The 143,671-nt window shown below is 34.4% G+C and overlaps 11 protein-coding genes across 30 annotated transcripts; 7 read left to right on the plus strand and 4 right to left on the minus strand.

Moving 5' to 3' along the window:
- The first annotated feature begins 17,817 nt into the window (after positions 1-17,817).
- On the plus strand, positions 17,818-29,665 carry LOC129896749 (uncharacterized). 2 transcript variants are annotated; one of them, XM_055972716.1, is made up of 13 exons: positions 17,818-18,322; positions 20,632-20,835; positions 21,099-21,244; positions 22,815-23,089; positions 23,411-23,499; positions 24,584-24,731; positions 24,832-25,271; positions 25,478-25,992; positions 26,067-26,127; positions 26,231-26,503; positions 26,635-26,890; positions 27,263-27,594; positions 29,579-29,665. In XM_055972716.1, exons 1-12 carry the CDS (start codon positions 17,939-17,941, stop codon positions 27,592-27,594), a joined length of 3,123 nt encoding a protein of 1,040 aa, XP_055828691.1. In that variant the 5' UTR covers positions 17,818-17,938; the 3' UTR covers positions 29,579-29,665. The 2 variants fall into 2 exon arrangements, with proteins under 2 accessions (XP_055828691.1, XP_055828696.1); XM_055972721.1 differs by lacking the exon at positions 29,579-29,665 and adding an exon at positions 29,054-29,137.
- A 10,587-nt stretch (positions 29,666-40,252) lies between these two features.
- Positions 40,253-43,262, plus strand: LOC129885910 (nudix hydrolase 18, mitochondrial-like). The gene is made up of 5 exons (XM_055960390.1): positions 40,253-40,509; positions 41,981-42,095; positions 42,338-42,421; positions 42,553-42,681; positions 42,766-43,262. The coding sequence occupies exons 1-5, from the start codon at positions 40,424-40,426 to the stop codon at positions 42,985-42,987; spliced, it is 636 nt and encodes a 211-aa protein (XP_055816365.1). The 5' UTR covers positions 40,253-40,423; the 3' UTR covers positions 42,988-43,262.
- Positions 43,263-44,981: 1,719 nt separating this feature from the next.
- LOC129896793 (TMV resistance protein N-like) lies at positions 44,982-58,511 on the plus strand. Of its 10 annotated transcripts, XR_008768046.1 has the most exons (11): positions 44,982-45,179; positions 45,776-46,300; positions 46,449-47,538; positions 47,741-48,022; positions 48,238-49,754; positions 49,898-50,109; positions 55,948-56,096; positions 56,209-56,492; positions 56,650-56,724; positions 56,888-56,953; positions 57,144-58,042. XR_008768046.1 is itself a non-coding variant. In XM_055972790.1 (5 exons), the coding sequence occupies exons 2-5, from the start codon at positions 45,792-45,794 to the stop codon at positions 49,741-49,743; spliced, it is 3,387 nt and encodes a 1,128-aa protein (XP_055828765.1). In that variant the 5' UTR covers positions 44,982-45,179; positions 45,776-45,791; the 3' UTR covers positions 49,744-49,894. The 10 variants fall into 10 exon arrangements, 1 of the variants encoding a protein (XP_055828765.1); XR_008768044.1 differs by lacking the exon at positions 57,144-58,042 and adding an exon at positions 58,104-58,511 and having other exon boundaries at positions 55,948-56,492; XR_008768039.1 differs by having other exon boundaries at positions 55,948-56,492.
- A 191-nt stretch (positions 58,512-58,702) lies between these two features.
- Positions 58,703-64,104, plus strand: LOC129896764 (TMV resistance protein N-like). Of its 5 annotated transcripts, none has more exons than XR_008768037.1 (6): positions 58,757-58,902; positions 58,987-59,514; positions 59,829-60,918; positions 61,314-61,586; positions 61,895-63,983; positions 64,085-64,104. XR_008768037.1 is itself a non-coding variant. In XM_055972742.1 (5 exons), exons 2-5 carry the CDS (start codon positions 59,003-59,005, stop codon positions 63,518-63,520), a joined length of 3,501 nt encoding a protein of 1,166 aa, XP_055828717.1. In that variant the 5' UTR covers positions 58,703-58,748; positions 58,987-59,002; the 3' UTR covers positions 63,521-63,983. The 5 variants fall into 5 exon arrangements, 3 of the variants coding, with proteins under 3 accessions (XP_055828717.1, XP_055828728.1, XP_055828708.1); XR_008768038.1 differs by lacking the exon at positions 64,085-64,104 and having other exon boundaries at positions 61,895-63,605; positions 63,854-63,983; XM_055972742.1 differs by lacking the exons at positions 58,757-58,902; positions 64,085-64,104 and adding an exon at positions 58,703-58,748.
- A 3,548-nt stretch (positions 64,105-67,652) lies between these two features.
- LOC129896848 (TMV resistance protein N-like) lies at positions 67,653-69,613 on the plus strand. Its single transcript, XM_055972828.1, has 2 exons — positions 67,653-68,262; positions 68,557-69,613. The coding sequence occupies exons 1-2, from the start codon at positions 67,754-67,756 to the stop codon at positions 69,263-69,265; spliced, it is 1,218 nt and encodes a 405-aa protein (XP_055828803.1). The 5' UTR covers positions 67,653-67,753; the 3' UTR covers positions 69,266-69,613.
- Positions 69,614-71,606: 1,993 nt separating this feature from the next.
- Positions 71,607-73,165, minus strand: LOC129884974 (8-hydroxygeraniol dehydrogenase-like). The gene is made up of 3 exons (XM_055959234.1): positions 72,620-73,165; positions 72,128-72,281; positions 71,607-71,970 (listed from the first exon to the last, which is right to left on the minus strand). Exons 1-3 carry the CDS (start codon positions 73,163-73,165, stop codon positions 71,768-71,770), a joined length of 903 nt encoding a protein of 300 aa, XP_055815209.1. The 3' UTR covers positions 71,607-71,767.
- Positions 73,166-78,006: 4,841 nt separating this feature from the next.
- On the plus strand, positions 78,007-84,355 carry LOC129896825 (TMV resistance protein N-like). 3 transcript variants are annotated; one of them, XM_055972821.1, is made up of 7 exons: positions 78,007-78,632; positions 78,767-79,856; positions 80,059-80,352; positions 80,574-82,105; positions 82,178-82,276; positions 83,049-83,094; positions 83,319-84,355. In XM_055972821.1, the coding sequence occupies exons 1-5, from the start codon at positions 78,124-78,126 to the stop codon at positions 82,233-82,235; spliced, it is 3,483 nt and encodes a 1,160-aa protein (XP_055828796.1). In that variant the 5' UTR covers positions 78,007-78,123; the 3' UTR covers positions 82,236-82,276; positions 83,049-83,094; positions 83,319-84,355. The 3 variants fall into 3 exon arrangements, with proteins under 3 accessions (XP_055828796.1, XP_055828782.1, XP_055828789.1); XM_055972807.1 differs by lacking the exon at positions 78,007-78,632 and having other exon boundaries at positions 78,677-79,856; positions 80,571-82,105; XM_055972814.1 differs by lacking the exons at positions 78,007-78,632; positions 83,049-83,094 and having other exon boundaries at positions 78,677-79,856; positions 80,571-82,105.
- LOC129896857 (8-hydroxygeraniol dehydrogenase-like) lies at positions 84,191-87,254 on the minus strand. The gene is made up of 5 exons (XM_055972838.1): positions 87,087-87,254; positions 86,508-86,621; positions 85,177-85,687; positions 84,721-84,874; positions 84,191-84,572 (listed from the first exon to the last, which is right to left on the minus strand). The coding sequence occupies exons 1-5, from the start codon at positions 87,182-87,184 to the stop codon at positions 84,370-84,372; spliced, it is 1,080 nt and encodes a 359-aa protein (XP_055828813.1). The 5' UTR covers positions 87,185-87,254; the 3' UTR covers positions 84,191-84,369.
- A 2,477-nt stretch (positions 87,255-89,731) lies between these two features.
- On the minus strand, positions 89,732-90,407 carry LOC129884984 (probable mannitol dehydrogenase). The gene is made up of 3 exons (XM_055959243.1): positions 90,189-90,407; positions 89,908-90,061; positions 89,732-89,808 (listed from the first exon to the last, which is right to left on the minus strand). The coding sequence occupies exons 1-3, from the start codon at positions 90,405-90,407 to the stop codon at positions 89,732-89,734; spliced, it is 450 nt and encodes a 149-aa protein (XP_055815218.1).
- Positions 90,408-96,997: 6,590 nt separating this feature from the next.
- Positions 96,998-101,181, plus strand: LOC129896865 (TMV resistance protein N-like). 2 transcript variants are annotated; one of them, XM_055972849.1, is made up of 5 exons: positions 96,998-97,558; positions 97,724-98,801; positions 99,004-99,297; positions 99,513-100,952; positions 101,027-101,181. In XM_055972849.1, exons 1-4 carry the CDS (start codon positions 97,050-97,052, stop codon positions 100,938-100,940), a joined length of 3,309 nt encoding a protein of 1,102 aa, XP_055828824.1. In that variant the 5' UTR covers positions 96,998-97,049; the 3' UTR covers positions 100,941-100,952; positions 101,027-101,181. The 2 variants fall into 2 exon arrangements, with proteins under 2 accessions (XP_055828824.1, XP_055828832.1); XM_055972857.1 differs by having other exon boundaries at positions 99,516-100,952.
- A 2,219-nt stretch (positions 101,182-103,400) lies between these two features.
- On the minus strand, positions 103,401-105,832 carry LOC129896882 (8-hydroxygeraniol dehydrogenase-like). Of its 3 annotated transcripts, none has more exons than XM_055972868.1 (5): positions 105,656-105,827; positions 105,451-105,564; positions 104,193-104,703; positions 103,921-104,074; positions 103,401-103,829 (listed from the first exon to the last, which is right to left on the minus strand). In XM_055972868.1, exons 1-5 carry the CDS (start codon positions 105,751-105,753, stop codon positions 103,627-103,629), a joined length of 1,080 nt encoding a protein of 359 aa, XP_055828843.1. In that variant the 5' UTR covers positions 105,754-105,827; the 3' UTR covers positions 103,401-103,626. The 3 variants fall into 3 exon arrangements, 2 of the variants coding, with proteins under 2 accessions (XP_055828843.1, XP_055828853.1); XR_008768066.1 differs by having other exon boundaries at positions 103,740-103,829; positions 103,921-104,067; positions 105,656-105,831; XM_055972878.1 differs by lacking the exon at positions 103,921-104,074 and having other exon boundaries at positions 103,718-103,829; positions 105,656-105,832.
- Between the last annotated feature and the right edge of the window lie 37,839 nt (positions 105,833-143,671).

A 143,671-nucleotide genomic window follows, 5' to 3' on the forward strand; every position in this document is an offset into this window, starting at 1 on the left:
GATGAAACTTCACCAAAACTTTACTTTAAAATTACTTGCCAAGAATATTTGAAAACTGACCAATCACTAGCTAAAATTGTTTGGTGAGATGGTGGAGGTTAAAGGAGTCTTTTTTTTCGAAAAATGATCTAAAATACCCTTTAACTACGCGAATTTGTATAAAAATACTCTTCGTCTACCTATCGGGCCTAAAATGCCTTCGACATCAATCATTGGGGTCTTTTTTACCCTATTTCTAACAGTCAAAATATTAAAAACGAAAAAGGATCAAAAATACCCCTAAACTATATGGAAAAGTTTTAAATACCATTCATCCACCTTTTGGTCTAAAAATAACCTTCTATTCATATTTTAATCTAAAAATATATTTTCATTCACCGTTTTGGCTCACTATAAATCTTGAAACTAACAACCCTCTCTTTATTTTTTATTTTTAAAAAAATATTTATAATGTGTCATTTTTTTATTTGATGAAATAAAAATTTTACCTCCACTTAAAAACTATATAATTTATCGAAGCAAAAAATAATATACTTCTTCAAGACCCCAAATTTTCTTTTAAAAAATTAATAGCTTTTTGTTGCCGTAGCTTTTTCTTCTTGTTTTTTTTAAAGTTTGTTTTTGGGATCATGAAGAAGGACATTATTTTGATTTTGATAAATTATGGGGAAAAATATTTTTAAAATAATTTTTTTATTTGCTGTAGTTTTTTCTTTTAATTTAGTTTTTTTTAATAGTTATCAAGCATGTATATTGTTTTGGTTTGGATAAATTATGAGAAAAAATTGAAAAACTTTATAAAAAAATCTTTTAGTTATACGTATTATTACAAGGTAGTTTTACAATAACTATCTAAAAACTAAAAAAAAACATTTATTTTAACCATCTTGTAATAACTAATTTAGTTTAAAATAATTTTTAACTAGCTTGGAATGACTAAAAAATAATTTAGTTATACATATAACGAAAATCTTTTAGTTATTTTATTTATACGTATTGTAAAAAATCAGTATTATTAAACAGAAAAGAAAAATCAAGCCAAGAACTAAATAGTCTTTTTTTTGGTTAACCGGATAAAAAAATTCTAGTCTTGTTTATCAATGTAGCTTTTAAAAAAAAAATGAAATCGGGGGTGGGGGGGTCTTGAAGAGGTATATTGTTTTTGGCTTAGATAAATTATAATTTTTTTTTAGTGGAGGTGGAATTTTTGTTTCATCCAATCAGAAAATGACACATTATAAATATTTTTAAAAAATAAAAAAATAACGAGAGAGTTATTAGTTTCAAGGGTTATAGTGAGCCAAAAAAGTGAATGGAAATGTATTTTAGATTAAAAGATGAATAGAATGGTATTTTTAGACAAAAATATGGATGAGGGGTATTTTTAAACCTTTTCCAATAGTTTAGAAGTATTTTTGGCCCTTTTTCATTTTTAATATTTTGACTATTAAAGATAAGGGTAAAAAAAAACCAAAGGTTGACGTCAGGGGCATTTTAGGCCCTATAGGTAGACGAATAGTATTTTTGTACCAATTCGCATAATTGAGAGGTATTTTTAGGCCCTTTTTTATTTTTTGGGGGCATGATAAAAAATGTGAGAGTTTAAAGTACAATCACACAAGAGGAAAGAAACTTAAATTGAAGAAAAATAGAGGAAGAGGAAAACACAGGAGAAGTATATTTTTTAGCACATTTTTAACCAAGAGACTCGACAATCAATTTATTAGACATTTAGTTTGAATGTTAGATATTAAGAATTTAAGAAAAAAACTTTGAAGTTTGAAGTGCGATTGCAAAAAAAATTGTAAGTTAAGATAGAAGAAATTAAAATTGGGAAAAATAGAGAAAGAGTAATAGGATTTGAAACTCATATTTAATAGGGATCTCGATACTTATGTACTGTATATTTTGTTCTTTGATTTTATTATTTCATGTTACCTATTTGTGTCAATTATTATATTATGTGTTGTTACTTCAGTATTGTATTATTTTTCTAAACTTGATTTGTTATGTTTTACTTGATGTAAAGGTCTATATATCAAAAATAATTTTTCTATTTTTATAAAATAGGAGTAAGACTGCATATATATTATCCTTATCAAATTTTATTGTTGTTGCCTATGATCTCTTACTCAGTTATTCTTTCACTTCAGTTAGATCCAACATATATACTACTCCTTTCGTCCCTATTTACTTGTTAAATATTTTATAATTTAATTTATTTTTTTTACTTGTCAATTCTGACAAATCAAGAAAGGTTAATTTTTTTCTTTCTATTATGCCATCAATTTATCAACATTGAATTAATGTCTTTAAAAATTATAGTGAATAAATATGTTTAAAACTCTATTAATTAATAAAAGTAAAATGGTAAACTCATTATATTAATTATTGTTCTCTTAATAGATGTGTCCGATCAAAATTTGATAATTAAAAAAAACAAGGGAATCTTCAATTTGGAGAGCAATTATTGATATATAAAGAAAAAAAGAAATTCATCAAGTTGCACTTTTGAATTATGATCACGGGTCACACTATGTTACAAAAGTAGTCTACTAATAATAATATACAATATTATTCCTTTATGTAAAACTTTTACTTTTAGAGATATTGTCATGTGCTTCTTGTGGTGTACATTTCCAAACAAAAAGTTTTCTTAAAAAAAAAAGAAAAAGAAAGACATTATTTTTAGGTTTAATAATGCATCTCTTTTTAATTTTTCACACATAATTCTTCCACTTTTCATGGTTTATAGTGATATATGGAGTGCTATTTTTAAAAAACTCGTTATTGGACAAATTACAAGTCAAAAAACTCATTATTGTCCTCAAAGTGAGGATAGTTAGATGGTCAAACATAATTAAGGCTATACTTATGTTACTTTAAAGTCACATTTTCTAACTTTGTGTTTATTGTTGAGGTTATAATTTAATGTTTATGAATTTTAAATTTATTATTAAATTTATAGCTTATTTAGTTATTAAATTTAATATTAAATAACAAAAAAAAGATAAACCAATATAGTTCTGCAAGAGGTATAAGGAGATTGATGTGTACGCAAATTTTATTTTATATTCGTGGATAGAAAAATTACTTTTGAAAAATGTTCATTTTAAAATTTAAAAATAAATATAAATATATTAAATAAATTATTTTAACACAAATATTATCTAGTGCACGTTTAATATTGCATTTCTTTTCTATTTTTTCACACCTAATAATTCTTCCACTTTTCATGGTTTATAGTGAACTAAGTACATATTGGACATATATATTACGTTATTGTCCCCAAAGTGAGGAATAGTTATATGGTTAAAAATGATAAAAAGCTATGCTTTTGCAACTTTAATTTATTGCCCACAATTTTGAAACTTTGCACGTTTGAAAAGTATTTATACTACTTTTTCCCACTTTTTTTTTCCAATAAAAGAAAGACAATGCCAATGTAAGAAATATCTTTTTAGAAGTTAAGTGAATCAAGTCAAGTCGTACAAAATGGGACAAAGTAAAATAAAAGCAAAACTCTTGAAATTTAATATTTAGGCATTTTTAATAGGATCAAGACTATAGTGATAATGTTAGAATTTTATATAGCTTTTAATAAATTCAAGACGATGAAAATTTACATTTAAAATTTGAATTTGTATATTGCTTGTTCATTTTATTAGTTAAATCATCATATCTTCCCTTAATGAAAGTAAAACAATCCTCCCACATAATATTTACGTCAAATAATCAAAATTATAAGACATTTTTATGAAGGAGTTGGGTGTATCTTTCATTATACGAGTTCAAAAAAATTCATTAGTTTTAGTTTATGATGAGATTTTATAAGTGAACTATAGAGAGGATGAAGATAAAAAAAAATAGTTCAAATAAACATAAATTATAGATTTAGGACTTATTACTCCATTTTATTAAAATCGAAAATAATATAACTTGATCAGTATAAAAGCAAAGACTAATTCAACACACATAAACATTAAATTGTCAATTCATCTTTTATCTTTTTCATTTGCACATTTATTATTCTCTCCGTCCTATTTTATGTGACATCATTTGATTTGATACGAAAAAAAATCTTGAAATTTATGACTGTAAATCATTTCATTAAAGATAAAAGGGAAATTTATAATTAAATTCTTTCTAATTATAGTAAAATGAAGCAATAGAAAATGAGACGTAAGAAATACTTTCTCGGTTCCTTTTGTAATTATCATGTATACTAAAAAATAATTGCCAATTTAAACAATCATGAGAGAATTAATATTTTTTTCCAACTTTGCCATCAAAATTAATTATTTTAGAATTAAAAAATACATAAATAGATAAAAATTAAAGAATTAATAAGAAAAATATATTAATCAAACAACACTCGTAATTAGATTTTCTCTTAAAATTGTGCCAAATCTTATCATTACAATTAAAAAACGAAGAATCATGAAAGTATATATTAATTGAGTTAATATAAATAACAGATGTAAATAAATATTTTTTTAATTCAAACTACACTATTAAGTTTATGGCTGTTAGGTAAAAATTAAAATTGGGTTGGTGGATAAAAGACGTAAAGAAAAAGCATATGAGTAAAATTAAAGGGGAATCTTGTTGACGTACTACCTTTTCAGCCGGTGTACTTATTTGCCTTGTACGGTAAAAGGACGACTGCCCAAGAGTTGGGAAAAGCATAGTTTTAACCGACACGTGTCGTTTAATTCGAGAGTCCAGTTATAAGACGGAACCGGGAGAGATAAGGAGGCTCGTCAAATTGTGTGGGTCCCATTTTGCCTCGAAAGTATAAATTTGATTAATAATAAATTTTTATATGTGTCGTGTTTGGATCAAAGTCTTACATTTTAACTTTTTTGAATATTTCATTATTTTTTCTTCATTTTTGACATTCGTAGATTCGTAATGAAGTTCGATTGAAATTAAATTTGCGCCTTATAGGACTCCATAGCATTAAGTAGATTCTATACATTTGCACATTAGAAGAATCTACCGCCTTGGAGCCATTAAGCATATTCATACACATAACATAAATCTTTATTAATTGTGATATTTGATAATACGTTTTATAATGTTAAAAAATATTGATTAAGCAAACTTAGAACATTTACTATTAAGGATAAAACGAAAATAAATACAAAAGTTAATTGTTTCTTATACTTAATTTTAAAATGTCAAATAATTTAAGAGGTTTTTTTTCTAGAAATTACGAAAGATAATTTGAAATGAAGGGATTAACATTTTACATTCTCATCTATCTATAATTAGGAGAGAATTTTTTAAGTCGGAGCTTTGAACAAAAAAAATAATTATTCCCTAGATTCAAATCCGTTTCATGATATTAATGTACGTAGTTTAACAAGAGTTTTTTAGAGAGAGTGGTGGATACAATATTTTACTTTTACATATGTGAAGGTAGAGATATTGTTTGTGATAACTCTTGTCTCAAATAAAGCATATTAAAACAAATTTAAAGGAGAATTAAATATAATAATGAATAAGTCATGTTGAAAATAATAATAATAAAAAATATAATAATAATAATAAAAAAACACTTAATAATTAAATCACAAAATATGATATATAATTACAGAGTAATAGCAATAATATTGATAAGAAAAATTAGTTAAATGATAGTCCACTATCTACTAACTTTTTACTTTAATCATCAACTTTTATATCTAATCTGCCATCTAGATTCCAAGCATATGTTTTCGACCAATTATAGATATGTCATATCCCGTTAAATCACCTTTCAGTAATTCTTCGATTTTACCTCTATTTTTTCTCAAATTCATCATATTTGATTTTGAGACCTTTACGGTAACTATGCATCTCTTTTTCATTCAAGCTATCTTAATCTCACGATTACTTATCACGACTCCTTTAAATGATTCAATCTAGTTGCTTACGTGGCGGAATATCTGCCGCAAATTCATGTCCCTACTTTTAATTTATCAAATTCAACGGTTTAGATTTCTCCTGCCCGCCGGAAAAGTTGACTTTTGTATCATTTTAATGACGCCAAAAGATCTTTCCGAAAGTGGTTTAATTAATTTGTTTTGTTTTAATTTCAGCTCGATGTTGAAGTCCGTAGAACCCGATTAAATTAGAATCGCACACTGTATGATCTATTTGGTGGTGGCTCTCCAAAAGATTTTTTTCATATTCAGAATTTGAATTCGATACCTCTGATTAAGAGTGAAACAGTCTCATTACTACACCACAACCCATAATAACAACAACATTAACAACTCAGTGAAATTCCACAACGTGGGTCTGGGGAGGGTAAAGTGTACGCAGACCTTACTCCTACCAAAGTAGGACGACTGTTTCCGAGAGACCCTAGGCTCAAAAGAAGCATAAAAAGAGGTTAGATAAGGCTAAAAAGTTCAAAGCGTTATGGGAAAGCAAACAACGAATAACGCAAATAACGAAAGCGACACAGATAAAATAGAGTAATCAAAATACAAAAAGTAATAGAAAAATAATAACAGAAGTCAGAGCACAAGAAATTATAGTGCGCTAATGTGACTACTAATACGGAAGAATAACGAGACTATGTACCAGTTTCTATCCTAATATGGGTCCTCCACACTCTGCTATCTAAGGTCATATCCTCGGTAAGCTGTAACTGCGACATGTCCTGTCTAATCACCTCTCCCAATATTTATTCGGCCTATCCCTACCTCTTCTGAAATCATCCATGACCCATGTTAATATTAATCAATTTGTCAAACTAAGTTGATTTAGATTTTAAATATATAATTTAGATATTATAAATTATATGAGAAATATTATAAATATATATTTAAAATATTAATTAAATATATGTAGTTTAATTCTCCAAATAAAACATGACAAATGATTCGATGCAGAAGGAATATGTAATTATTATCATATTTAAATATCCAAGCTGTTAGATAGGTATTTCCACATTAATCATAATAATTTTATTTCAATCTTTTTGTAGCCAACCACTTTCTTCATATTGCCCTGTTAGCATAAGTTTAGCAAAAGAAATTAATTTCATGAAGAGTCGATTAATATAATTAATTTTCAAACACAAAATTATTAGACATCTCTCCATTGACTTTTTGAGTCAAATTTAAAAATATTTATAAGTAGTACTATTAGAGCTCGGAAAGTTCTTGCCTCTGGTCAGTATATTAAACATTGCTTTGCTATGCGTTATTTATGGTGCTAAGGTTAAAAATATCTTATTTGTAAATATAATAGTACAAAAATAATTTCGTATTTTTAATTCAATTCAAGTCAAAGAATTGCTAATGTATTAGTATAAACTCTGAACGGATTTTACTTAGTTATGGATTCGTAACTAATTCTTTTTTATGATATTATATTCTTATTATTTGATTATTTTGACCCAAGTGGCCATATAAAACACAACTTCTTTAGAATAAAAATGGAAAATTAATAGTCAATTGCCAGACAAGACCACCTCACCTACCTATGGGGGAAAAAGAAGCAAAATTAGAAAGAGAAAACAAGAATGGAAGTCAAATCCTTTTATTTTTTATATTATCATTCGATATACAAAATTTATTAGTTTACTTACTTTAAATTCACATTGTGTAGACTTCATTTAAGAGAAAAAGAGTTTTTTATCAGATTCTTTTGTTCTTGATTTTAGATATTAGAGCTCTGATTAAGGATAAAATAATTTCATTCAAATTCACCACGTCCTTAATTCATTCCAAAAAGCTATTGCGAGAAATTAGAAATATAAAGCCAAACGTATTAACTTTTTTATATTTCTGAATTACATATTGTTCAATAATTTTTTAAAAATATTTGGCCTGTTTTTTAGTACTTTTCCTTTAGACTTTTTGGCATTCCTTAACTTTCTGTTCATGTAGAAAATGTGAAAAGAACCCCAAAACTTAATGCATCTCCATGTACTAGACTCTTGAACTTTTCTTATGATACTGACAACTAAGTCAATGGAAGATAATGGTACTTTTAAGGATGTGTTTGTTGGAGGAAAATGTTTTTTCTAGCAAATATATTTTTAAAAATATGAAAAATAACTTTCTTAATTAAAGTAGAAAATATAAGTTTCATAACAGATATTTTATGTTCATTGTCTCCTCTCTACCCATCCAATGCTTTCAACCACACTTCTTGGCCATCCCACCCCTGCTACCCCCTCCTCTTAATCAGAGACAGAGCCAAAATTTGAAGCTCATGAGTTCGAAATTTTAGTTTTTTTAAGTTAATGGGTTTTAAACTAAAAGAATTATAGTCTCTCCGTCCCATATTAGTTGTTATTATACTAAAATAGTTGTACCATATTAGTTGATCGTCTTACCAAATTAAGAAAGCATTAATTGATTTTTTCTTCATATTATCCTTGCAATTAATTCTTTTTGAAAATGTTCACACTTGTTTGTCAAGTTCCAAAGAAGCTCTTAAGGGGTGAATTGGTAAAACTACCCTCTTATTTATAATTTCTTAATACGTGTGTAAAAAAAAGTAATCAACTAATATGGGACGAAGGGAGTGCATATTTAATGAATTTCTTAAGATAAAATTCAAGATTTAAACAAAAGTTGCTAGGTTCGGTCTATCACGCAAACTCTATGCTAATTTCGTCCTGATCTCATTCCACTCACATAGTGTTTTGCTAGATCGTATGTGAGCAACTAATATGGAACAGAGGGAGTACATCTTTAATGAATTTTTAAAGATAGAATTCAAGATTTGAACAAAAATTGCTAGGTTCGGTCGAACCCGCAAACTCTATACTAATTGAGTCCTTACTTTATTCCACTCCATAATATTTTGCTAGATCACATGTAAATACCTTTAAGATAAAAGAAAATTACCTTATTTATCAAACACGAAAAAATAAGTAAAACACTCCACTTATTTTTCAACAAATCAAGTACCAAACACACCCTAACTGAGAAGGAAATAGTCTTCCTTTGTGTCATTTTCATATTTAGAAATATGACTGACTTTTTTCTAATACTTACGTAAACCAATTGAAACGGCACATTATGTACTAAAGTCAATAGCGTGAGTTTGATCACTATTAATAATTAGCTGTTATTTGAAATGTAATTGATAAAAAATCACTTTCTAAAAATGGAAATAAAATTTAGATAAATAATTTTAGTTAAGACACAAAAAAAACTCAAACATTATGTGCTAAAATTCAAAATATTATAACAAATTAAAGAAATTTCATACACTTATTAGAGTTTGAACTCCAATCATCTTTGTATCAAGTTTTGAACCGTCGCAATTCAAAGTTGAAACTCCAATATTTGTTCATGGATTTAAATTATGACAATTTAAAGCTCCGCGAACTCATATACTTTTTCCTTGAATTCTATTTAAAAAGTCATATTCAGACGTAATTTCAACTTCTAAATTATATTTCGTTCAACTTCAATTATAAATATCTTTTGTAACTTTTAAATTTCAATCATATATCATCCAACTAGTTTCATTGATAAGCTAAAAGGAACATAAAGGGGGACAAAGACCTAACCTCCAGGATCCAATCAAGAACAATACAATTTTGATCTACTGATCAAAGCATGTGAAGGAATTAAAGAAGCAAGCATGAGGAGGACCCTTCTTATACAAGTTGCTTCTAAAAGGACATGATAGTGTTCGATATTTATATAAGATCCGATTAAATTTGTATTCATGTTAAACTATATTAGGATTTGCTGGAAAAAAAGTTTAAATCTGAAACCTTGAGTTAATAATAAATAAATATTTATCACTTCATCAAAATATTTATTGATAATAAAATCACATCTATTTTAGATTCAAACGCTTATTTAAATGAAAATACCTCCGTTCCTTCTTTTCTTGATTTTTTTGGGGGTTTTCTATTCAGTGTCCGATACCCACATTGAATTCCAACTAATTCAAGTTCGCGCCGCCTAAGACCCCATTCTGGTCGGGGGAGGGGGGAAACGCTCCCTGCCAATGATTTTTTCATATCCAGAGCTTGAATTCAAAAACTCCGATTAAGAGAGAAACAACCTCATCCGATGCACCATATCCTTAAGTGATCTTTTCTTGATTTTCTAGATATGATTTTTATTTCTATTTTTAAAAAGAAAAATAAAGTCCTCTAAAAACCAATAGACAACTTGCACAAAAAAAGTATTATAATGGAGTCATATTCTATGTGACTTGTTTGGACAAAACAAGAGGCTGACGTCCTACATGTACGGGATGTAATGTAAAGTCTATGTATTGTGATTGAGAAAGACAATACAACTTATTTTGGCTTTTTATATAGTGAGATTTAATTTGAAATATAATAAGAAAGAATTTTAATTGATGAAATACTCTTTAGTTTCTCATTCGGTATCCAATACACGCATAGGAACTCTAATTAAGTTGAGTTTGTTTCTTGAAATATTCATTTAAGGAAGGAAGCACATGTGTTTTATCAAGTTTTTTTAATCATATCTAGAATTCGAAATCAAGACCTCAGATTAATTGATGAAACTTTAGACTCAACAACTCGTTAAGAATTTGTTCGTGGATCATACACATTATTGGAATATTTTTAGCTATACTTATGTCTTCACCAAGAAATCCCAAAAACTAACTCTTCTACTATTTGGTGCACAAAGTATGTTATGTTCATTCGGAATAGAATTACACTTCAAGGAGTGTAATGCAAGCAATCTACGCTACCCTAATACGAGCATATTAGTGATTTTTTTCACGGCTCGAACTTGTGACGTATAGATCACAAACAAATATTTTTACCGTACTTCAAAGCTCTCCGTCTAAGTCCAGAGATTAATAATGAGATATATATAATTAAGGACATCAAATAGCTATATGGTTTAGTAGTTGTTAATAAAAATTAGTGCTAGAATTTTTAAAATGAACTCATAAAGTTTAATTTTGACAATTCACTTTGTCTAAACCTAGCATCGCATTCTTTCACTTTCAACTTGTGAGAATTGTTTTTTGATTCTACTATTTTATAATCATTAGATTTCAAGAGTGAATGTAGAGGGTCGAGTTTGAATTCGGATGAACCTAATAATTTTGACTTGGACCTTATATAGTATTATTATTATTTTTTACTAAATAAGTATAAATAATTGATTTCAAATTCATTAAATTCTCTAACTTAAATCCATAACATTTAAATTCTCAATTCACTTTTGACAAAGTTTTCTTCATTTCTATAATCATACTCAAGATCTCAAGACCTTTGATGAATAATGAAAGTAGCTTATCCATCCCATTACGACCCTTGTGGGATTAAAATAATATACCCCACCATTGTTGTGAATAAGATTATAAAAACACTTATAAGACTCAATTGACAGACTTGAATGAAAGGGGCATAAATAAATCCTAATTAGATGAAGATAGTAAGATGGAGATTAATAATTAATGAGTCTTCAATAGGACTTCTTCTTGCAATACTATCTCAATTTTACGGTGGAGGAAAGTGGTGAGATAGATACAAATTAGGATTCTTCCATTTTTAATGAGATATTTTGAATTTGAGATATGAAAATGAATCCTACGCAATGTAAATTTAAATAAATCAAGTCATGAATTTTTGATATGATTTTGAAAAAATTATTTTTATTTGTCCGAATAAGTTTGAGTTTATTCTGTAACACAAAGAGACGATGTAAACATGTTCGTGTTATAATTTCAACGTCATAGTAAATAAAAGAGTGTTACTAAAGTTAATATCATCACCTATAATAAGTAGTAAACGCCAAATGCGACTTGTAAGTTATTGGATGAAAATGTGATTTATAATGCAAATGCAATTTATAAGTCATATACGTTGAATGTTATTGATATTTTGCATTTGGTAAATGAAATTTATAAGAATAAAATTTATCAGACGCAACTTATAAATCGTGTTTCACAAATGTAATTATAACTTACGTTTGATTCCGTCATGAGAATAAAATGATGCCCCAACTTGATTCAACACCGATGAAGACTCCAAACACAATTTAAGTAAGTGTTTGACACCAAATAGTTTTTGGGAAAAACTTGAAAAATTCTCGGGAACTAGTGTTTGTCCATATAATCTGCTATTACTTGGCAAATATATTTGGCAAAAATCCTAAGTTCCCAAATTCTAGAAAAAATTAGAACTTGGGAAGTTTTTAAAATTTAAAAATTATCCCAAACTTTTAATTTTTTAAAAACACCCATCATTTATTAATTCTATTTATCGTCTTCTCGGTCATCTGATCTATAAATGAAAATTTTTCGGGAAGAGATTGTTCATACAATGTGGGAAGATTTTATAAAAGAATTGTCACGACCCAAATTCGGGTGTGATGGCACTCATCTCAACCCACCGAGACAAGTCAGCCTAAAACTCAACGAAAAATAAATGCGGAAGTAATTGAGATAAAATAAGGTTTAAATTAGTCAAAAACAAATAAATAATCTCCAAAATCCCCCAAGACTGGTTGTCACGTATACAAGCCACTAATAAATTACCGAAGTACGAAAGAAAATACAGTCACAATGTCTTTGTCACTAGAGTAGGACTAAAACATAATAAAAGAGTAAGAGGTGTCCGCTAGATGGATGCAACAGCTACCTCAACACTCGAAATGATAGCCTCAGATGTGGTGGAAACACTAGGAGATCAAACAAGTCCGGCCTCACAACCTACACAAGTGTGGAAGCAAGGGGTGAATACCAAACAACACGGTACTCAGCAAGTGGATAACTAAAACTAAGCAAAGCTTAATAGATACAAGTACTCCTGTCCTCCCAACCGAACCTCCTTAACTACAACCTGCATAAAATCAGCCTAACTCTACACTTGTGCGATAACAACAGTAATACAGTCCACAAATTCTCATCAATGAATCATACCAAGTCAAGTTCAACATACACAGAGCAATATAGGGGTAAACACAAATTCACAAATGTCAGAAAGGTGCAATGCAATGCAATGAAATGATGCATGTCTGTCCTATCGGTACACATCCGCTGAATCACAGTCCGGAACCCATGGGGGACATTTCTGTCCATGTAACCTGCCACGGAACGTGTGGCCCGTCCCCTCAACATATATATCTTGCCACGGAGCGTGTGGCCCGACCCCTTTATTTCATAATACTTGCCACGGAGCGTGTGGCCCGACCCCTTTGTTTCATATACCTGCCACGGAGCGTGTGGCCCGACCCCTTTTGTTTCATATCATTTTCAGTCTCAACACAATATGTCAGAACCAATGCAATCAATTCATGTTCATATAATTCACGATAATAACATGACAACAACAATAATTTTTCCTATCTCACATCAACATAGTCATTTCACATGCCCAAAATCACAATATATCAATTCCACCAATACATGTCATTAGATCACCATTTTATACCCCTCATCTCCATTTTTTAAGGTCAATCATACAGTCAATAATCCAGTCCAATTCTCATTACTTCCTAGTATATATGATACGGAAATACAAGCATCTATAAGCTTAAACTGAGGTTTAGAAATTCACTTGCCTTAATTAATCAAGCAATTACACGGGTACTTGAGCCTTCCCTTTTCGTTGGGTCTCCAAATCAATGTAATCTAGTCAAATAAATAACCACAATAAGATTTTGAAACTAACAACACCCATATTATTATATGTCTAGCCTAGACCCAAAACCTACCCAAATCTATAATCAAGTTCTTAATATTGACGTCAAATAACATATCAACTCTCATATTTCCAAATTTTTAAGCCTAGGGTTAGGTTATAATTTCCCCAATATTATAAATTTAATGTAATTCATAATATATAATATACCTAATATTTAATTATCTATTTTAATATATCAAAATTCAGGAACTAACTCATTATATGTCATTGAAGTCAAATCTGAAATTTTCTTTCCGATTATGTTCACTCATGATAAAATAAACTCACATGTCAAATTTCAGCTAAAACGGATCGTTATTCGACCCCCAAATCAAGATTTTATGTGAAGAACCCTAGGGTCATATTTTCTTATTTCAGCATTGTTTCTCCACCAATATACCCTAAAAATATGTTCATAATCGCATAAAAATTTAATGGAAAGGATGAGAATAATTACCTTGATACTTTGAAATAAAAATCCCTATTTTTCTCTTCTCCTTTATTTTTCTCTTCCCCTTTCTTTTCTTTCTTCCTCCGTATTTGTTTTTTCCAGTTTTTTTTCTTTTCATCGGCGTCGCTGTTCTCTTGTTTCGTTTCATCTGATGGCATTAGGCCATCAGATTTTATATATATATATAATTCTTATTTTTTTTTCCAAACTAATTATGTATTAAATTTTACAAATTCTACTCACCTATTTTAATAAATATAAGAAAAGTGGTATAAGGTATTAAATAAATTAACACTTTAGCCCATTAATTAAATTAATTCTCTAAAATTATTTCTCAACTAATTAACCAAATTTACTGAATAATCCAAATAACCCATTAAAATTTTACGGGAAGGATCTCGTATGAAAGGAGGAGGACTCGTTCTCAAAATGACCTAACGGGTCATTACAAGAATAGTCTGTTAATATCTCCCCCCGAAAAAGAATAGTTTGAGTAACAAGATTGAGAAAAATGAACAATTTGTTTTTAATTCGATTGATGGATAACTTTTGTCCATATTGTTATTTTGTTGTTGTTGATTGTTATCAATTATGTTATAAGTTTTTTTTAACAGAACATGTTCATTATAAAATGATAACACAAACTTATGGATATTATAAATAATTTTTAGAACTTACAGACATAAAATAATATTTTTTGAAACTTCAACAAAACTTGAAAATTTTTATGACCAAACGCATGATGAAACTTCACAAAAACTCTACTCGAGAATAACTTATCAAGAATATTTGAGAATTTGAGGCCAAACGAAGTCATTTTTCTTTCAATATCTTCTCAAATAAATTACTCTTTTCAAAGTGACAAGATATTTGTGTAAGATAAAAAAAATCGCTGCCAAATCAAAGTACGTCTCAGGGCATAAAGTTAAAACATATGTTTAATCAAAACAAGATTAATTAATTAATGAAAAATACACAAACAATCAATTAAGGTAGCTTTGTTTTGTCCATAATTAACATAACATATCGGATCTTACTATTATAATACAAATTTTTTGTAATTATTTACTTGTCATTTCATGTGGTAAATTTGGTTATGCACATGAAAGTCAATGAAACTGTTCGATCAGAATCAAATATTCACATAATCACATGGCCACATCACAATGAAAACATAAAAAAATAAATTAAAAAAATTAAAAATATGCTAGTATAAAAATGATATATAATTAACTTTTCATTGGAGATATAGTTAACACTAACTGGCCTATGGAAGAAAATATGGGAAGTATCGACAGTGAAATTCAGATTAGTTTAACTTCACCAAAAATACTTTGTCATATCGAGTGAAAAATCAAAAAAAAAACGATATCATGCCATATTTTTAAGTTACTAATTCCACTTTATACGCACGATTTCTTATAGTTATCATTTAGGTATATGATAGTGATTTGACAAAATAAAAATATATATGAGTTAATTTTTATTTTTTTTGGGATTAATCTTTTGTCTACAGTTTTGGATAATGTGATTTGGTGGTGATAATAACAAGAAATAAATTCATTGGTTATCTCAATTTGAGCAATATTATTGGGAACGTAAATCTTAGGACGTATCACCAAATTCTTAATTCCTAAGTATCTAATATATTCTTTGTTTACACAGGTATGCAGTATTAGAAAAAAAATTAAACGATTATAAATATCATGAAAAAATATTAGATTAAGGTTATACATTATTATAAACATTAGAACTTATATGATAAATATAATATTTTATCTATGAAGTTAGAGAAATTCGGATTTAATATATCATGACTTTAAGAAGATGAACAAAATCTAAACGCAGCTAAAAAGGGATATTTGCATAAATCAATGTGAAAAAACTTTGACCAATAAGGAATTTGACAGACTCTATATCTTCTTTTTTTATAAAAAAAATCAATTAATATTTGAAAATTATTTATTTAAAATCTGGTATTTTTTTTAAAAATAAAATCTAAACCTTATAAATTTAGAATTTTAAATTCATCTTCGAAGTCATTATCTGTATTTGATTGTTAAACAACTTAACTATGTAAATAAAAAACCAATATTTAACAACAACAATAACAACAAATTCAGGTAATTTCATAAGTGAATTTTTGAGAGAATAAAGTGTAGATAATTTTATAAGTGAGATTTGGGGACAATAAAATATGCGCATGTTTTATTCTTATATTGAAAAGGTAAATTTTTATTCATAAATGTATTATTTCTCAAAAAATACTCTAGGAGAAATTATTATAAAAGAGAATCATGAATGTTCACATTGACTTGCCTAGTTCCATTCCACTAAAACAATAATGCTTATCTAATAGATATTATCATATGTATAAAATGTATATACATGATCCCAAACTTTTTGGACAAAGTGGAATGTACTAAATGAAACATAAGTTAAAATAAATAACATAAGCAAGGAAATTATGTCACTTGTGATTGGGACAAAAATTAGTGGATGATGATTGTGTTAAAGTGAGAATTCATGTGATGTGATTTCATATGTATTATACTATACTAAGACAAGTCATTGGATAATTGAACAAGAATATTTCCATGTGATAGTTAAGTTAGCCCATGGTTTTGTATTTATCATTTTATTAGAAAAAAAAAATTGTTCAAGAGAAGTGTAGTGGAGTTTATTTTCTAGATGTTTCCCCCAAAATATGCAATTTTGGGTGGAATTTTTTATTTATCAAATGTGTATTTTTGTGAGAATTCTAAAGCTATGTATACAATGTATTTTGTATGACCAGGGGTTACTCATGCGGTAAACATCTTTATCTTCGTTTACAAATTTAAGATTATAAGTTCAAGTCATCAAGAAAGCAAAGAGGAGAGAGCTTTTGTAAAGGGTTAAAATAAATATAGACACATTTTTTTCCTTTCAAAATTCGACTAAGGGTATTCAACTGATCACATCCAACGAAAAGATTATGGTGGTCATAATTGAAATTTCTACATTTAATTTGGGTATTACTCTACATTTCTTGGTTCGGCCCATCAGAAAGCCCAATGCAAAAGAAACATAAATTGGTCCGAATGCACTTATCCCATTTCAACTATATTAGGCCCATCTGGTTTATCCTATTTGAAAATTATGTCTGAGTTTATAGTCGTATATCAAAATAATATTGAAGTAAATATATATTTTATACTAATCTACATGTACATGGAATACATATCGTATTTTACACGTAATTTTTTATTAATAACTAGTAATTATAATTATATTTGGCAAACATCAAATATGTAACTTTTTCAATTTTATATGAGTGGACACCTCGTTATAATAGTTCTTTTATAAATATTTCAAATAAAAAATTAAACTAAAATAGATCAGTAATATTGTAACAATATGAATCTGACATAAAATAATGTTATCTTTTATAAATATAAATTTATCCAAATTCATATCGAAAAATCTACCTTAAGTATAAAACACTCTATGAAAAATGATTTAATTACACAATTCAAACTTGATATATTTATTTAAAAATATACGGTACATTTACCATCCAAACATAATCTTTGATGGTAAATTTATTAGTACTAATGATGATCAAGTATCAAATAACCCTTTTAAAGCGTGATTAAATTTAGATTCGTACATGCAAGTGTAAGGATTAGATATAAAAGAATAATGGACCATGATGAAAAAGTTCCCGCTCAAAAAATTCAAAATCATTTCACTGAAAGCCATATTCATCAGTTCCACAAAAATTCTACAGAAAAATATACTGCCGAGCAGATCCATAGAGAAAAAATCGAAGAATTTTCTGCAAAAATTGTTCGAAAATGCCTGTTCCAGTAGTAGACGAAGAAGAATTGCAGCAAAAATTGACTGAAAAAGTTGCTAGGGTTTTAGACGATGCTCGATCGTCCCACGCAACGCATCTACGGAAGCTCAAGGAACTTTTAGCTCTCCGGTCTGCTACGAAGTCGCCGGAGAAGTTTTTCAGTGCATTCTCGAGAGCGTTAACGCCTATATTTGACTTTCAGCGTCGTACTGCCTCCGCTGAACGAATCATTAGATTCGTCACTGTTTTCGCTGCTGCTCGTGATGCTAAAAGTACTTCGGATTGTGATGAATTTTTGGAGAGATTTCTTAAGTTTTTGCTTGTGGCAGCTGTAGCAGCCAATAAGACTGCTAGGATTAGGGCTTGCCAGATAATTTCTGAGGTATGAATTGTAAAAAGTTCCAAGATAAGTGAAAAAATTGTACTTTATGCATTTTTGTGTGCCTATTTCGCCTACATATTTGAACTAATCATTGGATAGGAAAATCCTCGAGCTCCAGGTTTCAATTTCTTCACAGTTGTCAATTTGCCACGTAGATAGAGAGAGAGAGAGAGTAAGAGGATTCTATTTTGTTTTGAATTTTGATAAGTAAATAGTGTTGTGATGCAAGGTAGTTCCTTCAGCACATTAACATGAACTAAGAAGATATCTCCTTAGAGCACATTGCTTCTTTTGGCTACTGTTTTTACACACCTCCTATAGTGTACAACAACAACAACATACCCATTGAATCCCATAAGTGGGGTCTGGGGAGGGTAGGATGTAAAGGGATCTTACCCCTACATTTATGAGGTAGAGAAATTGTTTCTGACAGACCCTCGGCTCAAAATAAAAGAAGAACTCGAAGCACGATTATAAGAAAATAAGACAGCAAAAGGAAAACAGGGTACAAAGCTAATATGTCCTATAGTGTATCTAACAAAAGTGATGAATGTATTAAAAGATGCAGCTTTGTCCACACATCGAATCTGAAAATATGAACTTTTACCTGCTGTAAAGATCAAAAACTTCCTTTTAGCACTTATGTCACATACTGCATTTGCACTTGAAGCCAACTTTCATATTTCACTATATTGTTATCATCAATTTGAGTTTTGGGGTTTGCTTATATATGTAGTTGCTTGGGAGACACATTCATGTTACAAAGAGAGGAGTAACGTACTCTAAAGCTTATTTATTCTTGTGTAGAGGAAGTACCTCAGAGTAAATTGACTCTGTTGTCATTAGTTTATGATCTTTTTGTTGGCTATGAATGCGAAGGAAAATAGAAAGAAACCTAGAAATGAGAAATCAAGGATTGACTTCAGAAGTAATTAGTAGAGCTTACCAAGTAGTTGTAAAGATATGGCACGTGAGCCTAACTCAACCCTAAAATCTAGCTCACGAGGGGAGGATTGCCTAAGTCTATACTAGCAGATCACCAGTCCATTCCCCAATCAATGTGGGACTCTAACCCACTCTAACACCCTCTTTAGGCCCAGGGCCTACTGGAGTGTGGATCAGGAGCCCAAACCGGGATGAACCTAGCTTTGATACCATGTGAATATATGCTACCTGAGCTTAACTCCACCTCAAAAGCTTGCCTTTGATGTGAGGATTGCCCAGGTCCGTAGAAGCAAAACCAGTCTATTCCCCAACCAATATGAGACTCTAACCCACTCTAACACTCCATGACGCCCAGGCTCAACTGGAGCGTGGACCAGGAGCCCAAACGGGTATGGACTTGACTCTTATATCATGTAAATATATGACACTTGGACCTAATGTAGGCAATATGCATGGAGAAGGAAAACATTGCATCTGAAAAAGTGTAAGGTTAAAACTGAATGAGCTGGTATCGTACATAGGGATTACAAGTCGTCTAGTTTGAAAGAGTTACAGTCTACTGAGATACTAATTGCAATTTCTCCAGTTTGAACCCACAAGTCGTGCTTTTAGTTTCCGTCGCAGATATCTTTAAATAATCTTTTGGTGAAGTTGAATTCCTTCGCACTCCCAATTACAAATATTTCTATGATAATGCATCAATTTTTCTTCACACTTCAAATATAGCCTTTTCAAAAAGAAAAATAATAATCTCCTGGCTCTTGTCTATAACATTTGCAATTTTTGGGCATAAAGTTTAACCATGAAATCTTGTCAAGAGAGTAAGGGTGTTAGCATAAGTGTAAATCACAAAGCACATATCACATATGCACTATATGTTTAACTTCGATTAACACAATGAACTTTGAAGTGAAATTGGACCAGATTGTGGTGTTTAAACTTTAAATGCAGGTAAATCTGAGAGTTAGGCCCTGTTTCTAGGTGAATGGTATAATCACTAAAGATGCAATACAAATTGAAATAGGGTGGCAAAATTGGAGTGTTACCAGAGTGTTACACAGTAAGAAGATACATACCAAAGTGAACTATTGGATATAGTTTATTGAATTCAAATTTTCTATTACTAAATGAGCTATGTGATCTCACATTATGTTTTCTCTTGTTTCGAGTTTAATCCAAAGAGTAAGATAATTTTCCTTCTCTGTTTCAAAATTCGGTTACTTTTGATCTTAGGAGTTTCTCTTTCTTATGAAAATATACAAGCTTGTACTTTTGCTTTTGTCCCGCTTTTAACTCAATCAGTTGTAGAATAATTGATATCTTCTCGTAAGTAGCAATCTCATTGAGGATTTCTTTTCTTCTAGATCATAATACGATTGCCAGATGACACAGAAGTCAGCTCTGAACTTTGGGATGAAGTTTTAGAGTGCATGAAGTTGCGTGTTGGTGATAAGGTTGCCGCTGTCCGTACTTTTTCAGTGAGGGCACTTTCACGGTTCGTGAATGACACAGAAAATGTTGACATTTTAGAACTATTTCTGGAGATACTTCCTCTTGAACAAAACATGGTGAGTCTTTTTACCTCTATGTGTAAGCAATGTATTATCTTTAGATGAAAATGATGTGTCATACTTCATCACGTATCACTCAAAACAATCATTATGCAACTCATTTTGTCTGTAACTATATATATTACCTAATACGAGTGAAGAATCTATAGTATCTAACCATCCATGCATATTTTACTTTGTCAAATGAAATTTCCTGAAAGGTCTTAATGTAACTATATCCAAATGAATTGATGAGTTCCTCTATACATCATTTTCTGCAGGATGTCCGTAGAACAATTGTCTTATGCCTTCCACCATCTCATGCATCTTCTGCAGCAATAATTGAGTGTACCCTGGATGTGAGTGAATCTGTACGCAAAGCAGCTTATTGCGTTATTGCTAGTAAATTTCCTCTGCAGAGCCTCAGGTAACTTTAAGCCATTGCCTAAATGCATCATCTTTGACTTCTCCTTGCTTCATCTTGGGATGATATCCATTCTTTTCTTGGGGATCACTGAGAAGTGTGTGTTGTCCATTACTTTGTGCAGCTTTCATCTATCATCAAAATTACTGCAGCGAATATACTTCATGTCTGTGGTTATGTGTACACTTAGAAATATTATTGGTGTCAGTCTAACTGATTTCTCTCCCTGATATTCTCTTGTGGATGATTACAATTAACTCCTCCGCATTTTGTCCTAAAATAAATAAGAAGCCTCAAATATAGTCAAGTAATTCATGCCCTTGTTTGCTTCTCGGTCAATATCAAAAGAGTTCTATAACATATCTCTTTTTCTTTAGAGTAGTCTGTTAACATTACCAGATTCTTATCCTACTTTTACATCAGTATAAACTGCTGCTGGGATGTGAAAATGCAGAGCCAATGGATCAATTTCCTTGCAGTATTATTCCAAGAATAAGAGCTATTTATAGGTGTACAAGTAAATCTATCTAAGGAAACAAAATCAGAAAAGATCCCTAAATATCTCCATGATTATGCTATGAATATTATGAGTAGATATGACTGTACATTTTGTAACATGGGACATTAGAATATGAGAGGGTTTTCGACAAGCATACAAGTACAGCTCCAAACACAGAATTTGTGATGGCCACTTGATTTAACCTGGAAAAGTGTTCCGTTGAGAGTCTTTTGTTATCCTGATATCTGTTAAATTCATTTCACATGTAAGTGCATTAACTCTGAAAGTATTGGAGCTTAGATTTGCATAACCTAATTCACAATCAAAAGGGACACACGCCTCTTTGATTTTTTTCTTCTGTGAGCATAAGCCAGACATTTTATCAGTCAGTGAAGCCTTGTAATCAGAATTCATAGTTAGTTGGAAATGGTACCATATGCATGTTGAATCAAATTCGTACCCCTCATATGTGGTATATTTTAGAAAATCTAACTTCATACACATGCTTGAGAGTTGTGTTCTCTGATTTATAACCATTTGACTGCTTAAGGTTTTGAAATCTTGGTGCTTGGAATCTCTCTCTCTCCTTATATACATACATATACACACACGCCCACACAGACACACACTTCTATACTTATATATATACATATGTCTTCTGTCTTTTGCTTCTTTCTGCTTGACAGTGTATTTTTGAAATCACATGCATAGTGCTGTGTAGATATTTACAATTGCTTTAGCCTTTAGGTTGGAAGAGTTAGGACCTTTCACTATTTTTATTTTTGTGTTCAGACCTTTAACTAGTCAACAAAGTATAACATGTAGCAGAATTTGAATGTTCATACTGAAGTATGCTACCAAGTTATAAATATATATGTGCTTATGCATTTATGTAAATAAGTGCTCTCAGCTCCATTTAGATTCATATGATGGATTTATTGTGTAAGGTTGATCATACAATTGGCTAGATGTATGCAATTGTGTTAAAAAGATGCTTTAATTATTTCTACTCATTTAAGTATGTTCCAATTCATAGGTATCCTATGACATGTTAGTGGTTTCTACATATTGCAGCATCAAGCTCAGAACACTTATTTTGGAGAGGGGACTTGCTGATCGTGCTTCATCTGTTGTAAAGGAGTGCTCTAATATGCTGAAAGATGAGTGGCTCACCAAGTGTTGCAATGGGGACCCGCTATTACTACTTAAATATCTTGATGTGGAAACATATGAATCAGTCGGAGAGTCTGCAATGGGCAGTCTACTAAAAGCAGGATTGATTAAGTTACAAGATGGTCAAAGTATGAGGCAATTTCTTAGATCAAATAATGACACTGTCGCAGTCGAAGGTTGATCTTATAAATTTAAACTATTTGATGTCTACTTCTTTTGCTTTCTCAGAATGGCTTAGTATGCTTATTGGTTCATAATTCAAGATATTGGTTTCAGTTTTTAGTAAGAACTATGTTTAAATGTAATTCTTGATCTAAGTTTTCTGAAAATGAAGAATAGAATGACAAATTGCTTACTTAGTTTACTTCAGGTTATGTATATTGCTAGAGATATTCATTTTTTGTTTTATTCTTCATAAAATTGATCGTTTCATCTAGCCTGGAGCAATTTATGCTCGCTGTTCTAATATCTAATTGCATATCATCTCTTCATACCAGGTCAATGCAATCTTAGCATCCAACTCATGGAAGCAGAAGTTGCTTTCTTCTGGAGAGCTGTCTGTAAGCACTTGCAAATGGAGGCACAAGTGGGTATTTATTATTTGTTTATCAGGTCTCATGTTATGTCTTCAACTGTCTCGATGTAACATCTTGTGGCTCAAAACTCCTTAAAACATAGAGGTTATTTGTTCTGTAGAGACAACATTTACCTTCTCTATAGTGTTTCAAGAGCCTCACTGGAAGACTAAAACCATAAATAAATGAACACCCATCTTGTTTAACTATAATTATCTGAGCAGTAAATGGACATCATTCAATAAAAAATGTGGCTAATCACAAATTGATGGCATCAGTTGAATAGATTAGATGTAAATTCTTATGTATTTTGTGCTTGCCAAAGTGGTTTGCTTGGATTGCATGATATGGATAGGGAATGGAGTTATATATATTTCTTGGTTGGGGTAGAGCATAATGTGATATATGCACACTTAATTCCAAAATTCATAGATCCAGCTTATAGAGTCTCGGTCTGCTCTGCTAAATTTTGGAATTTAATCATTTCAAATCTATGTTGATTAACTGCATGACAACAGGCTAGTGATATAACTGGTGTGTAATATTTGTGTAGCATATGCAGTATGCTAAATTAGGTACTACATACTGTCCTGATTAGTTCATTTCTTATGAATAACGCAGTTATTCGTATTTGACTTCGATTTTTGTGATAGAAGAACGTGCAATTGGTACTTTGAACAAGTACAAATTGATCATTCTTCATCTGCTAAGTTCTTTTGCTACCAAGTCTATTGAGGTTATTTATGTCCTCAACTTGAATTATGTGAATTTTAATGATGAAGGTCCAAAGTAAAGATTGCAGGTCCCTTCACAATTTTCCTATAGAAGTATGTAGCAACATATTTGAGCATAGGCTTGAGTATTCTGTTGAACTGAAGTGGAAAACCTAGTTGGCGTTTACTGCTAATGCACTTGGTCGTATAATGGGTAATTTAGGGTCACACATAGCAGGTTTAATTTTTGGTTTGTTGCTATATATCTATCATACACATGCAAAAGATATGTTGCTGTAGATGAACTTTTTATTTGGATGATGTGTAGTGCCAATATTTTCTCATTACTATCTTGTAAATATTCAATATGATTACCAAACAGGCAAAGGGCTCTGAAGCTGCTACAACAACGGGCACAGAATCTGCTGTATATGCAGCAGAAGCATCAGATAAAAATGATCTTCTTGACAGAGTACTTCCTGCTTCTATTGGTGATTATGTTGAATTGATTAAAGGTCACACAGTAGCAGGTGAGGAACTTGTTTGCAGTTCTTAAATTTTTAGATCTCTGTCCTCTGCTTTCTTTTCCTTCCATTTTGTTCTATCAATGATAGTACTTGATTATTGCAGGAATCAATTACCGATTTGTCTCTCGCCAGCTGCTATTGCTTGGTGCGATGCTTGATTTTTCTGACATTACCAACAGAAGAGTTGCAAATGGATTTCTGCAAGAGTTGCTTCACATACCTCCTGATCATGAATTAGATGAGCATGACAATGAGGTTGTCATAGGAGATGGTATCAATCTTGGTGGTGATAAAGATTGGGCTGCTGCTGTGGCAGAGTTGACAAGAAAAGTCCATTCAGCTCCAGGAGAATTTGAAGAAGTAGTTTTACGGGTAGTGGAGGAACTTGCAAGACCTTGCAGAGAGAGAACTGCGGACTTCATGCAGTGGTTGCACTGTCTTGCTGTGATTAGCCTTCTCTTAGAACATGCTCAGTCTTTTCGCTGGATGCATGGGAAAGCAATAGAACCAACTGAAGTTTTGCATTCTCTATTGCTTCCTGGGGTCTGTATCTTGGAAAAGTTACCTTTTCTAATCTTTCTTTTCGCCTTAGCTATTTTGTCTTCTATCTCCTCATTTTCTTCCATCTTTCACTTGCATTCTGGTAATGAGATGGATGAATTGTCATAACCTTGCAGTTTCGTGTTGCTTGTTCCTCCGTTATCTACTGAACAGAACTCTGAGATATTTTATATTGTTGTGAAATGCAGGCAAAACATGTCCACTTAGATGTTCAGAGGGCTGCTATTAGATGCCTTGGTCTGTTTGGATTGTTAGAAAGGAGACCCAGTGAAGATTTAGTGAAGCAACTAAGATCTTCTTTTGTTAAGGGTCCCTCTTCAATTACTGTTATGGCTTCTAAGGCATTGATTGACCTTGGATTGTGGCATGGTCCTAATATAGTTGATAAAGCAATGAACCTGGATCTCTCATCACAACTCCAAAATCATAAAATAAATTTATCTGATATCAAATTCAGCATTGGAAGTGAGGATATGGAGATAGAATTACTTGACCTGTTATATGCTGGATTGGAGAAGCACAATTCAGGTGATTCTGATGATGGTGATGAACATGAGACAGTTCAAACAGTTCTTGGTGAGGGATTTGCTAAGATGCTTCTGCTAAGTAAGAAGTATCCAAACATACCTACATTGTCAAATCCCCTGCTATTAGCTAAGCTCATAAGCTTGTATTTCTGTAGTGAGAATAAGGAACTTGAGAGGTAAATGTCTTTGCTGTTCACTTAATTTTGTATTCATCTTCTGAAAATATATCTGATAATAGCTTACCTCACAGGTTAAAGCAGTGCCTTTCTGTATTCTTTGAGCATTATCCATCCCTCTCGTTAAATCACAAGGTTTGTAGAGTTTTAAATTTGTGCATGCAAAATATACGAGAGTTGGATAGATCTGTTTTTGTATTTTTTTGGTATTAAATAGAACTTCTGGTTTGCAATGCAGAAATGTTTATCCAAGGCTTTCATGCCAGTTATGCGCTCTTTGTGGCCAGGCATCAATGGCAATGCCACAGGATCTTCATTCATGGTCTCTAACATGCGAAAGCGTGCTGCCCAAGCATCACGGTTTATGGTTCAAATGATGCAGGCTCCCTTGTATTATGAGGAAACTGCACCAGCCAACGAAAATGATAATGAAAACCACAACGATTCAGCTGAACCTTCTTCTGTGCATGAGAGTGGGGAAGAAGGGCTTGCAATCCGTATTGCTGTCGAGGTATTTATTCACAGCTTCCTCTTCAGCGCCCTCATCCTACTTAGTTTAAAAAACATATCTGTATACAATACTTTTACCAGTGTTTCTGTTCTGTTCAATACAATGAATATTTCTTTGGGTTTTCTGTCAAGGTTGCCAGCTTCCATGAAAAGAAGACAGCTTCAGAGAAAGCATACGTTTCTGCATTGTGCAAGACACTATTCTTGCTTCACTTTAGACCGACAGAACAAGAGGCTGTTAAGTTAATGAGGCAGCTGTTGAATCGTGTTTCCTTACTAGCTGAAAAAGAGCTTCTGAAGGAGTTGAAACAGATGGCTGAAAGATTAAAGGGTTTAGACAAATCTCCCGACCAGAAGCTATCATCTGATGAAGTTAAACTTATATTAGGTAACTATTTTCGGTTTAGTGGCTTTAATACATCAGTTGCTATGTCATTTTTCTTCATCAGCTCTTGGCGATGCTTCCATCGAGTCATCCTCATTTTGCAATTTTTTTCTACCCAATTAGGTCATTTGAAAAAAATAAAATAGAACTACCATAATAAGTGGAATTGGTTGTCCTGCAAAATGAGGCCAATATCCTTCTACATTCACTGGTAGAGTAAAACTTCCATTACACTCTGAGATGATATAAGCTAAATCCTTCGTTGATAATTTGCTAAATGGATTTATTCCCTTAGATTCTTTTTATAGTCAGTTGAATCTCTTAAATATACATTTGCTTATGTTAATTTCGTTAACGTGTTTTATCACATCTCAGGAAAGTTGGATCTTGATATTGTACTCGATGAAGATGAGTCGATGGAAGTACTGCCAACTCCAGCGCCAAAATCAACTAGAACAACTCGTACAAGGAGACGAGCTAAGGAAGTAGACGAATCTTCATCAGATGAGGAATTTGCGCAATCTGTTGTTCCAACACATCCTGTTGTAACGAGTACTCGGTCACAGAGGGCTAGCAAGACTGCAGCATTGTCAAAGATGACCATCAAAAGCACTATAAAAATCGATGAATATGATGACGAGGAAGATGAAGAAGAGGCGGCAGATTCTCAGTCTGAAGTTACATCTGATGATGATTCCGATGTATAGGTATGTTAAAACACATTCCCTCCAGTACCCTTCACTTACATATTTGGTTGACTACTCTTTGTATTATGAGATATATTGGCTGTTCTGCTTGTGTGCATCTCGTACAATAAGTAGAAAACTGATATATTTGTAACTAAACAATATCTCTTATCTGGTTTGAAAGTTAGTACATTAGATAAGTTTGTAGTTTGTACTATGTTCAGAGAGTACGAGAATCAAATAGTTTAATTTTAAATGTGAAATGAAAAATCAAGTTCTTGATTTATTTTTTATTGTGGAAATTCTTTGAGAAAAACCAATCACCAATCGCAATTGAGGAATATACATGTTTGAAAAGTATTATGACACAACTTGTGGTTCGATGTTATAATACAACAATATATCCATTGTAATTCCACAAGTGGGATCTGAGAAGGGTCATGCATATGTAAATTTTACCTCGTGAAGGTATTATGCAAAAGAAATTCTTGTCATCTAATGTTAGATTGATTTGTATTCGGAACATGATTCATAGTTAATTCTTTCTATATTTATGAGGCAAAATTTGAATTGATTTTAAAGTTCTAAATGCTAGAACTTCTACTTAAAATCAAATGAGAAATATTTTAATAGAATGTAGAAGGTTTCCAAATCTTCGATATGCAAATGATGTTAAAACTTGGGAAAAAGCTCAAATATTTCATTGAAGTTTATAGCTTAGCCATGTTATCAGTTAATAGTTAATTAGTTAGGCTTATTTATGTCATCGCTGTGACCAAAAGTGCACCTTCGTGCCACTATTCACTAATGGCTGTTGATTTTAAAAAAGTTAGAAATTACATGAGTCCTAAAATTAAACTATCCACGTTACTACTTTTCAAGAGTAAGTTACAGAAATAGTAGTAAATGGTACATTAATGGTTTACTACATTATTTGATCTTTAAAAAGGTTGTATTTCTTTGCTTTATGTGTCTACTTTCTTTTGGTTGGACTTAAAAACCAGCAGGTGAACTGCTTTTTATCTCTTTTCTCTATAATTATGAGTCATCTTCTTTTATTTTATGTTTGAATTTGCTTTTTAACAGTTGTGGCCCCCACCAACTTCCATTTATCTGAGTTCGGAACCTATTTGAGCCACAAAGAGATAAATTGATACAAGTAAGCTATATTTCAAAATGTAATTAAAATAGGCTTAGTGCAGATTTTTGTTCTGTTTTATATAAAAAAAAATTAATAGCAGGCGTTAACTATTAAAGTCTAAATTTTCGTGTAAAACAAAACTTTTTCTTACATTTTATAAAGTGTAACTATTTCTTATGCTTTGTAAAATGTAACTTTTTCTTACACTTTAAATTGTGTCTCTTTATGCGGTTTTTGTACTTTAAATTTATTTTTCATGATTCAATGCTTTCAGTTTCTAATTTACTATGGTATTATTAATATTGGTGCATACTGTATTTTCATTATTTTGTTTTGTAGTTTCACACCGCATCATCTCCACTCTCGTCTCCAGATGTTACTTTCATTATGCCAGTGAATGATATGCCTCAAACACACCGGAAGAAAAAGAGTGTCAAGAGACACAATTTAAAGTGTAAAAAAAAAATTAAATATGACAAACAATTTCACTAAAGTACTTTCATTCAATATAATTGTATGACAAACACTCTAAAAACGGTATAAAGAAAAATAATTTAAAGTGTAAGAAAAAGTTACACTTTACACATGTAAGAGATAGTTAAACTTTATAAAGTGTAAGAAATAATTACTTTTTATAAAGAGTAAGAAAAAATTTCATTCTACACTAAAATTTAGACGTTAAAAATTAACGTCTACGATTAATTTTTTATACAACGGAAGAAAAATCTACACTAAACCTATTTTAATTACATTCTAAAAATATGACTTATTTATGTCAATTATATCTCTTTTGGCTCAAATAGGTTGTGAACTCCATTTATCTTTACCATAACTTTTCCTATTTCATTGTTTATTTGTTTGCAGGTCATTCTTTCGCATACAGGTTTTTCAAGTTTTTATCTTATGCCAATATATTACTTCATTAATTAATATTTACTCTATAAAACATAATAGCCAAAAGTTTATACTTATTTTATTTTAATTTATTTGATTTATTTCAATTTGCAATGAAGTTTAAGAAAAAAATTAAATCTTGTAATCTTAAATATGCTGCGTGAAAAGTTAAAACTAAAAAAATGTTAAAAAGAGATAGAATCATTCTTTTTAAATAGACTAAAAAAATAGATCAAACAAATTAAAACGAAAGAAGTAATATTTTAGAAATAAATATATATGCGATATTATTTGAAAAAGTGAAAATTAATTTATACTTTCAATTTCATATATATCTTAAAAATTCTTTGTCTTGTTTTAATGCATTAATTTGTGCATATATTCAAACGTTGTTTTCGAATTTAACATGTCTGTTTATCCCCGAGTTTAGTACTTTTTCTATTTTAATTAATTTATATTTTTTTAATCTGTTATAGATTTAAAAATTACATTAAAAAATTCTATAAAATCATATGATTAATAATTTAAAATATTTTAAAATAAATAAATATTAACTTTAAAATGACGTAAATAGCACTATAAATCATAACAATTAACAACTTGAAATATTTGAAAACATTTAAAATTTTGATTGATTCTTAAAATTCTATTTGTGTCACATAAATTGGGACATCAAAAGTAATATATATTATTTGAAAATTATGTAAAAATTACTAGAATTCACAATAATTAGCAACTTAGAATATTTAAATATCATTTTTTTGGGATAATTCTTCTAATTTCAAATGTGTCACATAAATTAAGACTGAAAAAGTAACATGTATTGGGCCCGTGCTGGCACGGATGGCCATATCTAGTCCATCTAGAAGACTCCTATTATAAATTTTTTCTCTATTACTGTAATCTCTCAAATTTCTACTGTTATAAAAGAGAGGTAAAATCACTACTTTTTTCACTAAATTATTCAATGACAAATTTTGATGCATCTTTCCGGAGTATTTGTGGTATGTATGCATCTACAATTGCTATATGCTTTTCAAAATTAATATTTCTTCTTTTTATTTCTAGATTTTGTGTTAAATTTAAAGGAGATTTAATGGAAACTTACTTAGCTATAGATGACAGTAATAGAATTATGAAGGATTGTGGTGGAGTGGTAAGTATTCATTTATTCTTAACCAAAGGTCTCGGATACGAGTTCCTCTAGATATGGATTCGCCTTTGTTAGGGAGTGTTTTACTTTTTAATGTGGGACTTCTCGGCTTGAATCGAAATATAGTCGAAATTGAATGTGAATACCGAACGGAAAAAAAAGAAGATGACTAGAAGATCAGAATTCAAATTCTTATTAAAGACCAAAAAATTTGGTATGTGATTTGTTTTTATACTTTTTAAAATTTTAATTGCTAGAGTTATTCTAAAACAAAAGGCTGAGTAAACGTTACTCTTTTGTCATTAAACATCAATTAAGTCCTCATTCTATGAGAATTAAGAGAAAATATTTCATCAGAATCAAGCCGATCAAGCTCTAATTATTCAATATTACAAATCTATTTATTTGTCATTAGTTTGTCTCTCATTATCGATATTTTTATTTAATTTCTGTCACTTTAATTTTTGTGTCCTTTAAATCTCGCGTAGAAATTCAACCGTAATATATATATATATATATAATGGAAAAGGACCTAAAATGCCCTTGAACTATTGAAAATGGTACAAAAATGTCCTCCATTCATCTATTTGGCCTAAAATGCCCTTGACATCCACTTTTATGTCCAAAAATGACATTTTCTTTAACGGAAAAGGGCACGAGGGGCATTTTTGTACAATTTCTAATAGTTCGAGGGTATTTTAGGCCTTTTTGGTAATTAAAATTATATTACATAAATTTTTATTTATAATTGATTTTAAATAATTAAATTGTAACTAATAGATGGTCGCCACGTATTTAAACAACAACAACAACAACAACAACAACAACATACCCAGTGAAGTCCCACAAGTGGGGTCTGGAGAGAGTAGAGTGTACGTAGACCTTACCACTACCTCACGGAGATAAAAATGTTGTTTCCGCTATTTATTTATAAAATTATTCAAATTATTTAATTAAAATTCTGTTAAATAAATTTTAATTTATAATTAATTTTAAATAATTAAATTTTAATCAATAGATAACCGTCACATATTTAAACAACAATAACATACCAGTGAAGTCCCACAAGTGGGGTCTGAAGAGGGTAGAGTGTACACAGAATTTACCATTATCTCATGGAGATAGAGAGGTTGTTTCCGCCATGTATTTAAAAAATTATTCAAATTATTTAATTAAAATTCTGTTAAATAATTTTTGATTTATAATTAATTTTAAATAACCAAATTATAACCAATAGATAACCGCCACTTATTTAAAAAAATTATTCAAATAATTTAATTAAAATTATGATAATCATCCACCTTTAGTTCCAAAAAAAGACCATTTCTTTAACATAATTTTAATTAAATAATTTGAAGAATTTTTTAACCACGTGGCTGCCATCTATTGGTTACAATTTAATTATTTAAAATTAATTATAAATTAAAATTTTTAAACATAATTTTAATTAAATAATTTATACAATTTTTTTAAACACACGGGGCGTCCATCTATTGGTTAAAATTTAATTATAAATCAAAATTTATTTAATAAAATTTTAATAGAATAATTTGAATAATTATTTTAAACACGTGGTGGCCATTTATTGGTTATAATTTAATTATTTAAAATTAATTATAAACAAAATTTATTTGACAGAATTTTAATTACGAAAAAGAGCCTAAAATGCCTTCGAACTATTGAGAATGGTTCAAAAATATACCTCATGCCCTTTTCCGTTAAATAAAAGATCATTTTTGGACCTAAAGGTGGATGCCAATGACATTTTAGGCCAATAGATGAATAAGAGACATTTTTATATCATTTTCAATAATTCAAAGACATTTTAGGCCATTTTCCATATATATTGTTGGTGGACTAAAGAAGAGATAATTAAACATCTAAATAAGGTTTACAATTTGCCTCTTTTTTTAATTAATTAAAAAAAACAGACTAAAGATGAGGTAGTCAAACACCTAATTAATGCTAACTAACTTTACTTGATCCTGATTATTAAATAAAAAAATCCGTCCATTTTGAAGCAAAAAAGAAAAAATCTTAGAAAATTAAGATGCAATTGAGTATATTCTTTCCATTTTGTCTTTAGTAATAACTACTTTTGAAATTAATAAATATATACTCTCTTTAGTAAAATAGAACGGAATTAAAAACATAAGTTAAAGGGTAACTTTTTTTATTTTAATCTTAATAAAATACTTTATAATCATAAAAAATTGATATAACTTATTCTAGATCAAAGTTTCCAAAATCTTCATTTTTCTTGTTAAACCGTAAACATCATCTCCAACATAATAGGTACTTTATAATCACAAAAAATTGATATAACTTATTCTAGATCAAAGTTTCCAAAATCTTCATTTTTCTTGTTAAACCGTAAACATCATCTCCAACATTATAGCTACTTTATAATCACAAAAAATTGATATAACTTATTTTAGATCAAAGTTTCCAAAATTTTCATTTTTCTTGTTAAACCATAAAAAGTATCTCCAACATAATAACTACACATAAATTAAAACGGAAAAAATATTATATGCAGAACCTCCTTTCCATGAACCGAAAAACACGGCTTTAACTAAAGCATCCATCTCAATGTGAGCCCTACGAGAAACCAAACATAGCGACTTCTTCCGTTCATTTTTATTTGTTATATTTATATTTAGTATACTTAATAAAAATAATAATTTATATAATTATTTTATCACATTATCTCTATTATTTGATATTAGATTTTAAAAAATAAGTAATTAATGCTAAGAATAAAATATAATTTTTTTTGATATATTAAAAATAAAAATTTATTTTTAAAATAATAAATAAATAAAAGTAAACGTAGGGAATATAATTTTTACAATTATTGTTCCAAGAAAAAGAGAAAAACCATTACAAGTGGTACATGTGCAATTAATTGAGTAGATTGTTGGGAAGATCAAAATTCAATGTAAAAAAGACCAAATTAAATATCATAAAATAAAGTCTTAAAATTATTTTTTTCATTAATTCAAACCTTGGTGACCGACATAGTACATTGATACTTTAAATCTAATAAAAAATTTAATAATAAGACAAGATATCTATTTTGACACCGACCATGCATGATTCATGATCGACTTATGAAAAAATAACTCTCATAAATTTATTCGTATTCGATATTTATATTAATAAATTATATTAGAAATAGCCTTTGACAGAAATGCAAGGTAATGCTGCGTATAATAGATCCTTATGGTCGGGCCCTTTTCCGAACCCTGCGCATAGCGAGAGTTTAAGTGTACCAGACTGCCCTTTTATCGGGTTAAGTCACACAATCAAGTTGTACTAATTAATTATAAATTATATTCTATACGAAACTAGATAATTTACTTTGTATTCTTATTTAGTGTTCTTTTGAAGTCAAGTTTTCAATAAGTGAACATGAATCAATTTATTTTGATTAATTGATTTGACCCAATGAACATGAATCAATTACTTAGCTTTCCAATGTTGGTCAAATGTATCAAAGCTGAATAATGTCATTTATGCATTCACTTCGCGAAATGATAAGTACTCCCTTCATTCTTATTTACTTGTCAAATTTTGATTTGACACACCTATTAAGAAAATAATTATTGATATAGTGAGTTTACTATTTTACCCCTATTAATTGATAGAATTTTAGACATATTTACTCACTGCATTTTTCAAAGAGATTAACTCAATGTTAGTAAATTAAGGATATAATAGAAAGAAAAAACATTGTCCTTTCTTGATTTGTCAAAATTGACAAGTAAAAAAGGAAATCAAATTAGGAAATATTCGACAAGTAAATAAAGGCGAAGGGAGTATTAAAAAACATCTATTATTAGTAAAAACGACATGTAAATAAGAATGGAGGAAATAACATTTATATATTTTTTTGGGACATTGTCGTACTAAAATATTATGTGTTATAGAAATATTTACCACTACTATTACTTTGAGATATATTCATTTTTCATTTTGAAGAAATTATACTTGTAATTTTACCCTTTCATGTGGATTTTGAATTTAAGAGTTCATACATTTAATGTAACAACCAAATTTTTAAAATTCTCTAAAAACTCAACGACTCAATGGTGGTTTTGAGTTTGAAAAAGATAAATTTTGTGAACTTGCCACTTTAAAATAGTTATACCTAATTTGCTGTTCTATTAAATTAGAATTTTTCTGAAATTGTGGGCGGAAATTAAATGCGTTCATTTGGATAATTTCAATTTCTGAAAAAGGGACAAATTCAATGATATGAAAGAAACAAATAGTCCCTTCGTCTTAATTTTTAAAATTAGTTATTTCAAATTATTTTTCATTTTAAAAAATGAAAAATTTAATTCCCCTCGCCCTCCTCATTTTGCCTTTAATGATAATAGTTCTTGAAGATTACTAACACTTCAGTAATATTGGGTAATAAACACACAAATAACATAAAATATTCAGTGAAAAGTGATTATATATTATGACGATAACAATGAGTCCGTTTGGATGGATTTAAAAAAAATAACTTTTATGTATGAAGTACTTTTAGAACTTTGAAGTGCTGAAAGTTATTTTTATAAATAAGCAGTTGAGTGTTTGGATAAAAGTACTTAAATAAGGAAAATGATGTGAATTTTAGAGTTAAGAGAATAAAAAAGGTAGTTTGAGAATTTAGTTAAAATATAAGGGATATAAAAGTAATTTTCATGGTAAAAAAAATGACTTTAAGCACTTAGGAAAAAAAAGGTTAGGAATCTTAACTTTTCGTTTTTGACTAACTTTAAGAACTTTATGGATTAAAGTTAACATTAGGCAAACATGTCCAAAAGCTAAAAATGGGCTTTAAGTTGGTTTTGACCAACTTAAAACCCATCCAAACGGCTCAATAACTAGTCCAGAAAGTCTAGAAGGGTATATAGTGATTTTATATTACAACAACAACAATATAATATCAAAAAATGAAATTTGAGAAAGATAGAATGTAAGCAGATTTTATCCGTACCTCAAGAGTAGATAAAGTTCGTGTTTGATAGATCCTCGGCGCAAGAAAACGAATCCAAAATAGTCCAAAAAAAAATAAACAAAAATGAAAGCATTACAAAACATATTAAACAATAACTACAACAAAATATGCAATAGTTAAATGTATAAAAAACATCAAAGAGATCATATATTATGATAAAAATAAGGATAAGATAATAAAATTTTTTAATTAATATTTTTAAAGAAACGTATAAAAAAATACGATAAATAATTTAAGACGGATAAAATAATATCAAAGACCAATTCACTTTTATTGTGCTTTGATTTTGCAATTAAATGTGTTTCTCAAAGGGAGGTGGATTTTTGTCCAGACAAGAAGACTTGGTATTTGGTAAGTCAACGACGGTCCATTTTTAATTGTACAAAAAATTATTTTGTCTTTTATCGATAAATTTATTGTTGATGATAAGATTATATATTTGGCTTATATATGGAGTTATTAATCTGAATTCATATTGAGTCAGATATATAAAAATAAAATTCTTTTTATAGATTTCTTTTTATTAATTTCGTGATTTTTCTCGATAGTAAAATAAAACACTTGATAGACAATATATACACGCACATATAAAAAAAAATAATCAAACTATCATCTTATTGATAAACACTAGACATTTATATATGTTTATCATTTTGTCATTTAAATCAAAGTTTTGGAATTTTCCTAAGAGACACTTGAACTAGAAGTGGGCCAATCCTTCCATGACTTCAAATATATTTAATAAGAACTAATAATTCAACTATTTTCTAAACTATAGGGTTTTAAATAATTCTATATTTCTTGACGCTTATTTTGAAATTAGATTAATTTAGATTTGTGTAGATTTCTTTGGTAATCATAAATTTATCAATATGTCAAGTAAATAAATCAGATCTGAATGCTATTGTTATTTTGCGGCGATATAGATTCGATCCGCTTCTATCCACTCCGAAGTATCATAGAAAATATTTATTTTAATAATAAATTGCTTTTAATTACTAAAAGATGTTTCATTTTCAGGATTTCAATATGAAAATATTAATTAACTACGAAAGAATACTTATTATTCTATCATAATCATTGATTATGACCTTAAAATAATTAATCTAGTTTTGTTCTATAGTGCTTTGTAGTGTAGTTTTTCTTTATTACAACATTCTAATTTTCAAAAATAATATGAGTAGATAAGAATTGGTTTAAAGTGTTAATTTTTAAAGAATGAATCAAGGACACAACTTGGTTTGTAGTATTCTAATTTTTCTTTATCATTTATGAAGACTTGGTCACACTTCATCTAGAAATATTTTTCTTGTAATAATTAGTCTCTTTTAATTTAGTTTTGTCAGTATTATTCAACATAATTGTGCATGCATATATGTTTTCATGACTTTACACACTTATTATCATTTTTTTTATTTACGTCATCAAATCAATTGTCCTTTTAACTTGAAAATTATTTATTTATTTATTAGGCTAATGTACTTGAAGTTAATTCCACATTAAATTAATCTCTTAATCGAAAGTATTAACCAAATGCTTTTGGATGTATAGTAAAATAGGAAGATAATCCTCTTTACCCCCTTTATATTGATAATAAAGTCATGTTAGACTATAACGTGTTGAAACTTAAATTCAAAGTTTTATTATTATGATGCATTAGGATTTGAATCCAAAATATCTTGCGTACTCTCATAAAGTTGTATTATGCTATATTACATGTTGGACTCGAATCCATATATCTTATCTTCATGGATTGTTGGACTCTAATCCATCGAATTGAACATCGTAAAGTCATGTATATGTTAGGTCATAATGTGTTGGAATTCAATCCTAGCATCTTATCAGCATGGTGCACCATGACTCAAAACGCCAAAATTTGTTCAACTCTTTTTTAATTTATATGACAATGAATTTCAATATCTTAGGTCAATTAATTAATTATTTTAAATCAAGTTCTTATATTTAAAAATTTATAACACTTCTCCTTACGATGTAATGCCTGTTTTTTTATTCAATCATTATTATTTCTAGATTTAAAAAAAACATATCGTTGAAATTCCTAAAACAAAGAATCTAGATAATCACAGTCTCATGCATGAATTTAAGTGATTAAAAGGAACATGGTTCACATTATTGAAAATTCAAACCAAATCTAATTATTATTAAGAATATTCAACTTCACATTTATTTTATATTTTATTTTGCTTAATGGGTTTGTAATAATAATAATTTAATAAGTAATAACGTGGTTAGTTACGTTAATTAGATTCGGCTTCGTGTCTTTCTTAGGTCTTCTCTGAAATATTAAAACCAAATCTAATTATTATTAAGAATATTCTATTAATCATTTAAAACCTTTATAATTAATTTTAAAGAAGAGTTAGGTTAATGATTGTTGTCCATCTTAAATTAAATTAAGTGTTAGACTAAAACCTAGCTTTTATACTCCCTTTTTCTTCAAAATTTTCATTTGAATATTTCTTTTGTATATATAAACAATTAGTCAAACAACAACATATCTGATTTAATCTCACAAATTTGATATGATGAGAATAAAATATACGGAGTAAAAAGGCCATTTTCGCCACTTTCGATAAAAACGACTAATCCTATTTAAAAATTTAATTTATTAAAATTAATTGACTTTATAGTTTTCTAGAGAGTGAGATTAGTATGATACATCTAGAAAAGTTTCTTGATGTTCTTAGATAAGGATTAAAAAAAAATGATCTCATGCAATTGACATGTAGTTTAATACGTATATGTATGTAATTTTTAATGTTCACTATGTTCCAATTTTCTTAGCATGCATGTTAATTTTTCTTCTTATTTTTCCCCCTCTTATTTTCCCACAAGTCTAGAGGATCAACCCCTACTAATTTGACATAGAAGCTTCTATAGTTAATTTTATTGTAATTTTATTTTAACCATCTAGTGTTTAAGACGCAGATTCAATTAATTTGAATTCACGTTAAATAAAATTCATTAAATAAGTAAACAGTTGCCTACCAAAAAAAATATGTTCTATTTTTAGGAGGATTCGATATTTCTTATTAAAGAAATGTTGATGCTATATAAATAAAGCTTGGTATATCGTGATTTTTTTTTATTACAATTTGTTTATGAGAAATCTAGTGGACTTTCTGTGTGGTCTTAGTATATCTATATTAACCAAGAAAGCTATGGGAATTGTGAAGGAGGGAAAATAAATAATTTACCAAAAAGATAATCTTATTTATCATCTTGAGTTACATATATGATCTAAAGTAAAAAATTTATATTGCCTTAATGACAATATCGTAGAAGTTTTCTTATGTCAAAAAGATTCAATTTAAAATTAATTTAAAATCACAGATAAAAATCGAGGAATTACTGAATTTTTTTACTCAAAATATTTAAACACGTAAAATTTATCTATTTCATGATAGAATTTTGTTCATTGTAAGGTGAAATACAAAGAAATTTGTTATGTCAAAAGTATGAACGAGCTAAAAGAGCAAGTGATTTAAAGTTTTTGAGGTTCTTATCCTAATACAATCAGATATTTGGTGAATTTCTTAATTTAATAGATAAGATCCGAATAAAAGCTACTTGATTTACATGATTTCGTATGGAGCTTTTAAACTCGCCCTAACGACTAGGGATAAAATTGTGCAATCTTATATCCAAGAGTCTGACCAAGAGGTCAATAAACACCACGAGATTTTCAAGTTCAGATCCTAGTAGAGACAAAATAACAATGTGTTTCTTTTCTACCTGTTCTAATTTTGGCGAATAGAGTTATATATTTCACACCTTATTACAAGTATTCTATGAAATTAATCGAAATGCACTCAAAATAACCTGAACTTTCGGACACCGCTATTATCAATAATTTTACAACATTTTCTGTCTTATCATTTTGTAAGAAAAAAAATTCAAATTAGTACTTAGAAATTTCATGTATTAGTATTGTATTGCCATTTCTAATAAAAAAACTCAAATTAGTACTTGAAAATTTTATTTATTTCTAAAAAAATCATATATTTAAAATTGAGAATGAGTTATTTAATTTTGAGCTTTTCAAGTGTTCTTCCGTTAAAAGTAAGGGCAAATTTGTACCAAAGTATAATAAAAGGGGTATATTTAAATCAAAAGTATAACAAGAGAGACATATTTAGCTCGAAAATATAATAAGAGGTATATTTAAATTATTTCCAATAGCATCGGAGTATATATGACCCTTTTCCGTAAAATAAATAGCAAAAGTCACGCCTCATGCCATGAGCGTGGGCCTTAGCTAATGCAATCATACCATAACTTAAACCGGTAAACAAAATAAAACCGGATTCATTATCTGAACCGATTCACACGTGCCATTCTAGTCTCCACACGTGTAACCTCCAAAATGCACCACTTAAAATCTAGCATTTGGAAGAAAAATTCTATTCATATATCGTTAACCGTTTTTTTTCCCCCTTAATAACACACAACCAATCATTTCAACAGAAAAAAAAAATCTCAACTTTTTTTTCCTCTTTGTTTTTCTCTGTTCTTGATAGTTTTTTTCAAGTCTAGTTTTATTTGATTTCAAAAAGTGTCCATTTTTTGGTTCTTTATTTTCTTTTTTGGTTAAAAAGAACCAAAAAAGACAATTTTTTTAGTATTCATGGACTTGAATGATATGGTGGTTCTTGTATCGCGCTCCGGACGGCATTTACAGCGTTACAACAAGGGTCGTCGCCAAGTTGTAGGGTACGTCTTCTCGTATAACTTTTAGAGACGGATTCAGAATTTAATTTGAACTAGTTGTTATTTTGAAATTTATAAGTCAAGAATTTGATGTTTGTTGAATTTTTTGTGTTGTTCAAGGTATATATTTTATATATCTAAGTTTTGTGTCGAAAATGTTGGTTAGTTTGTGAATCCGTGAGTCGGAATTTGGAACTTATGAGTTTGGGATTCTAGTTTTTTGAAGTTATGGAGGTCTAGATTAATGATTTTTTTTGTTTTACGTATTTAATGGATTTCTTAAGAAAATAACATGGTTTGAATCAAAATTATTGGGTTCGTGCTGAATATGGAAGTATTACCCTACCCTCTTAATTTTCTCTTGCATTTCATGTTAATAGGCAGTCTATGTAATGTTTATGTTTTGTTTACATGATTTAATTTCTGGGTTGGAACAATCTTGTTTAAACAATAATGTTAAACATGATTTTTTTTAAAATTTCTTTTTGTAAAAAAAAATGTTTTTGTTGTGGAGAGTTGACTTCTAGGAAAAACCAAAAGAGATCGTCAATTGGTCATCTCCCTCTATGATTGCAAATTGCAATTGACTTATTCAACTTTTACTCCCTTGGCTTTTTGAGTTGATTTTTTCTACACATTTGTTTGTAGAAATGTGTTGATTTTACAGAATTTTGGCATCAAAGATTTGATTTTTTTTAATGCAATTTGTACTTTGGCTTTTACAAAGTTTTCATTTTAAAGATTTTTTGTTTTGGTGATACATCATTTCTTTTAATCATCTTGTATTGTAAATTGTTTATATATGAGAAAAATGTGAGTTTGTAATATCTGTTATATAAAAGGTAGAGTTTAGGCATAATTTTAGTTACAAAATATAGTTTTGGTGCTTTAGTGCAATATATCATTAGTTCAAGTGCCATCTTAGTAAATTCATTTATTATCTTTTTCTCTCTTGTTGCGGCGGAGCTAGTGTAGAAGTTATGGGTTTGACAGAATCGAGTAACTTTGACTCAAACTATATTAATAAAATCATGTAATATGTGCAAGTAATTTATTCAGAACCCAATAAGCAAAACATAGTTATAATTCAGAATTCATAAACTAAAAATCCTGATTCCGCCTTTGCTCGTTATCCTTTGTCCCTTTTTTTTTGATTTCTTGAAAATCAGAAAGTCATGTGGTGTTTGGCTATATTCAACTCATCACATGTCTTGTTTTTTTTCCCCTGAGAAAAAGCACATTCTGTTACTGATTTTCCTACTTTAAATGTTTAATTAAAGAATAGTTATAGCATAATTTGATACCATTTTCTAGATTCTAATAGTGAAGGACTATTACTGAACATGGATGTACAATTTTTTAAAAATTGTATCACATGGATTTGACTTTGTTCTATGTTTTTCATGTGGAAAGATGTATATTTTTTGATCAATTATTTACTATATCGGTTTCTCTGATCATGTATTTTCCGCAGATGTATACCTTACAGATATAAAGACTTCAATGAGTTATCGTTGGTAGATGAAGATGCATTTGAAGTTCTTCTAATAAGTCCACAAAGAAAAGGCAAAGGATTGTTGTTCCCAAAGGTAGCTACTGATCCATAGCTTTGAAACTTACTAACTCCCTCTGTCCAAAGTCTCAATTTATGTAACGATATTTGACTGAGCACGATGTTTAACAGAAGAAAGAAAGACTTTTCGAACTTATGATCTAAAGTATATTATAGACATTTTTGTGACTATAGATCATATCGTTAAGAGTAAAATGGAAAATGTCATTCTTTAAGTCTCGATTTTGAATACAAATTTCTTTTTTCTTGTTATGGCAGGGAGGTTGGGAAGAAGATGAAACGATTGAGGATGCAGCACAACGTGAGACAGTGGAGGAAGCTGGAGTACGTGGTGAAGTTGAGGTTCGTTATCTCTTTTTGTTCATTCTTTTATGCTTCTTTTGAAGTGAAAAAGGCGAAAAATAAGAAACAAAGTCTTCATGTTAACTTGTTTATTTCATAAGATAAATGGTTTTTTTTGATTGATTTTGCAGTGTAAACTTGGAACATGGTACTTTGAGAACAAAGCCGGTGATACTGCCTATGAAGGGCACATGTTTCCTCTGTTCGTAACAGAAGAACTAGACTATTGGCCTGAGAAAGAGATTCGCGAAAGAACTTGGGTATGCAAGTCTACATATATCTAGGTGACATAAATAAAATCACATCCTCGTCTTAGCTGACAAGTAAATTTTTCAATTTTGCAGATGAATGTGCGCGAAGCAAGAAAACTATGCCAAAACGGATGGATGAAAGAAGCATTGGAAGTATTAGTAAGTCGCCTCATATCACAAATAAGCAAGCAGACCAAAGGGGAACTATTTCCAGGAATCGAACGTACCTCAAGTGGTAGAGTAACTATTCTTCCATGGGGATGTAGAGTTCAAATACTTTCTCCACCGCTACCAAATTCTACTGAAGAAGCATAATCTCCATTGATATCGATCCACTAATGAACCAACGTGGTCAAAGTAGTTTGTGAATAGGAATTAATCGTTGATAATGGTCAATCTAGCACGCGGATTATGTAGTTCATGAGAGCAACTCCAATTTTAAGGGAACAAAGAAAAAGAAGTACTAGAGGGTAGTCATAGGAGTATGTTGTTTGTTTGTTATTTTAGAATTGGAGTTGTACATTGGCTTTAGGCTTAGAAATGAAGTCTAATGTAATCCTTATATTAGCAAAAAAAATAAATTTAATTAATTTACTAAAATTTAGTAGTTATTATTAGTTGGATTAGCCAGTAGTAAGTTTAATTGATTGAACATATAAAGTTAAATGAAGTAATGATTGTTTCCAGTGATGTTGGAAAATTATTAATGCATTGAATTATTGGACGCTCTCTCAGTTTTTCTGAGCAATTTTGCTGGCAAAGCTAGAAGGAAACAGGTACTCGCATCGATTGTTTATATCTAATCATATAAATTTATTATTGTTAAGTTATTTAATATCATGTGTAAATACTGTTTCAACTTTCTGTTATTTTACAAGGTGACAATATTTGTTTTTGAGCAAGATATAATATGTCAACTCATGTGCATTGTTCATTTGATATGTCACAATATTTTTGAGTTATTTTTAATGATTTTTGAAATCTTAAAGGTTAAATTGATAATAGAACCGATAAATCGATAACCAATAAATTCAATATCTTAATGATTATATAATGATTTAGCATGTCTATAAATCGATAACTGATAAGTCAAACCGATAAACTTTAAAATTGAGTCGAACCAACCGATACTGCGGTGGATAGTGATAGGTTAGATAGAAAAAAAACATAATTGATAGTTGATCTAATCAGTTTCAAGGTGCGTTTTAATACATAGATGATTATAGTTCATATAAGAAAAAAGAATAACTCATAGTTGAAATATGAAAATCGCGAAAAAATGATAGATAAGGTGTGTTTTGACCGTTCATGAATTTAACATTTTACATAATGAAAAAGCTCAAATATATATCATCGAACTATCAGAAATGACCCATTCATGCTATTCCTTAAATATTTAACTCACCTATACCACTAGGACCGTTCAAAATCCGAACCGAAATTGATAAATCGAGCCCAAAAATAAGTTATTAATTTATCGATAATGAGTTATTTGTTTAACGGTTTCGGCAGTGGTTTTAATTTTTTTTTATTATTGGGTTATTGGTTCTTAGCGGTTTAAGATTTTTTCTTAACGGGTTAATGAATAATCCGATAGTACCTTAATAATTTATATTTATTACCATTCGATATATAAAGTCTTTCGCTTAGGGTTTAATTTTCATACTTTTATTTCTTGTCGTCTCAAACTCTTGGTTATTCTACAATATCTTACATTTGCATTTGAGCAAAACATAATTTATCAACTCATGTGCATGGTTCATTTGGTTTGTCACATTGTTTCTAAGTGATTTTCAATGATTTTTTTTGTATCAAATCTTAACGGTTAAATCGATAACTGAATCGATAATAATCAATAACCGATAAATTGATACTCCCTCTATTCCACATTAGTTGAATTTCTAAGGTAATGCATACATATTAAGAAAAACATCCAAAGACAAAATTAGAACCATACTTTCCACTATTGCCTTTTGTAAAATCATAAATATAACTTTTCAGCTAGTGTGATTTATCTCTTAGAAAATATAAAACTTCAATAAATGAAAGGGCAAATATAAAAAAGGTTTCAAACATCCATCTTGAGTTTTGAACAATCTAATTATTTTGAACAATGAAAAATCCCTTAAAAATTCAACCAATATGAAATAGAGGGAGTATCTAATAAACCAATATCTTAATAGTTCTAATTTGACATGTCTATAAATCGAGAATCAATTAGTTAAATCGATAAACTTTAAAATCGAAGCGAACCACAGACTATATACCACTATCGGGACCCCAAAGTGGTCCACATCACTTAACTTACCTATCCCACCAAATTAAAACCATCCCGATTAAATTAACCCGCCCCAAAATTAAACCCGGCCCACTTCCCTTTTAACCCAAAACCAGTCAGCCCATTTTGTCTTCTTCACTGCTCCGGTGAGGAGCTTCTAGCTCCGGTGAACCGGAGCAACTAGCTACGCAACACTCGTTTTTGGTGTCGTGGATGCTGTTCTTTTTAGGTTGGTGCTTTCTTATTTCCACTTGATTTTGTGCATAATGTAAGAATGAGTCTCAGATGGAGTGTAAAACCTAGAATCTATTTTACTCTTTGTATATAAATCTGTTTGATAATTGCTATTGTTCAGTAAATGCCCAAAATTGAACTTGTGTTTCATAGAGTTTGAGTAAATTCATGAATTTGGGGACGAAAAATTTATAGAGTTTTGAGTAAATTCCACAATGTATTGGTAAGAAATGTTTATGAAAAATACATGAAACTGAGGAATAGTACTTTTCACCCTGTTCCAATTATATGACATACTTTCCTTTTTTTTTTTTATGAAACTTTTCCCAATTTTTGTTAACACCTTGTATTCTTTCCTTTTTAATTAATTACAGTTGTTGATTCTTCTTTTCCAAAAAAAAAATTGATTCTTTTGTTTTCACTAGGACCCATAATGTTTTTTTTGAAGTCAAGTTGTCTGCTTTTGTTGACAAAGAAAGCCATTAACATAATTTACAATTTCAAAAAACAAACTTTTTCATCCATAATTTACAATTTCTTTCTATTATCACAACTACAATCTATAAACACAGTTTGTGTTTTCTTTTTCAGACGTACAATTGAATCCATGGCATCATCTTCTTCTTTTGCGAGTGATTCACAGTACTGTCCTCGATGGAAGTACGATGTCTTTCTAAGTTTTAGAGGTGAAGATACCCGTAAAACATTTACGGGTCACTTGTACGAAGGTTTGAAAAACAGGGGAATATTCACCTTTCAAGATGATAAAAGGCTAGAGCAAGGCGATTCCATCTCAGAAGAACTCTTGAAAGCTATCGAAGAGTCTCAAGTTGCACTTGTCGTTTTCTCGAGAAATTATGCTACATCAAGATGGTGCTTGAATGAACTAGTTAAGATCATGGAATGCAAGGAGAAAGAAAATGGACAAACAGTCATACCGATCTTCTATGATGTGGATCCATCACATGTTCGATACCAAAGAGAGAGTTTTTCCGAAGCATTTGTCAAGCATGAATCGAGGTATAAGGATGATGTCGAGGGGATGCGGATGGTGCAAGCATGGAGAACTGCCCTAACTGCTTCCGCAGAAATAATAGGATATGATATTCGTGACGAGTGAGTTGAAACTACATAATTGCTTTTAATGAAAAAAAATAACAATATGTTTCTATTACCCTGAAATATAATGTTTCCTATTTAATATGCTTCTGAACTTTAAAAATACGAAATACTTACTAATACTTGACTTCCTCGCATAATGTAGGATTGAATCAGAGAAAATTCAACAGATCGTCGATCACATCTCTTCTAAATTTTGCAAGAGTGCTCATTCTGTATCTTTTTTGCAAGATGTTGTGGGAATAAGTGCTCATTTAGAGAAACTAAAATCCAAACTTCAAATAGAAATCAATGATGTTCGGATTTTAGGGATCTGGGGAATAGGCGGAGTCGGTAAAACTACAATAGCAAAAGCCATCTTTGACAGTCTATCTTATCAATTTAAAGCTGCTTGTTTTCTTGCAGATATTAAAGAAAATGCAAGAAAGAATCAACTGCATTCTTTACAAAATACCCTTCTCTCTGAACTTTTAAGGAAAAAAGATGATTACGTCAATAATAAGTATGAGGGAAAGCGCATGCTTCGGAGCAGACTTTGTTCTATGAAGGTGCTGATTGTGCTTGATGACATAGATCATGGTGATCATTTGGAGTACTTAGCAGGTGATCTTTGTTGGTTTGGTAACGGCAGCAGAGTTATTGTAACAACTAGAAATAGACATTTGATTGAGAAGGATGATGCAATATATGAAGTGCCTATGCTACCTGATCCTGAAGCTATTCAATTGTTCAATCAACATGCTTTCAAAAAAGAAATTCCAGATGAGCATTTTAAGAAGTTCTCATTGGAGGTAGTAAATCACGCTAAAGGTCTTCCTTTAGCCCTCAAGGTTTGGGGTTCTTTATTTCATAAGAAAGGCCTAACTCAGTGGAGAGGAATTGTAGACCAAATAAAGAAAAACTCTAATTCAGAAATTGTTGAAAAGCTCAAAATAAGTTATGATGGGTTGGAGGCCGAAGAGCAAAAGATATTTCTAGATATCGCATGTTTCTTCCGCGGAGATGAAAGAAAAGAAGTCATGCAAATCCTTGAAAGCTGTGATTTTGGAGCTGAATACGGATTGGGTGTCTTAATTGACAAATCTCTTGTGTTCTTAGATGAATATGATAGGATTGAAATGCACGACTTAATACAAGAAATGGGTAAATACATAGTGGAAATGCAAAAAGATTCCGGAAAGCTTAGCAGAATATGGGACGTTAAAAATTTCAAAGATGTGATGGTGGACAATACGGTATGTAGGCTAACCAAGCAATAATAGAATTAATTGTACAAATCGGTTCTCTTAAGCTGTAATATTTCTTGAGAAATGTCTGACTAATATTTGTATCTTATATTTTGTTTCAAAAATTTGCATGGTGGGAATAGAGTAAGAAAATATATAGTGATATTGATAAGCGGATTGTAAAGTTATGACTTGTTTAATCTTTTTATAGGGGACCATGACAGTGGAAGCAATCTGGGTTACTCTTTCTGAAAAACTATACTTTAACATGAAAAATATGCAAAGGCTTCGGATATTATGCATACATGATAGGATCAATTTTTTTGAGATACTCAATGGTCATGATGGTTCCATTGTCATTCCCAACAACTTGTGTTGTTTTTTCTGGCATGGTTATCCTTGCAAGTTATTGCCAGAAAATTTTAATCTCAGAAGGCTTGTTCATCTTGATCTGCGATGGAGTTCGTTGCATCAATTATGGAATGAAACAAAGGTACCATTCTATTTGAGATAATAAATATTGGGTTAAGGTCCTTTTTTTGTAGATACTTTACCTTCTATTTATAATAGTAACCGTTTATCTAGTTTCTGAGCTTGTAATTTCCATATAAAGTAAAATAAACAATTTTTCATTTCATGCTTTCAGTCATAATCTAAAAAATGTCGTTTACTACTCATTTTTCAACATTCTTTCCGTGTTTTGAATAGCAGCAATTGCCGTCTCTACGGAGGGTAGATCTAAGTTGCTCCCACTGCCTGAAGAGGACACCCGATTTCACGGGGATGCCAAATTTGGAGTATTTGTATCTAAAGTATTGTAGTAGACTTGAAGAGGTTCACCATTCCCTGGGATGTTCCAGAAAACTTATTGAGTTAAATTTGAGTTCTTGTCGTAGACTCAAGAGGTTTCCATATGTTAATGCAGAATCTCTTGAATCTCTGGTTCTAAGTGGTTGCTCTAGGTTAGAGAAATTTCCAGAAATTGTCGGAATAATGAAGCCGGAGTTAGAGATTATGATGTCATTTTCTGGGGTAAGGGAATTGCCATTATCTATCAATCATGCGCTAGCTCATTTTACAAAGCTAGATTTGAGTTTTATGAGAAACCTTGTAGCTCTTCCAAGCAGCATTTGTAAGTTGAAAGGTTTGGTGAAGCTAGATGTGTCATTTTGCTCAAAACTTAAAAGCTTGCCGGAAGAGATAGGCGATTTAGAAAAGTTGGAGGAGCTTAATGCCATACATACTCCAATCTCACGACCTCCGTCTTCCATCGTCCGCTTGAACAAGCTTAAATTGTTGACTTTTGAAAAAGAAAAAGCAGAAGATAGAGCGGACTTTGTGTTCCCTCAGGTGAATGAAGGGTTACACTCATTGGAACTCCTGAATCTCACTTACTGCAATTTAATAGATGGAGGACTTCCAGAAGACATTGGATCCTTGTCCTCTTTGAAATGGTTGAATCTCGGTCTAAATAATTTTGAGCATTTGCCTCGAAGCATAGCCCAGCTTGGTGCTCTTCGATCCTTGAACTTATCAGATTGCAAGAGGCTTACACAGCTGCCAGAATTTCCACGGGAATTAGGCACAATATATGCAGATTGGAGCAATGATTCTATCTGTAAGTCGTTGTTTCAGAATATCTCATCATTGCAGCATGACATATCTGCTTCAGATTCCTTGTCACTAAGAGTGTTTAGGAGTAGGTGTTGTTATATCCCAAGTTGGTTCCACCATCAGCGAATAGGTACCAGTGTATCAGTCAAATTGCCTGAGAATTGGTATGTGTCGGATAACTTCTTGGGATTTGCTGTATGTTTCATTGGCAAATTAATTGACATGATCACAGCTCATTTGATTCCCTTATGTGATGATGGGATGTCGTCGATGACCCAGGAATTTTTCTTATCCAACCATTCAGAATATATTTATGAGGATGATACTATTAATTTTTTCTTGGTACCTCTTGCTGGCTTATGGGATGCATCTAATGCAAATGGAAAAGATCAAAATGACTATGGTAGGTTAGAAATACATGGTATTTATTCCCCTGGAGAAATTAAAAATTTTGGAGTTCGATTGTTGTATAAAGATGAAGCTGAGTTTCACATTGGGAAAAGGAGGAGCAGATATGAACATCATGACGAGGCCAATTACTCCTCTTCTAAGAAACAAAAGTCACTCTTGCAGCTCTTTCCCACAACCCCGGGATTTTAGATTAAATATAGGTATATATACCTCATGAATTATTTCTTCTCATTCTTAAATATAGGGAACATGTTTTCTGAGAAAGAATTTGGGTATGCAAAAATTCATTCTTTTTAAGTTCCGTTTCGAAATATAATCACGTTTTCCATTTTCTGACAAATAGATGACCCAAAATACACATTGCGGATGAATGGCAAGATAACTTTGCCAAAATAGGTGGATGAAAGAAGCCTAGGAATCCAATGTAGCTCCAATGCTCGAGCTGTTCTACTGAGCAAGCGGCAAGCGTAGTCTCCGTTGATATCTACTGTAAAATGTTACATGGTGGATATCAACGACGACTAAGTACTGAAAATGGTCAATCCAGCACGCGGAGTAAGTATCACATTCTTTTTCTGTTTTAGTAAGTGCAAGAAGGAGATGTAATTAATCATCTCTGAAAATAATGTAATGTAAGCAAAGAATCACTGCTAGAAAATGTCACAAAACAATTCTTAACTTGAAAAAAATAAAGGAAATTCCTGGGAATTTTAAGCTGTAGTAATAGTGCCTCAACATTTAAAAGTAGTAGCTTAGACTAACAAATTAAACACAAATAATTGAACCCCCTATTAAAATTCTCATTTCTTGTTCAATGTATTGCCAATGTCGAGCACGAAACGATACTTCACGTCCGATTTCAGAAGACGTTTCAACGCGGTGTTAACATTGTCCATTGGCAAGACTTCAATATCTGGTGTTATTTTATGCTTTGCCGCGAAATCCAACATTTCTTGAGTCTCTTTCATCCCTCCTATGCAACTTCCAGCCACTAGCTTCCTTCCTGTTTTCCACATTATATATACGAACATAAGTAAAAACTGTCCGATGCACTAAGCTTCCATTATGTGCGGGAAGGGCCACATTAAAAACTATCATTTGTTGGAACAAAAGGAATGCACACACTTCCATCTTCAACCTTCTATTTAATGAAGTGTCTGTCCACTTCAACATGCTTTGTTCCATCATGTTGAACTGGATTATGAGCAATGCTTATGGCAGCCTTATTGTCACAATACAACTTCATTGGAAAACTCACAGGTCTTCTTAGTTCTTCCAACAATCTCTTGAGCCACAATATTTCACAAATTCCATGTGCCATGGATCGATACTCAGCCTCAGCATTACTTCGAGCCACCACATTTTGCTTCTTACTTCTCCATGTCACTAAATTTCCCCAAATAAATGTACAATATCCAGATGTAGACCTTCTATCAATAGATGAACCAGCCCAGTCCGCATCCGTTTAAGCCTTAACACTTCTTTGCTCATTCTTTTTGAAGAACAACCCTTTCCCTGGAGAACTCTTTAGATACCTTAGGATTCGATACACAGCTTCTTGGTGTTCTTCTCGTGGAGAATGCATGAACTGACTGACTAGGCTCACAGCAAAGGAAATATCAGGTCTAGTATTTGACAAGTAAATCAACTTGCCTACCAATCTCTGATATTGGCCCTTATCAATCAATTTTTCTTCCTTTACAAACTTTAGATTTGGATCAATTGGCGTTTCAGTTGGTCTACAACCACTCATTCCTGTTTCTTTTAACAGATCAAGAACATACTTCCTTTGTGACACTATAATTCCTTTCTTCGATCATGCAACCTCCATGCCGAGAAAGTACTTCAGCGGACCTAAGTCCTTTATCTCAAATTCTGAGGCAAGACATTCCTTTAGATTTTTTATTTCAACTACATCATCTCCTGTAAGGATAATATCGTCGACATACACTATAAGAACTGTTGTTTTTCCTTCAAGTGAATGTCGAGTAAATATTGTGTGATCTGCTTGTCCTTGCACATATCCTTGCTTCTACACAAATTGAGTAAACCTTTCGAACCAAGCCCTGGGAGATTGTTTTAGACTGCCAAGAGATCTTCTAATCTGCATATCTTTGACTTGTACTTTCCTTCAAAACCTGGTGGGGGATCCATATAGACTTCTTCCTCTAGGTGCCCATTCAAGAAAGCATTCTTCACATCCAACTGTTGTAAAGACCAGTCAAGATTTACTGCGAGTGTCAACAAAACTCTAATTGAGTTTAGCTTTGCTACTGGAGCAAACGTCTCGAGATAGTCAATGCCATATGTCTGCGTGAATCCCTTAGCTACTAGGCGAGCCTTATACCTTTCCAAGGATCCGTCTGACTTGAATTTGGTGGTGAACACCCATTTACAGCCCACTGATTTCTTTCCCTCTGGTAAATCCACTAACTCCCATGTCTTATTTTTTTCAAGAGCTCTCAATTCCTCCAAAATAGCCTCCTTCCACTAGGGAACTCGTAGAGCATCCTGCACATTTGTTGGAATCTCCACACTAGAAAGTTGTGAAGTAAAGGCTGAATAACTAGGAGACAACTTTTTACAGGACACAAACATAGAAATAGGATATTTAGGAGCATTTCTTGAGTTTCGCAATAGGTAGGTCCAGATCTGAGGAGTTAGAAACAGAATCAACTGGAAGATTACCTTGAATTCCAGTAAGGTCTTGCGGAACTGACTTTTGGTAGTGTTGAGAATCTTGGGTCTTTTTTCCTTGAATGTGGTTCCTTCTCGAATACACCTGCATTTCTTTTGTTTGTTCTCTATTCCCATTTTTATTTTTGTCATTTGAAGACTCTACAGGTTCATCGTCTGAGTTTTTATCATTTAAGTCACTTAGGTCCCTATCATCTCTTGGATCACACTTATTTATATCTTCTCCTAGATCCCTCACATCAGTATTTATTGTAATATCAGGCTCCTCATTTTTCAGATGTCTAGTTTCCTCAATATCACAAAATAACGAATCTTCACCTACATGATACTCCCCCTGAAGATGAGTAGCAAAGTAGAGTTGGGACTCAGAGAAAGTTAGATCCATTGTGACAATTATCTTCCTAGAATGTGGATCATAACACTTGTATCCATTTTGACTTGGGGCATATCCTACAAAAACACACTTCTTAGCCCGCGGTTCAAGTTTACTACGATTATGAACATGAACAAATGTTGTACAACCAAAAACTTTCAGAGGCAGATCTGTAGTGAACCTAGAACTAGGAAAACTCTCTCTGAAAACTTTAAAAGGTGTTTTAAATTCAAGAGGATGAGATGGCATCCTATTAATAAGGTAAGTGGCAGTCAAGAGAGCCTCTCCCCAAAGGTGTTGTGGAACTTTACTAGTAAACATTAAAACATTAAATCTTGATTTTCTCATTGAACTGTGTTTCCACCATGACATAGACAGTCTCAAACACATTTTTAACCTCAGATTTGTCCTTCAATAAAAAAACCCAACTCAATCTAGTATGATCGTCAATAAAAGTTACAAACCTCGTTTTCCAAACATTGTTGAAATTCTAGACGGTCCCCAATAATCACTATGAATCATCATAAAAGGTTTTGAAGCCTGATATTTTTGAGAGGGAAAAGAAGATCGGTGATGCTTAGCCATTTCACAGAATTCACATTGGAACAAGGAAGGATTTTTATTTCTGAATAATTGAGGTAACAAATGTCTTAAATAATAAAAACTTGGATGTCCAAGCCTATAGTGCCAAAGCATGACTTTATCCAAAACAGAAGTAGAGTTCAGACAAATAGGATTCAGTTGTAGTGAGTTGTTCCCGTTGTCAAGAAAATAAAAACCTCCAGATTCTCTAGCACTGCCAATCATCTTTCCTGAGACCTTTTCCTGAAATTCACACAAATCGGAATCAAAAGTAGCATGACAATTAAGAGAACAGGTTAATTTACTGACATAAACCAGATTACAAGAGAGCTTTGGAACATGAAGAGTATCATGAAGTGCGAGAGATGGTGATAGTTTAATAGTTCCTTTTCCAGCAATTGCAGAGAAGGAACCATCAGCTATCTTGATTTTACTGTTCCCTGCACTGAGTGTAAGTAGAGAAAGAATGGGAACTTCCAGTCATGTGGTCACTAGCTCCTGAATCTATGATCCAAGAATCTATTTGGTTGGAATTGGCACTAAGAAAAGCTGACGATACATTACCTGCTTCAGCAAAAGAACAAGAAGGATTAGAAGAATTTGGTGCATTTGGACGAAATTGTGGAGATTGAAGGAGTTTGTGCAGATTTTCCAGTTGTTCCTTGTAAATGGAGACGTTTCTGGAGAAGGTTGCTGCCCCTGATCAAAATAAGTTGTTCGGAGGGCCTGACCATTTTGATATTGAAAGCCACGATTATCAAGTCCCTTCTTCTTCCAGTTTAGTGGTTTCCCATGAATCTTCCAACATGTTTCACGGTTGTGCCAATGTTTTTTGCAATGATCGCACCATGGCCTTTTGTTTTTGTGATCTTCATTCTTCACTGTTACAAGAGCTGAAGAGTCTATAGTAGGTGTTAGTTCAACATTTAAATCAGGTTTTAACATGCCTTTCCTCCCAGTTTCCTCTCTCCTAACTTCAGAAAAGGTTTCACGAAGTGAGGGCAGAGGGTTTTTTCCTAGGATTCGTGACCTGATCTCGTCAAACTCCCGGTTTAATCCTGCTAAAAAAAGGTAAACTCTCTCATTTTCTTCCCTTTTTTTTGCTTTCACACTATCCACAGAACACTCCCATTCATCATTGTAACACTGGTCTAACTCCTGCCACAAAGACACCATTTCATTATAATAAGCAGTGACTTCCTTGTCACCCTGCTTGGCTTGCCATAGTTTTATTTTTAACTCAAAAATTTGAGAGGCATTTTCTACATCAGAATGTCTCACTAGCGGCTTCCCACACATCCTTAGCAATGGGCAAAAAGAGATAAGATTTACCTATGGCTGGTTCCATGGAATTTATTATAAAGCAATCACAAGTGAATTTTCTGATCTCCAGGAGTTCATCTTTGGATCTCCAATTCCCGGCCTTTTCATCTCTGGTCAGATGTTCCAGATTTCCAAGGCCATCGATTGCAAGCTTTACGGATTGTGCCCATTACAGATAGTTCTTCCCATTTAATCGATGAGAAGTTAACTGGATGGTCATGTGAGAAGCATTGCCTCCTTGTGTCATCAGATTTTACGTAGGTGCTTTCAGAGAAGAAATTTTGTCTTCTGTTGATGTTCCAGAAAGATGTTAAGGGAAAAAGTCCCGCTCTGATACCATGAAAGTTTAGATACTGCAAAAGTATACTTTTATTCATAGTGTTTGTACAATATTCATAGGAGAACAAGTAAGATCAGCTAAACTAATCAATCCCTAATTCTTGGGAGATCCTTGAATCAAGGGATTTCCTCTAAACTATTTTCCTAGAATAATATATCCTATCCCATATTTATAGGAGCAGATTATAATCAAATCTGCCAGCTTATTTGTGGAGCAAATTACAATCAAATCTGCCATCTAATTAATGGAGCAGATTATGACTAAATCTTCCAACTCATTCGACATGTTCATATATAAAACGAATAAACGAAAGGATAGCTCCGTTCTCGTGTTTAAATTGTTGAACTGGCATAGTTATTTAAGTCAAAAAGCTCTTTCTGTAACAAGCTTAAGCTTTTAGATGAGATTGTCACACACTTCAACACAGGGTCGTGCATTCAAAAGCCTCAACGCCACCATTGTCAAAAAAAGAAGGAATTTCACGTGCTTGACTCATGACAAAGAATCAGGCAAGGGCGCGTTGAAGACACAATTAATTAAATAAAAAACTCTTGAACAGTTTAAATTTTTAGATAAGATGGTCACACAGTTCAATGATAACGATATAATTTAAATCACAAATGTCCAAGTTATTATATTCATGACCTTCATCTGCTCAGGATCACGGCTGATCAAGAAAGAGTCTGCGCCCAAACGCTCAATTGCTTCTTGCTTCTTATTAGCAGTACTAATGACAGTCACTTTGGTTCCGTATGCCATTGCGAACTTAACAGCCATATGTCCGACCCCTCCAAGACCAACACCACCAATGTGCATTCCAGGACTATAAGTAGTGATTCCAGCACATAACAGGGGAGCAGCATCCATCGACAAGTTTTCAGGCCAACATACTACAATTAAAATGGCCATATATTTTTTTTAAGGCTTTTGTCCTCCTCTTTTCTTTCTTCATGATGCTCTTCGATCCTTGGACTTATTAGATTGCACTAGGCTTACACAGCTACCAGAAGTTCCACAGCAATTAGATAAAATATATGCAGATTGGAGCAATGATTTGATCTGTAATTCATTGTTTCAGAATATCTCATCATTGCAGCATGAAATCTCTACTTCAAATTCCTTCTCACCAAGAGTGTTTACAATTGAGCATGGTGAGAGCAAGATCCCTATTTGGTTCCACTATCGGGGAACAGGTACAAGTGTATCAGTCAATTTGCCTGAAAATTGGTATGTATGTGATAACGTCTTGGGATTTGCTTTATGTTACTCTGGCAACTTAATTGATACCACAGCTCACTTGATTCCCCTATGTGATGACGGGGTGTCGTGGATGACCCAGAAACTCTCCTTAGCCAACCATTCAGAAGAATTTCCAGAATCTGCTATGCATTTTTTCTTGGTACCTTTTATTGGCTTGTGGGATACATCTAAGGCAAATGGTAAAACACCAAATGACTATGGGCTTAGTAGGTTGTCTTTTTCTGGAATATGGAAGGAGCTTGGATTTCGTTGGTTGTATAAAGATGAGCCAGGGTTTGAAGCAAGTTTGTCCTCTTGTAATGATGAACACCATGACTCCGTGACCAGAATCTGTCGAATACTCTGATAACATTAGAAACAAAGGTCACATTATATTCTAATCTTGTGTTCTCCTTTTAATTTAAATGACTCTTTCCTTCTATTAGCTACAAAGTCTTCTTTCAAAACCAATAGTTTTTTCCTCTCAATTCATTCGTAGTTTTACCTTTTTGTTTTCTTTCTTCTTTTTCCTTATTGACAGGAGCTCGTTAATGGGTGATGTACATATCAACAATGAGTTTTTTTCTCTGCTTGTGCTGAGCCATGATTAACCATGGTGAGTTAAAAGATTTCAGATGCTATAAAGTTACTCTGCCATTTTGGAAAAGATTTCAGATGAGATTGGTCTATTCAGAAAAATGAATATTCTTGATACAATTTCTTTTGTCACAAGCTCATACGTCCGCTATTCTTATCTGACAATAATGATGTATGTGAAGGTCTTGAGATATGTTGGAGTCGTGAATGTGTCACCAGAAAAAGGGTCGTCGAGCTGCAAAGATATAGTAAGTAACATTACACATTTGCACAACTCTCAGGATTGGATAACATAATTGCATTCACAACTGAAAGATATGCAAACTCTATTAGTGCGTGGTCTGGTGCTGAAGTATTCTATGACATCTTGCGACTTGCATCATATCTTGTTGTTGGATTATTAGCTATATATGTTCCCTTAATCATCTCTTTCTGCAGATGTATACCTTACAGATATAAAGAATAACACTGAGCTGTCATTGGCAAAGGGTCATGACGTTTTCCAATGACAGGATAATGGGTCACGACGTTTCAATTTCAGGCATAATATTGAGTGCTAGATTTAAGGCACTATATCATGATTGGAAGTTGGGATCGTTTTGGATTAGGAGTTGCATCATATCTTGGTGCCCCATCTGTATTCATTTTACTCTGCAAGCCATTATTCTACTTTTTTTAGTACCAAGTTTTAGATTTTGACTTTGTTGTATGATACTATGATTCATGTGGAAAGATTTATCTCATTTTTAACTTTAGCTATTCCCCTGATCATGTCATTCTGCAGATGTATACCCAACCGATATAAAGATTTCACCGCGTTATCATTTGTAGGTGTTATAAGTTCACAGAGAAAGCAAAGTGTTATTCCCAAAGATAGCAACTGAACTTACTAATTCATTTTGATGCTCTCACTCTCTCTGAGTGTTATATTTGGGGAAATGTCTGCTTTAAATACAAAAACTTTATGTGGGATGGGTCAGTCTTAACACTTCTGCATCATACATTTTCATGTCGAAAAGTATTGATCATGCTCTAACTTTAGCTATACACTTTTTGCCGGGGGCATTTTCATATTTTTACCAAGTAAAACACGGAGGTTCAATCTGTATTCATTTACTGCAAGCCAGTATTCTGCTTTTCTGAGTACCGAGTTTCAGATTTTGACTTTTTTGTATGATTTTGATTTTAATGCTCTCTCAGATTGTTTTATTAGTAGAAATTTCTGTTTAAATGTAGAACTAGAGTCTTGGCCGTTCTCGTCAAATCTACATATATACTAAGTCTTATTAGCAAAGGTGACACGACACTTCTCTTACACCAGAATACCGCGTTTCATTATGAAATAAAATTGCATCTTCACATTTTCTTATGAGTAGCTTGTCCAAAATCCAACTGCAGATAAATGTGTGTGAGGCAAGAAAGCTGTGCCAAAACCGGTGAACGATAGAAGCATCTTGAACTATTAGTAAGTCGTCTGACACACAAACAAGCGGAGCAAAGGGGAACTATTTCCAGGAATCGAATGTACTTCCAGTGGTAGAGCAAGCTCAAATACTTTCTCCCCACTACCAAGTTCTACTAAAGAAGCATAATCTCCATTCATATCGAATTGATAGAAGTAGTTTGTGCATATGAAGCACTGTAAATTATCGATCTAGCAGTCGGATTAAGTATAATTAATACTAGTAGATATAATCTTAAATTATGTCACTTCCTTTAATTTTATGCATTACTCTCATTAGGAGATATTCACTTTTTTGTAATGCTATTTCGAAGGGCAATTTGGGCGTAAATGGTTTGAGTTTCAACTGTTAGTACATTTTACCTTTTCTTCATTGTAATTTTATAATATTAGCCAGATTATTCTATTGAGGGTAAAAGGTAAATATTCATAAACTATAGGGGCAATATCGGACCTTTTCAAGTTTTTTTTGCAGATAATATTATAATCTTGTTTAATTTTGAAAAAAATTATAAATTAATGATATAATTCTCATCTTGTTCAAGGTGATGATGCTCGATTGAGAAAGCAGATTTCAACTAGTTGAGTGATCATAATCACAGAAATTTCCAGAATAGCAGTCAACTGTTGTCTGAGCAATATTCACAGAAATTTCCTACCTATTACTTCTATTAATATAAGTTGACTAGATCCAACAACAATTATTTATTCATAGAACCTTTCATGTTTCAAGTGGTACTTGTTTAGTTCTTCTTTTCTGTATATAACTTTGTCAAAAGTATCATCACTTGATCTCATCACTGTTTATTTTTCTTTCAGACAATTAATCGAATTGATGGCATCATCTTCTTCTTATGCGAGTAATTCACAGTACTGTCCTCGATGGAAGTATGATGTCTTTCTAAGTTTTAGAGGTGAAGATACCCGGAGAAATTTTACGAGTCACTTGTACGAAGGTTTGAACAACAGAGGAATATTCACCTATCTAGATGATAAAAGGCTAGAGAATGGAGATTCCATCTCAGAAGAACTCGTGAAAGCTATAGAAGAGTCTCAAGTTGCAGTAATCGTTTTCTCAAAGAATTATGCTACGTCAAGGTGGTGCTTGAATGAATTAGTGAAGATCATGGAATGCAAGGAGGAAGAAAATGGACCAATAGTCATACCGGTCTTCTATGGTGTGGATCCATCACATGTTCGATACCAAAGGGAGAGCTTTGCAGAAGCATTTGCCAAACATGAATCGAGGTATAAGGATGCTGCTGCTGAGGAGATGCAGAAGGTGCAAGGATGGAGGAATGCTCTAACTGCTGCGGCAGATCTAAAAGGATATGATATCCGTGACGGGTGAGTTAAAAGCACATAATTGCCTTTAATGAAAAAGGAAACAGAATAATTTCCATTCAAATTTGGATGCTCCTGTGAAACCAAGACATATTCTACTATAGAATAAGGATCTATACCTCCAAAATGAGTTAATTTAGTTGGAGAGAATACATAATAATCCTTCTAAACTATTCAAGTTTTACAACTTTCATACTTCAACTATAGAGTGTTGCTATTACCCTGAACTACAATGTTTCCTATTTGATTAACGATATGAAATACTTACTAATACTTGACTTCCACATTTTCCACAATCAATCTTCTTATATATGTAGGATCGAATCAGAGAATATTCGGCAAATCGTCGATCACATCTCTTCCAAATTACGCAAGAGTTCTTATTCTTTATCTTCTTTGCAAGATGTTGTGGGAATAATTGTTCATTTAGAGAAACTAAAATCCCTACTTCAGATAGAAATCAATGATGTTCGGATTGTAGGGATTTGGGGAATAGGCGGTGTTGGTAAAACAACTATAGCAAAAGCCATCTTTGATACTCTATCTTATCAATTTAAAGCTTCTTGTTTTCTTGCGGATGTTAAAGAAAATGCAAACTATAATCAAATGCATTCTTTACAAAATACCCTTCTCTCTGAACTGTTAAGAAAAAAAGATGATTATGTCAATAATAAGTATGATGGAAAGTGCATGATTCCGAGCAGACTTTGTTCTAAGAAGGTGCTAATTGTGCTTGATGACATAGATCATGGTGATCATTTGGAGTATTTAGCAGGTGATGTTAGTTGGTTTGGTAATGGCAGCAGAATTATTGTAACTACTAGAAATAGACATTTGATAGAGAAGGATAATGCAATATATGAAGTGTCTACACTACCTGATCATGAAGCTATGCAATTGTTCAATCGACATGCTTTCAGAAAAGAAATTCCAGATGAACGTTTTATGAAGTTCTCATTGGAGGTAGTAAATCATGCTAAAGGCCTTCCTTTAGCCCTCAAGGTGTGGGGTTCTTTGTTGCATAATAAAGGCCTAACTCAGTGGACAAGCACCGTAGACCAAATAAAAAAAAACTCTAGTTTAGAAATTGTTAAAAAGCTCAAAGTAAGTTATGATGGACTTGAGCTTGAAGAGAAAAAGATATTTTTAGATATAGCATGTCTCTTACGAGGAAAAGGAAAAGAACTAGTCATGCAAATCCTTGAGAGCTGTGATTTTGGAGCAAAACACGGATTGGATGTCTTAATTGACAAATCTCTTGTGTTCATCTCCAAAAATGATAAGATTGAAATGCATGACTTGATTCAAGATATGGGTAGATATGTGGTAAAAATGCAAAAAGATTCGGGAGAACAGAGCAGACTCTGGGACTTTGAAGATTTCGAAGAAGTGATGGTCAACAATACAGTAAGTAGGCTAAACAATGCAATAATACTCAATTTTTAGTCTTCATCTTTTACTTTTTATTTAAAAGATGAAAATTGTTGGTACTGTCTCAATTACAACTTCGTTCTATCACAACATGAAAAACTTTTCGATTTGACTCTAAGAACTTGTCAAAAATTGTATTACTAGAAAGTTGGATTACAAAATTAATTGCATAAAGTATTTCTCTTTAGCGATATTTTTCTTAAGAAAGACCTAACTAATATTGTACCTTCATTTTTTTTAATTGTTCTAGCTTTTAAGTGCAGTAATAAATAATGCAAAACATAATGAAATTTTGGCATTGCAAGGAGTTAGAAAGTAGTCATATTGGCATGCAGATTTTATACTTTGTAGACTAATGAACCTTTTACCAGGGGACCAAGGCAATGGAAGCAATCTGGACATATGGTGTTCAAAAACTATGCTTTAGCAAAAAAGCCATGAAAAACATGAAAAGGCTTAGATTATTATCCATCATCGGTTTTCAGTCATGTGATGACTCCATTGAGTATCTTCCCAACAACTTGCGTTGGTTTGTATGTCATAGTTATCCTTGGGAGTCATTATTAGAAAATTTTGAACCTAAAAAGCTTGTTTATCTTGATCTCCAGTGCAGTTCTCTGCGTCAATTATGGACTGGAACAAAGGTACAATTATTGAATTCAATTTTAATCATTTTTATTTTTGTCTGATACATAAATAGACTCTCAAAGTTGACAACCACTGCTAGATTGACATGGAAACACATGTAACATACAATTGCTTCCCATTTGGTAATTTATTATCCAGCTCTAACTGTTAAAAACATATATAGGAATGTGATTTTTCCTTTTATGTGTTTAAAGTCAGATTTACGTGAGATGTAATATGATAGACTACAAAATGCACGAATTCAGAGAGAAATTGACACAGAGATGCAGCATCCTAATTCTCATTCTTTGTGTGTTCTAAATAGCAGCATTTGCCGTCTCTGCGAAATCTAGATCTCAGCTACTCTAGATGCCTGATGCGAACACCAGATTTCACGGGGATGCCAAATTTGGAGTATTTGAATCTGTTTAAATGTAAGAATCTTGAAGAGGTTCACCATTCCGTGGGAAGTTGCAGAAAACTCATTCAGTTATATTTGACTCGTTGTAAACGCCTTACGAGGTTTCCATGTGTTAATGTGGAATCTATTGAATATCTGCACCTAGATGATTGCTATAGTTTAGAGAAATTTCCAGAAATCCTCGGAAGAATGAAGCCAGAGTTAGAGATCAGAATGAGCTGGTCTGGTCTAAGGGAAATACCATCATCTATTATTCAACAATATGCATGTCGTCTTACAGAGCTAAATTTGAGTTCTATGCAAAACCTTGTAGCTCTTCCAAGCAGCATTTGTAAGTTGAAAGGTTTGGTGAAGCTAATTGTGTCCTTCTGCTCAAAGCTTGAAAGCTTACCAGAAGAGATTGGCGATTTAGAAAACTTGGAGGAGCTTCAGGCCAGAGATACTCTAATTTCACGGCCTCCATCTTCTATCGTCTGCTTGAACAAGCTTAAATTATTGACTTTTTCCAGACAAAATTTAAAATATGGAGTGTCCTTTGTGTTCCCTGAGGTGAATGAAGGGTTACGCTCATTGGAAGATCTGGATCTCAGTTACTGCAATTTAATAGAAGGAGGACTTCCGGAAGACATTGGATGCTTATCCTCGTTGAAAAAATTGTATCTCAATAGAAATAACTTTGAGAATTTGCCTCAAAGCATAGCCCAACTTAGTGCTCTTCGATCCTTGTACTTATCAGATTGCTACAGGCTGAAAGAGTTTCCAGGTTTCACGGGGATGCCAAACTTGGATACTTTGAAACTCAATTGCTGCAATTTAATAGATGGAGGACTTCCGGAAGACATTGGATGCTTATCCTCTTTGAAAGAGTTGAATCTCAGTGGAAATAGTTTTGAGTATTTGCCTCGAAGCATAGCCCAGCTTGGTGCTCTTCGATCCTTGGACTTATCAGATTGCAAGAGGCTTACACAGCTGCCAGAATTTCCACAGCAATTAGATACAATAGATGCAGATTGGAGTAATGATTGGATCTGTAATTCGTTGTTTCAGAATATCTCATCGTTGCAGCATGACATCTCTGCTTCAGATTCCTTGTCACTAAGAGTGTTCACCACTAGAGGGAATATCCCAAGATGGTTCCACCATCAGGAAAATGGTTTTAGTATATCACTCAAATTGCCTGAAAATTGGTATGCAAGTGATAACTTCTTGGGATTTGCTTTATGTTACTCTGGCAAATTAATTAATGCCGAAGCTCAGTTGATTTGTTATGATGGGAGGCCGGTGACGCGTATCATCCAAAAAATTGCCTTATCCAACCATTCAGAATGTCCTGCAGAATCAGCTATTCATTTTTTCTTGGTACCTCATGCTGGCTTATGGGATACATCTAAGGCAAATGGAAGAACAGCGAATGACTATGGACGCATTAGGTTATATTCCCCTGGAGAAAGGAAGGAGTTTGGACTTCGTTTGTTGTATAAAGGTGAACCTAAGATTGAGGCCAATTGCTCCTCTTCTCAGAAACAATGACGAACCAACACCAATATAGGCATATATACTATTCAGAAACTTTGCATCTCTTTCCCACTAGCCCAGGATATTAGCTTAAATATAGGTATATATAGCCAGTCTATTCGGAAATTTCACTCACCTTTCTCAATGTGAACGAAGGACTAGGCTTTCTCCTAGATAATTAATTATCATCTTTGTTCTGAATTATCATGGTTCTTGGGCAGATGAATGCTTCAATTGCTATTTCCTTTGTTCAAATTGGTTAAACTGGAGTTTTTCATAAGGATATATTTCTAAAATTCTGTCTTTGCTGTGTGATATTTGATCATGCATCCCCTATGGTCGGCAAAGAAAGAGTGAAGTCTGGGGACAACGGTAAACGTGAGGAATGGCACCTCCTCCCTACTAAAGAAGTTCGCAAGCAATGTCATAGTTCTCAACTTAATTTGTAGATGCTTCTATATCAAAATTAATTCCTCAAGTAAGGGAAACATTCTCTGAGTTCTTTGTCTTGCTTATGTGCTGCATTAGTTACAGAACTAGTTTTTCCTCCATGAAGTAAAATTTTGGTGGCTTTTTCAGGCCTGTGCAGCTGCTGAGAGTTAACTAAGCAGGATCAAGAGACTGAAGATGTTGACAAAGTGAGCACTCAAGATTTAATGTATGGAACTAAACTTGAATAGCCATCTCATCCAAAAGAACCTACTCTCGTATACTATCCATCAGAAACTGATGTTCATCATTTTACTTGCAAAACAACATTTTAAGAGATAAGCAAGTTGGAAAGAAAAGAAATAAATGTATTTTGTTAAAATTAAAGTGACAGCTTGTGGAGTATACTGTGTCATCTTGCAACTTGCATCATATCTTGGTGCTCCGTCATAATTTAATGCAAGCCAGTATTCTGCCTTCTTGAGTACTAAGTTCAGATTTTGACTTTGTTGTATGATTGTTATGTGAAAAGATATCTGAGATATTGGATTTCACTTAGTTCACATAGTAAAGGCAAAGGTTTGCCACACATCTTGCGAGTTGCATCATATCTTGGTGCTCCATCTGTATTCATTTACTCTGCAAGCCATTATTCAGCTTGTTTAGTATCAAGTTTCAGAGTTTGAGTTTGTCATATGATCTTTTTTATCGTGCTGTCTGTTGTTTCTTGTTGAAATCGATCTTGATAAAGTAATACTAACATCTACTCGATTACTTTAAAAGTGTTTTTAACAAGTTCTAGTTTTGTTTGGATTTGGATTATTTTTGCTGTTCAAAATGGGAACATGATATTTGAGAGCAAAATTGCATACGAACTGCACATATTTCCTCTGTTTGTACATAACTAGATTCTTGTGGTGAGAAAGAGATTCTCAAAAGAACTTTTGGAATCTGTGAGTGACAGCTCAGAATACCTAGTTTCATAAAAAAATGAATTCACAGCTTTGCCTTTGCTGACGAGTACTTTTCAAAAACCATTTGTAAATGAATGTGCACGAAGCAAGAAAGTTGTGCCAAAACGGGTGAATGAAAGAAGTCTTGGAACTATCAGTAAGTCGCCTCACATCAGAAAGCACAAGCGGTCCAAACGGGAACTATTTCAAGGAATATTCGAATGTAGCTCTTGGTAAGCAACTGTTCTTCCAATGGGATGTAGAGCTCAAATACTTTCTCTACCACTACCAAGTTCTACTGAAGAAGTGTAGTTACCTACTGCAAATCTACATGGTAGAAGTAGTTTGTGAATATACTGCGGATGATCAAATCTAGCACGCGGATTAAGTAGTTGAGAGCAACTACATCTTTTATATCCATCCAGTGTTTGGTACCCGTCATAGGGTTTCCAGTTTAGATGCCAGCTTGTTGGAACCGATTGACTTAAGCCAGTTAAAAATATCTTTGTCAATCCCTTGTTATCCATCAGATGCTGTGCTTTAGGAAGTTGTGAAAAGGGAAAATGAACAATGCTCCCTTATGTTTGATGGTAGGTTTTATATAGTTCCTTAAGTATGTACTTATCAGCTTTGATCCTTTAAGTTTGTCAAATGTTAATCCATAAAATATTTATCAAACACCTTTTGTTAGATTTAAACGGAAACAATGGAATTTTTTTTTAACTATTGTAATGACCCGGTTCGTCATTTTTGGAAATTTACGTGAAATTACCGCTTTACCCTTCGTATAGTTGCTCATAGTCATATTTGATCGGTTTATGAGGTTGATTTTGAAAATTCTTTGAAAAGTTGTGATTTTTTGAAGCTTGAATTTTTAAAAGGTTTAAGTTGTGAAATAGTGGTTATCAGTGTCTTGGAGTTTCGAGTCTCGGAATGGATTCAGTTGATTTCATTGGCTCTGAAATGTTGAAATTGGTCTAAGAGAGTTGTCGGTTTCAGATTCGAGGTTGTGTTGTGGAATTGAGGTCCTAAGTTGGAAATTCTTGAGATTTTGGTCTTTGAGTTGACTTTGGTCAACATTCGGAGTTTGGACACTCGGAACGGATTTCCAGCGATTTTATTGGATTCGGGAGATGATTTTAGGCCTAGGCGAGGTCTTGGTTGATTTTTCAGAGGTCCGAGCTTGATTTGGTATTTTTGAGCCTTAAGTTAGTTTAATTGCGACTAAATAGATTTCAGGGTCAAGGAGACCTCAAATCCGAATTTCAACAGTTTTATTGAGTCCGAAATGTCGAATTTAGTGGGATAGCATGTTTGATTTGTGTGTACGGGGTTCCGAACGAATTCCGAGGTCCATTCGGTGATTTTGTGACTAGTGTGCTTGTTGATATGTGATGTCTGGTGCATGACTCTTCGTGTTCGCGGAGCAGTGGAACTCGATCGCGCACGGAAGGTTTAAGAGTTAGCCTTCGCGTTCGCGGGTGCTTGACCATGTTCGCGAAGGGCCTGACCTGATGGCCTTCGTATTCGGGGAGCTCACGACCGCGTTCACATTGAAGCTTTGACCTTTGACCTCCATGTTCGCGGGCCTCAGGCCACAATCGCTGAGGGCAATTTTATCTGAATAGTGTTTTAATTCCCAAAAGTGGGAAAATGTCCATTTTTCACCATTTTTTAGTATTGGGAGCTCGGTTGAGATGATTTCTTAAGGGTTTTTCGAGACAAATCAATTGGGTAAGTGATTTTAACAAAGATTCTTCAATACCTATTGATTATATTGTGATTTCAACTTCTAAATTCTTGATTTTGATTTCAATAACTTGGGTTTTGCTCAAGAACTTAGTTTTTACTAAAATGGTGATTATGAGTTGAATACAACTCGGTTTTTGAAATGGTTTTCACTAATGGATTCCAAATACTTTTAGATTTATCTTATCTTACTAGTTGACTTGTTGAGTACAATGTTGTTTGGTACTCACTCTTTGCTTCTACACTTCTGTAGGTTTTGAGCCCGGACATTGAATAGTTTCCCTTCGTGATCACTCAATGCTTTTCGGAAGATATAGAGTGGTAGTTGTTTGTCGTCCGGCGGACTCTCTTATTCATGTATTTATGTTTTGTTCTATTTGAGAAACAAAGACATTTTGAGACTTTATCTATTTTGACATCTCAAATTATTAGTGGCTTGTACACGTGACAACTAGATTTTGGGAGTTATTTAAGTTATTTAAGTTTTCCACATTTGTGTATCTCTTCTATTAATTATTTCCACTTTTTTCCATATTTGTTGTTTTCTAAATTGAATTGTCCTGGTGGAATAGGATAAGTGCCTTCACACTTAGTTTTGGATCGTGATAACTATAAACATTAATGTGAAATGTCATTTATGAAACTTGTTTTCTTGAACAACAATTTTAAAAATACTTTTGACCAATTAAAAATGAGAAAATCGAACATTCTTTTTGGAACATATATATTTTCTTCATTACCTAACACATTTTGATGGATGAAGAAATTTTCAACATGTTACAGTACATATTACTTGTTTTGACTGGTTGTTAGTGACAAAGAAATTTACTTGGATATATTACTGTGGGGTTCTGATGCAGGGTGCGTAGGTGTTTTTTTTTTAAAAAAAAAAGCTTTTGTCCTTCTCTATTCTTTCTTTATAGTTGTTGATTCTTCTTTTCCATTCAAGTGGGCTATGTGATTCACTTTTATCTCCTTTTTTTTTCTTCCAATAATTCTAATGACAAGTGGAGTAGAGCATTAATAATTCACAGAAACAATTCTCTTTCATTTTCTTTCTATTTCTTCATCTTATAATTACCACAAAGTTTGTGATTACTTTTTCAGATCAACATCCATGGCATCTTCTTCTTCTATTGTGAGTGATTCACAATACTGTCCTCGATGGAAGTACGATGTCTTTCTAAGTTTTAGAGGTAAAGATACCCGTAAGAAATTTATGGGTCACTTGTATGAAGGTTTGAAAAACATGGGAATATTTGCCTTTCAAGATGATAAACGGCTAGAGCAAGGCGATTCCATCTCAGAAGAACTCTTGAAAGCTATCGAAGAGTCTCAAGTTGCACTCGTCGTTTTCTCAAGGAATTATGCAACATCAAGATGGTGCTTGAATGAACTAGTGAAGATCATGGAATGCAAGGAGGAAGAAAATGGACAAACAGTCATACCGATCTTCTATGATGTGGATCCATCACATGTTCGATACCAAAGAGAGAGTTTTGCAGAAGCATTTGCCAAACATGAATCGAGGTATGAGGATGATGTTGAGGGGATGCAGAAGGTGCAAGCATGGAGAACTGCCTTAACTGCTGCCGCAAATCTAAAAGGATATGATATCCATGATGGGTGAGTTGAAAACACATCAATTGAAAAGAATACTACCTATATATACTATATTACTATTGAACAAACCTCAAAAATGAGTCAAGACAGAATCTTATATATATTTTTTCATATTTCCCTAATAATGAATGATGGTTGATTATATATTTATATCAGTAAGAAGGGATAATATTCTGATTAATTCTTCAAGAGTTTGATTTATCATAATTATGGAGTACTCTATAATGTGAAATACTACCTTTTATTCTTGATTCTCTTATCTGTATATATCAGCAATATTCTTCTTCTTTTTTATAGGATTGAATCAGAGTGTATTCAACATATTGTTGACCAAGTTTCGTCCAAATTATGCAAGGCTTCAGTATCTTATTTGCGAAATGTTGTGGGAATAGATACTCATTTAGAGAAAGTAAAATCCTTACTAGAGATGGAAATCAGTGATGTTCGGATTGTGGGGATCTGGGGAATGGGAGGAGTTGGTAAAACGACAATAGCAAGGGCTATTTTCGATACAAACATGAATCAATTTGATGGTGCTTGTTTTCTTGCGGATATTAAAGAAAACAAATCTGGAATGCATTCTTTGCAAAATATCCTTCTCTCAGAGCTGTTGAGGAAAAACGATAATTATGTGAATAATAAGGAAGATGGAAAGCACATGATAGCTCGTAGACTTCGATTTAAGAAAGTTTTAGTTGTTCTTGATGACATAGATCACAATGATCATTTGGATAACTTAGCAGGGGATCTTGATTGGTTTGGCAAGGGCAGTAGGATTATTGCAACAACTAGAGATAAGCATTTGATAGGAAAGAATGATGTAGTATATGAAGTGACTACACTACTTGACCATGATGCTATTAAATTGTTCCATCAATATGCTTTCAAAGAAGAAGCTCCAGGTGAATGTTTTGAGAAGCTCTCATTGGAGGTTGTAAGTCATGCTCAAGGCCTTCCTTTAGCCCTAAAAGTGTGGGGTTCTTTCTTACATAATAGAGGGACATAACTGTGTGGAGAAGTGCTATAGAACAAATGAAAATGAACTCTAAATAAGAAATCGTTGAAAATCTCAAAATTAGCTATGATGGACTGGAGATCACACAACAAGACATATTTCTAGATATAGCATGCTTCCTACGAGGGAATAAAAAAGATTACATCATGTCAATTCTTGAGAGCTGTTATTTTGGAGTAAATATTGAATTGAGTGTCCTAATTGACAAATCTCTTGTGTTCATCTCTGACAACAATATAGTTCAAATTAGGGGTGTACATGGACCAGGTTGATTCAGATTTTTTACAAATCGAACCAAACCATTTATGTCGGGTTATTAAATCTATAAACCAAACCAAACCAATAAAAGTAGGGTTTTTCGATATCAATTTTTCTCGGGTTTTTTCGGGTTTCTCGGGTTTTTTGGATTTTTTCGGATTTCTCGGGTTTTTCATAGTATTTAATAAAAAGCACAAAACAGTGCTTCTTAAAAAGAGTTCTAATACAATATATCAACATATAAGATGGAGACAGAATACTGTTTGAAGTTTTAACTTTATAATATAACTTTATAAGATGCTTTTTTTGTATATTATTTAGATGAGTTTCTCAAGTCCAAATTTAAATGTAAGAAAGAAAACAAAAATTATGAAAAATTTTAAGAAAATATTTATATATTACATTTTAATAAATCCAGACCCCACATTGTGGGATTTTCACTGGGTCGTTATTACATTTTAATAAATATTTTTATGTATAACATAATTTAAAAGTAGTATATCTATAATCGGATCGGTTTGGGTTCGGTTTGACTTTTTTTAGTTAAAACCAAACCAACCCTATAATGGTCGGGTTTATTTTCCAAACACCAAACCAAGTCAAACCAAATCACTAGTCGAGTTTTTTTTCCGGTTTGGTTCGGTTTGTCGGTTTGGTGCAGTTTATCGATTTGCCCTATACAGCCCTAGTTCAAATGCATGACTTAATACAAGATATGGGTAAATATATAGTAAAAATACATAAGGATGATCCTGGTGAATATAGCAGATTATGGGATGCTACAGATTTCGAAGAAGTGATGGTTAATAATACAGTAAGTAGGCTAAACAATGCAATAATATTCAATTTATGATTTTCATATACTAAAGTTTATTTAATTCAACTTCCATTCTTTGGATTAATTTGAAATTTGTACGATATTATGTTAGGGAACCAAGGCAATAAAAGTAACGTGGTTAGAAGAAGGAACCAAAAATTTATGCTTTAGCAAAAAAGCCATGAAAAATATGAAAACGCTTAAAATATTATGAATCAATGATTATGGTACACATGATGATTCCATTGAGTGCCTGCCCAATAGCTTGCATTGGTTTGATTGTTATAGATATCCTTGGAAATCATTGCCAACAGCTTTTAGTCAAATATATTAACTATTCTTGTGACCATTGACTCACATTTAATTTTATTGACATAAGGTGTGTTTTTTAATTAATATGACATGTGGCAACACATAGATAGAAGCAATAAAAAAATATTAGAAAAATTATCCCCTTAGAAGCTAATTTTTCGTTTATTTATTTTTTACAATCATGCGTCTAAAAGAATGCATCCACGCTCTTTGCCACATCAATGTATAGGGGCCAATGATACTCCCTCCGTCCCATTTCATCTGTAGCTTTAGCTTCCCATTAAGGGAAATAATAACAATAAGATATAATTTACTAAGTTATCCCAATTTATTAGATGTCTTTTGAGAATTGAGTATTACTAGTTTTCGAATACGTGTTGTACGTGTATCCCACACTAAATAATATAAATACCTTAAAAGTTCAAGAATTTGAACTGTTTTTTAGATGTCATATAAACATGTGAAGAAAACAACTACATTTAATTTTTTAGAATTACTTTTACATACATTAAGTTTTATTTTATAAGGTACAAACATGTTATTGTGTTGTTTCTCTCATATATATAATATAGATGTCATTCTTATTGTAGGTTCTCAAATTTGACTTCTCGCTTGGCTGTGTACATAAAACAAAAATAGTTACTTAATCTTTCATGATTAACGGAAGAAGTTTTTTTTTTTTTTTCCCACTGGAAAATAAAAATAAACATATGTTCAATATGCGAAATCATATACATAATCACATGTTTGCCTTATGGTCAATCTCCAAAAGCGTAGTCTCCGTTGATATCTACTGTAAAATGTTACATGGTAAATATCAACGAAGACTAAGTACTGAAAATGGTCAATCGAGCAGCGGAGTAAGTATCACATTCTTTTTCTATTTTAGTAAGTGCAAGAAAGACATGTAATTAATCATCTCTGAAAATAATGTAATTTAAGCAAAGAATCACTGCTAGAAAATGTCACAACACAATTCTTAACTTGAAAAAAAATAAGGAAATTCCTGTGAATTTTAAGCTATAGTGCCTCAACGTTTAAAAGTAGTAGCTTAGACGAACAAAGTAAACACAAATAATTGATCCCCCCCCCCCAAATTAAAATTCTCATTTCTTGTTCAATGTATTGCCAATATCGAGCACGAAACGATACTTCACGTCCGATTTCAGAAGATGTTCCAACGCGGTGTTAACATAGTCCATTGGCACGACTTCAATATCTGGTGTTATGTTATGCTTAGCCGCGAAATCCAACATTTCTTGAGTCTCTTTCATCCCTCCTATGCCACTTCCAGCCACTAGCTTCCTTCCTGTTTTCCACATCATATATACGAAGTTACGAACTTTAGTAAAAGCTGTCCGATGTACTAAGCTTCCACTATGTGCAGGAAGTGTCACATTATATATACTTTAAGCCCGAACTTTTTGTATTTGAAATAGTGCATAAAGAAGACTATATATGCTTACCCATAAGTAGAGGAAACACGGGCAACTCCACCGGTTTTTCTGGTGCACCAACCATAACAATCTTACCATGAGATTTCAATAACATAAGCAATGGAAGAATAGGGTGCACTGCAGAAACAGTGTCGATGATCCCATCCAATGTGTTCATTGCAGCCTGCTCGTATATAAAACGAATAAAAGAAAGATTAGCCTCTGTTCTCGTGTTTAAATTGTTGAACTCGCATAATTATTTAAGTCAAAAGATCTTTTTATAACAAACTTAAGCTTTTAGATGAAATTGTCACACACTTCAACATAGCTTTGTGCGTTCAAAAGCCTCAATGCCACCATTGTCAGAAAAAGAGAAGAATTTCACGTGCTTTACTCATGAAAAAGAATAAGGCAAGGGCGTCTTGAAGACACAATTAATTAAATAAAAGTACTCTCTCAAACAGTTTAAACTTTTAGATAAGATGGTCACACAGTTCAATGATCACGAGTTATTATATTCACCTTCATCTGCTCAGGATCGCGGCTGATCAAGAAAGAGTCTGCGCCCAAACGCTCAATTGCTTCTTGCTTCTTATTAGCAGATGTACTAATGACAGTCACTTTGGTTCTGAATGCCTTTGCGAACTTAACAACCATATGTCCGAGTCCTCCAAGACCAACAACACCAATGTGCATTCCAGGCTTATTGAGTCCAAAATATTTCAAAGGACTATAAGTAGTGATTCCAGCACATAACAGGGGAGCAACATCCATCGACAACTCTTCAAGCCAGCGTACAACAAAATGTTCATCGGATACCATCATGTCGGAGTAACCTCCGAACGTGAGGGTTCCATCTGAGCTATAGCCGTTGTATGTAGGAATCTGACCAGGGCAGTAATTCTCGAGATCAACGCTACAATTCTCACATTTTCGACATGATCCTACCATACATCCAACACCTACTTTGTCTCCAACCTTAAATTTATCTACCTTGCTATCAACCTCGGTTACAATATGTAACACCCCCAAAAATTCACTATAATTCGGACCATTCTTCGTGTACATGTAGAATCGTACTCGACGATTTTAAAGTGTATGCATAAGTTAGGACCAATTCCTAAGTACTTGGAGAGTTTTGTATGTGATTTAGGGTCATAAGGAATTCCTAAAACCAAGCCAAGTCCAAAGAACTCGTCTTGGCTAAGTTTCTGAATGAGTTTGTACAAGAGTCGACTTCCAATGTCCTTATCTTTTTGAATATAAAGAATTGGGTGGCCCATGACCTAATAAATTAAAGGTACTTGAATCTTCTTTCCAACATCACCAAGATTGCTTTTTTTGGAGTTCGGAGTCAAAAGTTATGATTATCTTATGACGGACTAGTGCTGCAGAAATTTCAGGCCTCTGGACTATAATTGGGGAAAACCTGGGCTTGGCGCCGCAGTGGCGCAACGCGCCACTATAGCGCCAGGAACAAGCCTCAGTAGTTTGGTCCTTGGCGCGACGCACCACTATTAGATGTGTAGGGTTTTTAAGCCCATTTTCTAGAACCTAGAAAATTTAGGCTTGGAGCTGCAAGGGCGCGACGCGCCACTATAGCGCCAGGAACAAGCCTCAGTAGTTTGGTCCTTGGTGCAACGCATACCTATTAGATGTGCAGGGTTTTAAGACTACATTTTTTTCCAGATTTCTGAGGAAGGGCAAATTGGGCATTTCCCTAATTATATATACTCCAGCCTAGGAACGTTTTTGGACTATTTACTTTCATTCCTTTGCTCTCCAAAAAAGCCCTAGACTCCACCCTCTTCTCTTTCAATCCTTCTCCAACAAAGAGTGCCTTCAAGAATTTCTAGGATTCAAGCTTTCCATTGAAAACCCAACATCAAGGTTCCTTCAAAGTCTTCACCAAGGTATGTAAGGCTACTCAAAGCATGGATTGAGTCCACCCATGTGCCCTACATCTTCTTTGAGATTAAATGTTCATAAGAATGGAGTTTCTTGATAGGCTTATGTCCAAATGAGTCTTTTTCATCTATTAATTTAACTTTGGTTATGTTGGTGTTGTTGAGTCAAGAAAGTGATGTGCTACATGTTGGTATGGGTTGATTGATATGAGTTGTTAAATAAGTTTTGTTAATTTTCTTAAATATGTTATTTACCTTAAATTATTGATTTGTACCTTGAAGTCTTGCTGAGTCCTGGAAAGATTTGCTAAATGAATAGAGAAATGATTGGATAGGATTGTAGGATGTTATAAATGCATATTTAAACTACTCTTGAAAGATATGATTGGGATTGATCGGATAGTATGATTGGAAGAGGTTTGATTGTAATAGAATTGATGATTTGACAAGGTTCCAAATGAGACTTGTCGATATGATTAGATTGAGTTGATTGGATGGAATTTTATGAGCATTGAGTCTTGGGAGGAGTATCGAGCACCGAATTGGATAAGAGTAAGTAATAACTCGAATCCAATAACTACGTCACCAAACGTAGGAGGGGATTGAACCGTTAAAGTCGGATGCTTCCCAAATTATTGTCCTGACATGATAGGACTTGGTTGGATTAGATTCATGATTGGTTGATTCATTCATACCCTGACAAGGTATGTGTCACGCCCCGGGAGGGTACCCTAGACGTGGCCGGCACTCGAAAGCCATTTCTGGCCTTCAAGCGAACCACCTGGTCCAGTCACACTTTCATTCATTCACATTCTATCAGCGGAAGACTCAATCATAAGAATACTATTCATAATTTAGGGCCAAAGGCCAAACAAATACCCAATCAATAACTAACTAGAATAAAACTAGTCAAAACGGACAATTCAACACTTCCACACTTCTATGAAGCCTCTATCAATAATCTAGGATGTGTCAATGACAAGTCCATGGCTACCAACAATCAAAATAAAGGATACGACACAAAGCTATAAAGATAATCTCAGTATCCTTCGGAAACTGGGATGACTCACCAACTAGCTGAAAGTGAGAAGATCTTCAACGGTGCGTCGGTTGATGATCTCTAGTACCTATCTCCGCATCATGAAACAATGCAGGCCAAATGACGCTAGTACATGAAATGTACAAGTATGTAAAATGGACGAATGAAACAAACATCAAGGAAGAATCAAATCAACTCGAAATCTCAACTCAAGAGGAAGAACAACTCAATCAAGTGTCCTAAGTCTAAACAGGGATATGATTTAGACGGGACCAATCACATACAATTCAACCCAATCCGACTTAGAGTACTATCAAGACCTATATGGGAGTTTCTCTTATCTGACAACCATCACTTATGAGCCAGTGATAGTACGTAGAAACATGGTCTTGATTTTGTATACGGCAATCTTTTAATGATTTATAATTCCAATTAGGGTTGTCTAAGAATATTAATTTTTAATAGTTTGTAAGATTTTGCTTTTACATGAAAGACTAACAGTTTATTTGCGATAGTGAATGAATGCGTAGTCTTTATAGTCAAAGTTCATAACAAAGAAAACTTGAAAACTAATTTGAAGTGAACTTTAAAAAGTTTTTATTATTATTTTAAAAAAAAAACACTTGACTTAAAGGGTGCCGATCACATATTCCATTTTCTACCAACTGGAAATGGCCAACTTGGCCGAATTTTGGAGTAGATTTAGAGGCCGGACCAACTTAAAGTCCCTTTTTAGCTTTTGAACGTGTTTACTTAATTCTAACTTTCAGTCAAAAATAAAAAGTTAGGATTCCTAACCTTTTTTTTCTAAGTGCTTAAAGTCATTTTCTTTGACCATGAAAATTACTTTTATATCCTTTATATTTTAACTAAATTCCCAAACTACCTTTTTTATTCTTTTAACCCTAAAATTCACATCATTTTCCTCATTTAAGCACTTTTATCCAAACACTCAACTGCTTATTTATAAAAATAACTTTCAACACTTCAAAGTTCAAAAAACACTTACTTTTTTTTAAGCCCATCCAAACGGGCTTTAGACTTTTTGGCCCATTTCAGAACTTTATTTCCATGGGGCTGGGTGTAGTACCTGGTAATTAGAGTGCTCACCGTTCGATTGTTGGTCAAATTATCAAAATTAAATTTATTTAATTATTTTTTAAATATTTAAAATTTTAAAAAAAATATCTTTTTCCATCTTGACAATTCTTTAAATCCAATTTTCCATGTATGTGATATATATATATATATACATGATTCAAAATTCTTCATTACTTTCTTAAATTTTATGTCAAGTCTGGACATAAGGAACATGATATTATTAGCTCGATTTTCCAAAGTCTAAAATATTTTTGTATCTTTTTTCTTTTTTTTCAAATTTTATGATAGTGGTGTTATCTTATCAATTATTTTACTGATTTGTTACTTGAGTAACTCTTTTCGTCACGATTTTAGTGAATCACTTGCTGGTTATTGTCTCTAATAAAACTTTAACCTAAAATATCATACCGACTTTATTGATATTCAATAGAACTCACCTTTGGATTAAAATATTATTTTTCATTCAAAATAGATTGAATTAATAAAAATAACCGATCAAAAGCAATAAAATATAGAAAATTTCTTGGAAACTCTAATGCAATATGCACACAATGGACCACTAAAAGTACAAGCAGATAAAGGTGCAAAGAAAAAAAGAAGGGTAATTTCTTTGTCACCGACAACACGACTTGACTTAATCTATTCATTGTACCTTTGATAGAGCCGACAAAAGTTCCGCTTTTTGGTCCCTCTGACTAATAAAGGTTTATTGATCTATTGAGAAGCAATAGAAAATTTAAGAGAAAAGAACTCATATATTCAATTTTGGTGGATTCAAATCAGTAAAAAATATATGGTTAAAACCCCATTGGATTTCAGGAGCTGAAATTTCTTAGAATGTATGGTCAAAAATTACAATTATTAAAAGGGAGATCGAATAGACGAGATAGAAGAAGAAGCAAAATAGAATATCAACCCCGGTGAGAAGTCTTGAGTGCAAAAAGCATATTTGTTACTAACTACGTTTTATGTAAATTACCTATATCATTTAAGACTACAAATGTAGAAAAATTAAGGGGCCTTTTTTCTTTGGCAAAAAAGAGAAAGAGAGAGGGATATATACCAACAATTATTATAGTAGAGCGATAATTATATCTTCATCTTTAATTAAATATTTTAAATTTGAACTTTGAATATTAAATAGCCTTTATTAGGAATTGTTTTACCCTCGGTGTAAACTTTTTTGACATAATTTAAATTAAGTAGAACTCCTATGCACATAAAGAATATCAAGTAGAATTAACTCGCAATAATTCGATTCGAGATATTTTCCAACGTATAGTCTTTCTTTGCAGCTTTATCCACTGATATTTTGAGCAGTCCATTGTGTTCATATTACTGTGGACCCCATATCAATAATTCAATTCAATTCAACTAGGGTACGAGGAAGAACCACAACTAAAATCACAATTATAATTTGATATGATAATAAATAATGAAAATAAATTAAACACAAAAATTTTACGTGGAAATTCCTCAAACAGATAGAGAGAAAAAATCTTGGGGTAGAAGGATCTTACACTGCTCTCAAATATAAGGAGAAAACAATAATTAACACTTCTCTTTTAACAATTAACAATTAACAACTCACTAAAGAGGACATTCAAAACTATAATATTTATCTTAGTATATAATTTTCTTTGTGTTCTTATTTTTTTAAATTATATTTTATTTTTTATTTTTTTGAAATAATATAAATAGGGATAAGAGGATTTCTATTCATAAAAAAAATAAAAACGCGTAAAAGTAATTTATGTGTTTTTGTGTTTTTATTTTACGCGTAAAAAAAGCTGCACAATAATTTTTCAAAACTTGCTGCTGCCTTCTTTTTTTTTCTTCTTTTGTTGCACCATCTTCCTGGAAACTTTTTCCTATTTGTTGTCCTGTATATAATAACTTGGACCCAAACATCATCAATTCTATCTATTCACACAATTCTTAATCTTTTTTTCTCAAATTTCAACAAATAAACCAAATCCATGGCATCATCTTCTTCTTTTACGAGTGATTCACAGTACTGTCCTCGATGGAAGTACGATGTCTTTCTAAGTTTTAGAGGTGAAGACACTCGGAGAACATTTATGGGTCACTTGTATGAAGGTTTGAAAAACAGAGGAATATTCACCTTTCAAGATGATAAAATGCTAGAGCAAGGCGATTCCATCTCAGAAGAACTCTTGAAAGCTATCGAAGAGTCTCAAGTTGCACTAGTCGTTTTCTCAAGGAATTATGCTACATCAAGGTGGTGCTTGAATGAACTAGTGAAGATCATGGAATGCAAGGAGGAAGAAAATAGACAAACAGTCATACCGATCTTCTATGATGTGGATTCATCACATGTTCGATACCAAAGTGAGAGCTTCGCAGTAGCATTTGCCAAACATGAATCGAGGTATAAGGATGATGTTGAAGGGATGCGGAAGGTGCAAGGATGGAGAAAGGCCCTAACTGCTGCTGCAGATCTAAAAGGATATGATATTCGTGACGGGTGCCAGTTGAAAACACATAATTGCTTTTAATGAAAAAGAAAATAACAATATGTTAACGTTTCCTATTTAATATGCTTCTGAACTTTAAAAATATGAAATACTTACTAATACTTGACTTCCTCCCATTATGTAGGATTGAATCAGAGAAAATTCAACAGATCGTCGATCACATCTCTTCTAAATTTTGCAAGAGTGCTCATTCTGTATCTTTTTTGCAAGATGTTGTGGGAATAAGTGCTCATTTAGAGAAACTAAAATCCAAACTTCAAATAGAGATCAATGATGTTCGGATTTTAGGGATCTGGGGAATAGGCGGGGTCGGTAAAACGACAATAGCAAAAGCCATCTTTGATAGACTATCTTATCAATTTAAAGCTGCTTGTTTTCTTGCTGATATTAAAGAAAATGCTAAAAAGAATCAACTGCATTCTTTACAAAATACCCTTCTCTCTGAACTTTTAAGAAAAAAAGATGATTACGTCAATAATAAGTATAATGGAAAGTGCGTGATTCCGAGCAGACTTTGTTCTATGAAGGTGCTGATTGTGCTTGATGACATAGATCATGGTGATCATTTGGAGTACTTAGCAGGTGATCTTTGTTGGTTTGGTAACGGAAGTAGAGTTATTGTAACAACTAGAAATAGACATTTGATTGAGAAGGATGATGCAATATACGAAGTGCCTATACTACCTGATCATGAAGCTATTCAATTGTTCAATCAGCATGCTTTCAAAAAAGAAATTCCAGATGAGCGTTTTAAGAAGTTCTCGTTGGAGGTAGTAAATCACGCCAAAGGTCTTCCTTTAGCCCTCAAGGTTTGGGGTTCTTTGTTTCATAAGAAAGGCCTAACTCAGTGGAGAAGAACTGTAGATCAAATAAAGAAAAACTCTAATTCAGAAATTGTTGAAAAACTCAAAATAAGTTATGATGGGTTGGAGGCCGAAGAGCAAAACATATTTCTAGATATCGCGTGCTTCTTCCGCGGAGATGAAAGAAAAAAAGTCATGCAAATCCTTGAGAGCTGTGATTTTGGAGCTGAATACGGATTGGATGTCTTAATTGACAAATCTCTTGTGTTCATCTCTAAAAATGATAGAATTGAAATGCATGACTTAATACAAGATATGGGTAAATACATAGTGAAAATGCAAAAAGATTCCGGAAAGCCTAGCAGAATATGGGACGTTGAAGATTTCAAAGATGTGATGATGGACAATACGGTATGTATGCTAAACTAGCAATAATAGAATTAATTGTACAAATCGGTTCTCTTAAGCTGTAATATTTCTTAAGAAATGTCTGACTAATATTTGTATCTTATATTTTGTTTCAAAAATTTGCATGCTGGGAATAGAGTAAGAAAATATATAGTGATACTGATAAGCGGATTGTAAAGTTATGGCTTGTTGAATCTTTTTATAGGGGACCATGGCAATGGAAGTAATCTGGTTTACTCCTGTTGAAAGACTATTCTTTAACAAATATGACGTAATGAAAAATATGCAAAGGCTTCGGATATTATGCATATGTTATATGATCAATTTTTCTATGATACCCAATAGTCATGATGGTTCCATTGTCATTCCCAACAACTTGTGTTGGTTTGTCTGGCGTGGTTATCCTTGCAAGTTATTGCCAGAAAGTTTTAATCTCAGAAGGCTTGTTCATCTTGATCTCCCATGGAGTTCGTTGCATCAATTATGGAATGAAACAAAGGTACCATTCTATTTGAGATAATAAAAATTGGGTTAAGGTCCTTTTTTTGTAGTTACTTTACCTTCTATTTAAAATAGTAACATGTTTATCTAGTTTCTGAGCATGTAATTTCCATATAAAGTAAAATAAACAATTTTTTAATTTCACACTTTTCAGTCATAATCTAAAAAATGTCGTTTACTACTCATTTTTCAACATTCTTTCTGTGTTTTGAATAGCAGCAGCTGCCGTCACTACGGAGGCTATATCTATGTGGCTCAAGAAGGCTGAAGAGGACACCCGATTTCACGGGGATGCCAAATTTGGAGCATTTGAATCTAGCGTATTGTATTAGTCTTGAAGAGGTTCACCATTCCCTGGGATGTTCCAGAAAACTCATTGAGTTAAATTTGCATCTTTGTGATAGACTCGAGAGGTTTCCATATGTTAATGCAGAATCTCTTCAATATCTAAATCTAGTGGGTTGCTCTAGGTTAGAGAAATTTCCAGAATTCGTCGGAATAATGAAGCCGGATTTAAAGATTAACATGTCATCGTCTGGGATAAGGGAACTGCCATTACCTATCACTCGTAAGCGACCAAGGATGTCATCGTCTCGGAAAATGAAACCGCCATTACCTATCATTCGTGCGCGACCTTACATGTTATCGTCTGGGATAACGGAACTGCCATTACCTATCATTCCTGCGCGAGCTCATTCTGCAAAGCTAGATTTGAGTTATATGAAAAACCTTGTAGCTCTTCAAATCAGCATTTGTAAGTTAAAAGGTTTGGTGAAGCTACATGTATCGCGCTGCTCAAAATTTAAAAGCTTGCCGGAAGAGATAGGCGATTTAGAAAAGTTGGAGCTTGATGCCAGCTATACTCTAATCTCACGACCTCCATCTTCCATCGTCCGCTTGAACAAGCTTAAATTGTTGACTTTTGAAAAAGAAAAAGCAGAAGATAGAGCGTTCTTTGTGTTCCCTCAGGTGAATGAAGGGTTACATTCGTTGGAAGATCTGGATCTCAGTTACTGCAATTTAATATATGGAGGACTTCCAGAAGACATTGGATCCTTATCCTCTTTGAAGTGGTTGAATCGCGGGGGAAATAATTGTGAGCATTTGCCTCGAAGCATAGCCCAGCTTGGTGCTCTTCGATCCTTGGACTTATTTGATTGCAAGAGGCTTACACAGCTGTTAGAATTTCCACAACAATTAGACACAATACATGCAGAATGGAGGAATTCGATCTGTAATTCGTTGCTTCAGAATATCTCATCATTGCAGCGTGACATCTCCTTTTCAGATTCCCTTTTACTAAGAGTGTTTACGAGTGACAGGGTGGATATCCCTGATTGGTTCCACGATTGGGAAATAGGTACAAGTACTGTATTAGTCGAATTGCCTGAGAATTGGTATTTGTCGGATAACTTCTTGGGATTTGCTGTATGTTACACTGGCCAATTAAGTGATATGATCACAGCTCATTTGATTCCCTTATGTGATGATGAGATGTCGTCAATGACCCAACAGTTTTCCTTATCCAACCATTCTAAATATACTTGTCGTACTGTTTTTTCCTTGGTACCTCTTGCTGGCTTATGGGATGCATCTAATGCAAATGGAAAAACACCAAATGACTATAGGCGCAGTAGGTTATTTTCCACTGGAGAAATGAAGAAGTTTGGAGTTCGTTTGATGTATAAAGATAAACATCATGAAGAGGCCAGTTGCTCCTCTTCTATGCCCAGGATTGAGATTAAATATAGGTATATACCTCATGAATTTGTGTTCTCTTTATATAGAAGATTATTTCTTCTCATTCTTTCCCCTATTGGCAGGATGGGTGGGAAGATGCTTACTTTGGGGACACAAATTGCAGATGAATGGCAGGATTAATTTGCGAAAACAGGTGGATGAAAGAAGCCTCGGAATCCAATGTAAGCTCCAGCTCTCGAGCTCAAATAATTTCTCCCCAACCATCAAGTTCTAGTGAAGAAGCATAGTCTCCATTGATATCTACCATAAAATATTACATGGTAGATATCAACGGAGACTAAGTACTGAAAATGGTCAAAAGTTGAAAGATTATTTTGCCCTCCAACCAAATATTATAATTTTGTACAAAAATAAAAATGTACATTCTAACAATTCATGCTAATCAGTTAGATATAAACCGTGTTGTAATTCACCAACCAATTCAATGAATATTCAATTAATAATGAAGGTGAGGCCACTCATTTTCACCTTAAATTTACTCCGCTTAACATTTCATGTGAATAATTTGAGCTAATAATATCCCCAAGGCTCTTATTCTTGTAAGGGAAATTTTTCATAACAATCTATAAATATTAAACTAGATAAAGAAGAGTAATGTGGCATGTCCTTGGCCAAATATTTTATTTCTTCTTTTTTGGCCCTTTATATCATTTTTTGAAGTGACATATGTCTTTGCCCAAGAATCATATTTATCATTCTTGTTCTTCTTTGCTTATGTTTATCCTTTTATAAATTATTTTATTTTAAAAAGTCATCTCCTTAACTCACACCCCTTCATGTTCATAATTCTTATTCTTAATTGATATTAGTAATTAAGTAATATTCATAATTCTTAGTTCTTTCATTTTCATAACCTCCTCGCTATTAAATGTACAAATTTATGTCACCTAATTAAAATCAAGCCAACATGATATTCTCATTACTATTAAACAGGAGGAGAAGATCAAAAACACAAAATGAAGAAAACGTTGATTTGAAGGTAACGTTTTAGCCTTTAGATGGATTGTAGTTGTTGTAATAATTTGTTATGCTAAGGTAACTAGCTATTTGAGAATATTATTCAAATGATCATAGATAAAGAACATTTGATTTAGCGTTTTGATGACTCAAATGAAAGAGTTAAAAAATGATTCAGTTTTTCTCCTTCAATATCAATTCCTTTCACTATGTTTTTAAACGAATTTAATTACATTTTCTATTTAGATTCCCGTTCGTGATCCCAGCCCTGGGATCACTTCACTCCAACGCTTCGTCAGTCTTCTTGCATCTTTCCAGCTTTTCAAATGGACTAAGCGCCAAGCCTACTTGTGAAGAGAAGAGTCGTCGGCCTATTGTAGTGGTCCAGGAGTAGGAGCTCGAATGGAACAATACCAAACATGGAATGAAGTAGAATCCCATCAAAGACATGATGAACACCTATTTGTTCCTATTAACAAAACATCCCCTTTTTCTTCGCTCTTCCGGAACTATCTTTGGGCAATATATAGTTCTATTTTCCTCTATAATCTATAATTATAGTATTAATTATCTAATAAAATTATTTGCTTTGTTAACTAATTTTTTTCATTTTTTTGGTTAGTGAGGCTAATTTTTGTGTCTCTAGGCCAGGGTATTTTCAAATGTGAAATCAAGAGAAGGAATCCACATGTGTTCATACTGCTCAATGAAATATTTGTGTAGCCTTCCGTAGTCTTGTGGATCAGCCTTTGGCGGCTATATATATATATATATATATATATATATTGTATATGGAGATCTTTTCTTTCTTTTGTTTGTTCCATTATGATGTCAAATTGTAAAAGAAGACACGTAAACATTGCGGATGAATGGCAAGATAACTGCCAAAACAGGTGGATGAAAGAAGTCTAGGAATCTAATGTAGCTCCAATGCTCGAGCTGTTCTACTGAACAAGCGTAGTCTCCGTTGATATCTACGGTAAAATGTTACATGGTGGATATCAACGGAGACTAAGTACTGAAAATGGTCAATCTAGCATGCGGAGTAAGTATCACATTCTTTTTCTATTTTAGTAAGTGCAAGAAAGACATGTAATTAATCATCTCTGAAAATAATGTAATGTAAGCAAAGAATCACTGCTAGAAAATGTCACAACACAATTCTTAACTTGAAAAAAAATAAGGAAATTCCTGTGAATTTTAAGCTATAGTGCCTCAACGTTTAAAAGTAGTACCTTAGACGAACAAAGTAAACACAAATAATTGATTCCCCCCCCCCCCCCCCAAATTAAAATTCTCATTTCTTGTTCAATGTATTGCCAATATCGAGCACGAAACGATACTTCACGTCCGATTTCAGAAGACGTTCCAACGCGGTGTTAACATAGTTCATTGGCACGACTTCAATATCTGGTGTTATGTTATGCTTAGCCGCAAAATCCAACATTTCTTGAGTCTCTTTCATCCCTCCTATGCCACTTCCAGCCACTAGCTTCCTTCCTGTTTTCCACATTATATATACGAACTTTAGTAAAAACTGTCTGATACACTAAGCTTTCACTATGTGCAGGAAGGGCCACATTATATATACTTTAAATCTGAACTTTTTTATTTGAAATCGTGCATAAAGAAAACTATATATGCTTACCCATAAGTAGAGGAAACACGGGCAACTCCACCGGTTTTTCTGGTGCACCAACCATAACAAGCTTACCATGAGATTTCAATAACATAAGCAATGGAAGAATAGGGTGCACTGCGGAAACAGTGTCGATGATCCCATCCAATGTGTTCATTGCAGCCTGTTCGTATATAAAACGAATAAAAGAAAGGTTAGCCTCTGTTCTCGTGTTGTTGAACTCGCATAATTATTTAAGTCAAAAGATCTTTCTATAACAAACTTAAGCTTCTAGATGAAATTGTCACACACTTCAACATAGCTTTGTGCGTTCAAAAGCCTCAACGCCACCATTGTCAGAAAAAGAGAAGAATTTCACGTGCTTGACTCATGAAAAAAAATAAGGCAAGGGTGTGTTGAAGACACAATTAATTAAATAAAAGTACTCTCTCACACAGTTCAATGATAACGGGTTATTATATTCACCTTCATTTGCTCAGGATCGCGGCTGATCAAGAAAGAGTCTGCGCCCAAACGTTCAATTGCTTCTTGCTTCTTATTAGCAGATGTACTAATGACAGTCACTTTGGTTCCGAATGCCTTTGCGAACTTAACAGCCATATGTCCGAGTCCTCCAAGACCAACAACACCAATGTTCATTCCAGGCTTATCGAGTCCAAAATATTTCAAAGGACTATAAGTAGTGATTCCAGCACATAACAGGGGAGCAGCGTCCATCGACAAGTTTTCAGGCCAATGTACTACAAAGTGCTCATCAGATACCATCATATCGGAGTAACCTCCAAACGTGAGGGTTCCATCTGAGCTATAGCCGTTGTATGTAGGAATCTGACCAGGGCAGTAATTCTCGAGATCAACGCTACAATTCTCACATTTTCGACATGATCCTACCATACATCCAACACCTACTTTGTCTCCAACCTTAAATTTCTCTACCTTGCTACCAACCTCGGTTACAACACCAACAACCTCATGCCTGCAATAATATTTGAAATTAGTTACACTCATGAGTAGATAGAGTCTACACAAATTCTTGCTTAATTTTAATATGTCCCAACAACTTAGGATTTACTGAGGTATAAAGAGCTCCAAACAGCAAGATAATTCTTTTATTTTGGATGACAAGGGAACCCGCATAGCCCTACTCTTTGAGTACACACAAGGTAAATGCTGCTCCTATGTAATAGGTCGCAAACCACACTACGCAAGCCTCGTGCAACGAGCTCGACTCAGAAGGCCAACCCTCTATTGTCGTAGAATGAAGGCAAGGGGTTTAGAACTTGAGACCTCCATAATGGAGGTCTCAAGCCAAACTATCTGAGCCACCCTGAAGGGTTAAAACAACAAGCTAATTGGGAATTATTTACACAAAGCGCTTGTCTTGAAATGGCCAACAATAGACTAAGAACAAAATCAGGATTCCTTTCATATCCAAAATATAATGTTATAAATTGAAAAGATACAAAGAACAGGAAAACTAGTAAAATGAAATCATAGGCCGATCTAGGGGAACATAAGGGGCTCATTGCCAAAAAATTACTAATGTACATATATAGTTGATGTTGAATCTCATTGCCTTCTTTTGCCTTTTGAATCTCATTAATTAAAATTCTGACTCTACTAGAGCAAAATGTTGTATCTAGCTGTCAGTTTAAGCTACTATTCTGATACCATTTCACAAAATGCCAATTTTGACAAAACAAATAAGGATCTAACAATTTTTTTAAAAAAAGAAAAGATCTGAAAAAAAATTTCACCAAAAAAAAGAAGAAAGTAGATAAGAGCTAATTAATTACCCAGGCACCATGGGGTACTTGCTATTACCCCATTCATTCTTGAGTTGATGAAGATCAGAATGACAAATTCCACAGTACAAAACTTTAAATTGCACATCTTTTTCACCTGTCACCCTGCATCCATTAACACAAAATCATCAAATTTACAATAAAACAACAACAAAAAAAAAACTCAGCAGGTGGGGTCCGATAGTGTTACTGAACCAAAAATGATTCTTAGTGATATATAATTAACGATAATAATTTAATTGTAGCTAAATATGCCTTATTAGAGGCAATTATTAGTAACAAATATATTTTAACCCTCTTTATAAATACTGCTAAAATATATAACAACATTGAATCTAATGATAATTAACTAATGTTGATAAAGATTTTAACACTCTTTGTTAGTATACACATTTATTGCCTCTAAAAACTATTTTTGTTATAGCGTGTATAGGCACATCTTACCCCTATCTTTTCTTTTGTAATGATAGACAGTTTGTTTTCGATAGAGATAAAAACACATCATTAAAATTACAAAAATTGAACAAAAAAGAAAGGTAACTTTTTTAACCAAAAGATAATAATTTGTACCTTCTTGAAAAATTGAAAGGAGCAAGAACTCCAGAAGTGTCTCTAGCTGCCCATCCAAATGCCTTAATTGAGTGTTCATTTTCATATGATTTTGCCATTTTTTCAGTCGATTTTTTTTCGTTTGAAAATAAAAATAATTTTGTAGTATAGTATAATGGAGAAGAATATAGAGGAAGATGGATGATATAAAAGTGATTATGTTATGATCCCTATTTATAGGATTTCGAGTGAAAAATAGGTGACGTAATTGATGAGGTGGAACAATTAATTACTTACTTAAACAAATTGGATTTTGACTTCTCTTGATAGGCGTAGAATGTTCTTCACTCCTAATTTGTAGCACTTTTTGGAATAAGGCATCACTTTGTTCTTTTATTTTGGGAGATTAAAATTTGAATCTTTTGAGTTTTTAAAATATTATCGAATTTATATATTTGATAAAATTTTACAAGTAAATTTTAAATATGAATTTAAATTAATTGAACACAAAGCAAATAAAGGACATCGGGCGGAAATAAGTACAAGTACATTGTACTTCCAAGAAAACACATTTTTTGTTAAGACATTAATATTTTATTTGAAACATATAACGTTTTCTTAATTAGTTTGATTTTTTTCAACTTCTATTTGTTTATTATTATATATTAGACAAACTACTAGTAAGCAGTAATATTTTAATTGTTTTTGCAATTATATGTTGTTAAATAAATTATGAAAAATCATAGGAACAGTAAAAGTAAAAATATCCTTTAATATCCTAAAATTAATTACTCAGCAAGCTGTTAAGAACTTTTTAAAAAAATTCAAAAATAAATATATTTGTTTGCTGAATTTATTTTCCTTTTTAGTTGTTGCATAACTTTTTTCTAATTTCTTACGAGAATATAACAAAATTCGAAAATGTCAAACGATAATGACTATCCAAATACTTGATTATTTTTTCCCTTAAATTGCCCAAAAAGAAAAAAAACTTGAAAAGCTTTCCAAACGTGATAAAAGTTAAAGTTAGTATTGTGGCTAAAGAAGATCCACATACATTGTGTGATAGTATAATTACTTTTTTTTAAAAAAAAAAAAGACTCTGAAATTTGGACTTATTAAATAGTTGCAATTTCTCGAGTTATTTTCCTTTTCGTTTTCCTTTTCCCACTACTTTTTATTCTCTTTTTTGGTCCTTTCATTTGTATTTTTTCTCTCCAAATTTTCTTTTTGAGAGAAAAAAGACCATATGTGCGTGCAATTGAGACAAATTGTGATAGTGCCCTAACGGTAAAAACTTATCCGTGTTTAATATTTAAATTTTATGTAAATATTTTTGTAAGTAAATACTTACTCATGTTTGTTATTTAAACTGTATTTACACAAATATTTATTTTTTTATAAAGTTTTTATCTGTATTTAGTATTTACATCAAATTGAATTAATTAGCCGTAACGGTTAAAAATTGAAGTGGGAAATTTGTCAGGCACATAATTTAGGGTAAAAGTATCCATTTTGGGTGTTTATACACAAATTTACGACATAATTATTTAAGTAATACGTATTTTTATCTTATTTTTAATTAATTAAAATTAAAATGATTAATTAATTGGATGTAAATATCCGGTGCAAATAAGTATTTACCATAATTTAGCCAAACTTAACAATTTGATATTCCTTATTCCTATTTAAATAATTTCATCTGCATTACGGATATTGTTTATTGCATTTTGCTCTACTCCATAAAGGATAGTTAATTGTACTCATACATTAAGAAAGTCGAAATGTGCTACGACAAAATTATACTTGTTTAGCAGCAAAAATTTAACCATACTATTTACACGATCCAATGAATATATCATGGCTATCAACATAAGTATCTTTGACATATTGTATTAGATAGAATATTGGGGTGTTTTGAGCGGGTTTTGATACTCCTAACGAAGATATTTCTAATCAGAAATCACATGGCAAAACAAGTCAAATGGCAAGGTAAGGTCACACATATTTGGCTCAATTGAAGTGTTTTGAGCAGGTTGTGACATCCCCTAGCCTAATGAGCTCATTTCTAATCAATAATCACATGGAAATAAAGGTCAAATGACAAGATTAGGTCATACTCTCTTTTGGCTCTTCGCAGAATATACTCACATTAAAACATCGAAATGGGGCAACACATATGAAGCCTCTGCCACATGCCTACCATACACTTTTATCCTTGAATTATAGTTAAGTACTACATAATTCACCTTAATTTATGACTTAGCCATGGTAAATCACCATAATTTGGTGTAAACGTCGTATGCAGATAAATTTCGATTGTTCTACTTTTCATTATCACATGATTCTTGAGTGTCAATACTAGAAAACACAAAATTGTATTTATTCTTTAACACCTTTTCTTTTGATACACAAAACATAAGAAATAAATTAAACAACAATACGTGGAAGCTTAATACAAAATCATAAGCCTATGACACACTCATTTTCTTGACCAAAAAACAACAACATTGATATGCCAGAAACAAGATGTCACCCCATTTCAATTCTTGTTCAATGTGTTGCCAATGTCAAGCACAAAACGATACTTCACGTTCGATTTCAAAAGGCGCTCCAATGCTGTATTCACGTAGTCCATTGGCACGACTTCAACATCTGGTGTTATGTTATGCTTCGCCGCGAAATCTACCATCTCGTGTCTCCTTCATCCCTCCTATCCTGCTCCCCGCCAGTAGCTTCCTTCCTGTTACACGCATTATATTAATAATACTTATGTATCAATAAATATTTCCGGTTCAAGAAAAATGCATAGACAAAATTGTCGATTCAACAATAAAAGTACCTAAAAGCAGGGGAAATACAGGCAATTCTAGTGGTTTTTCAGGTGCGCCAAACATCACAAGCTTCCCATGAGTTTTCAACAAATTAATCAATGGAAGAAGATGATGAATCGCAGAGACAGTATCGATGATGCCATCAAATGACCCTGCTGCAGCCTGTTCATATTATACGTACAAACGAAAAAATTAGTATTATTCGTATGTCACACCTCTGTTATAAATTTGAAATTGAAGCATAGTTGATTGATTAACGGACCTACATTTGGTCAGGGTTCAGACTGACCAGAAAAGAGTCCGCGCCTAAATGCTTAATTGCTTCATCTTTCTTACTAAGAGATGTACTAATGACAGTAACTTTGGTTCCGAACGCCTTAGCAAATTTGACAGACATATGTCTACCAAGACCAACAACAGCAATGTGCATTCCAGTCTTGTCAAGTCCATAATATTTCAATGGGATATAAGTTGTGATCCTTGCACATAATAGGGGAGCAGCTTCCATTGGTAAATTTTGGGCCAATGGATCACGTAGTGCTCGTCCGTTACCATTATATCAGAGTAACCACCATACGTGGTTGTTCCATCGGTGTAAACACCGTTGTATGTTAATATCATATTGGGACAGTAATTTTCGAGATCATTGTTACAATTTTCACATGTTCGACATGGTCCTATTAAACATCCAACTCCAACTTTGTCACCAATTTTGAATTTCTCCACCTTGCTCCCAATTTCAGTTACTACTGTTATGTTTCTTTTTGAAAAGAAGCAAAATTTGTTCCACATCGCTAAAAAAGAATGGTCAATTCCTTTTTCAGTTATAAAAGGAGCTTAGCTTCTTGGTTTATAATATTATCAAAAATTCAATTTCTTCTATATTAAAGTAGAGATTTAGAGAAATTTAATTGGAGATCTCTTGGATGTAGTATTTCAGAAATTGGGGTGTGTGGGGAAAAATATTGTGTATTGTATGGTGTAATAATTTTTATATAAGGAATATTTTTCTGAGAGACTTGTGGTTTTTCTCCAATTGGGGAGTTTTCCACGTTAAATTTTTGTGTTGTTATTCTCTTTAAATTTCTTTGTTATTTTCTGCTTGAAGGCGGTCCGGAAGGGACGAAAATTAGTCGGTGTGCTTTTTTTCCCCCAAAAGTGGTATCAGAGCCTTAGGTATGGAATAATTCTTTAGAAATTTTAGGTATGGAATAATTCTTTAGAAATTTTAGTATGCTCTGTGGTTGCAGGTTTTTTCTAATCTTCCATCAGAAAAAATTTCTGAACTAGAATTATTGAGCCTTTGGTGTGAAATAATTCTTTTTGAAATTTTAGTATGCTCTGTGGTTGCAGCTTTGTCTAACCTTCCACATCAGATTTTTTTTTTGAATTAGAATTATTATTTTCAAGCAGAAATTTCGTTCTGGTGGAGTAGCAAGTGGAGTTTAATTTCGGTGGAGTTTGCTATTCTGGTGGACTTGCTTTGGGTTACTTGTATTTTTGGTAATAGTGGAATAAGTACAATCTAAAAAGGTTCTGCCTAAGAAAAGACTTGGTACTTAAGTGTATCCGTTGTGATCCACCTCTCTTTCCTGAAACTAATTTAGTGGGTACTTTTTCATTACTATTTCCATCTAGTAGTACTGATAAACAACATGGGGACAAAATTTGACATTGAGAAATTTGATGAAAGATGGGTACTTTTCATTACTATTGTCCATAAGCAAGTCAAGGATGTGTTAATTCAATCTTCTTTTTTAAATGCTTGAGGGACTTCTTTCAATGTCAATGCTTCGGGGCGGATTCTATCATAAGTCGTTCCCGCCAAGAGACCATTATCGCGGCAATAATGAGCCAAGGTAGTATTTGCGGTGAATTCCCCCGTTAAGTAGTCATGCATTACGATTGGAGTGCCCAATTCTCTAGAAAATACAGGTCTTTTCATCATTTCTTCGCATGTACGAGACATCTAAGTCATACAAGTAAAGAGATCTATTCATTGATAAGAAAAAGAAAAAACGTGAACGGGGATTGGATTGATGAGAAAATAGAATTCTGGATTACACAAGGCGTTGAAATGGAGACCAACTAGCGGAAAAGATGACAAGGGTTCAGAAAAATCTGAAAGCAGTGAAGACTTAAAAAAATCCAAAATTAGTGATGAAGAGTGGGAAGAGCTACACATGAAAGCGGCAAGTCAGATCCACTTGTGTTTAGCTAAAAATGTTTTTGCTAATATGATTGGATTGTCTAAAACAAAGGAGTTGTTGTAGAAACTGAAAGAATTGTACCAAACCAAAAGTATTTCAAATAGATTATATTTGAAGGAGCAATTTCATTAATTGCAAATGGATGAAGGTACAACTATTTCTGATCATCTGAGTGTCTTGAATGAGATTGTTTCTGAATTAGAATCAATTGGAGTGAAAATTGATGATGAAGACAAGACACTTCGACTCATCTGGTCTCTTCCATCTTCCTATAAGCACATGCAACCTATTTTAATGTATGAGAAGGAAACTATGATTTTTCTCAAAAGTGACGAGCAAATTAATTTTCGAGGAAAAAAGATTGAAGAATGGAGATGAAAAATCTCAAGAAAATTCAGCTCTTGTTGTTAAAGGAAAATGGAAGCAAAATAAAAGCTCCAAGAAAAAGGTCATTTGCTAGGATTGTGGTCAATTGGGACATGTTAAGTGTAATTGTCCAAATAATGGGGCTAGTTCAACTGGAAGCTCCAAAGAAAATGTTGTCAATGTTGTCTTCGAGGGGGATGATATTCTTTTGTAAAAAAGATGAAAATCCTTATGACATGAATGTTACCTTTAAAATTGCCATGTTTAATTGGTAGCTGGTCCACAGGTTTGCACATAGGCATTGGTTGATAGGTGATGCAAGATGTGTGGTGGAAAGGATGTCGATGGCTAATGAACTCTCAAGAAATCAACAAGAGGGTTGCACCATAAGTTATTAGCAAGTTTTTCGACATGAGCCGAAATTGAAATTCTTGAAATTGGAAAGTGATTTCAAGTGAAAATTCTTGAATTGGTTTTTCAATCTGAGTAGATGTACTCTTTATGGTGGGGGTATGATAATTCTTGAATTTAGAATTATGATTGTCAGTAACAGACAATGTGAAAGTTGCAGCTGCGCATGGTTGGTCGAGGTTAGAGTCGGGTGGAGAATTGACTCTGGTATGTGTAGCTGGACAACTGTAAATGGCCAACGGATTGCATTTTTTCTTCTTTTCAAAAGGTGGAGATTTGTTATGTTTATTTTTGAAAAGAAGAAAAATTTGTCCCACATCGCTGAAAAAGGAGCTTAGCTCCTTGGTTTATAACACCACCAAAAATTCAATCTCTTCTATATTAAAGTAGAGATTTAGAGAATTTTCTCGTGAAGATCTCTTGGGTGTAGTATTTTAGGAATTGGGGTGTGTGGTAAAAAATATTGTGCATTGTATGATGTAATAATTTCCATATAGTGAATATTTTTCTGAGAGAACCGTGGTTTTTCTCCAATAGGAGAGTTTTCCACGTTAAATTTTTGTGTTGTTATTCTCTTTAAATTTTTTTGTTATTTTTTACTTGAAGGCGGTCCGAAAGAGACGGAAATTAGTCAGTGTGCTTTTTTCCCCCAACAACTACACCAACAACTTCATGCCTATAAGAGAAATTGACATTACAAAATATTAAAAAAAAGCATAACATGTTATGAATTTAGAAGTACATATAATATGGAACTAATTTCTCTAACGTGCAACAATATATTCAGTATAATCGTACAAGTCGAGTCAAAGAAGGATAAAATGTAAGCAGAACTTAATTACCCCTACCTTTTGTGTGGTAGAGAGGAATTTATCTTAGCTACGTTATTGAATCCTAAGCTAATTAATCCAATTTAGCTATGTATTTTAGTTGTTTAGCGACATATTTCATCATCACGAAGTCTTCTAGTAATCTTCATGATGATCAAATTTACAATTATTTCATTGTCCAAACAATTAGAAAGAAGGAAATATTACCCAAATTAATACATATATTGCAATTATATTATATATTTCAAATCTTGGCTCTGCTTCTGGATTTAACAAAAGATTGAAAAGGTACTTATATTGCAATAAGACTAGTTTATTGAAACTTGGTGAATAATAAGTCCGTTCATCTATCATTTTCCACTTAAATTATATATAACGGCTTTTGTCTACGACGGAATTGCAAAAAAAAACATAGTAAATTAAAAGAGATGAAGCAAAATGAAACTTACCCAGGTACTATTGGATATATACTATTGCTCCATTCATTCTTGATCTTATTAGAATGACAAATTCCACAATACAGAACTTTGAACTGCACATCTTTTTCCCAGTCACCCTTCAACCATTCCAAATTAAACAAACTTCCATTAGTGTTCCTCTTTGGAGTATAATAGAAAAGTTATATATATACCGTTCATCCAACTAGTTTATCAATATATCCGAAATATACACAATATATACACTATCAATGTAGATGTCGTGCAGATTTAATTATTATAAAATATGCACTACCTATACAGTTTGTACATTTTTGTAAACTAGTTGGCTGAAGTTAGTATGGTAGGTAATTATCCCCCAAAAATATGTAATTTTGGCGAAAAAATTAGTTAATAATATAGCTTAAACTACACTGATCGCGCAACAAATCTTTGGAAGTAGTGTCAGTTTATATAACTTAAATCCAAAAACAACATGATAAAAATAGAATTAATTTGTACCTTCTTGAGAAGTTGAAAGGAGAAAGTACCCCAGAAGCAAATATTATCGTCATGGCTTCTCTGTACAATTTGCCTTTTTATGGATCAATAATATAAGACTATTATATTACATATATTATTATACTATATGATGTTTCTGGACATTGCTTGGACTAAGATCTGGCTGCAATTAATTTAATTAAACATAGTGTGGCCATGCATAATTGATATTCATTAGCACTCACCTTTGGATTAAAATTTTATTTCTCAGTCAAAAATATAGATTGAATCAATAAAAATAAGCTAAATAGAACGGCAATGAAACGTTACTCAACAAATTGTGAGCCTTGTTTATTTGAAACTGTATAGTAATACCAAAGTAATTTCTTTGTGACCGACAAAGCATGAAGGCTAGACTTCATTGCATTGAATATAAATAACCAGTCAAAACCAATAAAATGTAGGAAAGTTCTTGGAAACTCTAATGTAATATGCACACAATGGACCACTAAAAGTACAAGCAGATAAAGGTGCAAAGAAAAAAGAAGGGTAATTTCTTTGTCACCGATAACACGACTTGACTTCATCCATTTATTGCGATGGAAGATAACAATCCGTCAAAAAATACACAAATATTTCTATCATAAATATTAATTTACTTTATAGTTTGAAATAATTATATATTTTTTCACTAATTAATAATTTCATACTAAATTTCAAGTCAGGTACACTATTTCTTAAAATATTAAGTTAGATACATGTAATTTTGATACGAAATACATTCTGAAATATAGATACATAAGAAGAAAGGCGAGTTCGAGAGTCAATTACAATAGACACTAAAAAAGTTTTTGAAAAAATTGCAATAATTACATCTTCCATTCAAGCAATGTTTTTTAAGTCAAGTCGTCTGCTTTTGGTGAAATTAAAGACAAATTTCAATCAATTTTTGGCAGAGAAGAGAAAGGGAAGTTGGTGTTTGTACTTGTGGAGCAATAAATTAAGTGGCCGAGTTAGGAGTTTGACAAAGAGTGTGCAAATATTATTCTCTGTTATGTTAAAGATGTGAAAATTAGATATACACTAATAATAACTAATATTTAATCTCTGTACACTATATAATCTTTTTAGTGATGAGTGTGCACCAAACTACCCTTCACCTAAGGTGGCTCCGCCCATGCCAATAATTCCATTCAACCTTTCCTAAAATTGTGGTTCTTCTCATTTGGGATATTCTGTTTCTTTGCAGCTTCATCCGTTTTACTTTTAACTCTCCATTGTGTACATATTTTACTGTGGAATTTGGAGCCATAGAGAGAAGAATTTCCTACTGCATACTATGAGTAATATTCAAAAGCAATAATACAACACTTCACCAATAATTTAATACAATCTTGAAAATCTTGAAAACTCCAATGTAAGATGCACACAATATGGACTACTAAAAGTACAAGAAGATAAAGGTGCAAAGAAAAGAGAAGGGTAATTTCTTTGTCACCAACAATACGATTTGACTTCATCCATTCATTATGATAGGAGATAACAACACATTAAAAATAGGTGAAAAACTATCTAATTCACACTTATTAATAATTTTGTACCTACATATATTTATAGAACTCCCGTCATTTGTACAGGTAATATGACACCTCTCTTGGAATCAATGTAGCTCAAGTGATCGAGCCCAAATATTTTCTCCTCCATTGATATCCATGCATGGTATATAAGCAACTTATGAATTGGAGTTAATTACTGAAAATGGTCAATCAAGCAGATGAATTAAGTAGTTCAGAGCAGTGAGTTAACATAGAATATCAACAGTTGAGCAATCTTGATTTCGAAAAAACATATTTGTTATTGACCACTTTTTATGTAAATTACCTATATCATTTAAGACTACAAATGTAGAAAAATTATAGGGCCTTTTTTCTTTGGCAAAAAAGAGAAAGAGAGAGGGATACGAACAATGATTGTGGTAGAGCGATAATTATTTCTTCACTCTTAGTTAAATATTTTGGGTTTGAGCCTTGAATATTGAGTAGTCTTTATTAGAAATTGTTTTACCCGGTGTAATATTTTCCATCATGAATCTGAATTAAGTCATGCCTCTATTCGTGTACAGGATATCGAGTAGAATTAACTCCCGATAATTCGATTCGAGATATTTTCCAACGTATAGTCTTTCTTTGCAGCTTCATCCACTTATATTTTGAGCTGTCCATTGTGTTCATATTACTGTGGACCCATAGCAATAATTCAATTCAATTCAATTGGAGGAGTAGACCCCATCTTCCTAGAAAATTTTTCCTATTTGTTGTATCGTATATAATAACTTGGACCCAAATATCATCAATTCTATCTATTCACACAATTCTTAATCTTTTTTTTCTCAAATTTCTACAAATAAACCAAATCCATGGCATCATCTTCTTCTTTTGCCAGTGATTCACAGTACTGTCCTCGATGGAAGTACGATGTCTTTCTAAGTTTTAGAGGTGAAGATACACGTAAGAAATTTATGGGTCACTTGTACGAAGGTTTGAAAAACAGAGGAATATTCACTTTTCAAGATGATAAAAGGCTAGAGCAAGGCGATTCCATCTCAAAAGAACTCTTGAAAGCTATCGAAGAGTCTCAAGTTGCACTAGTCGTTTTCTCAAGGAATTATGCTACATCAAGGTGGTGCTTGAATGAACTAGTGAAGATCATGGAATGCAAGGAGGAAGAAAATAGACAAATAGTCATACCGATCTTCTATGATGTGGATCCATCACATGTTCGATACCAAAGTGAGAGCTTTGCAGAAGCATTTACCAAACACGAATCGAGGTATAAGGATGATGTTGAGGGGATGCGGATGGTGCAAGCATGGAGAACTGCCCTAACTGCTGCCGCAAATCTAAAAGGATGTGATATCCGTGACGGGTGAGTTGAAACCACATCAATTGAAAAGAAGGGATAATATTCTGATTAATTCTTCAAGAGTTTGATTTATCATAATTATGGAGTACTCTATAATGTGAAATACTACCTTTTATTCTTGATTCTCTTATCTGTATATATCAGCAATATTCTTCTTCTTTTTTATAGGATTGAATCAGAGTGTATTCAACATATTGTTGACCAAGTTTCGTCCAAATTATGCAAGGCTTCAGTATCTTATTTGAGAAATGTTGTGGGAATAGATACTCATTTAGAGAAAGTAAAATCCTTACTAGAGATGGAAATCAGTGATGTTCGGATTGTGGGGATCTGGGGAATGGGAGGAGTTGGTAAAACGACAATAGCAAGGGCTATTTTCGATACAAACATGAATCAATTTGATGGTGCTTGTTTTCTTGCGGATATTAAAGAAAACAAATTTGGAATGCATTCTTTGCAAAATATCCTTCTCTCAGAACTGTTGAGGAAAAACGATAATTATGTGAATAATAAGGAAGATGGAAAGCACATGATAGCTCGTAGACTTCGATTTAAGAAGGTTTTAGTTGTTCTTGATGACATAGATCACAATGATCATTTGGATAACCTAGCAGGAGATCTTGATTGGTTTGGCAAGGGCAGTAGGATTATTGCAACAACTAGAGATAAGCATTTGATAGGAAAGAATGATGTAGTATATGAAGTGACTACACTACTTGATGATGATGCTATTAAATTGTTCCATCAATATGCTTTCAAAGAAGAAGTTCCAGGTGAATGTTTTGAGAAGCTCTCATTGGAGGTTGTAAGTCATGCTCAAGGCCTTCCTTTAGCCCTAAAAGTGTGGGGTTCTTTCTTACATAATAGGGACATAACTGCATGGGGAAGTGCTATAGAGCAAATGAAAATGAACTCTAAATCAGAAATCGTTGAAAAGCTCAAAATTAGCTATGATGGACTGGAGACTACACAACAAGACATATTTCTAGATATAGCATGCTTCTTACGAGGGAATGCAAAAGATTACATAATGTCAATTCTTGAGAGCTGTTATTCTGGAGCAAATATTGAATTGAGTGTCTTAATTGACAAATCTCTTGTGTTCATCTCAAAATATGATAGGATTGAAATGCATGACTTAATACAAGATATGGGTAAATACATAGTGAAAATGCAAAAAGATTCCGGAAAGCCTAGCAGAATATGGGACGTTGAAGATTTCAAAGATGTGATGGTGAACAATACGGTATGTAGGCTAAACAAGCAATAATAGAATTAATTGTACAAATCGGTTCTCTTAAGCTGTAATATTTCTTAAGAAATGTCTGACTAATAGTTGTATCTTATATTTTGTTTCAAAAATTTGCATGGTGGGAATAGAGTAAGAAAATATATAGTGATATTGATAAGCGGATTGTAAAGTTATGACTTGTTTAATCTTTTTATAGGGGACCATGGCAGTGGAAGCAATCTGGGTTACTCTTTCTGAAAAACTATACTTTAACAAAGCCGACTTAATGAAAAATATGCAAAGGCTTCGGATATTATGCATAACTGATTGGAACAAATCTTTTATGGTACCCAATTGTCATGATGGCTCCATTGTCATTCCCAACAACTTGTGTTGGTTTTTCTGGCTTGGTTATCCTTGCAAGTTATTGCCAGAAAATTTTAATCTCAGAAGGCTTGTTCATCTTGATCTCCGATGGAGTTCCTTGCATCTATTATGGAATGAAACAAAGGTACCATTCTATTTGAGATAATAAATATTGGGTTAAGGTCTTTTTTTGTAGATACTTTACCTTCTATTTATAATAGTAACATGTTTATCTAGTTTCTGAGCATGTAATTTCCATATAAAGTAAAATAAACAATTTCTAATTTCACACTTTCAGTCATAATCTAAAAAATGTCGTTTACTACTCATTTTTCATCATTCTTTCTGTGTTTTGAATAGCAGCAATTTCCGTCTCTACGGAGGGTAGATCTAAGTTACTCCAGAGGGCTGAAGAGGACACCCGATTTTACGGGGATGCCAAATTTGGAGCATTTGAATCTAGCAAATTGTACCAGTCTTGAAGAGGTTCACCATTCCCTGGGATGTTCCAGAAAACTCATTGAGTTAAAATTGTGTCATTGTGGTAGACTCGAGAGGTTTCCATATGTTAATGCAGAATCTCTTGAATCTCTGGATCTAGTGGGTTGCTCTAGGTTAGAGAAATTTCCAGAAATCGTCGGAATAATGAAGCCGAAGTTAGAGATTAAGATGCAATTGTCTGGGATAAGGGAACTGCCATTATCTATCAATCATGCGTTAGCTCATTTTACAGAGCTAGATTTGAGTAGATTAAACAGCCTTGTAGCTCTTCCAAGCAGCATTTGTAAGTTGAAAGGTTTGGTGAAGCTACATTTATCGGACTGCTCAAAACTTGAAAGCTTGCCGGAAGAGATAGGTGATTTAGAAAAGTTGGAGGAGCTTGATGCCAGATATACTCTAATCTCACGACCTCCGTCTTCCATCGTCCGCTTGAACAAGCTTAAATTGTTGACTTTTGAAAAAGGAAAAGCAGAAGATAGAGCGTACTTTGTGTTCCCTCAGGTGAATGAAGGGTTACACTCATTGGAACGCCTGAATCTCACTTACTGCAATTTAATAGATGGAGGACTTCCGGAAGACATTGGATCCTTATCCTCTTTGAAAGAGTTGACACTCAAGGGAAATAATTTTGAGCATTTGCCTCGAAACATAGCCCAGCTTGGTGCTCTTCGAGTCTTGGTGTTATCAGATTGCAAGAGGCTTACACAGCTGCCAGAATTTCCACAACAATTAGACACAATAAATGCAGATTGGAGCAATGATTTGATCTGTAATTCGTTGTTTCAGAATATCTCATCATTGCAGCATGGCATCTCTCTTTCAGATTCCTTGTCACTAAGAGTGTTTACGAGTTGGGAGAGGGATATCCCAAGTTGGTTCCACCATCAGCGAATAGGTACAAGTGTAACAGTCTATTTGCCTGAGAATTGGTATGTATCTGATAAGTTCTTTGGATTTGCTGTATGTTGCTTTGGCAAATTAATTGACATCACAGCTCACTTGATTCCCTTATCCAAGCATTATGATTATACTGATATTAATGGGATGTCGTCGATCACCCAGATATTTTCCTTATCCAACCATTCCAAATATACTGGTATTAATTTTTTGTTGGTACCCCTTGCTGGCCTATGGAATGCATCTAATGCAAATGGAAAAACACCAAATGACTATGGGCGCATTAAGTTATTTTCCACTGGAGAAAGGAAGAAGTTTGGAGTTCGTTTGATGTATAAAGATGAACATCATGAAGAGGCCAGTTGCTCCTCTTCTAAGCCCAGGATTTGAGATTAAATATAGGCATATACCTCATGAATTTGTGTTCTCTCTTTATATAGAAGATTATTTCTTCTCATTCTTTCCCCTATTGGCAGGATGGGTGGGAAGATGCTTACTTTGGGGACACAAATTGCAGATGAATGGCAGGATTAATTTGCCAATATGAAGGGATATGGTGAACAATACTTGGAAATAATAATAATAAATTGGCTGTGTTCAGTATGAAGGGAAAATATTTTCTAAATTCTACACTTGATTGGTCAAATATTTTTGAAAAATACTTTTTTGCAATTTCGTTAAAAATTTGGAGAATAAATTCTTGATGAAAATAGAAAAAATAAATTTCATACGTAACATTTCACATAAATTATTTTCTTCCCATTCCATCCCTCTACCGGCCTACGTACCCTACTCCACCCACCCACCTCAACCCCCACATCTCACCATACTTCAATTTGAATTTTGAATCGAATAGAAAATTGAAATTATGTTTTCGGAGAGCACAATTTGTGTTTCCCCAAATAGTCAATAGACATAAAACGACAATAAAACAATAAAAGAGAAGACAAATATTACAAAATATATCCACACGTGTTTAAGCCATACAAACCTCTTTTCTTATACACTTCACAATCATATTCTATTCAAAAATCCATAAACAAAATCTCTCTCAACCCTCGATAAACAAAAGCTTACATAGCAGTTTCAATGTTATGCCTTGAACGGTTGGTTCGTGACCCCTGGATGCCGATGACGTTCTTGGGTTGATCTCATAATTCCTACAGGGTGGAGATGATGGGGTCAGTACATGAATTTTTGTTTCTTTTCTTTTGTCGCATTCGTTCAAAGGTATTGACTATGTACACCCCAATTTTGAGCTTCATGTTACTCTTTTCAAATGACATGTCACTCGATCCTATATATTGTTTGCTTAGAATGTTCATAAATTTCCAAAAAGGAAAAGAAATCTAATATCTCGATCAAATTGAATTTCGATCAAAATATTAAAAAGAAAGTTGAAGCTAGGGGGATTTTGTCGAAAAATCAGACAACGTACAATCAATTTAAAGAATTAAATACAAATCTTATCTTCAAGTTTACCTTATTCTGATTGTTCGGAGGGCTATCGCGGAGTGACTATCAAGGGCGGAGCCACATGGTCAAGGGATTCATCCGAACCCTCTTCGATCAAAAAATATACTATTTATATATGATTAAAATAATTTTTTATGTATAAATAGTAAATGTTGAACCTCCTTCGACTAGTTCGTGTATCTATTTTTTTAGATTTTAAACCCTCTTATTGAAAATTTTAACTCCCTCACTAATCACTACGTAAAAAGGAGAATAATAATTGCAGCATCGACCCTACCACATGAGGATATTGAGCCCGTTTGGATGGGCTTAAAAAATAATTTTTATATATGAAGTGCTTTTAGAACTTTGAAGTGCTGAAAATTATTTTTATAAATAAGCAGTTGAGTGTTTGGATAAAAGTGCTTAAATGAGGAAAATGATGTGAATTTTAGAGTTAAAAGAATAAAAATGGTAGTTTGGGAATTTAGTTAAAATATAAGGGATATAAAAGTAATTTTCATGGTCAAAGAAAATGACTTTAAACACTTCGCAAAAAAAAAATTAGGAATCCTAACTTTTTATTTTTGACTGACTTTAAGAACTTTATGGCTTAGCATTAGACAAAAAGTTGGTTCCCATCCAAACGGGCTCAATACCTCATAAGGGATAAAAGTTGTCGGTGGATTATTTTCTTTTTTCAAGAAAAATAACTTTTGAGTATTTGTCATTTATTTATTTAGATTAATGAAGAAAGAAATAATATGGGTCCTGCATTAGGTCAATCCAGGAAGTAATAAAATAAAATAACGAGCAAAAAAACAAAAGAAGAAAAGACGCATGCTATTTAAAATATCTAGTATCATTTAAGCAAAATATATATCTTAAATAGGTTTTTCATTTTCTTTTCAACATGAATATATTTTATGAGTTGGTACTATTATTCCATATTTGATAGGAATATAGTGCTTAAAAGTACTTCAAATACAACATACATCTTAGATAAAAGGATTAAAAATACACATTTTAATTAATTGAATGTTAATTGTGCTTTAGTAGATATCAGAAAGACCAAAATCATAATATACCTATAATTTAGGGACAAAATGTTATCATCCTTACTTTATACAAAAATTTAAGTTATATTATATGCACCAACAAGGATTATGGTAGAGTAATAAGTGATCCTTCATCCTTAACCAAAAGTCTCGAATTTGAGTCTTTCAAATTCGTCTTTGTTAGAGAACTTTTACCCCCCAAATGTAGGACTTTTCGGCTTGAATTCAAATTTAATCGGGGCCTCAAAGTAGCTACCAAACACTGAATGGAAAATAAAAATAAAGAAGTCCAAAATTTGTCGAACCTCAATGCGAGTACCAAACACTAGATGAAAAATAATTATAAAAAGAGTATATTCATTGATAGTGTATAATGATTTTTTACATCATCATCACTGCAATTTAACATATTATTAAAAATAAATTACGCATACTTATTATCGTTTCATATAATATGGAACATAAGAGTAGTAGAAAGGAATGTTTAGTAATTCCCTCATGAACTCACACCATCTTTTCTTGCTTAAAATACAAACACACAACAAGAACAAGATGTCCCTATATTAACTCTTGTTCATTGTATTGCCAATGTCAAGCACAAAACGATATTTCACGTCCGATTTCACGAGACGCTCCAACGCTGTATTCACGTACTCCATTGACACGACTTCAACATCCGGTGTTATGTTATGTTTTTCCGCAAAGTTTACCATTTCTTGCATCTCTTTCACCCCTCCTGTTGAACTCCCCGCCACTAGCTTCCGTCCTGTTTTCCACATTATATACTTGTATTATCATTTTAATGAAATGAACATGTTAGAAATTAAATGAAGAATAAAGTATTACGCAAAATGTACCTAAAAGCAAGGGAAATACGGGCAACTCTAATGGTTTTTCTGGTGCACCAACCATTACAAGCTTCCCATTAGTTTTCAACAAATTAAGCAAAGGAAAAATAGGATGAACTGCCGAGACAGTGTCAATGATACCATCAAGCGACCCCCCTGCAGCCTGCTCGTTTTACATGTGCAAACGAAAATTCGTACTCTATTATTCCTATGTCACATGAATACCATTATAAATTTGAAATTGAAACATAGTTGATTGATTGATTGATTGATTGACTAACCTGCATTTGGTCAGGGTCACGACTAACCAAAAATGAGTCTGCCCCTAAACGCTCAAGTGCTTCGTCTTTCTTACTAAGAGATGTACTTATAACAGTCACTTTGGTTCCAAACGCCTTGGCGAATTTTACAGCCATATGTCCAAGTCCACCAAGACCAACAATACCAATGTGCATTCCAGGCTTGTCAAGTCCAAAATATCTCAAAGGGCTGTAAGTTGTGACCCCTGCACATAACAGGGGAGCAGCTTCCATAGGCAAATTATCTGGCCAACGAACGACAAAATGCTCATCAACAACCATGAGATCGGAGTAACCTCCGTGGCTGATGGTTCCGTCAGAGTAAGTACCATTGGCTGTCATTACCTGACCGGGACAGTAATTCTCAAGATCGTTGGCACAATTTTCACATTCGCGACATGATCCTACTACATATCCCACGCCTATTTTGTCTCCGATTTTGAACTTGTCTACCTTGTTACCAACCTCAGTTACCACTCCAACAATTTCATGCCTGAAAAATCCATTGAGATTCACATAAGTTTGATCTCATAAATTCAAAACTATATTGACCTCCAAGGCATAGCTTGTTGATCAATTTCACTTTACATTTGGCTACACATTTCTTAGTTGACTTAAAACTATACACAAATAAATTACTATCCCTATACGAGTTAATCATTTTCAGATGCTCACTCAACTAATATTATCTCAGAAAGTAATTTTCTTTATTGAAAAAAAACTAGAATCAAAAAAAAATATGACTCTCTGATATAATAATTATCAGTAATTGAGTGACTATATAAGAAATTGACCCGCCTTCCAACCCCTCCATCCAAGTTTTTTTGGGGTGTTAAAAGGCAACATCCACTTACATAATCTTCTTGAGGTTCAAAATTGTTTACCACATAGTGCAAATCTATGTTGTTCGGAGCCTTCAAGCACCCATATCGAATTTTGTAGGATTCGATCTACGACCGAATGTATGTTTGAATATTCTAAGCAACATAGGTCCCAGCAGATAATAGAAGGCAGAATGCTATTAATGAATAGCTCTTGTAGATTTACTAAGTGGCGGAGTCAGAAATTCTTACAAGAGAATATTAATAAAAAAACCCAAGAAAATTCTCTTATGTAAAATTGAGTCAACAGTTTTTGTATAAATATGTACAATTTTTTGTTACCTGTATGCATGGTAAAAAATTTCCGATGATCGCAACTAAGGAACATCAAAAAATGAAAATAAAAAGAGTAAACTTGCCCAGGTATAATGGGATATTTGGTGATGCCCCATTCATTCTTGATCTGATGAAGATCAGTATGGCAAATTCCACAATACATAACTTTGAACTGCACATCTTTTTTACTAGTTACCCTGCACCCATTTCAAAATCCAAAATTAAATCTCAATAATAATAACATAGTCAGTATAATTTCACAAATCCAAGTAATGAATAAATTTGTACCTTCTTGAAAAATTGAGAGGAGAAAGTACCCCGGAAGTGTCTCTAGCTGCCCATCCAAATGCCTTAATTGGATGTTCATTCTCATGTGATTTTTCCATTTTTTTTAAATGATTCTTGAGTAATATGTACTATACTATGTAGCAATAGTATATAAGAAAGAGAAAACAATATTATTGGAGTGGAAAAAGTAGTGGTTGTAATTACCTCATATAAAATAGATCTTTTATTGTGAGTGCAAGGAGCCAAGGGACCAAACAGAAAAAATAGTATTTTGTAAGGCTTATTTTTGTTGACTTATATTATATACTAGATGGACAAGGCCCGTGCTAACACAGGTAATGAAAGATTGTACTATCATCTGTCCTACTTTACAAAGGTATATACATTGTCAATATAAACCATGTATTACTTCCAACCCTCAATCAAGGAGTACCTTCAAAATTAATATAATTGACTAAAGATACAAATTTACTGATACACAACAAACAGGAAAAAAAATATTGATGTGAACATACTTCCTGTTATTGATGAGCGGATATCTTTACATTAGTTGCTTGGTCTTTAACATCCTCGTCATGATCCAAAAATCGAGGTCATGATGACACACATTTCAAACCTCAATCTAGTGTGTAAGTCTAACAGTAAAACTCATACGAGACTCCCAAAGAGGAAGTCAGGCCACAAAGTAAACGAAAAGAAGGACAATGAAGAAATCATCCCAAAACCTGGTGTCATAAGTGTAAAGAGTATCTAATATAATAATTGAATCCGATTTACATCATAAGTCTTTGTGTAACAGTAAAGACTAAAAAATAAAGGATATAACTAGTGGCAATTCGATTCCCAAGATCTCACCACTAATCTGATAATGTGATATCTGTTAGAGAGGTCAACTACCACACGGGATACCCTGACTAGGATCTGCATAAAAAAGAGACACAGAATTAGGTGTGAGTACAATCCACATGTACTCAGTAGGTTTGACCGATTGAGTATAAGAAATTAATCAAACTTATGAAATAAACTAAGAAATGCCTCCACCTGCATACAGAAAAGTCTCACTCCGACACCGATGCCGCCAATTTACATAGAATGACGCAAGTAAAGTAAACATATAAGGACAATTCAATCTCACATATTATCAATTAAGCCAACTAGTTCAAAGAGTAATGCAATGCAATGAGATGATGCAATTATGAGGTGGTACGGTGGAATCAAGGATGTCGCACAACTTGCAATATACACCTATTGAGCTAAGGTTTCCATACAAGGACCCATGGGGGACTCGCAGTCTATATACCAAATCACAATCTTAATATCTCATCAACTTTTCACATAGCTCGTGGTCAAGGATATAAAAAAAAGTGTCTCATTTTCTTTCTCAAAAAGAATTTCCACATTTCTCAATTTTCCAAGATCAATGATATAATAAATGAAGATGAATGCACCATAACACATATGGCGTGGAGGCAATATTCAACTCAACATGTAATATAAGGTTCAAAGTTCTCAAAACCCTAGCTAAACATGATATACACCCTCAAATATATAGTAATAGGAAGGAAATACATTGAAATAAGTGTTCACCGCTTTTCAAAATCATTTCATTACTCAAGTGTGATCAAAACCCTCAACCCTTCACGTGGACATTACTAGTAAAATAGTATTATCAGCCTCTCTCACAGTCAAATCATGAATCACATGCTCTCAAAGCAAATAGGATAGCAAATAGGGTGTTCACACGGGCTAAACTACACAAATAAGCCCCCACACGGCAACATAATATAATCAAGCCCCTGGAAGAGCATCACAATATAATCAACAATCCTAAATATAATTACAATCTTATCCCAAAGTCGATAACATAAGAATGACCAATTACCCCATTTCAGTCTCAACGAAGGATAGTCAAACTTACCTCGAAGGCTGAAATTTCGCACGAACACTCTAACCGAAGCTCAACTCATGAACAACGACTCCAAAAGGATTACCTACTATTAAGAATTAAATGAGTTCATCAAAACGATTCTAACGATACCCATATTGCAAGGTTTTAGAATCGATGTCAAAATTGTCCAAAAATCACTTTAAAATAATAAGGGCAAAATTGAATTTTATTTAAAAATTAGGTTATACATATCAAGAGGAGTTCGTGGTTGAAAATTCCATTAAAATCAAGTTCGAAATTATGAATTTACTTATTTTTGAAATTTTAGGGGGGGGGGAGCCCCAAAACCCACATTGAAATCTTGATTTTTGAATGTTTTCGAAAGATTAAAATTGAAGAAATTGATGAGGAATAGTAAAGTGGACTCCCCCAAACAAGCTTTTCCAAGAAATTACTTCAAAAATCACCTTCCCAAAGCTCCACATGTTTGAACATGGTGGAACGACGAAAAATGGACTAATATCCAAAGTTACTGTTCATGCACTCGAAAAAGCTCATCGCGATCGCGAAAAAGAAGAAAGAAAGACCATGGCGAACGCTGGCATGATTGTTGCAATCACGAAGCATTGGAGGTCACCTCATCGTGAACACGAAAGCAGGGTCCCGAACGCGATGGACTCAGAAAGAGGTTCTTCGCGAATGAGAGCTCCTTAGCCGCGAATGCAAAGAGAGAGAGGGCTGCACCAGAAACAACAACTTTTCAAGAATCTAAGTCTCCGAACGGACCCTTGAAATTCATTTGAAGTCTGATTAATATAAATTGGATATGCTACCACACCAAAATTGATATTCCAAACTCAATTGAATTGTCGAAATTTCAAAAAAAAAGATCATTATGATGAAAATACCCTCTCAGACCCCTTTTAGGCCTAAAACTCAACTCTTAGCCTAAATTCGCAAAATGAAAACTAAGATCTTGGGGCTCTAAGTCAACACTCAACTAGACCAAACTCGACGTTCCGAACGCAATGAAATTGAAGGAATTCTCATCAACACTCGAATCTCAATATGTTGACCAAAGTCAACTATCTCAATAAAAACCCTTACACAAGACCTCAAATCGCTATAATCACATAAGATCACATCAAAATCCGTGCCAACCATCCCTATATCACAAAAAAGTATGAAAATGTTATGGGAAAGAGCAAAGTAATCATTTCTTATACCAAAGTAGTTTCTCAAGAGTAGAGGGTATTACATCATCCACCACTAAAATACATGTTCTTCTTCGAACAAAAAATAAAGTAAAGTACCTATAGGGGCAAAAAGTTAAGGGTATCTATGACGCATGTCGGACTCCACCTCCCATATAGCCTCCTTAAAAGGTTGGTGCCTCCACTGTACCTTTACTGAATCAATATGCTTTGATCTCAACTATCTAGTTTGTCTATCCAAGATAGCAACAGGCACCTCCTCAAATGACAAATCCTAATCCAAAGCAACCAAGTCCCACTGAATTATATGAGAATCATCATGACGGTATCTCTTAAGCATCAAAACATGGAACACAAGATGAACAGTTGAAAGGCTTGGAGGCAAAGCCAATCTATAGGCTACCTCCCCATATTTCTCCAAAATCTCAAAAAGACCAATGAACCTCGAACTGAGCATCCCTTTCTTTCCAAACCTCATCACACCCTTAGTGGATGACATCTTGAGCAATACTCTCTCACCAATAGAAAATGACACATCATGAACACGTCTATCCGCATAACTCTTATGCCTACTATGGGCAGTTATAAGGCGCTGCTGAATCAACTTCACCCTATCTATGGCATCTCTCAACAAATCGGTACCCCAAGGCCATATACTAAAAGAATCAAACCATATCAAGGGAGATCTATACCTTCTCCCATACAAAGCCTCAAATGATGCCATCTGAGTATTGGAATGATAACTGTTGTTATAGGCAAACTCCACAAGAGGAAAGGATTGGTCCCAACGACTTCCAATATTCATGACATAAACCTGAAGTATATCCTCTAGTACCTGAATAGTTCGCTTGGACTGACCGTCGGTCTGAGGATGAAAAGTAGTACTCAACTCAAGCTTATTCCATCTGCTCCTGCATAAAGCTTTAGAAATGAGAGGTGAACTGCGTACCTCTATCAGACACAATAGAAATGGGCACTCCATACAATTGAAAAATCTCACAGATGTAGATCCTAACTAACTTCTCCCTGTTGTAGCTAGTCTTTACTAAAATAAAATGAGTTGATTTGGTCAACCGATCCATAATCACCCACAATGAATCATATTTACCCAAAGTCAAGGGTAACCCTGTCACAAAGTCCATAGTAGTACGATTTCATTTTCACTCGGGAATAGGCATCCTTTGCTAGGACCACCCAGTTTTTGATGCTCATACTTCACTTATTGAAAATTTAAACACTTAGCCATAAAATCCACAATGTCTCTCTTCATTCCACACCACCAATAGTGTTGTTTCAAGTCATGAAACATCTTTGTCGCCCCTCTGATGGATAGAATACTTTAAACAATGAGTCTCCTTTCAATATCTTACGTACCCAATCACCAAATTTTGGCACTCAAATGACTGCTAATTTCAAAACTCCCTCTAGATCAAGGGAAACTAATTTAGCTTCACACCTTAATACTTTGTCTCGAATAGTCCCCAACTTGTCATCATTAAACTAATGGGTACGAATCTATTCCATCAAGGTAGAACTAGCCTCTACAAAGGGCAAAATACTATGAGGTTTCGAAATATCAAGTCAAACCAGCTATCTAGCCAATGATTGAACCTCTAATGCCAAAGGTCTCTCCTCCACCTTAAGGAAGGCTAAGCTACCCATACTAGGTGCTTTCTGACTCAAAGCATCCGCCACTATATTAGCCTTGCCTAGATAATAAAGAATGGTGATGTCATAATTCTTCAATAGTTCCAACCACCTATGCTGCCTTATGTTTAGATTCGCCTGTTAAAAGATATACTTGAGGTTATGATGGTCGGTAAAGACCTTATAATGCACCCCATAAAGATAATGCCTCCATAACTTCAAAACAAAAACCATCGCTGCTAACTCCAAATCGTGAGTAAGGTAGTTTTTCTCATATACCTTCAACTATCGAGATGCATAGGCTATGACTCTCCTCTTCTGCATTAACACACAACCCAAACCAACACTTGAAGTATCACATAATATAATAAATGCCACACCATCCTCGGGTAATGTTAGAATAGGTGTTGAAGTCAATAACTCCTTAAGATTTTGAAAGCTCATCTCACACTCATCAGTCCACTGAAAAGCTACAGTCTTCTAAGTCAACCTAGTCAATAGAGATACGATAAAAGAGAAACTCTGAACAAACCAATGATAGTAGCCCACTAGCCCAATGAAACTCCGAATCTTAATAATTGAAGTAGGTCTGGCCTAATTATGAATTGCCACTACCTTGACCAGATCAATCATAATCCCATTATTTATCACTATATGACCCAAGAAAGCCACAGACTCGAGCCAATACTCACATTTGGAGAGTTTCTCATACAACTCCTCATCTTTTAATCTTTGAAGCACATCCCTACATGGTCGGCCTAATTCTTGGAGTAAACCAAGATATCATCGATGTATACAATCACAAAAGAGTCTAAATAAGGTCAAAATACCTGATTCATCAACTCTATAAAAGTAAGTCACACCCCGAGAGGGTACCCTAGACATGACCGACACTCAAAGACCATTATTGGTCCCCAAGAGAATCACTTAGTCCAATCACACATCCATTCATATCAATCAATCAGCTAAAAGTTTAAAATAAAAAATAATTTAGTGGGCAATCCAAATCAATGATCTAACTCAAGAAATAAAGGTCGTGGGCCAACAAATCAAACTTCAATCTTTGTCATTAGAAATAGTTTGACAAGAATAATTCAAGGAAAAAAAATACTCAATAGACTCATCACTATCTAGTCTATGAAACCTCTATCACTACTATCTAATTGGTGCCAATGACATGTTCATGGCTACCTCAAATCAGAATGAAAAGGACTAAACTCAACGCAAGGATAACATAAGTGGTGTCCTCTGAATGTAGGGGAGGACTCACCAATAAGCTGAGTGTAAATGGATCCTCAATGGTACGCCTATTGACAATCTCTTAAACCTGTCTCTACATCATAAAATGATGCAGGTCCAAATGAACGTCAGTACATGGAATGTACGAGTATGTAATATGGCAGAATGAAACATACCTCAGGAAAGAATAACGTTGGTTCAAATATCTCAAATCAAAAAATAAGAGAGACTTAATCAAAGTGTCATAAGTCTAAAGTAAGAATATAATTTTTAGACAAAGACCAATTATATACCATACAATCCAATCTAATCCAATCATTTACAATATAGTTTAATCAAATCATTTATAATTCGATCCCATCCAATCATGTATCATTCGATCCAATCCAATCATATACAATCAGCTCAATTCAATCATATACAATCCGATCCAATCCAATCCAATCATACACTATCCGATCACATATCATTTAATCCAATCCATCACATATCACCTAATCCGATCCAATAATACATAATCCAATCACATATCATCCAATCCAATCCAACCATGTATATTCCGATTCAATCCAATCTAATCATATGCAATCAACTCCACCATAAATTCAAAGGACTTAATTCAATTGATATGCAAATTAAGTTATGCAATGTTTTACAATTTAACTCAATCATCTCCAATCACAATCAAACCAATCATATCAAGCCCAATCCATTCAATTGGGAGTTTCTCTAACTGACAACTATCACCATATGAGCGAGTAATAGTACAATAAGCTGACATTATTGCCACGTCCGTTCATACCTTGCCAGGGTAAGAACAAATCAACAATTATGGATCCATAACCAATCAAGTCCTATCATGTCAGGACAGTAATTTAGGAAACATCCGACTTTAACGGTTCAATCCTCTTCTACGTTTAGCGACGTAGTTTATTGGTTCGAGTATGGACTATATCTTACCTAATTCGGTGCTCGATACTCCTCCCAAGACTCAATATGCTCATATCTATCAAATGAGTAAAATATTCAAAATACTCATTTAGTCTCATTGGACTCTTTCAAATCAACTCATTTAGTCTCATTGGACTCTTTTCAAAACTCTAATCAAATCTGGCCTCATTGGACCTTCTTTCAAATCAACTCGTCTCAGATCATCAAACTCTTCTCTTTAAAATTGATACAATCTCAACTCAAACTCAAAAATCAACATTTTAAAGTAAAAATGCTCAACTCATTTATACTCAAAATACTCATGTTCAAATATGAGAATTTAAGAGACTTTTTCAAACTCCATTTATGCTTAAACTCTTTCTAAATCAAAGATGAAAATAGTCACTCTTTAAACTCAAAATAGTGCATAAATAGTTTATATAAAAATATTCACAAATCATTTATTTAAAACTCCTTCTCAAAAAATCATTTATTTTCAAAATATTCATAAGACTCCAATCAAATCAAATTATGCAAATCACATTAGACTCCAATCCACTTCATCACACAACATCCTCATCAACATAACCTCTTCATTTACATCATCATCAAGCATCATCTAATGGAGAAGAATTTAAGAAAATTCGACCCGGACCTCCGGCACCTAAAACTCTGTGAGCTAACATATACAAAAAACTGGCAAAATTGCCTAATTCCTATTGCGTCGCTAATAAATTACTCCTAAACCACTCTAAAGCACCTCTGGGACTATTGAAGGTGTTTTCTAGGTCGTTACAAACGCTATTATGAAATGAATCCAAGAAAATTCAGCCCGTACCCCTGGCACCTAAAAAATCTTTAGACTAACATACACGAAAAATAGAAAAAATCGCCTAATTCCTGTTACGTCGCTAATAAAATGCTCATAAACCCCTCAAAGCTCTGCCGGGGCTAAAGGAGTCATTTTCCCAAGTCGTTATGGATTCAACTATGGAAAAATCAAAGACAATTTGACCTGAACCCCCGACACTAGAAAAATCAGTGGGCTAACACACGAAAAACTGGAAAAATCACCTAATCTTGTTGCGTTGCCAATAAAATTCTCCTAAACTCCTCTAAAGCACCTCCGGGGCTACTGCAGTCGTTCTTCGGGTCATTATGAACACTACTATGGAAGAATCCAAGAAAATTTGACCCGAATCTCCGGAACCTAAAAATTCTTTGGGTTAACACACACGAAAAACTAGCAAAATCACCTGATTCTTGTTGCGTCGCCAATAAAATTCTCATAAAACCCACTATAGCACCGCCGGAGCTACTGGAGTCGTTTCCTAGATCGTTAAGGATGCTACTATGGAAGAATCTAAGAAAGTTTGACCCAGACCCCCGACTCCAAAAAAAATTGTGCGCTAACATATACGAAAAACTGGCAAAATCACCTAATTTCAGTTGCGTCGCTAATAAAATGCTCATAAACTCCTCTAAAGCATCGTAGGGGATACTGGATTCGGTCCCAGGTCGTTACGGACGATACTATGGAAGAATCTAAAAAAACTCGACCCGGACCCAGGCACCTAAAAAATTCGCGGGCAAACACACATGAAAAAATGTAAAATCTCCAAACTCCTGTTGCGTCGCTAAAAAAATTCTCCTAAACCTCTATAAAGTGCTGCCGGGGTTACAAGAGTCTTTTCTCAGGTCATTATGGACACTAATATTGAAGAATCCAAAATAATTCGACTTGGACCTCGGCATCTAAAAATCAATTGGGCTAACACACATGAAAAATAGGTAAAATCACGTAATTCCTGTTGAAAATCCAATAAAATGCTCTACCCCTCTAAACAACCACCACGGCTACTATAGTCATTCCACATGTTGTTAAAGATGCTACTATGGAATATTCCAAGAAAATTCGATCCGAACCCCCGGCACCTAAAAAATCTGTGGGCTAACAGATACAAAAAACTGGTAAAATCGCCTAATTCCAGTTAGGTCGCTAATAAAATTATCCTAAACCCCTTTAAAGCACCGGTGGGGCTACTAGAGTCATTCTCCAGGTTGTTACGAACTTTATAATGGAACAATTCAAGAAAATTTAATCTGCACCCCCGACACCTAAAAATTTCATGGGACAAGACACACGAAAAATTGGCAAAATCGCCTAATTTTTATGGCATCGCTAATAAAATGCTTCTAAACCCCTCAAAAGTACCACCGGGCCTACTTAAGTCATTCTTCAGGTCATTACAAATGCTACTATGGAAAAATCCAAAAAAATTCAACCCGAACCCCTAGCATCTAAAAATTATGTGGGCTAACACACAAAACAAATTGGTAAAAATCACCTAATTACTGTTGCATTGCCAATAAAGTGATCCTAAACCCCTCTAAAGCGTCACTGAGGCTATTGAAGTCGTTACCCAGGTCATTACGGATGCTAAGAATTTAAGAAAATTCAATCCAAGGCCCACGACACCTAAAAAATCCGAGGGCTAACACACACTAAAAATTGGCAAAATCGCCTAATTCTTGTTGCGTCGCTAATAAAATATCCCTAAACCCTATAAAGCATCATCGGGGCAACTAGAGTTATTCCCCAGGTCATTACGGATGCTACTATGAAAGAATACAAGAAAAGTCAACCCAGAACCTCGGCACCTAAAAAATCTGTGGCCTAACACACACAAAAAACTTGCAAAATCGCCTACTTCCTGTTGCATCGCAAATAAAATGCTCCTAAACCCCTCTAAAGCACCGTCGAGGCTACTGGAGTCGTTCCCCAAGTTGTTATGGTCACTATAATGGAAGAATCCAAGAAAATTCAATCCGAAACTCCAGCACGTAAAAATCAATGGGCTAAAACACACGAAAAATTGGCAAAATTGCCTAATTCCTATTACGTCGTAAATAAAATGCTCCTAAACTCCTCTAAAGTGCCGATGGGGCTACTGGAGTCATTCCAGGTCGTTATGGATGCAACTATGGAAAAATCTAAAAAAATTTAACCCGAACTCCTGACATCTAAAAACTGTGAGTGTTAACACATACGAAAGACTGTCAAAATGGCCTAATTCTTGTTGCATTGCCAATAAATTGCTCCTAAACCTCTCTAGAAGCAACGTCGGGGCTATTGAAGTCATTCTACATGTCGTTACGGACGTTACTATGGAAGAATCTAAGAAACTTTAACCCGGACCCCTGGCACCTAAAAATCTGTGGGCTAACATACATGAAAAACTAGCAAAATTACCTAATTTCTGTTGCGTTGCCAATAAAATATTCCTAAATCGTTCTACATGCTACAGGGGCTACTGGAGTCAATACCCAAGCCGTTATAGATTCTTAAATGGAAGAATCCAAGAAAATTCGATCTGAACCCCTTGCACGTAAACAATCTATGGGCGTTACACACGAACAACTAGCAAAATCGCCTAATTCCTGTTGCGTTGATAATAAAATGCTCTTAAACCCTCTAAAGCCCCGCCGGGGCTACGGGAGTCTTTCCCCGATCTCTACAGACATTACTATAGAAAAATCAAAGAAAATTTGACCCAAACTCCTTGCTTCTAAATAATCTGTGGGCTAACGCACACAAAATAATGGAAAAATCGCCTAATTTTAGTTGTGTCGCCAATAAAATGCTCCTAAACCCTCTAAAGCACCGCTGAAGCTACTATATTCATTACCTAGGTCGTTTCAGATGTAATAATAGAAGAATCTAAGAAAATTCAACCCGGACGGCACCAAACAAATCCGTGGGCTAAGACACATGAAAAACTGGCAAAATCACCTAATTCCTATTGCATCGCCAATAAAATCTCATAAACCCCTATGAATCACTGCCGTGGCTACTGCAGTCATTCCCAGATCGTTATGGAAGCTATAAGGTTAGAATCTAAGAAAATTCAACCCGGACCCCCAACACCTAAAAATCTGTAGGCTAATACACATGAAAAACTGGCAAAATTGTCTAATTCCTGTTGCGTCGCCAATAAAATGCTCCTCAACCCCTGTAAATATTGCAGGTTCAATTGGAGTCATTCCCCAAGTTGTTATAGACTCTACTATTGATAAATCCAAGAAATTTTGACCCGAACCCCTTGCAACGAAAAAATATTTGGGCTAACACACACGAAAAACTAGCAAAATCGCCTAATTCCTATTGCGTTGATAATAAAATGCTCTTAAACACTCTAAAGCCCCTCTGGGGCTACTGGAGTCATTCCCCGGTCATTACAGATGCTACTATAGAAGAATCAAAGAAAATCCAATCTGAAATCCTTGCTTCTAAATAATTCATGGGCTAACGCACACGAAAAATTGGCAAAATCGCCTAATTTCAATTGCGTCGCCAATAAAATACTCTTAAATCTCTCTAAAACACTATTGAAGCTACTAAAGTCATTACCCAGATCGTTACGGACGCAATAATAGAAGAATTCAAGAAAATTTGACCCAGACCCCTGACATCAAAAAAATCCGTGGGCTAAGACACACAAAAAGCTGGTAAAATTGCCTAAATCCTGTTGCATCGCCGATAAAATCTTATAAACCCCATAAATCACCAAAATGGCTACTGGAGTCTTTCCATAGGTTGTTACGAACTCTACTAAGGAAGAATCTAAGAAAATTTAGCCTGGACCCCCGACACCTAAACAATCTGTGGGCTAACATGAACGAAAAACTAGAAAAATCTCCTAATTGCTGTTGCGTCGCCAATAAAATGCTCCTAAACCCCTCTAAATGCTGCAGGGGCTACTAGAGTTATTACCCAAGTCGTTACAGGCACTACTATGGAAGAATCCAATAAAATTCGGCTTAGACCCCTTGCCTCTAAAAAATCTGTGGGCTAACAACATGAAAAACTGACAAAATCATCTAATTCATGTTGCGTCACCAATAAAATGCTCCTAATCCCCTTTAAATATTGCAGGGGCAATTGGAGTTATTCCCCAAGTTGTTATAAATGCTACTATGGAAGAATTCAAGAAAATTTGACCCAGACCCCTTGCAATGAAAAAATTTGTGGGCTAACACGCACGAAAAACTGATAAAATTGCCTAATTCCTGTTGTGTTGCCAATAAAATGCTCTTAAACCCCTCTAAAGCACCTCCGGTGTTACTGGAGTCATTCCCTGGGTCGTTGCAGACGCTACTATAGAAGAATCCAAGAAAGTTCAACCCGGACCCCTAGCTCCTAAAAGTTTCGTGGGCTAACACACACGAAAATTTGGTAAAATCACCTAATTCCTGCTGTGTCGCCAATAAAATGCTCCTAAATCCCTCTAAAGTGCCATCGAAGCTAGTGGAGTCATTTCCAAGACATTACGGATGCTACTATTGAATAATTTAAGAAAATTCGACCAGAACCCCCGGCACTGAAAAAATCTGTGGGCTAACACACAAAAATCGGGCAAAATCGCCTAATTCCTCTTGCGTCGCTAATAAAATGCTCCTAAATAAATCTAAGTCACCTTCAGGGTTACAAAAGTCGTCTCCAAGTAGTTACGGACGCTACTATAAAAAAATTTAAGAAAATTTGCATCGGACACACGGCACCTAAAAACTTCATGGGCTACCACAAATGAAAAACTGACAAAATCACTTAATTCCTGTTGCGTAGCCAATAAAATGCTCACAAACACCTCAAAGAGACACTGGGGATACTGGGGTCGTTCCCAGGTCGATACGGACGCTATTATGGAAGAATCCAAGAAAATTCAACTCGTACACCCTGCCACTAATGTGCAAACACACACGAAAAACAGGAAAAATCACCTAATTTCTATTATGTCACCAATAAAATGCTTTCAAACCCCTATAAAGCACCGCCAGAGCTACTGGAGTCGATCCTAGGACATTGCGGACGCTACTATAGAAGAATCCAAGAAAATACGACCCAAACTCCCGGCACCTAAAAAAATCCATGGCTTAACACACACGAAAAATTAGCAAAATCACCTAATTTCTGTTGCGCCGCCAATAAAATACTCTTAAACCCTTCTAAAGCGCCTTCGGGGCTACTAGAGTCGTTTCCTAGGTCGATATGGAAACTACTATAGAAGAATCCAAGAAAATTCGACCTAGACACCTAACACCTAAAAAATCCGTGGGCTAACACACACGAAAAACTTGCAAAATCGCCTACTTCTTGTTGCGTCGCTAATAAAATGCTCCTAAACCCATCTAAAGCGCCGCCGGAGCTACTGGTGTCGTTCCCTATGTAGTTACAGATGCTTCTATAGAAGTATCCAAGAAAATTCAACCTGTACCCCTGACACCTAAAAAATCCTAGAGATAACACATACGAAAAACTAGCAAAGTCGCCTAATTACTATTGCGTCGCCAATAAAATACTCCTAAACAACTCTAAAGTGCCTCCATGGATACTGAAGTCAATCCCCAGGTCGTTATGGACACTACTATGGAAGAATCAAAGAATATTCTACCCGAACCCCTAGCACCTAAAAAATCTGTGGGCTAACCCACACGATAAACTAGTAAAATCGCATAATTCCTGTTGCGTCGCAAATAAAATGCTCCTTAACCCTGTAAAGCGCTGGCGGGGCTACTAGATCATTCCCCAGGTCTTTATAGACGCTACAATAGAAGAATCCAAGAAATTTTGACCCGGATCCTTGGCACCTAAAATATTTGTGGGCTAACACAAATGAAAGATTGGCAAACTCATCTAATTCTTTTTGCGTCGCTAATAAAATGCTTCTAAATCCCTCTAAAGCACCATCGGAACTACTAGAGTCGTTCTCCAAGTAATTACGGATGCTACTATGGAAAAATCTAAGAAAATTTGTCATGGACCCCCTAAAAAATCTGTGGGTTAACACATACGAAAAATTGGCAAAATCGCATAAATCCTGTTGCATCAAAAATAAAATGTTCCTAAAACCCTATAATGCACCGCTGAGGCTACTGAAGTCGTTTCTAGGTAATTACAGATGCTACTATGGAAATTTCCAACAAAATTAGACCAGAACCCCCGACACCTAAAAAATTTGTGGCTAACACATACGTAAAATTGGCAAAATCGCCTAATTCTTGTTGCATCTCCAATAAAATTATCCTAAACTCCTCTAAAGCACCACCGAGGCTACTGGAGTTAATCCCCAGGTCGTTACAGATGCTACTATGGAAGAATCCAAAAAAATTTAACTCGGATCCCCGATAACTAAAAACCCATAGGCTAACATACGAAAAACTAGGAAAATCGCCTGATTCCTTTTGGGTTGCCAACAAAATGATACTAAACCCTTCTAAAGCCCTATCGGAGCTATTGGAATCGTTTCCTAGGTGGTTCAGATGCTTTTATTGAAGAATCTAATAAAATTTGACCCAAACCCCCGGCACCTAAAAATTCTGTGGAATAACACACACGAAAAACTAGCAAAATCATATAATTCCTGTTGCCTCACAAATAAAATGCACCAAAACAACTCTAAAGCATCGTCAAGGCTACTAAAGTCATTCCCAAGGTCGATACGAACGCTACTATGGAAGAATCCAAGAAAATTCAACCCGAACACCCAGCACCTAAAAGCTTCGTGGGCAAACACATACGAAAAACTGGAAAAATCGCCAAATTCCTATTGTGTCGTTAAAGAAATACTCATAAACCCCTCTAAAGCATCACTGGGGCTACTCGAGTCAATCCCCATGTCGTTACGGATGATACTATGGAAAAAACCAAGAAAATTTGACCTGGATCCCTGACACCTAAAAAATCCATATACTAACACACATGAAAAACTCGTAAAATCGCCTAATTCTGGTTCTGTCGCTAATAAAATACTCCTAAACCCCTCTAAACAATCGTTAGGGCTAATAGAGTCGTTCCTTAGGTCAGTAAGGACGCTATAATGGAAGCATCTGAGAAAATTCAACCTAGACACTCGACACGTAAAAATATTCGTGGGCTAACACACACAAAAAACTTGTAAAATCATTTAATTCTTATTGCGTCGCCAATAAAACTCTCCTAAACCCCTCTAAAGCACCATCGGGACTAATGAAGTCATTTCAAGGTCATTATGGACGCTACTATGAAAGAATCCAAGAAAATTTAACCCAAACCCTGCACCTAAAAAATATGTAGCTAACACACACGAAAAATTGGCAAAATCACCTAATTCCTGTTGCTTCACCAATAAAATACTTCTAACCAACTTTAAAGCACACTCGTAACTACTAGAGTCGTTCCGCAGGTCTTTATAGATGCTACTATAGAAGAGTCCAAGAAAATTCGATCCGGACCCCCGGCACCTAAAATATTTGTGGCAAATACACACGAAAAACTGGCAAAATTGTCTAATTCCTATTGCGTCGCTAATAAAATGCTTTTAAACCCCTATCAAGCATCTTCGGGGCTACTGGAGTCGTTCCCCAAGTCGATAAGGAGATTACTATAAAAGAATGTGAGAAAATTCTACCCAGACACCCTGTACCTAAAATATCTGTGGGCTAACACACACAAAAAACTTACAAAATCGCCTAATTCCTGTTGCGTCGCCAATAAAAGTGTCCGAAACCACTCTAAAGCGTTGCAGGTCTAGTGAAGTCATTATCAGGTCATTACGGACGGTACTATTGAAGAATTCAAGAAAATTCGACCAAAACCCTGCACCTAACAAATTCATGGGCTAACACACACGAAAAACTGGCAAAATTACCTAATTTCTGTTGCGTTGCCAATAAAATGCTCCTAAACAACTCTAAAGCACCGACGGAACTACTAGAGTCGTTCCCCACGTCTTTATAGATTTTACTATGGAAGAATCCAAAAAAATTTGACCCGGACCCCCGACACCTAAAAAATCTATGGGCAAATACACAAGAAAAACTGCCAAAATTGCCTAATTCTTGTTGAGTCGCTAATAAAATACTCTTAAACCCCTCTAAAGCACCATCGGGGCTACTAATGTCATTCCCCATGTCGTTACGAATGTAACTATGGAAGAATCCAAGAAAATTTAACCTAGACCTCCATAACCTAAAAAATCCTAGGGCTAACACATACGAAAAATTGAGAAAATTGCTTCATTCCTATTGTGTCGCTAATAAAATGTTCTCAAACTCCTCTAAAGCGCCGTCGTTGCTACTAAAGTCGTTCCCAAGTTGTTATGGATGCTACTATGGAGGAATATAAGCAAATTTGACCCAGAACCCCGGAACCTGTAAAATCTGTAGGCTAAAATACACGAAAAACTAGCAAAATAACTTAAATCCCATTTTGTCCCCAATAAAATGCTCATAAACCCTCTAAAGTACCGTCAGGGATATTGGAGTCATTACCCTTATCGTTATCGATGCTAATAGAGAATAATCCAAGAAAATTTAATCCGGACCCCTGGTAGCTAAAAAATATATGGGCTCACACACATAAAAAACTAGCAAAATTGCCTAATCCTGTTTTTCACATATAAAATGCTCATAAACCCCTTTAAAGCATCATCGGGGCTACTGGAGTCGTTACCCAGGTTGCTACGGATGCTACTATTCAATAATCCAAGAATATTCGACCCGGACCCTCGGCAGCTAAAAACCCGTGGGCTAACACACACGAAAAACTAGTAAAATCATCTAATCCCTGTTGCATCGCCATTAAAATGCTTCTAAATCTCTCTAAAGCACCCTTTGGGCTATGGAGTCATTTCCCTGGTCGTTAGGGACTCTACAATGGAAGAATCCAAGAAAATTCGACCCAGATCCTGGCACTCGACCCGGACCCCGACACTTAAAAAATCTGTGGGCTAACACAAACGAAAAATTGGCAAAATCACCTAATTACTATTGCATCGCTAATAAAATGCTTCTAAACCCCTCTAAAGTGCAATTGGGGCTACTGAAGTCGTTTCCTAGGTCGTTACTGATGCTACTATAGATAAATCTAAGAAAATTCGATCCGAACTTCCAGCACCTAAAAAATCTGTGGGCTAACACACACGAAAAACTGGTAAAATTGCCTAATCCTATTGTGTTACCAATAAAATTCTCCTAAACCCTCTAAAGCGCCACTAGGCTACTGAAGTCATTCTACACATCATTACGGATTTTACTATAAAAGAATCCAAATAAATTTGACTCGGATTCCAGTACCTAAAAACCCATAGGCTAACACATACGAAAAATTGGCAAAATTGCCTGATTCTTATTGGGTCGCTAATAAAATGATACAAAACCTTTATAATGCCCTGTCGGAGCTACTGGAGTCATTCCTTGGATTGTTACGGATGTACTATTTAAGAATTCAATAAAATTTGACCCAAACCCCGGCACCTAAACAATCTGTGGGATAACACACACGAAAAACTAACAAAATTGCGTAATTCATGTTGCCTCGCAAATAAAATGCATCAAAATAACTCTAAAGCATCATCAAGGCTACTGAAGTCGTTCTCCAGGTCGATACGGATGCTACTATGGAAGAATACAAGAAAATTCAACCCGAACACCCGACACCTAAAAACTTTGTGGGCAAACACACACGAAAAAAATGGCAAAATCACCAAATTATAATTGTGTCGCTAATAAAATGCTTATAAACCCCTCTAAAGCGTCACCGGGGCTACTTGAGTCAATCCGCATGTCATTACAGTTGCTACTATGAAACAATTCAAGAAGATTTGACCTGGACCACTAGTATCTAAAAAAATCGTATGCTAACACACACGAAAAACTGGCAAAATTGCCTAATTCTAGTTCTGTCGCCAATAAAATACTCCTAAACCCCTCTAAACAATTAATTATTAGGGCTACTAGAGTCATCCTCAGGTCGGTAAGGATGCTACTATGGAAGAATCTCAGAAAATTCAACCCAAAAACCCAACACCTATAAAATCTGTGGGTTAAAACGTACAAAAAACTTGTAAAATTGCATAATTCCTGTTGCGTCACCAATAAAATTCTCCTAAACCCCTCTAAAGCACCACCGGGGATAATGAAGTCATTCCAAGGTCATTATGGACGCTACTATAGAAGAATCAAAAATATTCGACCCAAACCCTGTATCTAAAAAATTCGTGGCTAACACATATGAAAAACTGGCAAAATCGCCTAATTTCTGTTACTTTACCAATAAAATGCTCCTAACCAACTCTAAAGCATCGTTGGAGCTACTAGAGCCGTTCCCCAAGTCTTTATAGATGCTACTATGGAAGAATCCAACAAATTTCGACCTAAACCCCCGGCACCTAAAAAATCTGTGGGCAAACACACACAAAAAACTGGCAAAATCGCCTAATTACTGTTGCGTCACTAATAAAATGCTCCTAAACTCTATAAAGCATTGCCGATTCTACTGGAGTCATTTCCCAGGTCGATAAGGAAACTACTATGGAAGAATCTAAGAAAATTCTACCCAGACACCCGACACCTAAAAAATCTGTGGGCTAACACACAAAAAAACTTGCAAAATGGCCTAATTCTTGTTGTGTCGCTAATAAAAGTCTCTTAAACCCCTCTAAATCATCGAATGGGCTAATGAAGTCGTTACCAGGTCATTAGGGAAGCTACTATGGAATAAAATAAGAAAATTCGACCCAAATCCTGCACCTAAAATATTCGAGGGCTAACACACATGAAAAACTGGTAAAATCACTTAATTCCTGTTGCGTCGCCAATAAAATGCTCCTAAACAACTCTAAAGAACCAACGGGGCTACTAGAGTCGTTCCCCAGGTCTTTATATATGCTACTATAGAAGAATCCAAGAATTTTTGACCCGTACCTCCGACACCTAAAAAATCTGTGGGCGAACACACATGAAAGATTGGCAAAATTGCCTAATTCTTGTTGCGTCGCTAATAAAATACTCCTAAACCCCTCTAAAGCGCAGTCAAGGCTACTGATGTCATTCTCCAAGTCGTTATAGATGCTAATATGGAAGAATCTAAGAAAATATGACTTGGACTCCCGACACCTAAAAATTCGTAGGCTAACACACACGAAAAATTGGCAAAATCGCCTGATTCTTGTTGGGTCGCTAATAAAATGATACAAGACCCTTCTGATGCCCTGCCGGATCTACTGAAGTCGTTCTTCGGGTCTTTACGGATGCTACTATTAATGGATTCAATAAAATTCAACCCGAAGACCTGACACCAAAATAATCCGTGGGATAACACACACAAAAAACTAGCAAAACCGCTAATTCATGTTGCGTCGCAAATAAAATACTCCTAAACAACTCTAAAGTGCCATCAAGGCTACTGAAGAAGTTTCTCTAGTCAATACGGATACTACTATGGAAGAATCCAAGAAAATTCAACCCGGACATCCGACACCTAAAATATATGTGGGCAAACACACATGAAAAATTGGCAAAATCATCAAATTCCTATTATGTCGCTAATAAAGTGCTCATAAACCCCTCTAAAGTGCCACCGGGGCTACTAGAGTCATTTCCCATGTCGTTACAGATGCTAATATGGAAGAATCCAAGAAAATTCGACCTAGACCCCTGGCACCTAAAAAATCTGTATGCTAACACACACGAAAAACTGGCAAAATTGCCTAATTCCAGTTGTATCACAAATAAAATGGTCTGAACCCCCTCTAAAGCATCGCTGGGGCTACTGGAGTCGTTCCCTAGGTTGGTACAGACGTTACTCTAGAAGAATCTAAGAAAAGTCGACCCAGACAATCAGCACCTAAAAAATATGTGGGCTAACACACACAAAAACTTGCATTTTTTCCTAATTCCTGTTGTGTCGCTAATAAAAGTTTCCTAAACCCTTCTAAAGTACCATCAGGGCTAATAAGTCATTTCCAGGTCATTACAGACGCTACTATGGAAGAATCTAAAAAAATTCAACCTAAACCCCCGATACCAAAAAAATCTGTGGGCCACACACGAAAAACTGGCAAAGTTGCTTAATTCTTATTGCGTCGCCAATAAAATGCTCCTAAAAAACTATAAAACACCGTCGGGGCTACTGGAGTCATTTTCCAAGTTGTTATGGATGCTACTACAGAATAATCCAAGAAAATTCGACTCGGACCCCCGACACCTAAAAAATCTTTGAGCTAACACATACGAAAAACTAGCAAAATTACCTCATTCCTATTGCGTCGCCAATAAAATGCTCCCAAATCCCTCTAAAGCACTGCCGTTGCTACTAGAGTCGTCTCTAGGTCATTATGGATGCTATAATAGAAAAATCCAAGAAAATTCGATCCAGACACCCGACACCTATAAAATTTGTGGGTAACACACACGAAAAACTGGCAAAATTTCTTTTATTGCCTTCTTATGACTTTCCTGAAATTGATAAATAGTGAATGGATTTGTTCAAGCTAAATGACATCTTGTGTAATGACATGTTTGTATTGTTGAGCTATTGGATCTTGGTGTTTACGACAGTGTATTTGAACTCTACTGTCAGTACTAATTTTGAATGAAAGTATTGAAAATGTAGATATTATTTTCCTCTTTTATCGTCTTATTAATCTAAATTTTGTGTACTCAGGTTCTAGATTCAATTAGGTACCTTCTTCAAGGAGTTGACAGTTTCGGTGCCCATTAAGGCCTATGTATAGGGAATGTTCCACCCTTTGGACTTTCTTAAAGGAATTAATAATATTCGATTAAGTAATTGTAGAGTTTTGATTTTCATGTATTACTTTAATTTTTCTCGTTCCTAAAACTAATAATGCAGGGTGTTGTATGTTTATGGTTTTAGACAAAAATGAAGATGGACTGCATGTTTCTTAGTCCTAGTATACATGCAAATAATAAACCATGGGGAACTGTATGATTTTCGAGGAAGAAGACGAATTACTGGAGAAAATGCTTATTTGCTCTTACCAATCCCAGAAGTTGACTTCTGTGGAGGTTTATTATCTTCTTGATAGTTGTAAGAGTCAGAGAGTCGTTGTATTGATGATAGAACAACTTGAGATTTTTTGAACAATGTTAAAGATCTCCAATCTGGAAAAATCGTTCAATCCTTCAGGGGGAAAAGAAGAAACATGATTAATTAAAGAAATATTGGCAGCTAGCTTAAAACAAACCAATTAACGATGAATCATCACATTATGTTTTGTTGACTAAGGAGTTAGTTAGGCAAGCTAATGGTTAGTTAAAACTAACTAAGTTTGTTAATAAAGTTGTTAGAAGTTGGTTAGAAGTGTGAGTGGAAAAATTACACAAAATACTTAATAAATTCACATGTAGTGTATATATATTAGTGTGATGATGTATTGAATAAAAGATTGATATTTTCCTCTCTCTACTTTTCTCACTTTTCTCTCGTCTCTCTCTCTCTCTCTCTTACTTTTCTATCTTCTCTTCTCCTCTCTTCCCTTCAATGGCAGATTACTCTCAACCTTCATCAATAAAGGTTTAACATGGTATCAGAGCCACTGTCGTGTCTTATAGTGTAGTGCAATCGACTACTGCAATTCGAAGCTGAGAAGAATTTGAATCGGTAGCCAACAGCTAAGAAGAAAATTAAATCTCGAAGCTGTGAAACAATGGCCATCACAGTTGAGTTTGAAGCTGGATGTATGGAAACCAGCAACCTAAACACAAACATCACCGTAGAAGCTATACATTTCAGTGCACCGGTGATAGATCACAATCATCCACTTTACCTTCAACCTAATGACACTCTAGAAAGCTATAAAATGCTCCTAAACCCCTCTAAAGCACCACCGAGGCTACTGGTCTCTTTCCCTAGGTGCGGGGGTACGGGTCAAAATTTTTTGGATTCTTCCATAGTAGCGTTCATAACGACTTGGAGAATGACTCCAATAACCCCGACGGCGCTTTAGATGGGTTTAAAGAATTTTATTGGCAACGAAATAGGAATTAGGCAATTTTGCCACTTTTTTATGTATGTTAGCCCACAAAATTTTTAGGTGCTGGAGGTCCGGGTTGAATTTTCTTGAATTCTTCCATAGTAGCATCCGTAACAACTTAGGGAACGACTCCAGTAGCCCCGACAGAACTTTAGAAGGGTTTAGGAGCATTTTACTAGCGATGCAATAGGAATTAGGCGATTTTTCCAATTTTTCGTGTGTGTTAGCCCACGGATTTTTTAAGTGCCGGGGGTTCGGGTAGAATTTTCTTGGATTTTTCCATAGTAGCGTCCATAACGACCTAGGGAAAGACTCCAGTAGCCCCGATTGTGCATTAGAGGGGTTTAGTAACATTTTATTGTCGACGCAATAGAATTAGGCAATTTTGCCAGTTTATTGTGTGTGTTAGCCCATGGATTTTTTAGATGTCGGGCGTCTGGGTCGAATGTTTTTGGATTCTTACATAGTAGCGTTTGTAATGACCTAGGGAACGACTCCAATAGCCCCGAAGGCGCATGAGAGGGGTTTAGGAGCATTTTATTGGCGATAATAGAAATTAGGCGATTTTGCCAGTTTTTCGTGTGTGTTAAACCACCGAATTTTTAGGTGCCGGGCATCCAAGTCGAAGTTTCTTAGATTCTACCATAGTATAATCCGTAACGACCTAGGGAACGACTCTAGTAGCCCCGACGGTGCTTTAGAAAGGTTTAGGATCATGTTATTAGCGAAGCAATAGGAATTAGGTAATTTTGCAAGTTTTTCGTGTGTGTTAGTCCACAGAATTTTTAGGTGCTGGGGGTCCTGGTTGAATTTTCTTGAATTCTTCCATAGTAGCATCCGTAATGAACAAGGGAACGACTCTAGTAGCCCCGACGGTGCTTTAGAAGGATTTAGGAGCATTTTATTGGCGACACAATAGAAATTAGGCGATTTTGCTAGTATTTCATGTGTGTTAGCCCACAGATTTTTTAGGTGTTGGGGGTCCGGGTTGAATTTTCTTGAATTCTTCCATAGTAGCATCCGTAACGACCTAGGGAAGGATTAAAGTAGCCCCGGCGGTGCTTTAGAGAGGTTTAGGAGTATTTTATTGACAACAAAATAGGAATTAGGCAATTTTGCTAGTTTTTCGTGTGTATTAGCCTACAGATTTTTTAGGTGTCGGGGGTGCGGGTTGAAATTTCTTGGATTGTTCATTGTAGCATCCTTAATGACCAAGTGAACGACTCTAGTAGCCCCAGCGGTGCTTTAGAAGGGTTTAGAAGCATTTTATTGGCGATGCAATAGGAATTAGACAATTTTGCCAATTTTTCGTGTGTGTTAGCCCATAGATATTTTAGGTGCCGGGGGTTTGGGTCAAATTTTCTAGGATTCTTCAATAGTATCATTCGTAACGACCTAGGAAAAGACTCCAGTAGCCCCAGCGGTGCTTTAGAGAGGTTTAGAAGCATTTTATTTATGACGCAATAGAATTAGGCGAATTTGCCTATTTTTCGTGTGTGTTAGCCCACAAAATTTTTTGGTGTCAGGCGTCCGGGTTGAATTTTTTTGGATTCTTACATAGTAGAGTTCATAACGACCTAGGGAACGACTCCAGTAGCCCCGACTACGCTTTAGAGGGGTTTAGGAGCATATTATTGGCGATGCAACAAGAATTAGATAATTTTGCCAGTTTTTCGTGTGTGTTAACCAACAGATTTTTTAGGTGCCGGGGGTCCAAGTCATATTTTCTTGGAATATTTTATAGTAGCATCCATAACAACCTAGGTAAGGACTCGAGTATCCCCGACGGCACTTTAGAGGGGTTTAGAAGCATTTTATTGGCGACCCAATAGGAATTAGCCGATTTTGCTAGTTTTTCGTGTGTGTTAACCCACGAATTTTTTAGGTGCTGAGGGTATGGATCGAATTTTCTCAGATTCTTCTATAGTAACATTCGTAACGACATGGGGAATGGCTCCAGTATCCCCGGCGGCACTTTAGAAGGGTTTAGAAGTATTTTATTGGCGACAAAATAGGAATTAGGTGATTTTGCCAGTTTTTCGTGTGTGTTAACCTACAAATTTTTTAGGTGCCAGGGTATGGGTCGAAATTTCTTGGATTCTACCATAGTAGCATCCGTAACGACTTGGGGAACAACTTTAGTAGCCCCGGAGGTGCTTTTGAGGGGTTTAGGAGCATTTTATTGGCTACGCAATAGGAATTAGGTGATTTTGCCAGTTTTTCGTGTGTTAGCCCACAGATTTTTTAGATGTTGCGTGTTCTGGTTGAATTTTCTTGGATTCTTCAATAGTAGCATCCGTAACGACCTGGGGAACGAATCTAGTAGCCCCAACATCACTTTACATGGGTTTAGGAGCATTTTATTGGCAACGCAATAGGAATTAAGCGATTTTTCCAGTTTTTCGAGTGTGTTAGCCCACAGATTTTTTAGGTGCCGGGGGTCCGGGTCGAATTTTCTTGGATTCTTCCATAGTAGCATTTGTAAATACCTGGTAAGAGACTCCAGTAGCCCCAACGGAGCTTTAGAATGGTTTAGGAACATTTTATTAGCGACGCAATAGGAATTAGGTAATTTTGCCAGTTTTTCGTATGTGTTAGCCCATAGATTTTTTAGATGCCGGGGGTCCGGGTCGAATTTTCATGGATTCTTCCATAGTAGCATCCGTATTGACCTAGGGAACGACTCTAGTAGCCCCAGCGGTGCTTTAGAAGGGTTTAGGAGCATTTTATTGGCGATATACTAAGAATTAGGCGATTTTTCCAGTTTTTCATGTGTGTTAGCCCACATAATTTTTAGGTGCCGTGGGTCCGGGTCAAATTTTCTGGGATTTTTCTATAGTAGCATCCGCAACGACCTGAGGAACGACTCCAGTAGCCTTGGCGGCACTTTAGAGGGGTTTAGGAGCATTTTATTGGCGATGCAATACGCATTAGGCAATTTTGCCAGTTTTTCGTGTGTGTTAGCACACGGATTTTTTAGGTGCCAAGGGTTAGGGTTGAATTTTCTTGGATTCTTCCATTGTAGCATTTGTAATGACCTAAGAATGATTTCAATAGCCCCGGCGGTGCTTTGAGGTGTTTAGAAGCATTTTATTGGCAACGAAATAGGAATTAGGCGATTTTACCAGTTTTTCGTGTGTGTTAGCCCACAGATTTTTTAGGTGCCGGGGGTCCGGGTCGAACTTTCTTAGATTCTTTCATAGTAACGTCCGTAACAACCTAGGAAATGACTCTAGTAGCCCCGCCAGTGCTTTAGAATGGTTTAGGAGCATTTTATTGGCGATGTAATAGGAATTAGGCGATTTTGTTAGTTTTTCGTGTTATTTAGCCCATAGATTTTTAGGTGCCGGGGGTCCGGGTCAAACTTTCTTAGATTATTCCATAGTCGCGTCCGTAATGACCTAGGGAATGACTCTTGTATCTCCGGCGGTGCCTTAGAGGGGTTCAAGAACATTTTATTAGCGACGCAATAGGAATTATTCGATTTTGCCTGTTTTTCGTGTGCGTTAACCTACGCATTTTTTAGGTGCTGGGGGTTCGGGTCGAATTTTCTTGGATTCTTCTATAGTAGCGTCCGTAATGACCTAGGGAACGACTTCTGTAGCCCCAGTGGCACTTTAGAGGGGTTTAAGAGCATTTTATTGGCGACGCAATAGGAATTAGGTAATTTTGCTTGTTTTTTGTGTGTTAGCCCACAAATCTTTTAGGTGTCGGAGTTCTGAGTCAAATTTTCTTAGATTCTTCCATAGTAGCGTCTATAACGGCCTAGGGAATGACTCTAGTAGCCCCGGCGGTGCTTTAGAGTGGTTTAAGAGCATTTTATTGGTGACGCAATAGAAATTAGGTGATTTTGCCAGTTTTTCATGTGTGTTAGCCCACAAATATTTTAGGTGCCGGGTGTCCGGGTCTAATTTTTTTGGATTCTTCCATAACAGCATCCATAACGACCTAGGGAAAGACTCCCGTAGCCTCGATGGTGATTTAGAGGGGTTTAGGAGCATTTTATTAGCGACGAAATAGGAATTAGGCGATTTTGCCAGTTTTTTATGTTTGTTAGCCCACAAATTTTTAGGTGTGAGGGGTCCAGATCGAATGTTTTTGGATTCTTCAATAATAACCTCTGTAACGACATAGGAAATGACTTCAGTAGCCCCAGAGGCGCATTAGAGGGGTTTAGGATCATTTTATTGGCGACGCAATAGGAATTAGGTAATTTTGCTATTTTTTGTATGTGTTAGCCCATAGATTTTTTAGGTGCCGGGGGTCCGGGTTGAATTTTCTTAGGTTCTTCCATAGTAGCGTCCATAACGATCTGAGGAACGACTCCAGTAGCCCCGACAACACTTTAAAGGGGTTTAGGAGCATTTAATTGGCGACAAAATAGGAATTAGGCGATTTTGCCAGTTTTTCTTGTGTATTAGCCCACAGATTTTTAGGTGCCGGAGGTCCGGGTCGAATTTTCTTGGATTCTTGCATAGTAGCGTCCATAACGACCTATGGAATGCCTCTAGTAGCTCCGGAGGCGCTTTGGAAGGGTTTAGGAGCATTTTATTGGCGACGCAATAGGAATTAGGCAATTTTGCCAGTTTTTCGTACGTGTTAGCCCACATATTTTTTAGGTATCGGTGGTACGGGTCGAATTTTCTTGGATTCTTCCATAGTAGCATTCGTAAAGATCTAGGGAAGGACTCCAGTAGCTCCGGCGGCGCTTTAGAGGGGTTTAAGAGCATTTTATTTGTGACGTAATAAAAATTAGGTGAATTTGCCAGTTTTTCGTGTGTGTTAGCCCACAAATTTTTTAGGTGCCGGGTGTCCAGGTCAAATTTTCTTGGATTCTACCATAGTAGCGTCCGTAACGACCTAGGGAAAGACTCCAGTAGCCTCAACGGTGATTTAGAGGCGTTTAGGAGTATTTTATTGGCGACGAAATAGGAATTAGGCGATTTTGCCAGGTTTTCATGTTTGTTAGCCCATAAAGTTTTTAGGTGTTAAGGGTCTAGATCTGATTTTTTTGGATTCTTCAAAAATAGCCTCTGTAACTGTAATATCCCCTAAAAACGTTTTATACGATGTTTCAATTTTTGCCTAAACATGATATAGCCTCTGTATTTTGGTCATAACATTTCATAGAAATATCCAAATTGAGTGATTCAAATTTCTGAGTAACCACAAGATCATTACCTACAACTTTTATGAAGACCATATTTTAAGATTCGGAGGTTAAGTAGGTCAAATAAATTAATCTTTGTAAGGTAGGATGCTGTTACAGAAATGAGTATTTATAGAAGAAAAATCATATCTCACTGTAGGTTTATCCAAATTGGTTGATTCTTGAACGATATGAAACTAGACTTCCATATCTACAATTCTTATGAAGACACCAAATCCTAATAAGGAATTTATCTTATTCAAACACAGCTCCCAAAAAGAGTATTCTGTCAAAGATAACTCATTTCACCTACCATAGAAAGATCTAGATACATTTGACATCACTCATGACATAAATTGTCCTCCATTTAACACCATCCATGACATCAATATATTCCACTAAATTTTCAGATTTTTATTTATAATTATTTTATTTATTGTTAGGTCATCTTTCCCACCTATAAATGCCCACCTTATTTCCTCATTTTATTCATCAAGCTTTCTCAAGCAAATCTTCTCTCTATACACATTCTTAAATATAGTTTTAGTTCTTAGTAGTGAAGAAATACTATTCCGGTGATTCATATATTCCGGGTAGTACACAAAACGTTCCGGCAAGGAGAGAAGCTAGGGCTCAAGAGTGTTCATTAAGTCTTCCGGTACCAATTAAAGCTTCGGTTTCCAGGTATGTAAGGTTTCAATGAGAGTATTCCTTCCACTCTCATGTCTAAATTATTTTGATTATATGATAAATTATATTTATTTTCTTTAAGCTTTACTCTAAGTTATGTGGTGTTTATCCATGAATTCTTCCATCCATATAGTCCAAAAATTCTTTCAATTAAGTCTCTTGATTTCAAGTAATATTTTTGTTATGGTAATTTTTATTTTTACTTAATAGTATGAATCATGGTTAAACTAATGATTATTGGTCTATTTTGATACAACATAATTTTATATGTATGAATTGATGGATTGCAAGTAATTTATTTATTTATATTTTTAAAGGTTGTTGAAATTCATGGTGGGTTGTTTAAAGCATGATTTTTAATGAATGGATTTCAAAGTATTTATGAATATTTATTTATATACATATTTTCAAGTTGAAGTGATTTGAACCCACCTAGTTTTACTATGTTTTTAATAAAGTTTGACTTGAAAGCTTTGACTCCAAATAAATATTTATGAAAGTAATATCTATGATCAAAAAGGGAGTCTTATGAAATGAAAGAATGATGAAATGATATGAATCATGGATTCTTTATGCAATAAGGACAATTCTTGCATATTTGAATTATCAAATGTTTTAATGAGCTATTCTACCGAATATGATATTTGAATTCTCAAGTTATATGCTATGAATATTTTGAAGTATTAAACTATTCCGTGGGATTGACTTAGCACCGAATGAGGCATTGAGGTGGGATTCGGTAAGGGAATCCTAGTAGCAACCCCTTGTCTCATTAACTATGTGCCAACATAGGAGCCCTTGTAGGCTTAGGCTAATGGATCCATAAATAGACCTTAAAGTTAAAGTTAAAGAAATGAATGAAGTTGACGGAGTTCTACCTGGCAAGTAGTCTCCCCGGCCAACGTAGGGGGTTATGTTGGATTCCATGTAATAGCTCGCATGGTCTTAAATGTCAGTTATGGTTAGCTTCCCACAAAATCAATGTTTTAAAGTATATCCATATGATTTATTATGCATGTATTACATTATGTTCCATATTACATAAATGTTATAATATTTTCTCAATGTTCATGCATCCTTACATACTTAGTACATTCAAAGTACTAACGCATACTCTTTTGCCTACATGATATCACCATGTAGGGATCGGTGCTCCTCCTCGTTCTCCTCCACGTGGCTAGTTGATATTCCATTGAAGACTACTTTTGGTGAGTTCCCATGTTCCGGGAACAATACTCCTTTGTCTTTCTAGCTTATGATATGTTAAGATATTTTATTATGGCATTTCTTCTATTATGATTGAGGGTGAGCTAGGAACTTGTCTTAGCCCCAATAAATCTAATAGTTAGAGGTATTGTTGGACATATGTAAGTTGAAGATTTATTATTATTATGATTTCCGCTTGTCTATTTATCATCATTACCTATGAAAGGCTAAAAGAATGCTAAGAGGCTTGTCTGAGGTACTTTCGGGTTTCTCATTCGCCATGTCACGTCTAGGCCCTAGGCTTGGGTCGTGACAAACTTGGTATCAGAGCCCGAGGTTTTGAATGATCCTTGGAGTCCAACATACCGCGTCGAATAGGGTCTTGTTCATGGTTGTGAAGCGCGCCACAATTATGAATAAGAGACTATGAGGCGTTTAGGAAAATTTTCACTTCTTTCAAATTCATGTCGTGCCTTAGAGTGTCCTAAGCTTTCCTTTAACTAACGACCCATTTTGTGTTCTCTAGATAATGACTCGTGGAAGACCACCTCAAAGAGCAAGGGTTGACGATGAGGACCAAACTCCTCCGATTCCTAATGCCCAACATCATGAGGATGGGGTAACCCATGCTGAGTTTCGCAGTGTTATTACTTTGTTAGCTCAAGTCGTAGCTAACCAAGGGAATCTAGGTATTCCTCCTCCCCAAATGCAAAATCCAGCCTCTAGGATTCGGGATATCCAAAGGATGAATCCGCCCGAGTTCGATGGTTCTAAACTAGATGAGGACCCTATGGAGTTCATTAATGAGGTGTACCGGATTGTGGCTATCATGGGTGTGCCACCAAATGAGAAGGCCGAGCTAGTGGCCTATCAACTCAAAGGTGTGGCTCGAGTGTGGTACGAACAATGGATTGTTGAGAGGGATGAAGAAATAGGGTCGATAGGATGGGAAGAGTTCAAAGGTGCCTTCCTAGACCGCTTCTTCCCATTGGAGCTAAGGGAGGCCAAAATCCAAGAGTTCATCAACCTCCGTCAAGGAAGTATGAGTGTGAGGGAGTATGCTCTCAAATTCACTAAGTTGTCAAAGTATGCTCCCTTCATGGTCTCTGACCCAAGAGCTAGAATGAGCAAGTTTATTTCCGGTGTCTCAAGCTTGGTGTCCAAGGAGTGCAAAACGGCCATGTTGATCAAGGAGATGGATATCTCTCGGTTAATGACTTACGCAGAACAAATTGAAGAAGAGAAGCTTAGAGAGAGATCAAGGGGGTTCAAAAAGGCTAGAGTGGATGGTGGAGGGTTTAACCCTCAAAGGTCCGATTATGGTAACAATGGCAAAGGCCAAGGTAGGCAACGATTTATGGGGCAAGGTTCCACCAATACTCCTCCTCCAAGGTTCAACAAGGACAAGAGTGGTAAACCAATGATTCAAGAGAGAATGTTGCTACTCAAACTTTCCCTGCTTGCAAGAAGTGTTGAAGGACTCACAAAGGGGAATGCTTAGCTGGCTCCAATGCATGCTTTAAGTGTGGCAAGCTGGGCCACCATGCTAAGGATTGTAGAGATGGTGGTGGTAGGACTCAAGGCCAAATTGCTCATGGTCAACAAGTCCAAGGAGGTGTCCAACGCACCAACCGCTTTTACGCCTTGCATGGGAGACAAGAGGTTGAGGATGCACCCAATGTCATTACCGGTATGTTAAAGGTCTTTTCTTTTGATGTGTATGCACTATTAGATCCGGGTGCAAATTTATCTTTTGTTACTCCATTCCTTGCTAATAGATTTGATGTTTTACCTGAAATGTTATTAGAGCCTTATTTGGTGTCTACCCCTGTTAGTGAGTCAGTTATTGCTAGAAAGGTCTATAGGGGTTGCCTTGTGTCTATCTCGCATAAAGTTATTCCTTGTGATCTCATTGAGCTTGATATGGTAGATTTCGATGTCATTCTTGGGATGGATTGGTTACATGCATCTTATGCTTCCATAGATTGTAGGAATCGTCGAGTCAAGTTCCAATTTCCAAATGAGCCTGTTATTGAATGGCAGGGTCGTGATTCGGTGGTTAAGGGTCAGTTTATTTCTTATCTTAAGGCTCGCAAAATGATTTCTAAGGGATGTATTTACCATATTGTGAGGGTTAGGGATGTCAACTCCAAAAGTCCTTCTCTTGAGTCAGTTCCTATAGTCAATGAATTCCCTGATGTCTTTCCTGATGACCTTCCCGGTGTCCCTCCCGAAAGGGAAGTTGATTTTGGTATTGATATCCTTCCCGATACCCAACCTATCTCTATTCCTCCTTACCGCATGGCCCCAGCAGAATTGAAAGAGCTGAAGGAACAATTAAAGGACTTGTTAGAGAAGGGGTTCATAAGACCAAGTATTTCGCCATGGGGTGCTCCCGTTCTATTTGTAAGAAAGAAGGATGGGTCACTTCGAATGTGCATAGACTATCGGCAATTAAATAAGATGGCCATTAAGAACAAGTACCCACTCCCTAGAATAGATGACTTGTTTGATCAATTGCAAGGGGCAAGTCACTTCTCCAAGATCGACCTTCGGTCCGGCTATCACCAACTACGGGTAAGGGAGTGTGACATTCCCAAAACAGCCTTCCGAACAAGGTATGGTCACTATGAGTTTGTGGTGATGAGTTTTGGGTTGACGAATGCACCGGCGGTGTTTATGGACTTGATGAATAGGGTGTTCAAACCTTACCTTGATACCTTTGTAGTGGTATTCATTGATGATATTTTAATTTACTCTCGGGGTGAGGAAGAACATAAAAATCACTTGAGAGTTGTGCTTCAAACATTGAGGGATAAACAATTATTTGCAAAATTTAGTAAGTGTGAATTTTGGTTAAAGGAGGTAGCATTTCTTGGTCACGTAGTGTCCGGTGATGGAATCAAGGTTGATCCTAAGAAAATAAAGGCAGTCAAAAATTGGCCTAGACCATTATCTCCTTCAGACATTAGGAGCTTCTTAGGTCTAGCCGGGTACTATAGACGGTTCGTCAAAGGCTTTTAGAGGGGTTTAGGAGTATTTTATTGGCGACGCAATAGGATTTAGGCAATTTTGCTAGTTATTCATGTGTGTTAGCCCACGGATTTTTTAGGTGCCAGCGATCCAAGTCGAATTTTTTTGGAATCTTCCATATGAGCATCCGTAACGATCTAAGGATCGACTACAGTGGCTCCGACGGCACTTTAGAGGGGTTTAGGAATATTTTATTGGCGACGAAATAGAAATTAGGCGATTTTGAAAGTTTTTTCATGTGTGTTAGCCCATAGATTTTTTGGGTGCCTGGGGTCTAGGTCGAATTTTCTTGGATTCTTCTATTTTAGCGTCCGTAACGACCTAGGAAACCACTCGAGTAGACCTGGCAGCTCTTTGGAAGGATTAAGGAGTATTTTATTGGTGACACAATAGTAATTAGGCGATTTTGCCTATTTTTCGTGTGTGTTAGCCTACAGATTTTTTAGGTGCCGGGGGTCTGGGTTGAATTTTCTTGGATTCTTCCATAGTAGCATTTGTAATAACCTGGAGAACGACTCTAGTAGCCTCGACAGTGCTTTAGAAGGGTTTAAGAGCATTTTATTGGTGACGCAATAGTAATTAGGTAATTTTGCCAGTTTTTCGTGTGTATTGGCCAACAAATTTTTTAGGTGCCGGGGTCTGGGTCGAATTTTCTTAGATTTTTCCATAGTAGCGTCCGTAACGACCTAGAGAACGACTCTAGTAGCCCCGATGGCGCTTTAGAATGGTTTATGAGCATTTTATTGGCAACGCAATAGAAATTAGGCGATTTTGCTAATTTTTCGTGTGTATTGGCCAACAAATTTTTTAGGTGCCAGGGTCCGGGTCGAATTGTACTTGATTCTTCCATAGTAGCATTTGTAATGACCTGATGAGAGACTCCAGTAGCCCCAGTGGAGCTTTAGAAGGGTTTAGGAGCATTTTATTGGCGACGTAGTAGGAATTAGGCAATTTTGCCAGTTTTTTGTTTCTGTTAGCCCACAGATATTTTAGGTGCCGGGTGTCCGGGTCGAATTTTCTTGGATTCTTCCATAGTAGCGTTCGTAACGACATAGGGAACGACTCCAGTAGCACCATTGGCGCTTTAGAAAGGTTTATGATCATGTTATTGGCAACGTAATAAGAATTAGGCAATTTTGCCAGTTATTCGTATGTGTTTGCCAACAGATTTTCTTGGAATATTCCTTAGTAGCATTCATAACGACCTGGGGAACGACTCCAGTAGCTCCGACAGTGCTTTAGAGGGGTTTAGGAGCATTTTATTGGCAACGAAATAGAAATTACGCAATTTTCCCAATTTTTCGTGTGTGTTAGCCCATGGATTTTTTAGGTGCCAGGGGTCCGGGTCAAAGTTTCTTGGATTCTTCATAGTAGCATCCGTAATGACCAAGGGAACGACTCTAGTAGCCCAGGCGGCGCTTTAGAAGGGTTTAGAAGCATTTTATTGGCGATGCAATACGAATTAGGCAATTTTGCCAGTTTTTCGTGTGTGTTAGCCCACAAATTTTTCAGGTGATGGGGGTTTGGGTCAAATTTTCTTTGATTCTTTAATAGTAGCATTCGTTATGACCTAGAAAAAGACTTCAGTAGCCCCGACGGTGCTTTAGAGAGGTTTAGAAGTATTTTATTGGCGACGCAATAGAATTAGGCGATTTTGTTAGTTTTTTGTGTGTGTTAGCCTATGGATTTTTTATGTGTCGGGCGTCCGGGTCGATTTTGTTTGGATTTTTACATAGTAACGTCCGTAACGACCTAGGTAACGACTCCAATAGCCCCATCAGCGCTTTATAGGGGTTTAGGAACATTTTATTGGCGTTGCAATAAGAATTAGGTAATTTTGCCAGTTTTTCATGTGTGTTAGCCAACAAATCTTTTAGGTGCCGGGGGTCCAGGATGAACTTTCTTGGATTATTTTATAGTAGCATCCGTAGCAACCTAGGAAAGGACTCGAGTAATCCCGGCGGCGCTTTAGAGGGGTTTAAGAGCATTTTATTGGCGACACAATAAAAATTAGGCGATTTTGCCAGTTTTTCATTGTGTTAACCCATACATTTTTTAGGTGCCGAGGATCCGGGTCGAATTTTCTTGGATTCTTATATAGTATCGTCCGTAATGATCTGTGGAACGACTCCAGTAGCTCCGACGACACTTTAGAGGGGTTTAGGAGCATTAAATTAGCGATAAAATAGGAATTAGGCGATTTTGCTAGTTTTTCTTATGTGTTAGCCCACGAATTTTTTAGGTGTCGGGGGTCCGGGTTGATGTTTCTTGGATTTTACAATAGTAGCATCCGTAACGACCTGGGGAACGACTCTAGTAGCTCCGGAGGTGCTTTAGAGGGGTTTAGGAGTATTTTATTTGCAATGAAATAGGAATTAGGTGATTTTACCAGTTTTTCGTGTGTGTTAGCCCAAATATTTTTAAGTTGCCAGGGGTCCGAGTATAATTTTCTTGGATTCTTCCATAGTAGCTTCTGTAACGACCTAGAAAAAGCTTCCAATAGCCCCGACGGTTCTTTAGAGAGGTTTAGAAGCATTTTATTGGCGACGCAATAGAATTAGGTGATTTTGCCAGTTTTTCGTGTGTTTTAGCCCACAAATTTTTTAAGTGTCGGGCGTCCGAGTCAAATATTTTTGTATTCTTACATAGTAGCGTCCGTAACGACCTAGCGAGCAACTCCAGTAGCCCCGGCAGTGCTTTATAGGGGTTTAGGAGCATTTTATTGGCTATGTAACAAGAATTAGGCAATTTTGCTAGTTTTTCGTGTGTTAGCTTATAGATTTTTTAGGTGCCGTGGGTACATGATGAATTTTCTTGGATTATTTTATAATAGCATCCGTAACAACCTAAGGAAGACTCGAGTATTCCCGGCGGTGCTTTAGAGGGGTTTAGGAACATTTTATTGGCGACGCAATAGGAATTAGGCGATTTTGCCAATTTTTCATTGTGTTAACCCATAAATTTTTAGGTGCCGAGGGTCTGGATCAAAATTTCTTGGATTCTTATATAGTAGCGTCCGTAACAACCTGGGGAACGACTCCAGTAGCCCCAACGACACTTTAGAGGGATTTAGGAGCATTTTATTGGCGATGAAATAGAAGTTAGGAGATTTTGCCAATTTTTCGTGTGTGTTAGCCCACAGAATTTTTAGGTGCCAGGGGTATGGGTTGAAGTTTCTTGGATTCTACCATTGTAGAGTTCGTAACGACCTGGGGAACGACTTCAGTAGCCCTGGAGGTGCTTTAGAGGGGTTTAAGAGCATTTTATTGGCAATTAAAAAGGAATTAGGAGATTTTGCCAGTTTTTCATTGTGTTAGCTCAAAGATTTTTAAGTTGCCGAGGGTTCGGGTCGAATTTTCTTGGATTCTTCCATTGTAGTATTTGTAACGACCTAAGGAACGACTCCAGTAGTCCTGACGGCACTTTTGAGGGGTTTAGAAGCATTTTATAGGCAATGAAATAGGAATTAGGCGATTTTGCCAGTTTTTCGTGTGTGTTAGCCTACGGAATTTTTAGGTGCCAGGGGTCAGGGTCGAAGATTCTTGGATTATACCATAGTAGCGTCCGTAACGACCTGGAGAACAACTCCAGTAGCCCCGGAGGTGCTTTAGAGGGGTTTAGGAGCATTTTATTGGCAATACAATAGGAATTAGGCGATTTTGCTAGTTTTTCGTGTGTGTTAGCCCACAGATTTTTAGATGCCAGGGGTACGGGTCAATTTTTCTTGGATTATTCCATAGAAGTATCTGTAATGACCTAGGGAATGACTCCAGTATCTCCGGCAGTGCATTAGAGGGGTTCAAGAACATTTTATTGGCGACGCAATAGGAATTAGTCAATTTTGCCTGTTTTTTGTGTGTGTTAACACACGAATTTTTTAGGTGTTAGGGTTCGGGTCAAAGTTTCTTGGATTCTTCTATAGTAGCATCCGTAATGACCTAGGAAACGACTCCAATAGCCCCGGCGGCGCTTTAGAGGGGTTTAGGAGCATTTTATTGGCGACGCAAAAGGAATTAGGCGATTTTACAAATTTTTCGTATATATTAGCCCACAGATTTTTTAGGTGCAGGAGGTACAAGTTAAATATTTTTGGATTCTTCCATAGTAGCGTTTGTAACAACCTGGGAAATGACTCCAGTAGCCCCGGTGGCACTTTAGAGGGGTTTAGGAGCATTTTATTAGCAACAAAATAGGAATTAGGCAATTTTGCTAGTTTTTCGTGTGTGTTAGCCCACAAATTTACTAGGTGGCGGGGGTTCGGGTCGAAATTTCTTGGATTCTTCCATTGTAACGTCCATAACTACCTAAGGAATGAATCTTGTATCCCTGGAGGCACTTTAGAGGGGTTTAGGATAATTTTATTAGCAATAAAATAGGAATTAGGCGATTTTGCCAGTTTTTTGTGTGAGTTAGCCCACAGATATTTTAGGTCACGAGGGTCCGGGTCGAAATTTCTTGAATTCTTCCATAGTAGCATCCGTAATGATCTAGTGAACTACTCTAGTAGTCCCGATGGTGCTTTATAAGGGTTTAGGAGTATTCTAGTGGCGATGTAATAGGAATTAGGCAATTTTTCTAGTTTTTCATTTGTGTTAGCCCACAGATTTTTTAGGTGCCGGGGGTTTGGGTCGAATTTTCTTGGATTCTTCCATTGTAGCATCTGTAATGACCTAAGGAACGATTCCAGTAGCCTCGGCGGTGCTTTGAGGGGTTTAGAAGCATTTTATATGCAACGAAATAGGAATTAGGTGATTTTGCCAGTTTTTCGTGTGTTAGCCCATAGATTTTTTAGGTGCCGGTGGTCCGGGTCGAATTTTCTTAGATTATTCAATAGTAGTATTTGTAATGACCTGGGGAACAACTCCAGTAACCCCGATGATGCTTTATAAGGGTTTAGGGGCATTTTATCGGCAATGCAATAGGAATTAGGCAATTTTGCCAGTTTTTCGTGTGTGTTAGCCCACAGATTTTTTAGGTGCCTGGGGTTCGGGTCGAATTTTCTTAGATTCTTCAATAGTAGCATCCGTAATGACCTAGGGAATGACTCTAGTAACCCTGACGGTGCTTTAGAAGGGTTTAAGAGCATTTTATCGGCAACGCAATAGGAATTAGGCAATTTTGCCAGTTTTTCGTGTGTGTTAACCCACAGATTTTTAATGTGCCGAGGGTACGGGTTGAATTTTCTTGTATTCTTCCATAGTAGCATCTGTAATGACCTAGGGAACGACTCCAGTAGCACTGGTGGTGTTTTAGAGGGGTTTAGAAGCATTTTATTGGCGATGCAATATGAATTAAGCAATTTTGCCAGTATTTCGTGTGTGTTAGCCCACAAATTTTTTAGGTGCCACGGGTTCGCGTAACATTTTCTTGGATTCTTCCATAGAAGCATCCGTAATCCTAGGGAACAATTCCAGTAGCCCCGGCGGCGCTTTAGAGGGGTTTAGGAGCATTTTATTAGCGACGCAATAGGAATTTGGCGTTTTTGCCAGTTTTTCATTTGTGTTAGCCCACAAAAGTTTTAGGTGCTGGGGGTCCGGGTCGAATTTACTTTGATTCTTCTATTGTAGCGTCCGTAACGACCTGGTGAATGACTCCAGTAGCCCCGATGGCACTTTAGAGGGATTTAGTAGTATTTTATTGGCGACGCAATAGGCATAAGGTAATTTTGCCAGTTTTTCGTGTGTGTTAGCCCACGAATTTTTTAGGTGTCGGGTGTTCGGGTCGACTTTTCTTGGATTCTTCCATTGTAGCATCTATAACGACTTAAGGAACGATTCCAGTAGCCTCGGCGGCGCTTTGAGGGGTTTAGAAGCATTTTATTTGCAGCAAAATAGGAATTAGGCGATTTTACCAGTTTTTCGTGTGTGTTAGCTCATAGATTTTTTAGGTGCCAAGGGTCTGGGTCGAATTTTCTTGGATTCTTCCATAATAGTATTTGTAATGACCTGGTAATGACTCCAGTAGCCCCGGAAGCGCTTTAGAGGGGTTTAGGATTATTTTATTGGCAATAAAATAAGAATTATGTGATTTTGCTAGTTTGATGTGTGTGTTAACCCACAAATTTTTTAGGTGCCGGGGTCCGAGTCGAAGTTTCTTGGATTCTTCTATATTAGCATCCGTCACGACCTAGGGAACGATTCTATAGCCCCGGCGGTGCTTTAGAAGAGTTTAGAAGCATTTTATTGGCGACCGAATAGGAATTAG

Source organism: Solanum dulcamara, chromosome 1 (assembly GCF_947179165.1).
Source record: "Solanum dulcamara chromosome 1, daSolDulc1.2, whole genome shotgun sequence".
Classification (NCBI taxonomy): Eukaryota; Viridiplantae; Streptophyta; class Magnoliopsida; order Solanales; family Solanaceae; genus Solanum; species Solanum dulcamara.

Bases quoted from the DNA above. Each gene is read 5' to 3' on its own strand.
- LOC129896749 (XM_055972716.1), top strand. From the start codon at position 17,939: ATGCCTGTTCCAGTAGTAGACGAAGAAGAATTGCAGCAAAAATTGACT. The intron at 23,500-24,583 runs GTGGGTATTTAT...ATTACCAAACAG, and splicing joins ACTTGCAAATGGAGGCACAA to GCAAAGGGCTCTGAAGCTGC. The intron at 24,732-24,831 runs GTGAGGAACTTG...TGATTATTGCAG, and splicing joins TAAAGGTCACACAGTAGCAG to GAATCAATTACCGATTTGTC.
- LOC129885910 (XM_055960390.1), top strand. From the start codon at position 40,424: ATGGACTTGAATGATATGGTGGTTCTTGTATCGCGCTCCGGACGGCAT. The intron at 42,096-42,337 runs GTAGCTACTGAT...TTGTTATGGCAG, and splicing joins AAGGATTGTTGTTCCCAAAG to GGAGGTTGGGAAGAAGATGA. The intron at 42,682-42,765 runs GTATGCAAGTCT...TCAATTTTGCAG, and splicing joins AGATTCGCGAAAGAACTTGG to ATGAATGTGCGCGAAGCAAG.
- LOC129896793 (XM_055972790.1), top strand. From the start codon at position 45,792: ATGGCATCATCTTCTTCTTTTGCGAGTGATTCACAGTACTGTCCTCGA. The intron at 46,301-46,448 runs GTGAGTTGAAAC...CGCATAATGTAG, and splicing joins GGATATGATATTCGTGACGA to GATTGAATCAGAGAAAATTC. The intron at 47,539-47,740 runs GTATGTAGGCTA...ATCTTTTTATAG, and splicing joins ATGTGATGGTGGACAATACG to GGGACCATGACAGTGGAAGC.
- LOC129896764 (XM_055972742.1), top strand. From the start codon at position 59,003: ATGGCATCATCTTCTTCTTATGCGAGTAATTCACAGTACTGTCCTCGA. The intron at 59,515-59,828 runs GTGAGTTAAAAG...TTATATATGTAG, and splicing joins GGATATGATATCCGTGACGG to GATCGAATCAGAGAATATTC. The intron at 61,587-61,894 runs GTACAATTATTG...TGTTCTAAATAG, and splicing joins AATTATGGACTGGAACAAAG to CAGCATTTGCCGTCTCTGCG.
- LOC129896848 (XM_055972828.1), top strand. From the start codon at position 67,754: ATGGCATCTTCTTCTTCTATTGTGAGTGATTCACAATACTGTCCTCGA. The intron at 68,263-68,556 runs GTGAGTTGAAAA...TCTTTTTTATAG, and splicing joins GGATATGATATCCATGATGG to GATTGAATCAGAGTGTATTC.
- LOC129884974 (XM_055959234.1), bottom strand. From the start codon at position 73,165: ATGTACACGAAGAATGGTCCGAATTATAGTGAATTTTTGGGGGTGTTA. The intron at 72,282-72,619 runs GTGAATATAATA...ATATACGAGCAG, and splicing joins GCGATCCTGAGCAGATGAAG to GCTGCAATGAACACATTGGA. The intron at 71,971-72,127 runs GTAAGCATATAT...TGTGGAAAACAG, and splicing joins CGTGTTTCCTCTACTTATGG to GAAGGAAGCTAGTGGCTGGA.
- LOC129896825 (XM_055972821.1), top strand. From the start codon at position 78,124: ATGGCATCATCTTCTTCTTTTACGAGTGATTCACAGTACTGTCCTCGA. The intron at 79,857-80,058 runs GTATGTATGCTA...ATCTTTTTATAG, and splicing joins ATGTGATGATGGACAATACG to GGGACCATGGCAATGGAAGT. The intron at 80,353-80,573 runs GTACCATTCTAT...TTTGAATAGCAG, and splicing joins AATTATGGAATGAAACAAAG to CAGCTGCCGTCACTACGGAG.
- LOC129896857 (XM_055972838.1), bottom strand. From the start codon at position 87,184: ATGGCAAAATCATATGAAAATGAACACTCAATTAAGGCATTTGGATGG. The intron at 86,622-87,086 runs GTACAAATTATT...TAATGGATGCAG, and splicing joins CCTTTCAATTTTTCAAGAAG to GGTGACAGGTGAAAAAGATG. The intron at 84,573-84,720 runs GTAAGCATATAT...TGTGGAAAACAG, and splicing joins CGTGTTTCCTCTACTTATGG to GAAGGAAGCTAGTGGCTGGA.
- LOC129884984 (XM_055959243.1), bottom strand. From the start codon at position 90,407: ATGGAAGCTGCTCCCCTATTATGTGCAAGGATCACAACTTATATCCCA. The intron at 90,062-90,188 runs GTCAGTCTGAAC...TAATATGAACAG, and splicing joins TAGGCGCGGACTCTTTTCTG to GCTGCAGCAGGGTCATTTGA. The intron at 89,809-89,907 runs GTACTTTTATTG...TGCGTGTAACAG, and splicing joins TGTATTTCCCCTGCTTTTAG to GAAGGAAGCTACTGGCGGGG.
- LOC129896865 (XM_055972849.1), top strand. From the start codon at position 97,050: ATGGCATCATCTTCTTCTTTTGCCAGTGATTCACAGTACTGTCCTCGA. The intron at 97,559-97,723 runs GTGAGTTGAAAC...TCTTTTTTATAG, and splicing joins GGATGTGATATCCGTGACGG to GATTGAATCAGAGTGTATTC. The intron at 99,298-99,512 runs GTACCATTCTAT...TGTTTTGAATAG, and splicing joins TATTATGGAATGAAACAAAG to CAGCAATTTCCGTCTCTACG.
- LOC129896882 (XM_055972868.1), bottom strand. From the start codon at position 105,753: ATGGAAAAATCACATGAGAATGAACATCCAATTAAGGCATTTGGATGG. The intron at 104,704-105,450 runs GCAAGTTTACTC...TGGATTTTTCAG, and splicing joins AAATATCCCATTATACCTGG to GCATGAAATTGTTGGAGTGG. The intron at 104,075-104,192 runs GTTAGTCAATCA...TAAAACGAGCAG, and splicing joins GTGACCCTGACCAAATGCAG to GCTGCAGGGGGGTCGCTTGA.